General features: G+C 41.1%; 3 protein-coding genes across 4 annotated transcripts; 2 read left to right on the forward strand and 1 right to left on the reverse strand.

Annotated features, from left to right (window-relative positions):
- Positions 1-4,181: 4,181 nt before the first annotated feature.
- On the forward strand, positions 4,182-30,548 carry LOC140195658 (transmembrane protease serine 9-like). Its single transcript, XM_072254376.1, has 10 exons — positions 4,182-4,258; positions 4,339-4,483; positions 9,408-9,555; positions 9,978-10,241; positions 11,469-11,666; positions 20,672-20,771; positions 20,842-20,986; positions 24,555-24,690; positions 27,210-27,485; positions 29,381-30,548. Exons 1-10 carry the CDS (start codon positions 4,186-4,188, stop codon positions 29,597-29,599), a joined length of 1,704 nt encoding a protein of 567 aa, XP_072110477.1. The 5' UTR covers positions 4,182-4,185; the 3' UTR covers positions 29,600-30,548.
- Positions 30,549-39,197: 8,649 nt separating this feature from the next.
- Positions 39,198-70,628, forward strand: LOC140194572 (granzyme K-like). Of its 2 annotated transcripts, none has more exons than XM_072251792.1 (5): positions 39,198-39,327; positions 50,886-51,030; positions 61,289-61,439; positions 67,669-67,941; positions 70,235-70,628. In XM_072251792.1, the coding sequence occupies exons 2-5, from the start codon at positions 50,942-50,944 to the stop codon at positions 70,427-70,429; spliced, it is 708 nt and encodes a 235-aa protein (XP_072107893.1). In that variant the 5' UTR covers positions 39,198-39,327; positions 50,886-50,941; the 3' UTR covers positions 70,430-70,628. The 2 variants fall into 2 exon arrangements, with proteins under 2 accessions (XP_072107893.1, XP_072107892.1); XM_072251791.1 differs by lacking the exon at positions 39,198-39,327 and adding an exon at positions 50,730-50,804.
- A 28,058-nt stretch (positions 70,629-98,686) lies between these two features.
- On the reverse strand, positions 98,687-107,193 carry LOC140194573 (granzyme K-like). Its single transcript, XM_072251793.1, has 5 exons — positions 107,125-107,193; positions 104,429-104,588; positions 103,239-103,392; positions 101,915-102,184; positions 98,687-98,942 (listed from the first exon to the last, which is right to left on the reverse strand). The coding sequence occupies exons 1-5, from the start codon at positions 107,180-107,182 to the stop codon at positions 98,766-98,768; spliced, it is 819 nt and encodes a 272-aa protein (XP_072107894.1). The 5' UTR covers positions 107,183-107,193; the 3' UTR covers positions 98,687-98,765.
- Between the last annotated feature and the right edge of the window lie 36,986 nt (positions 107,194-144,179).

Here is a 144,179-nt window from a genome sequence, read left to right on the forward strand (position 1 = left end):
TACCAGGTGGCGGGGGCGGGCGGCGGCGGTCGCGACGAGCGGCAGGCCAGCTCCAGGCCTCAGGCCCCGCCCCCTCCACCCGCCGCCACCTCGCACTGGCTGCAGGCCGCCGACGGTGCGGTGGTGGCGGGCGGCCCGGGGCTGGGCCCCGGCCCTACCTTCACCAAGAGGCGGCACCGCGTCTCCCCGCACCGGCCGGAAGACGGACTGGCCCAGCCCGCTGCACCAACTGAACCATCACCGGACAGTTACGCTGTTGAAGATTAGTTAGCATCAAAGTGAGGTCACAGCTCTCTACTTCTGCCTTTGTTCAATCTCACTCCATGCCTTTGTTGCACCTCTTGAACTGCAATGCCAGTAACACCCAGAAACAAAAAAAAAATTCAGTGCGGTGTACACAAAATGCTGGAGGAACTCAGCAGATCAGGCTGCATTTATAGAGGGAAATAAACAGATGACGTTTGGACCTGAGACCCTTCATCAATCAGCTGTGCATATTTAAATCCTATGGTAAACAAAGATAATAGCATTTTATTGTACTAAAGAATGTTTGAATAGTCATCAGTGAATGCTTACCTACAGCTATTTAGTATCACATAGCCTAATCAGTTTTCTTAAAGAAGCTGCTGTCAGTCACTTTAGCACTCTTTAAAAGAATATTTTAAAAAAAGTTTGAAGTATGTTTATGTGGAACCAGGAAGTAAAAAATCTAAACTTCCACTTTAAACTTGTTTCCACTGGCTGGGTTCTTATATGGAATTTCCAGATTTTCTTGACCCTTCCAACCAGCAAGCAAAAAAATGAATACCCTGTAACAGAATATTACTGGTGAAGTTCAGAAAACTTTCCATATAGTTCTGTCATTCTGGATCATGCGTTCCATTTCCCTCCACTCATCAGGTGAGGACACCAGTAGTTATATATTCACGTCAACTGGGGACATTCAAGCATCATGTCATAGAGTCATGAAGATGTACAACATGAAAACAAGCCATCGGCCCACTGGAATCTGCAAGCAGCAAATGAGGAGGTAGCCAGAACATTGACAGACAGCTTTGTTGTCTTCACTAGCAACAAGCGAGATCCCAATAGACTGGGGAATAGCCAATGTTGTACCTTTGCTCAAGAAGGGAAAGAGGGATAATTCAGGTAATTATAGCCAGTGAGACTCAATTCAGTGCTAGGGAAGCTATTGGAGAGGTTACTGAGGGATTGGATTTATTGACATTTGGTAGGATATAGCCTGCTGAGAGACAATTAGTGTGGCTTTGTGCAGAGCAGGTCAAATCTTGCCAACTTGATTTGGTTTCTGAGGTGTTCAAGGTGCTTGAAGAGGAAAAGGTAGTAGATGTTATCTACATGGACCCTAAGGCATTTTACTGCATCTCTTGTGGTAGGTTGATTCAGAAGCTAAAAATACATGAGATTCTGGGTGAATTGCAGGCTTGGATTTTGAACTGGCTCAGCCACAGAAGACAGGGTAGAGGTGGAAGGCTGTTTTTCTGACTGAAGGTCTGTAGCCAGCGATGGTTTGTAAGGATCAGTGCTGGAACCTCTGCTGTTTGTGCTATATACATTTTATGAATGATTTGGATGAAAATATAGATTGGTGGATTGGTAGGTTTGTTAATGACACCAAGATGAGTGGAGATGTGGAGAGTGTGATGGACTTTCAAAGAATACAGCAGGACATAAATCAATTTCAGACATAAACAGAGAAGTGGTAGATGGAGTATAATACAGGCAAATGTAAGGTGTTAACTTTGGGAGGTCAGGTGGAAGGAGAAAGTATACAGTTGATGGTTGAGGCCTTAATAACATTGAGTACAGGGGGATCTTGGGATCTAAGTCTATAGTTGACTAAAATAGGCTACTCAAGTGGAATAGGCAATAAAGGAGGCTGATAGAATGCTTGCCTTCATTGGTAGGTTTGTTGAGTATAAGAGTAAGGAAGTCATATTGCAGTTCTATAAAACTTTCATCAGACTGCACAGAGTATTGTGTACAGTTCTGGTCGCTGCATTAGAGGAAAGATGTGGAGATCGTGGAAAGGGAACACAAGAAGTTTCCCAGGGTGATGCCTGGATTAGAGGGCAAGAGTTACAAGGGCAGAGGATGAGGAGAAACCTAGCAGAGGTTTTTTTAATTATGAGAAGCACTGATAGAGCAGATAGTCAGAACCTGTTCCAGAGGGTAGAAATGTCAAACACCAACGGACATGTTTTTATGGTGGGAGTGGTGGTGGTGGGGGTGGGGTCAGGGAATGTAAAGGTGACGTGAGAGGAAAATTATTTTTTCTCCACAGAGTGTGGTAGGTATCTAAAATGGCTTACAGGGGTAGTAGTGGAATAGTGAGGCAGTTTGGAGGACTTTAAGAGGCTTTTAGATAGACTCATGAATTTGAGGGGAAAGGAGGGAGATAGATGATAAACAGAAGGAGAACATTTAGCATTGATCAGCATCAAGGTCAAGACAACATTTTGGGCTGAAATGAAGTTCTCAATACCTGGGAGCAAACTCATATACCGTGCCTTGTCTGAAATTAAACTTTTCTAAACCTTTGGAAACCTCACAAAGAGTTCTCATATCTGCATTGCTCCATTTAAATTTCAGCCAGCAACATATAGTATCAAAACAAGCATATGAGGACACTATATGTCTTTGCTTATAAACCTGAGATTTTAATCACCTTATTAAATTTCCTTGCCATGTGGAAGTATTCATGTATTGTATATGGTTCTATAAGTTGCAGTTTAATTACGTTGGTTCATTTTAGATATTTCAAAAATATCTTCATTTCCTTTTGAGAATATTTACTTTTGAAATTTTGGGGTCTCCATTCTTGAGTATTCTTTACTGATTTATGTTAACCTGAAGATCTCTGGCTGTAAATCATTTGCACTTGCTGTCACTCGCTTCCCAAATCAAACCCACTTCTGTTTCCTTCCTTGAAATGATCAAGAAAATTCCCCTGCCTGTTATTTTTTTCTGGTCTACTTTGTGGTAATTTAATCCAATTTTTATTCTACTCTTACTTTTGTGACGCAAGTGAAATTTACCAGAAGGGTGGTATTGTTTAGGTGTTTATAAAGCCCACAAATAAAATAACTTCCAGTGTTCCTAAACTCATCAAGTAAATTCAAACCATGAACTTTTCAGTGAAGCCAGAGAGCCATAATAATGCTCAAAGGCCCTACATGAAGTTTATGGGCAGCAGTGCACGTGCCTGAGGTATGGATTACCTACAGTAGATTAAGCACTTGAAAACAGTGGAGAGACACCACTGCTGCTGCCTTCACTAAACCAGTCAGCAAGGGAGTTCCTACAGTAACTATTTCTGCCTGAACAAATAAAAAATGCTGGTAATACCCAAAATATGAGTCTCAGTGAAGAGAATAGATAGACCTATGCCTGAAAGATTAACCTCTTAGCAAAACTGATTCTGATGAAAGCTAATAATTTTAATACATCTGTCTTTTTTTTACAACTCCTGGCTGGCATTTTAACAGTTCCATGTGCTTTTTAATTTTGTTATTTTTAATACGTAATTGTACTACCAAAATCAGCAAGTTATACTGATTGGGATATATTAAGGAATGAAGGGAATAATGGATACTGGAATATTTTCCAGTAAAATAAAGCATATATTTCCTGGTCAGCAACAATGTTACTTCATATTCATTAACACAAGAGAAGAAATTCTCAGATGCTGAAAATCCAGAGAGACAGACACAAAATGCTGGAGGAACTGAGCAGGTCAGGCAGTATCTATGGAAAGGAAAATAGAGTCAACATTTTGAGCCAAAACCCTTCATCAGAACCTCATGTTTATTGTTATCTTACCCAACTTTTAACCAATATTTAAACTAAGGATGAAGCAGAAGAAATAAATCTGAACACTGCTTGTGGGATGACCTAGTTTGTCATTTATGGTGCAAACTTCATTGTAGAGATCTTGGGCAGCAAGAGCTTCATGTTACAAATTTTAAATTATCATCTGTTTTTAATATGATTGTGGGTGTAATGAGTCATATTTTTCTGATGTTAAATGATGTTGATAAAACTGTTAAAATGTAACGAGTGTTTCAAAACAAGAGCACAAAATGTCACATGACTCTAAAACGGCACAATACCACATCCTCCACAAAATGCTACAAGAGTGGCTCATTATTGTCACACCGCTATATGGACAAAATGATCAGCAAGCTTCAGACAGCCCTTGTTCTTCTAGTGACCACAGTCCTAGCAAACCAAAGCTGTAAGTATTTGATGAGGTGGGTTTCTAACTTAGCTATCATTAAGAGCACTTACTTCAGCCATGTATTTTGTCCATTATAGATGACTGCTCAGAAATCACTGGGGGTCATAAGGTTAAACCTTATTCAAGACCTTATCTGGTGTCCATTGAAAGCAATAACAAGCATGTATGTGGAGGAAGCTTGATTCAAGCAAAATGGGTTTTAACAGCAGCAACCTGTCTACAGTAAGATATTTTATTTATTCCAGCCTACCTTTGATTATCGTACATCAATGAAGGACATTTCCAGTTTGCTTCTCTAAATCTTGTCTTTATGTTACAAAATGTGCTATTGTGCTCGTTTCCTTTGTACTTTAAGATGAGCTCAAAACTAAGGTATAGGCAATAATACGTGATAACAGGAGTGTTTGGAAGGTAAAAGTCAACAAGTATGTGGTGTGAGGTTATCTGTAACTAATTGTTTCCTACAATAGTCAATTATATTAATTAGGATTTCAAAGGGAGGTAAAGCTGTCAGAAGTAGAAGCTTAAGGCTAAGAACAAATGATAAGAACAAGATCCAGACTATAAAATGTACAAAAGATGATGCAAATGTTCTTATTCAGAAAAAAATAAATTATCACAACTTAAGAATGCCACAGGGGTAATGATAAACCAGAGGTATGATCAGTTAAATGTGAGATACAAGACATCAGAACATAATTAGTCCACTTGTACCGCAGTGGGGAAAAATATGTGAGATGTTTATTTCCTGACAAGGATAGCCTCGCTGAAATCCTTAACTGCAATCTTGAAGTAGGACGAGATAAGAATTTGCACAATGGTTATAAAAGTGACTGTGACAATTCAGCCACATTTATTTGTCAAGCTTCCCAATTTGCCTTCAGCTCTAAGTCTGGTTACTGCATCACTCAGAGACACTAGATAGATTTCAATCCCCTTTAACATTTGACTCATTGGCTTCATGTTGGTTCCTATATCCCACATCCTCTTCTCCCCACATCCCACTAAATTATTCACTCACAGATACCATCAATCAATTTTGATTATTTTTGCCAGATGCCTACACTATGGGTCATTTACAGTGGCCAGTTAACCCACCCGTATGGCTATTGGATGTGGAAGAACACTTGAGCTCCTGAAGGAAATCAACATCACAGTTAGGAAGCAGCAACTTGGCCAAGAGAGCAACCTAGCTGAGAATCAAATCTAGGTCCCTGAACCGTGCTTCACCACACTGTGCTGCTGAAGATGAGATTAGTAAGTTTAAGGTCACCACCGCATTGAAGTTGTCCTCCAGGTTACTCAGCACCCATTGTCATTCCGTCATCATCAAATCAGACAGGAAGGAATGGCAGATCGTAATTGAATGGCCAAATGGCCTAATTCTGCTCCTGTGTTTTATGGCAATAATATTGTGCAAGCACCCTAACCATAGGCTAAAGCAGTTAAAGACAGTACTTTATTGCCACTGTCAATTAAGGCTAACAGTATTCCCTTACAAAATGCTTCCTCTCACATCCCCTCCTTTAGGGCATTAAATCTTGGTCAGCAATGCCCTGTGAATGAGTATCAATGTTAGTGCATGAACAGTCAGCTTTGATAGACAAGGGTTGAAGTACAGCAGCATGCAAGTTCAGGCCCCACAAACTCCATCCTGCCCCTGTAATGATGCAAAACAAAAGATCCAACTGGACTATTACATTTAGTGCTGCATTCCACAACTCAGGAAGATTGTTATCATGGTGCACTCAGAGGACTGGACCCAAGTGCAGAGAAACAGCAGGATCCTCAGGAAGAGATGGAAACAAGAGGTTAAACATCATAATCATAACCTCAGAGGAGATACAGAGAATCACCACACAAATTCATCCTCTCCACCACAATGACCTCACTAAGGTGGGGCATGAGTTTGTTTTAAATAATCATAGAATGCAGGAAACATGTGCAGCCACAATTAACTTGACAAAATTAAACCGAAAACACAAGGGCTTAACAACTCTAGTTAAGATATTGATTATTAAATACAGGTGCTCACGAACCCTAGATGCTCAAGACACTATGGCAAGCCACAGGGCCCATGACAGTTATCCTCACCTTGGAAAAAGTGCACTAACAATTCATCAGAATTAAGCTAAGCTCTAGATATTAAATTGAGGCAGGTTGTATAGACCAGCCTTGTATTCTTTGGAGATGGAACTATCAAAGAGTGAGCTTAACTTGAGCTACTCCATGCAAATGTGATTTCCATCACACAAAGGATAGAACTGAGGATATCCTAGCAGAAAAGACAGTGGAACAGCAACGGCAGGTATTCTTGGGAATAATGCACAGGGTGCAAAATCAGTTCATCCCCCAGAGAAGGGAGGATTCAAAGGGGGGAAAGTGGCGACAGTGGTTGACAGAGGAAGTCAGAGATAGCATAGCATTAAAAAAGAAGTATAACAGAGCTAAGGTGAATGGGAAGACGGATGATTGGGAAATTTTTAAGGAGCAACAGAACTTAACTAAAAAGGCAATACGGGGAGAAAAAAATGAGGTATGAACACAAGCTAACTAGGAATATAAAGGAGGATAGCAAAAGTTTTTTTTAGGTATGTGAAGAGAAGGAAGATAGTTAAGAACAATGTTGGGCCCTTGAAGAATGAATTGGGAGAGATTGTTATGGGAAACAGAGAAATGGCAGAAGAATTTAATGTACTTTGGATCTGTCTTCACTAGGGAAGACACAAGCAATCTTCCAGATGTATGGATGGGCCAAGGACATAGGGTAACAGAGGAACTGAAACAGATTGACATTAGGAAGGAAATGGTGATGAGTAGACTGATGGGACTGAAGGCTAACAAATCCCCAGGTCCAGATGGTCTGCATCTTAGGATACTAAAGGAGGTGGCTCTGGAAATTGCGGATGCATTGGTGATCATTTTTCAATGTTCCTTAGATTCAAGATCAGTTCCTGAGGATTGGCGAATGGCTAATGTTATCCCACTTTTTAAGAAAGGAGGGAGGGAGAAAACAGAGAACTATCGCCCTGTTAGCCTAACATCAGTAGTGGGGAAGATGCTAGAGTCCATTATTAAAGATGAAATAGCGGCATATCTTGATAGCAGTGATAGGATTGGGCCGAGCCAGCATGGATTTACCAAGGGCAAATCATGCTTGACTAATCTATTGGAGTTTTTCGAGGATGTAACCAGGAAGATAGACGCGGGAGATGCAGTGGATGTGGTGTACCTTGACTTTCAGAAGGCATTCGATAAGGTACCACATAGGAGATTGGTGGGTAAAATCAGAGCTCATGGCATTATGGGGAGGATATTGACATGGATAGAAAACTGGTTGGCAGATAGAAAGCAAAGGGTAGCAGTGAATGGGTGTTTCTTGGAATGGCAGGTGGTGACTAGTGGGGTGCCACAGGGCTCGGTATTGGGACCACAGCTGTTTACAATTTACATCAATGATTTAGAGGAAGGCATTGTGAATAACATCAGCAAGTTTGCTGATGATACTAAGCTGGGTGGCAGTGTGACATGTGATGAGGATGTTAGGAGAATTCAAGGTGACTTGGATAGGCTGGGTGAGTGGGCAGAAACTTGACAGATGGCATTTAATGTGAATAAGTGTGAGGTTATTCACTTTGGGAGCAAGAACAGGAAGGCAGATTATTATCTGAATGGTGTGGAGTTAGGTAAGGGAGAAATACAAAGAGATCTAGGAGTACTTGTTCATCAGTCTCTGAAGGTGAATGAGCAAGTGCAGCAGGCAGTGAAGAAGGCTAATGGAATGTTGGCCTTTATTACAAAGGGAATGGAGTACAAGAGCAAGGAAATCCCTTTGCATTTGTACAGGGCCCTGGTGAGACCACACCTGGTGTATTGTGTGCAGTTTTGGTCTCCAGGGTTAAGGAAGGACATCCTGGCTGTGGAGGAGGTGCAGCGTAGGTTCACTAGGTTAATTCCTGGGATGTCCGGACTGTCTTACGCAGAGAGGTTAGAGAGACTGGGCTTGTACACGCTGGAATTAAGGAGGTTGAGGGGGGATCTGATTGAGACATATAAGATTATTAAGGGATTGGACAAGATAGAGGCAGGAAATATGTTCCAATTGCTGGGAGAGTCCAGTACCAGAGGGCATGGTTTAAGAATAAGGGGTAGGTCATTTAGGACAGAGTTGAGGAAGAACTTCTTCTCCCAGAGAGTTGTGGAGGTGTGGAACACGCTGCCTCAGAAGGCAGTGGAGGCCAATTCTCTGGATGCTTTCAAGAAGGAGCTAGATAGGTATCTTATAGTTAGGGGAATCAAGGGTTATGGGGACAAAGCAGGAACCGGGTATTGATAGTAGGTGATCAGCCATGATCTCAAAATGGTGGTGCAGGCTCGAAGGGCTGAATGGTCTACTTCTGCACCTATTGTCAATTGATAGGGGAAATAGAAACATACATAGAAAACCTACAGCACAAAACAGGCCCTTCAGCCCACAAAGCTGTGCCAAACATGTCCTTACTTTAGAAATTACCTAGGGTTATCCATAGCCCTCTATTTCTCTAAGCTCCATGTACGTATCCAGGAGTCTCTTAAATGACCTTATTGTATTCACCTCCACTGTCACCAGCAGCCCATTTCACACACTCACCACTCTCTGCATAAAAAACTTACCCCTGACATCTCCTCTGTACCTATCATTTACATTACACTATCATTTACAAATCAATTTACAATATCCTAAAAGCTGTTAAAGGTTGGTCAATCAAAACTTTCCAAACAGAATTTCATTAAGCATTTATATTAAGGGCATTGGAACCAAAGTAGTTGAATGGACTTAAAATACAGGTCCACAAAAATATAATTCCATGTAGAACAAATTGATTGAATATTGTGAAACAATTTTATTAATATTTTTCAGAAATATTATTTTTTTCTAAGTTGCTCTTCTAAGGGTTTTTTAGTTTGCTTTTGTTACAGGCTATACAGTTCCTAGCCATTATCCCTGAAATTAAGCCTCTTTTCAACTGTGTGACTGTTAATGTGGTTATATTGATTTCATCTGGCAGATAGTTTTCAAATCTTTGAAAGAGGCATTAAATCCCAGGTTGTTTTTACTTACTGAAGATGCTATTTCAAGTAACTTTTCGCTTTACGAAAATTACAGACTGATCAAGAAAAAGAAATCCAGCGTGATTCTTAGAATGCACTCTCGTAAGAAGAAGGATAGGACAGAACAGAAAATTCTGATTAAAAATCTTTTCCCACATCCTGAATTCAAGAATACACTGGACAATGACATCATGCTTCTGGAGGTGATCAATCTGTAAAAGTATCTACACATACCTTCAAGTTGTACAAACTTCAAGTTGTAATTCCGTGGTGTTCTTACTGGCAAGCTGATGAGAAAACCTGATTATGCTATCAATCATAAGAGCATTAATGTACCAATATATTTACTGTAGATCCAACTATTATCATTATAGAGCTGAAAGCAATTGATATTTTACTTAATGTCTGGACTCACCTGGGCTCTGACTTTTAAGGCATCAGATATTTAGTGCCACTTTAACCTCAGTGGCCTTTTCTGCCTTTTTAAGCGTTGCAATTTAATTTAGCAATTGACCCAATGAATACATTTGATCATTTTTACATTTTCTGTTGCAGCCAAATATCCATACGTGGATTATATCCTTGCTGACATTTTCTGAGGTTAAAATTTTCTTATTTGTTACAGCTACAACAAGCTGCAAATATTAAGGAATTCCTCCATCTGCCAACATCAGCAAAAGACCTCAAATCTGGAGCAAAGTGCAATGTCATTGGATGGCAACAAACCAGTTCCAAAGATAAATCACATCCTGACAGTTTGAAAGAGGCCGAAGCAACTGTGATAGATCGGAAAGTCTGCAATAGTAAAAAATACTACAACAGCAATCCAGTTATAACAGACAATATGATATGTGCACGTGATAAAAACAGCAAAAAAGATTCCTGCCTGGTAGGTTATACATGGTTCATTAAAGGAATGATATAACTAGAAAATATATTGTGTATTAAGACAGAGCTGTGATATCTAACCAGTTTGATTCATTATTGCCTCCTCCATTTAGGGGGTAACAAGTGATAGACAATAATTATTGGCATTGTCAGAAAGTTCTCATGCCATGAGTGATTGAGTGAATGAGTATATTAATAAATAGGTTGGCAAATAGACACAGGCCCTCTCCATGGATTACGAATGCCATACATACAAATTCATACATACAAATGAGTACCCACAAATATTATTACATTCAAAAGACAGACCAAATTGATTGTTACAGTTTTGCCAGTCCTACAAAAATCTTCTTCCTGGTGGGAACAAGGTGTTTCCACGTGCCTTTTTTCACCGTTCTCCCACTCCCACTGAGCTGGGAGCACTGAACAGACTCTCGTGTTCACTCACTGAGTCAGTGATACCGCTTGCTTTCCTACACACTGTTTTTGTTCATTTCTGACTTATGAAAATTTGGGATACAAACTGTTTTTCAGGAATGGGACCCTTTCATAACTTGGGGACTGAGTGTAAATTGAAAGATAGAAAGCACCCTATATGAGAAGAAAACTAAACTCTTTAAATGGCATAGGAAGTTTCACAATATTGGAATTTTCAAAGTGCATTGAAGTAAATTTCAAGTAGGAATCAATTAGCGCACAGTAAAATCCCAAATAATTTATGTACCATTGACCAACTGTTTTAGGAAGGTACTGATATTGTCTTAGTCACTTCTTTGGTCCTCTTTAATTAGTGTTCCGAGACATTTTATCTTGGCCGAAAGATCAAATGCAATTGGCTTATTCATAAGGCATGAAGCACATGGATAGGCTTAAGTGAGAATTGACAACAGCATCAACAGTAAGTCATGGTACAGGCTGCACGTTGCTGTTATGAAGATTAACTTCCCTGCAATGTGACCAAGAGAATTATTTAAATATTTTCAGTTTTTTCTAAATCCACCCAAGGTTCTATGGCAACAGGTTGGATAAATGTGATTGCAATACAGTACTTGTTTGTAAAGAGTGGTATTACTGACATAAATATATGATGAATAAATTGTACTATCAAAGCAAGCCACTTAATTAAAAAGTGTGTAATCCTTAATTTGTCATTAGCCTTACATTCTGTGAGTTATTAATTTTTTATAAAATCATTTCAAATGTAACTTCTAAACATCTTTTGTTGTAGACTGATGCAGGAGATCCACTAATGTGCAAAAAAAAGGCAATGAGCAAGAAGAAGGAGATTGTTGGAATTTCCACAGCTAGAAAGGATTGCGGAAGTGCCAATAGACCTGGCATATATATCCGGTTAACAGAGAAGTATCTCTCCTGGATCAAGAAAAAAATTGGAGTTGTGAATTTCAGTGACACAGAGGAACAAATCTAAGAGGAAGATGTGTCACTTATTAAAATGTAGCTTGTTTATCAATGAAATGAATCTGAAGAAACATTTGTATTTAAATGTTTCTGAAATAGCAAGGCCACTTGAATGTTTAAGAAACTCAAAATTCTTGGTTTTTGTTCTATATATAATATCTGTCATTATTCATGATACAATGTTAGTTTGTACTTTTGAAAGTTTTGGTCACCCACAGCTTCTGCGTTCAGTTTTTTGCGGGTCTTTCCTCTAACAACCATGTTTCTGTTTTATATCAACATTAGTTTTATTTGGTCCAGTTCGTAGGCAAATCAATGGACCATATTGATTTCATTTCCTCTGGTGATGTTTCCCTAGACATGATTTCAACTATATGACTACATCAACAAGTGCTGACAAAGAGACTAGGAAATTTGCCAAACAGGGCTCAACATGAACTGCCATGATAGTTTGTCTATCTGATTGTGCATTTGGGTAAAGACCTGGATGGGCAGACAAAGGAGAATAACGTCAGGACCATGCTAACAAAGCAAGAAATTGATAAATAATGTGATTGGAAGGGATTAATGCTTTTGATATTTTTTACTGCAAATTCAGTCATTAATTTATTCTGCTTGGCTATAAATTTTTTTGGGGAATTACAATCATTCATCCACAGTATATTTACACAAATTTAAATAACACACAGTGTGAGTACTGGCAATGATACTGGAAGCCTGAATATAAGTTCCTTTATCTATTTGCATTCTTAAAATATCAGGGAAAATAGCATAATCTGTTGCTTTTCTGTCCTTAATCTTTCCTTTTCACAGAAAAATGTTGACGATGAATATTTGATTGTAATTTCCAGGAAATCTGTATTCTCATGGCATTACTTGTAACTAATGTATAACAACATCTTCTGAATACCACATTCTACTGGGTTCTACTTATTAAACCAACTTTCCTGTTAAATTCTGGGAGAAATAACTTTGAAAGAACAAATTAGGAACAAGTTTGAGTTATTTTTCCAGTTGGAAACAGGGATGAACACTGTCATCATGGGTCTATTTCCCCATGCCTCCAGTTTGCCCCAAGGCATCTGGGCACTGCTCTGATAGGACCCTCATTAAATTATGTGACTGACTTTGCAACTTCATCCATGGAATTATTTTAAAAACACAAACAAACATAAAATGGTGTTAGTTGTACTTATATCAAAGTTCAGTGTTGGAGCAGAGGCCACTCCAAGGAAAATCAACCAACCACTTAGAACATAGCATTCATTTGCATGATGAAATACGAACCCAACTGTAATCCTGTGGTATAAATGAGACAGTACACATCCTGCACATAGACCACCTATTTCTACTGTGTGCTGGAGCTATTTAAAATTTAGAAAAATCATCCAGGACCCACATAATAAACTTACACCTTCACATTTCATATCAATTTATTCCACAGATCAGCCAGCACTGTAGTGGATCTGGTCAATCTTCCAAAATGGATTCAGCAGGCAAGAGAAAAGCTTTCACCTGGCACTTTGGAATCAGCAGTGAATAATGAGCTGGGCCTTCTAAACAGTTCATGCATCCTTAGACCAAGAATGAGCAGGAACAGAGCATGCTCTTTCCACTAATTGGGAGTCCACTTTAAATAATCACAGTATGCGGAAAACCCATGCCAATCAAAATAAACTTGTCGAGATTAAACAGAAAGCACAAGGACTTAACAACTCTAGATAAGACAATAATTAACACATACAGGTGTACAGGCCTGCAGTGCTCCTGATAGTACCTCCTTCCCTAAAGCCAGCTCCTGAAGACCTTGGGAGCCTGGGAACTTGAAACAAGACTGGTAAACTCGAGAGAGACCTGATGCTCTCGAGACAGGGCTGGTACTGTAAACCCGGGAATATTGCATATAACTTGGAAACATTGCTTGTAACTTGAGGACATTACATATAGCTCAGAATCATTGCACAATAACTCAGAACATTATATATAACTCTGGGACATAGTGTGTAACTTGGGAACATAGGATCAAACTCAGGAGCATGGAATAATCATCAGAAACCTGGAAGGCCATGGGAGACCCAGGAAACTTTGACAACATTGAATGTAGGCTAGAGAAGCTTGGAAGGTGGACTTGGAGAACTCAGGAGGAAGCCTCGGGAAACTCAGAACGTGTCTTCAGAAAACTTGGAACATAGTCTTGGGACAAGCACTGAGAATAGAAGGCACCCTCACCTCCAGACAACCAATGTCCAAGCTGCTGTTGAACCTCCACTGGGTCCATTTATGGTGCAGGTTCTCCTGTCATAGTGAACACTGACAAACAACTGAACCCAAGTGTGGAGGAACAACAGACTCCCATGTAGAGACAGAAACAAGAACTTGTTCACAGGAATTCCAACAGAACATATGTAGCTTGACTGGACAACACCACAAAACCAATTATTCTCGAAACACAAGAACTCCGCAATAAGCACTAATTGGGAGTCCACCTTAAATAATCACAGTGTGTGGAAAACCTGTGTCAGTCAAAATAAACTTGACAAGATTAAACAGAAAGCACAAGGACTTAACAACTTTAGATAAGACAACAATTAGCAAGCACAAGTTCACAGGCCCAAATGGCTCATTGTGGTAGAGGGTTGGACAAAGCAAGGGCGAATCTCAGACTGGCTGAGGCCATGTTGTCATGCAGATAAGCTATTGATGAAGTTATCTGTTTAATAGATTATTGAGAACAATTAGTGAAACAGAACTTAAGCAAAAAGAGTCTATAAGCAGAAAGCCTCGAGACAGTGTGAAAGGGAGGCGAGGCAAGTGACAGAGAAGGGACGCACTCAGACCGATGGTTTGAGATCTGTCTATTTTAATGCGAGGAGTATTATGAATAAAGTGGATGAGCTTAGAGCGTGGATTAGCACTTGGAGCTATGTTGTTGTGGCCTTTACAGAGACTTGGATGGTGCAGGGGCAGGAATGGCTACTTCAAGTGCCAGGCTTTCTTTATATGTTTCAGAAGGGACAGGGAGGGAGGCAAAAGAGGTGGGGGGGGGTGTGGCACTGTTGATCAGAGATAGAGTCACGGCTGCAGAAAAGGAGGAAGTCATGGAGGGGTTGTTTACAGAGTCTCTGTGGTTGGAAGTTAGGAATAGGAAGGGGTCAATTATTCTACTGGGTGTTTTTTATAGACCATCCAATAGTAACAGGGGCATTGAGGAGCAGACAGGGAGACAGATTCTGGAAAAGAGTAATAATAACAGGGTTGTCGTGGTGGGAGATTTTAATTTCCCAAATATTGTTTGGTATCTCCCTAGAGTGAAGGGTTTAGATGGGGTGGGGTTTGTTAGGTGTGTTCAGGAAAGTTTCTTGACACAATATGTAGATAAGCATACAAGAGGAGAGGCTATACTTGATCTGGTATTGGGAAATTAACCTGGTCAGGTGTCAGGTCTCTCAGTGGGAGAGCACTTTGGAGATAGTGATCACAATTCTATCTCCTTTACCATAGCATTGGAGAGGAATAGGAACAGACAACTTAGGGAAACGTCTAACTGGAGTAAGGTGAAATATGAGGCTATCAGGCAGGGAATTGGAAGCATAAATTGGAAACAGATGTTCTCAGGGAAACATACGGAAGAAATGTGGCAAATGTTCAGGGGATATTTGCATAGGGTTCTGCATAGATAAGTTTCAATAAGACAGGGAGAGGATTGTAGCATACAGGAACCGTGGTGTACAAAGGCTGTTGTAAATCTAGTCAAGAAGAAAAGAAGAGATTACAAAAGGCTCAAAAAACTAGGTAATGATAGAGATCCAGAAGATTATAAGACTAGCAGGAAGGAGCTTAAGAATGAAATTAGAAGAGCCAGAAGGGGCCATTGAAGGCCTTGGTGGACAGGATTAAGGAAAACCCCAAGGCATTCTACAAGTATGTGAAGAGCAAGAGGATAAGACATGAGAGAATAGGACCAATCAAGTGTGATGGTCGAAAAGCGTCAATGGCACCAGAGGAGATGGCAGAGGTACTTAATGAATACTTCAATATTCACTACGGACAAGGATCTTGGCGATTGTAGGGATGACTTGCAGTGAACTGAAAAACTTGAGCATGTAGATATTAAGGAAGAGGATGTGCTGGAGCTTTTGGAAGCATCAAGTTGGATAAGTCACTGGGACCGGATGGGATGTACCCAGGCTACTGTGGTTAAGCAAGGGAGGAGATTGCTGAGCCTCTGGCGATGATCTTTGCATCATCAATGAGGATGGGAGAGGTTCTGGAGGATTGGAGGGTTGCAGATGTGGTTCCCTTGTTCAAGAAAGGGAGTAGAGATAGCCCAGGAAATTATAGACCAGTGAGTCTTACTTCAGTGGTTGGTAAGTTGATGAAGATCCTGAGAGGCAGGATTTATGAGCATTTGGAGAGGCATAATATGATTAGGAATAGTCAGCATGACTTTGTCAAAGGTAGGCCGTGCCTTACGAGCCTGATTGAATTTTTTGAGGATGTGACTAAATACATTGATGAAAGTAGAGCCGTAGATGTAGTGTATATGGATTTAAGCAAGGCAATTGATAAGGTACCCCATGCAAGGCTTATTGAGAAAGTAAGGAACATAGAACATAGAATAATACAGAACAGTACAGGCCCTACGGCCCACAATATCGTGCCGACCCTTAAGCCCTACCTCCCATATAACCCTGTCCCTCGACTTATGAAAGCTAACACCCCATAAGCTTTCTTAACTACCCTATCTACCTGTGAGGCAACTTTCAGGGATCTATGGACATGTACCCCCAGATTCTTCTGCTCCTCCACACTACCAAGTATCCTCCCATTTACTTTGTACTCTGCCTTGGAGTTTGTCCTTCCAAAGTGTACCACCTCACACTTCTCTGGGTTGAGCTCCATCTGCCACTTCTCAGCCCACTTCTGCATCCTATCATTGTCTCTCTGCAATCTTCAACAATCCTCTACACTAGCCACAACACCACCAACCTTTGTGTTATCTGCAAACTTGCCAACCCACCCTTCTACCCCGATATCCAGGTTGTTAATGAAAATCATGAAAAGCAGAGGTCCCAGAACAGATCCTTGTGGGACACCACTAGTCACAACCCTCCAATCTGAATGTACTCTCTCCACCACGACCCTCTGCTTTCTGCAGACAAGCCAATTCTGAATCCACCTGGTCAAACTTCCCTGGATAGCATGCCTTCTGACTTTCTGAATAAGCCTACCATGTGGAACCTTGTCAAATGCCTTACTAAAATCTACGTAGATCATATCCACTGCACTACCCATCTGGCAGGGGATCCAAAGGGACATTGCTTGTGGATCCAGAACCGGCTTGCCCATAGAAGGCAGAGAGTGGTTGTAGATGGGTCATATTTTGCATGGAGGCCAGTGACCGGTGGTGTGTCTCAGAGATCCGTTTTGGGACCTCTACTCTTCATGATTTTTATAAATGACCTGGATGGGGAAGTGGAAGGATGGGTTAGTAAATTTGCTCATGACACAAAGTTTGGGGGTGTTGTGGATAGTGTGGAGGGCTGTCAGAGGTTACAGTGGGATATTGATAGGATTCAAAAATGGGCTGAGAAGTGGCAGATGGAGTTCAACCCAAATGAGTGTGAGGTTGTTCATTTTGGTAGGTCAAATATGATGGCAGAATGTAGCATTAATTGCAAGACTCTTGGTAGTGCGGAGGATCAGAGGAATCTTGGGGTCCAAGTCCATAGGACACTCAAAGCTGCTATGCAGGTTGACTCTGTGGTTAAGAAGGCATACAGTGTATTGGCCTTCATCAATCGTGGGATTGAGTTTAAGAGCCGAGAGGTAATGTTACAGCTATATAGGACCCTGGTCAGACCTCACTTGGAGTACTGTGCTCAGTTCTGGTCACCTCACAACAGGAAGGACGTGGAAACCATAGAAAGGGTGCAGAGGAGATTTACAAAGGTGTTGCCTGAATTGGGGAGCATGCCTTATGAGAATAAGTTGAGTGAACTTGGCCTTTTCTCCTTGGAGCGACGGAGGATGAGAGGTGACCTGATAGAGGTGTACAAGGTAATGAGAGACATTGATTGTGTGGATCGTCAGAGGCTTTTTCTCAGTGCTGAAATGGCTAGCATGAGAGGGCGTAGTTTTAAGGTGCTTGGACGAAGGTACGGAGATGTCAGGGGTAAATTTTTTTACGCAGAGAGTGGTGAGTGCATGAAATGAGCTGCCAGAGGCGGCGGTGGAGGCAGAAACAATAGGGTCTTTTAAGAGACTACTGGATGGGTACATGGAGCTTAGAAAAATTGAGGGCTATAGGTAAGCCTAGGTAGTTCTAAGGTGAGGACATGTTCGGCACAGCTTTGTGGGCCGGAGGGCCTGTATTGTGCTGTAGATTTTCTATGTTCTACGAGGGGTGATTGATAAGTTCGTGGCCTAAGAAAGAAGGAGTCAAGTTATAAAACCTAGCACATTTATTTTTCAACATAGTCCCCTCCTACATATACACAATGAGTCCAGCGGTCATAGAGCATACAGATCCCTTCTTTGTGGAATTGGTCCACAGCAGGGGTGATTGATAAGTTCATGGCCTAAGGTAGAAGGAGATGAGTTATTAACTTCAAACTTTCTGCATAATCACTCAAAGTGTTGAACTGCACGTGCATGTAACGAGAGCATCTTGGGCCTTCAGGTGGTCCACAGCAGAGGTGATTGATAAGTTCGTGGCCTAAGGTAGAAGGGGATGAGTTATAAAGCACGTGCAGTTCTACTCTTTGAGTGAAAATGCAGAAAGTTTGAAGTTAATAACTCATCTCCTTCTACCTTAGACCACGAAATTATCAATCACCCCATGCTGTGGACCACTTCTGGAGGTCCAAGATGTCGACTTCTACAAAGAAGGGATCCGTATGCTCCACGACCGCTGGACTAAGTGTGCAAATGTAGGACGGGACTATGTTGAAAAATAAATGTGCTAGGTTTTCTAAAACTGACTCCTTCTACCTTAGGCCACGAACTTATCAATCACCCCTTGTATGTTCTATGTTCTAAATAAGCACAGTTAGAGAGAGAATGCAAGGGAATGTAAAAGCTTGGAAATTAAAGGTAATAAATGTTCAACAATTGGGGGAGAATAACTCAGTCCATTGGATGGTCATTTCTGACACAGAGGAAGTAAATTACCTGAAAATGTTTATCTTCTACCACAGCCCAACCTTCCCCATCCATCCCTACATTGCTTCATCTCCCCAGTATACTGAAATTCTTCTCTAATTATTACAGCTATACAAGGCTTTGGTCAGACCCCACTTGGAGTACAGTGTTCAGTTCTGGTCACCTCACTAATTTGGATACTATACAGAGTGCACAGGAGATTTATAAGGACGGAGGGCATACCTTATGAGAATAGGTTTAGTGTACTTGGCCTTTTCTCCTTGAAGTGACGGAGGATGAGAGGTGACCTGATAGAGGTGTATAAGATGATGAGGGGCATTAAGCGTGTGGATAGCCAGAGGCTTTTTCAGGGCTGAAATGGCTAACACAAGGGGGCACAGGTTTAAGATGCTTGGAAATCGGTACAGTGGGGATGTCAGTTTTTCCACACCGAGAGTGGTGGGTGCGTGGAATGCACTGCCAGCGGTGGTGGTGGAGGCGGTACAACAGGGTCATTTAAGAGCCTCTTAGTTAGGTACATGGAGCTTAGCAAAATAGAGGGTTATGCACTAGGGCAATTCTAGGCAGTCTCTAGAGTAGGCACTTCATTATGGGCCGAGGGTCCTGTAATGTGCCGTAAATTTCTATATGTTCTATGTAATTTGAATTACCTCTATGTCAAAGCCTCCATAGTCCTCCAGGGTGGAAAAACCATTCAATGTCCTCTGAGTGAAGACACCTTTCCTCATCAGCTCTGAAGAGTCACCCCGAATTTTGAGACTGTGACACCCAATACAGATTACTTTACTTGTGTTAAATTTGGTTAGTTGTTTAAAGTTGTACAAATTTTAATGGGTTTCTCACATATTCTTGTAAATTTGAGGGAATACAGGCCTAATCTCCACAATCCTTCCTGATAAGGAAACCTGCCATCCCTAGAAGCAGACTATTGTATCTTTGCTGTACTCCCTCTATGGCAAGTTCATCCCCTCTGTAGTAAGGAGACCAAAACTGTCCACAAAGCCCCAGTTGTGGTCTCAGCAATTACAGTAAAATTCTCCTTACTTCTGTACTCAAAACTTCTCATAATAAAAGTTAACAGAACATTTGCCTTCCTAACCACAGCAGTTACCATTACGTAATTTTAGATTTTCACAGCCAAATCTCACAAACAGCAAATGAAATGAATGATTAAATCAGCCGTGTTAGTTGGGGGACCAAATGCTAACCAAAATAAGCCCCATTTTTCCTTTAATTGCGTTTCTGAAACAATAACAGCCACTTCAAGAGGCAGATGGGACTTTAGACTAATACTTCATCAAGTATTATTTATTATTCCTGACCTTTTATCATATCCTCTGATTTGTTAAACTTGATTCAGTTAATATTAGTAATAAACACTAACTTATCCAATTTCAGCAAAAATAACTGGGTCACCATGGGAGTCCATCAAGATGCTGGAAGAGTTTGAAATTTTTTGTGGCAAGGCTAGGCTATACTTTTCTTTTTGTGCTTTTCTGAAGAGTTAAAATGCTAATTTATGGTTGATATTTCAATGTTTGATTTACATGACTAACAAAATAAATAGTGTATGATTAAAATTATTCTAATTTGAGGTGTTTGTAGCTCCTTTGTATTCAAAGTATATTTCTATCTTATTTTTAATGCTTCTTCAGTGCAAGGCATTTTCTTTCCCATATCTAGGTATAGTATATTCTTCTCACACTGTGGGTGTAATTTTGAAATTCATTGGTTGTGGCAAAATGTGTTATGACAAAGCTGTTAAAACATTAGCTGCTCAAAAAAACAAAAGCCTTGCTCCTGTACATCATTCTACCAGTTGTTAATCACACATCCTCTTCTAAGTAGCACAAATTAAGACTGTTTTTACATAGTGGTGTTAAAATGATCAATAAGCTTCAAGCAGTATTCATCACTTCAATAATCGGTGCTTTGGCAGTTCACAATGGTGAGTATATAAATGGTGATTTTAGCTTCACAGAAGTTTGAAACAATATTAATATCAATATTTATTGCAGGTATCTGTATGAAAATCATCGGAGGTCAGGATGCTAAAACTGGGACAGCAACTTACATGGTATCTATCCAAGATGCAACTGAACACATTTGCGGAGGAATTTTAATAGATAAGCAATGGGTCTTGACTTCAGCAGACTGTGTAGAGTAAGTACTAAATTATTTATTTTTGATCCATTGCTGGTCATTCTGAAATTAATGAGTCATAAACCTACTGCATGGAAAATCTATTTCCCTTTTCCATCTAGTATTTTCAAATTGAATTTAAGAGAGTTTTCAGAATCATACTTGAATAGCTTGTTCTTTTCAATCTTCAAAAGTAGTACAAAGACCATTGCAGTGTAAAGTAGTCAAAGAGGCCATAGAGTTAGTATATTGAAGTATTGATTAGGGCTGTGCAAGTTGGTTCAAAACCCAAACGGTTGAAATGAGCAGCTGTTCTTGAACCTGGTGGTGTGGGACTTCAGACTTCTGTAACTGCTGCCCAGTTGTAGCTACAAGAAGACGGCATGGGCCGGATGGAGGGGACCTATGCCAATAGACGCTGCCTTCTTGAGGCAGAGCTCTATGTAGCTACTTTTGATGGTGGAGTCAGATATGCCCACAATGTATTGGGTTGAGTTTACTACTTTCTGCAGCTTCTTGCATTCCTGCACATTCAAATTGCTGTACCAGACCATGATGCAACTAGTCAGGATATATTTAACAGTTCATTGGTAGAAGTTTGTTAAAGTGTTTGGTAAAATGCGGAATCTCCTTAACCTTCTATAAAATACCTGTGATTGCTTCTGTGTTGAGCCCACAACAAGCCATCCAAAGTGTTAACGCTCAGAAGTTTAAACCTCCTATCCTACTCTACCTCCAATCCACCAATATAGATTGTCACATGTTTGCCCTCTTTCCCCTGAGAAAGCTGATGGTGGCTCTGTTTAACTTGTCTGAAAGGCAACACCTCAGTTAGTTTAGAATTTTGAGCACAGGACACTCAGCAGCATTTGAATCCAAAATCCTTTGACCTAGAAGCAAGATTGCTTCCCTTCAGCTACAGCTGATGCTTGAAAGCTATTGATGTGAAGCATGGCTTCTAAAATGTGTATTTCAGACAGCTGTTAAATAAGTAAATATTAGTTACTCCTTGCCAAAATTTGCACTGAGTTCTGTGATATTTCAGATATATGTTAACATCCCTAGGAACAGTAATTATCTTTGTGATCCCAGGAAAATTAATGACGCAAAAGAGAAACGAATGTAAAAACAAAAAATGATTTTTACCTTCAAACCATAACTTAGCTAATATAGTTAAAACATTTGAGGATATAAAATAAGAGTAGTCTCTCTCAGCTTTAAGTTTTATTCATTTTGTTCTCAATACTGTAGTGAGTGCGAATCTGGATGAGAAAAACCCAGATTGTGTATGTGTGGTGTGCCATCTTCCACATTGCCAAACCTTTGAATTGAATTGAATTAACTTTTTTACTTACATCCTTCAGTACACAGTAAGCAGAAGTAGAATTGGGGTAGTAGTGGATTTAGACTTAGGGAGCTAGTGAGAGAGAGAATTTTCCTGGTATGAATTATAATTTAGATTTAGCATAGTTAAGGAAAAGATGAAGAAACAGGAATTTTAAAAATTGCAGTTCAGCTAAATTAGTAGGCTGAGATTGGATTTATCACTAATGGAGTGGAAAAGCTTCTCAAAGTAAATTGCTGCCAGAGCAACGAGAGAAATTAAAACAAGAGATACTAAGGCTCAGGCCAAACACTTCTTAATAAAAGAAAATGGAGATGTCCTCAATCAAAACTTCCATTAATACTGATGAATTAAAGTAAAAGAAATTTATAACATTAGCAAAAGCTTACACTGTAGTTAGTTTTGAAGTGCCCAGGTGAAAGTAACTAGGAAATTGAGAGGACAAAGAGCATGCATTCAAAATACTAGCAGGTAAAATCAACATTTTGTTTTATAAATGAACGGAATGAAAGGAGGTAACAAAGGAAAGAATAAATTCTATTGGAGATTCAAATGGCAGCTAGTATGTGGAAGATGAAGGTATGCGTTTAGTTCTATATGAATACTTTGTTTCTATATTCATGAAAAATGGAGAGTAAACCAGACGTTGAAATTTTTGAAGATTTTATGTGATCTAAAAATAATAACCATTGAAATAAAAATTATTGTGTCTGGCGTCCAAGAAAGTGGGCAAATCTCTAACCACAGATAATATGTATCCTCAGCTATCAAAATAAGTAAGGGAAAAAATAGCACAAGCTGTGGATATCATATTCCAATTGTCCAGGTCGCATACTTTGTGTAAAAGAATAGGAGACAGCTAATGTAATATCATTGATTTGAAGAGGAGAAACAGGTACACTGCCATTTATAAGAAGCTGATCATTATCAGAAAACAGATTTGAACTTTTTCCAGAGGTATGTTGAATACAATCAGCATAGATTGTTAATGGAATTGAAAACTTGATGGAAAAATTTGAAGAGGGTTACAAGGTAAGTCAATAAAGGTAGAACATTTGAAACACTCTGTATGGATTTTCACAAGTCCGTTGATTAATCCAATGTTGTGACTTGATCAGGAAAGTAAAAGTCCATTGGATCAAAGAGAAACTAGCAAGCTGGATGAGAATTTGGATTTACCAACAAATAGAATTTTGTTTGTAATTGTAATTGTAGGGTTCTGTAAAATTCAGCTCAGAGTTGCTTATACATTATAAATGAAGTGAAAAGTCCTTGATTAAAGGTTTGTCACAAATACCAGAAATAGCAATCTAATTGAAGGGAGTTCTAAGCTGCTGGGAAATGTTCGTGGTTTGGTTAGAAGAGCACAACTGTAACAGAGCAACAAACAGCCTGCTGGAGGAATTCAGAAGGCTCAGTGAAATGCATCTGCTAAGAGCTTTGGGGCAGAGGAAGGGATGGTGGGAGCGAGGTGATAATTGTCCAAGTTGAAATCAGTTTGGATAAGTGTAAAATACTAGATTTCAGGTGGTTAAGGAAAATGGGATACCAAGAAATACAGAGATTTAGGGAGTGCATTGCCAACAGATTTCTGAAGATAATGGGATAGCTTGGTAAATTGCTAATAGGTTGTCTGAACCACTTGCTTTTATTGGCCATCGTGTGAAAATAAGGACAGGTGGTTATTCTGGAACACAAGTCAGGCTACATCTAATATGCTCTTAACAATTCTGTTCACCCTATTATGGGACAAGTGTGATAGCAATAGAGAGGATACAGAGAATATTTACAAGATGCTGTCAGGACTGGTAGAGTGTTGTTATGAGAAGCCACTGGTTAGCTGTACGAAAGTATGAGAAGGCTGAACAGTATGAGCAGGTAGGATCTATTGACCTTTATAGGGATGTTGATAATCAGCAGCTTAAGTTAACAGGCTGAAAAATTAAAGGGGAATCCTATTTTCCCCATGGGGCCTAGAACTCATTCCCCTGATCAGTTGGTCAAGAGCAAAAACTTCAGTGCGTTTAAAAAGTTCCGAAACGAGCCCATCAAAAGCCAAAACCTACAAAGTTACGGACTGAGAAGTAAAGAGTGAAATCAACCAAAGCAGTTCCTTTTCTTTTGCCAGCATAGACATAAAGGGCCAAAAGGCCTCCTACTGTGTCACAAATAACTGTAACACTTTGAGTGAGGAATGTATCCTCAGTACAGTTCCTTCATTACAGTTTGTCTTCTTTATCCAAGGGAAGCACATAGAGTGGTCATTGGAAAACATTCCTTAAAGTATGCAGAGAGAAATAATATATTTAGACCCATTGAGAAAAAAATACATCCCAAATACAACAAGAAAAAAGAATGGAACAATTTGGCTCTCCTCAAGGTATGTAGAGATCAATATGAATGAATGTGTATACTTATAACAATACAGTATTTACAGTCTAAATAAAAATGGAAGTGATGTTTTCTCCTCTCCCACTTCTGATCCTCCTCCAGTTGTCCCATATTTGAACCCTTCCTTCCCCATCCACCCCAACCCCCTCATCCCACCTTTACCCATTTTTGTCCCTGCCCACCGAGGCTCCCTCCCCACCCCACCACTGCACCCCCCCCCACCCCCGGAACTGTGTTCCATCCACTGTCCGCACACACAGTTCACCTATAGGTTCACTCACCCATGTGGTTCTGGCTACAAATACCATTCACCTCTCCCCTAATATCTCCCATTATCAGCTCCCTTACTTATCAGATTTATGCATTGGTAGCCCTCTATGTTTCTGCTTATCACCCCTCCAACAAGTCTCTACAAACTTCATACTTCCCTCCCTCCATCTGCCTCTCATTTTTTCTCTTTATTGTTCTCCATTTATCTGCCACCTGCCACTATCTCAACTCTGTATCCCCCTCCCAACCCACCACCTAGCTCACTCATCATCTTTCACCCCTCCTAGTCATCTCAAGCTTCCGTCTCACCAATTGCCCTGCATAGTACTGTCCAGATCCCCTCTCCACTCTCAGTCTTGATGCAGGCAGAGCTTTGTTGTGAATTGATCACAGTTTCATACAATGTCCAAAAGGCAACTTGGCCCAGAAGTCTGGTCAACTCCATTGCTCCTGCCTCGTGCCCTTTTCACAATTGAATTTAGTCCTTCAATGTGATATATGTAGTGTTGCTTGAAAAAAGATAATTGTTGCATTAGATCAACATGATTAACAGTTCATCATTAAATGTTCTTTGGATTGCAACCTTATTTGTACAAACCACCAGAGGAGTCGCTATACAGTAATAAGTAATCGTATTCATTGAACTGAATTTGAATTAGGTTGTCCAATGCGTCAACGTTCAAAGTAATTTATTATCATAGTACATGTATGTCATCATATACAACCCTGAGATTAATTTTCTTGTGGGCAATCAATGTAAATACAAGAAACACAATAAAATCAATGACAGACCACGCCCATCAGGATGGACAAAAATCATTGTGCAAAAGGCAACAAAGAGAGAAATAATAATGATAAATAAATACGTAATAAATATCAGGAACATGAGATGAAGAGTCATTGAGAGTGAGCCCATACGTTGTGGGAACAGTTCAATGATGGACTAAGAGAAGTTATCCCCTCTGGTTCAAGAGCCTGTTGGTTGAGAGGTAGTATCTGTTCCACAACCTGGTAGTGTGAGCTCTTGTACCTTCTTCCTGATGGCAGCAGTGAGAAGAGAGCATGGCCTAGTTAGTGGGGTTCCTTGATGATGGATGCTGCTTTCCTGCCACAGTACTCCTTGTAGATGTGTGCAATGGTGGGGAGGGCTTTACCTGTGATGGAATGGGCCATTTCTGTAACACATCTGTAGATGTCTGTCAAGGTTTTAGATGACATGCCGAATCTTTCCAAACTTCTAAGAAAGTAAAGGTGCAACTATGCTTTCTTCATAAAGGCACTTACACGCTGGACCCAGGACAGATACTCTGAGTTGATAGTGCCTTCAAACAGAGAACTCAGATACTAAATCCACCATTTCAGATTGTGTTCCACATAAAATGGGATGTTTGCTAATGTTTAATCCATTTGCAATTTTTAATTAAATGAAGCAGTCTATGCCTACATTCTAAAGGCGTATACAACATTTCATCATGGGCTGACATCAACGTACAAAAGTGTTAGACAATAATCATCTCCAACAAGAGAGAATCTAACTATTCTCATTGAGGTGATTTTCAATGAAGGACATTACCATCGTTGAATTCCCCTCTATCAAATTTAGAAACTTAACTTGGCTGATCACATTAGCATTGTGAGTACAAGAACAGGCTAGAGCCTGGAAATCCTATGGCAAGTGGATATCCAGCCTCTAGGGGTACTGTACCTCAGGGCCTCTCTACCATCCACAATGCACAAGTCAAGAGTATTACATATTACTCTCCATTTGTAGCTCCAACATGTCTCAAGAACAGTTTCCTTGGCACTCCATTAACCATACTGAACATTCATTTCTTCTGCCATCAGTTTACTATCTACAAAATGCCTTACAGTGTCTTACCTGGGTTATTGCAACAAGACCTCTCAAACGCATGAAATTTACCCACAAGAAGGTCAAGGGCTTCTTGTTGAATTCCAGCATTTAGAAAGGGTGATAATGAAGAGCTGCTCTTTCATTTTCACCCTTCATATATGCTGGAATTCGCCTTTGATACTTTGACCAGAATGATTGCAAAGGCTCAAAAAGGATGCTCAACCATCAGCTTCTCAGAGACAGCTAGGGATGAGCAGTAAGTGTCATTCCTTGATGTGACACTCAGAACCCAGAGGATGAATAAATAAATAACTATTTATATTTTACATAGACTCCTTGTCATAATGATTTTTCACTTAATGTCATATGTCTTCCCTTTGCTCCAGCTGGATAAAGTTATAAAATCGAAAAAGTTTGCAAAGACCTTGTCATTGCCAAAATCACCCAGAGATATCAAACCTGGAACAAAATGCAAGGTCTTTGGATGGGGTCAGACCACTCGAGATGATAAAGATCCCTCAGATACTTTGCAAGAAACAACTGTAACCATCATAGACCGGAAAACCTGCAACAGTCGAAAGTATTACAATCAGGCTCCTGTCATAAACGATGATATGATGTGTGCTGGTGATAAACCTGAGAATTATGCTAAAATGTGCAGAGTAAGTTACAAATTTTTGTGATAAATGCAAGTTATTCCTGTAATTGATAAAACAAGAGTAATATAGTTGTTCAGTCCTGTCATTTCCTTTATCATCAGCTGCTCCCGATATTCCTCATGGACTGGAGAATGGCTTCCAGGACCTCGTACCAGATTTAAAGATTTGTTTTATAACACTGAACTATGCTTGGGCTTTGATGAAAGTTAAAAAGTGAACTAAAAGCTTGTTTCACGATAGGATGAATTTTTTTCCCCACTGCAGATTTTTGCCAAAGAGCAATTAAACTATTAACCTATCGGGAAGCAAGGTATTATTTACTATCATTTTCATAGATCGACCTTACACAAAACCTTAGAATTAAAAATTTAGGCAGCTTCCTGGTCCTATTCCTTGTACAGAACATGCTCTATTCTAGGCCTTTTCTTCTTAATAGTTTTGTTTGAAGATAAAAGATTCTAAAAAAATTAATTTTACCTCCTAAAATAGTTAAATGATTGAAAGTATATCCTTTTAAGTTTCTACCATTTGATACCTACAGATAATATTTTCAAGGTACTATCTGAAACCGTTAGGAAAATGTTAATTATTCCAATGTAGGTTCAACTTCTCAGCCTATACTGAGGAGCATATATTGAGTCACATTTGAGGGAATGAGGTTCAAAGAAACAAAACCAAATCTGAAAATATGACTTCCTCTAATAGAATAACTGATATGAAAAAGAGAGAATGAGATACTTGCAAGCTAATTAATCTTGGCTATTTGTTGAAATGTGGTTTGAAGAGAAAAGGAATCACATTTAGCAGTAATATAAATTTTCACAAGATATATAAGAGTTGGTTCCAGTTTTCATTTATTCATACTTACCCTCTAATTCTGTACACAGAACCTAATTAAATATCTTGGCTCACCTTGGCTCTTTCTAATTCTTTCAACAGTTTCAAAATTAAAATGATTTCTCAACCACATGAAGCTCATTTTGCTAGTTCTATTTTGAGATTGCTAATCTGGATTTTCAAACAGCTAACACAATAACATTTGGATTTATCACTTCAATGCATTTTAACCTATTCAAAAGTAATAATACTATTAATAAAGTATTAATAAAGTATCACAGATTTTGTTAGAACTCATCATCAGCAATGAGCTCACTATCAACAATTCATATTTAAATGTTTGGTCTGCAGATTCATGAGACTAAACCATATTTATTTTGATGTATCAACCCATAAGAATGGGAAAGGAAAATCACACATGAAATTTTAAATGTCTCCTGAAACATTGTACACTGTTCCTCTCAATCTTCCTGCTGGTAGATACTGGGGGTTTGAAAGCTGCTGTTAGAGTAGCATAGTGACTAGTTCCAGTGCATTTTATAAATAATGGAGACCATAACTATGGTGTACTGCTGATGGAGTGACTGAATGTTTAGGATGGCAGATAAGTAACAAATCACCTGGTTGCTTTCTCCTGGATGATGCTGACTTCTTAAGTCAACTCCAGTCAACCAGACAATGAGATAGATTTCCACCACACTTCTGATTTGTGCCTTGCAGATGATGAAAAAGCTGGGGGAGGTGGGGGGAGGGAGGAGTGGGCGAGGAATAGCCAGTCAGCAGATTAGCCAATTTCTGACCTTGCAACTGGTTCATGTAAGTTTCTGTTCAATAGTGACACAATCAGAATGTTGATGGTGAGAGACTTTGTATTCTATTGTTCTTTAGTGTGTCCCTATAGTGTCATAGGCAAATTGCATATAACATCCTCTCAGACCATTGGTTTGAATAAGCCCACAATGGATAAGCAAGAAGTTCCTATATTTAAGGGGTTTGCCTTTTTGTCATGGTGTTGCTATCTGCCATGTGAGGTTCTAACATATTATCTGTGTTTTTCACAGGGAGATGTAGGTGGACCATTAATATGTAAAAGCTCATTTCTGAAAGTGGAGTCATTAACCGGGATTGCTATCTTTGGAAAGGGTTGTGACATCAAGGACAAGCCCGGCATTTATACACGTTTAACGAAGAATTACATTGAGTGGATAAAGAAAACAATCAAATCCAAAACCAACAACACTTCAATTGAGCAAAAATTATCAGAAACTACAGACTACTAGTTTGGAAAAGTAACAGTATGTACATTCAAGAAATTATGATTAACCTAAATGATTAGCAAGTGACTACATGTTAAAATCTTAGATTTGTACAAGGTATTGATATATAAGTTCAGGCACCCAGTACCAGTGTTCAGGCTCAATTCACCAATCATCTTCCAGTCTGATGCATGGGAAAGAGTATACCAAAGTTATGACGAATATAAATAAGACAGGTGGTTAGGGCCTTTTTCCAAGGACAGTGAGGTCTCAAACTAAACGGCAAATGAGAAGGAGAAATTTAAAAGAGACCTCAAAGGTGAGTTTTCTTTTCACACAGAGGGTGGTGAACATTTAGAACAAGTTGCCAGAGGAGGTGGTAATAGCAGATGCAATTGCAAATGAATTAGGACTTTGGACAGGCACTTGAAAGGAAAGAGATGGAGAGATACAGGTCTAATTGGATGAACTTGGCTGAAAGGACCCATTTCTTTGTCATACAATTCCGTGATTACTAGATAAATGTACAGAATATTAAGGAATTAGGGGAATAATGCGGTTGGCAGTGCAAGAAAGAGCTGTTGAGGTAGATCAGTCAAAATTTTACTGAAAAACAGATTAGGCAGGAGGGCCAAATTGCCTATTCCTGTTTCTATTTTATTTTATTTTCACACAGAATCTCTCCATTAATGAGGAAAATGTCGGAGGTTCGGAGCCTGAAAACTGATTGCCAAATGACTAAATTAATAAGCCCATGCTTTGTGCAAATTAAGATGTTGACCATGTGGTTACATAATATGATATTGTTTTGAATATAATTCTGAATTTGATACATGTCAAGACTATTCATAATCTCTGCAATGCAGCTTGTACAGAAAGACATATCTTGCTAAAGGATCTATTGTTATTGCCTTCACAATTTTAAACTGTGACTGAATTTACCAGAAATAAAGAGAAATCAAATTCATTGATTAAAATATTGCGTGTTGTGTGCACTTTTCAATACATTTGAGATTCCCTCATCTTACTTATCCCTTCCTCACTCACTCTACAACTTAAAATTAGCTTGCTTTCTCTCTTTCTGTTTCCGTGTACTGCAAAGATCTTCAACTGGAAACATTAACTCTTGTTTGCCTTTCATAGTAAATGCCTGAACAATGAGTGTATGCAGCACGTTTTGTTTCGATCTCAGATTTCCAGCACGTGGGAGTTTTTGATTTAATAAGTGTTTTTTTAACTCAGATTCAAAATGAATAAACACAGTTGAACTCACTGTGTTTCAGATTGAGGCTTTGGCTCAAGATAAACTGCCACTGCTTACAACCAACTCTGCATACAACCAAAATCATTTTGCATTGTTGTAAAAGGGGTAAAGAGAAAACATGAATGTACTAAATTTTCCATCTACTTAACCTAATATGTTGACTTGGATTATTGTAGAAATAAATCAATTCTAATACATTAACAGGTGGAAATTGGTCATTTTGAAAGATTTGCCATATTTTTTTCATGATTAACTCTACTTAACATGAACTAGAAGCCATCATCACATTACAAGTTCTACAAAGTGACCTGCTGAGAAGTTCATAGTTGTAGACCATTTTCTTTGTCATTTTGAAGCACACTCTCCCTCTTTGTATTAGGAGAAGACTTTACCTGTGCATGGGGGTCTTAGAAGAATACTCTGTAAGATTATTAAGTGTAAAAATGAGTAATTCAGGCAATGAAAGTGACAAACAATTCAGCTTTCAAGAAGACAGCTCAGAATCCTTTGGTAATTTCCATTTCATTCAACCAGTCTTTGCAAGATCTTGTGCAGCAAAATGGGAAATTGCCACTGCTCTGCCTCAGTGAAGAGCCTGTTGTGACTCAGGTTTTTCCTCCTCACTTTGTGACTAAAAGGCAGATTTGACAGAGTGAATGCTTTCACTCTTTGTGATGAAAATCTTCATATTCTGCGGTTAGCTTCCAAGACAGGTCACAGTGCTTTGTTAAGTTCCATTTTAATCAACCAGTCTGTGCAGCAAAATGGAAAGTTGTCACTGACCTGCCTCTGTGAAGAGGTGGAACTGTAATGTTGCTATTAAATTCTAATAGTTGTATAGTATTATCTTCCAATTACTTGTACTACCATTGGTGAATATATTGGATCTTCATCATAATTTCTTAGCTTCTACAATAAGTAGATACATATTGAGGTGAATAGCATCAAGGGAGAGGAATGAGCAGTCAACATCTCAGGCCAAGACCCTTTAATAGGATTGAAGAGGAAGGGGAAAGAAATGAGAATAAGAAGGTGGGGGGGGGGCGGAGGAGGAGTACAAGTTGGCAGGTGATATGTGAAACAACAGAGTGGGAAGGTGCGTGGGAGGGGGAAAAGAAGGATGAAGTAAGAAGCCATCTTCAATGGACTCCTACCACTAACTACACCTTTCCCTTCCCCCTCCCCACTACACTCTGCTTTTCACAGTGATTGTTCTCTCTGCGTGATTTCCTTGTCCTTGGTCACTGATCTCCCTCCTGGCACTTCTCCCTGCAAGAGGGACAAGTACTACACCTCCCCCCCTCTGCCATTTAGAGCCACAAACTGTCCTTCCAGATGAGGCAACAGTTCACCTGCAAGTCTCTCAGGGCCATCCACTCTACGGGGTGCTCCTGGAGCTGCCTCCTATAAATTGATAACACCCAATGTAATTGGGGGATCGCTTCAACAAGCTCCTATGCTTTGTCCACCACAAAAAGCAGGATTTCCCAGTGGTCACCAGTTCAGAATCAGAATCAGGTTTATTATCACTGGCATGTGATGTGAAATTTGTTAACTTAGCAGCAGCAGTTCAATGCAATACATAATCTAGCAGAGAGAGAAAAATAATAATAAAGAAAATAAAACAATAATAAATAAACAAGTAAATTAATTATGTATATTGAATAAATTATTTTTAAAATGTGCAAAAACAGAAATACTGTGTATTAAAAAAAGTGAGGTAGTGTCCAAAGCTTCAAAGTCCATTCAGGAATCGTATGGCAGAGGGGAAGAAGCTGTTCTTGAATCGCTGAGTTTGTGTCTTCAGGCTTCTGTATCTCCTACCTGATGGTAACAGTGAGAAAAGGGCATGCCCTGGGTGCTGGAGGTCTTTAATAATGGGCACTGCCTTTCTGAGACACCACTCCCTAAAGATGTCCTGGGTACTTTGTAGGCTAGTGCCCAAGATGGACTGACTAGATTTGCAACCTTCTGCAGCTTCTTTCAGTCCTGTACAGTAGCCCCTCCATTCCAGACAGTGATGCAGCCTGTCAGAATGCCCTCCACGGTACAAATATAGAAGTTTTTGAGTTATTTGTTGACATGCTAAATCTCTTCAAACTCCTCTTTCAATATTTTTATTAATATTATATAAATTGCATGAATACAATTACAACATTCATAAGTATACAATACGAATTACATTACATTTAAATCACAGTAATATGATCATAGTATTCCATATTCCAAATCAATCATGTAGAAAAAAAGATTGAATTATGAAATGAAATACAATAAAATAATTTTATTTTATTAAAAAAATCTACCCCCCACTACCAAAATGAGCTGGTTAGTAAAAAAAAAATACCTTACCATATAATATTATAATAATAATGGCTCAGATCCATACTTTAATAACAGTTCAAAGATTATGAAAATAACTCAGAAAGGGTCCCCATAACATTAGAAAATTATGTTTAGAATCAGAAATCAAACAACGAATCTTCTCTAGATCAAGGCATAACATAACATCAGATAGCCATTGGACATGAGTGGGTGGGGCGGCCTCCTTCTACTTGAGCAAGATCGCCCTCCTGGCCATAAGATTCATAAAGGTCAATACCCGCAAATTAGATGGCTTCAGTTTTGTAGCACTATCCTCAACAACACCAAACTTGGCAGTCAAAGGATTGGGCTTAAAACTAACATTAAATAGTACAGAAAAAGTTTAAAATACATCTTTACAAAATTTTTCAAGGCTCGGACATGTCCAAAACATATGAATTAGTGCGGCCACTCCATTAGTACATCTATCACAGTAAAGGGAAATATCTGTGTAGAAACAAGGGAGCTTGTCTTTAGACATATGAACTCTATGTACCACTTTGAATTGTAATAAAGAATAATAAGCACATAATGATGAAGAATTAATCAAACTCCTAATAAAGTATAGCTGCGTTCTTGCCTTGTTTATGACTACATCAATGTGTTGGGACCAAGTTAGATTCTCAGAGATCTTGACACCCAGGAACTTGAAGCTGTTCACTCTCTCCACTTCTGATCCCTCTATGAGGATTGGCATGTGTTCCTTCATCCTACCCTTCCTGAAGTCCACATCAGCTCTTTTGTCTTAGTCATAGTCATAGTCATACTTTATTGATCCCGGGGGAAATTGGTTTTCATTACAGTTGCACTATAAATAATAAATAGTAATAAAACCATAAATAGTTAAATAGTAATATGTAAATTATGCCAGGAAATAAGTCCAGGACCAGCCTATTGGCTCAGGGTGTCTGTCCAAGGGAGGAGTTGTAAAGTTTGATGGCCACAGGCAGGAATGACTTCCTATGACGCTCTGTGTTGCATCTCGGTGGAATGAGTCTCTGGCTGAATGTACTCCTGTGCCCACCCAGTACATTATGTAGTGGATGGGAGACATTGACCAAGATGGCATGCAACTTAGACAGCATCATCTTTTCAGACACCACTGTCAGAGAGTCCAGTTCCATCCCCACAACATCACTGGCCTTACGAATGAGTTTGTTGATTCTGTTGGTGTCTGCTACCCCCAGCCTGCTGCCTCAGCACTCAACAGCAAACATGATAGCACTGGCCACCACAGACTCGTAGAACATCCTCAGCATCATCCGGCAGATGTTAAAGGACCTCAGTCTCCTCAGGAAACAGAGACGCTCTGACCCTTCTTGTAGACAGCGTCAGTGTTCTTTGACCAGTCCAGTTTATTGGCAATTCATATCCCCAGGTATTTATAATCCTCCACCATGTCCACACTGACCCCCTGGATGGAAACAGGGGTCACCGGTGCCTTAGCTCTCCTCAGGTCTACCACCAGCTCCTTAGTCTTTTTCACATTAAGCTGCAGATAATTCTGCTCACACCATGTGACAAAGTTTCCTACCATAGCCCTGTACTCAGCCTCATCTCCCTTGCTGATGCATCCAACTATGGCAGAGTCATCCGAAAACTTCTGAAGATGTCAAGACTCTGTGCAGTAGTTGAAGTCCGAGGTGTAAATGGTGAAGAGAAAGGGAGACAAGACAGTCCCCTGTGGAGCCCCAGTGCTGCTGATCACTCTGTCGGACACACAGTGTTGCAAGCACATGTACTGTGGTCTGCCAGTCAGATAATCAAGAATCCATGATACCAGGGAAGCATCCACCTGCATCGCTGTCAGCTTCTCCCCCCAGCAGAGCAGGGCGGATGGTGTTGAACGCACTGGGGAAGTCAAAAAACATGACCCTCACAGTGCTCGCTGGCTTGTCCAGGTGGGCATAGACATGGTTCAGCAGGAAGATGAACTGACGTTGAGTGCCAGGTTGTTGCTGTGGCACCATTCCACTAGTTGGCATATCTCACTCCTGTACACCCTCTTGTCACCACCTGAGATTCTACCAACAATGGTTGTATCATCAGCAAATTTGTAGATGGTATTTGAGCTATGTCTTTCACTTCTATGTCCCATTCCTATTACAACATGTGGGTCTATGACCTCTCACTCTCACTGCTACGGGCGGAAGTTCCCACTTGCTTCAAAAAGGCAACAATTATACTAGTGCCTAAGAAGAATAATGTGAGCTGCCTTAATGACTATTGCCCAGTAGCACTCACATCTACAGTGAAGGAATGCTTTGAGAGGATGGTCATGACTAGACTGAACTCCTGCCTCAGCAAGGACCTGAACCCACTGCAATTTGCCTATCGTCACAATAGTTCAACGGCAGGTGCAATCTCAATGGCTCTTCACATGGCCTTAGGCCACCTGGACAATACAAACATCTATGTCAGGATGTCGTTCATCGACTTTAGCTCCGTATTTAACACCATCATTCCCACAATCCTGATTGAGAAGTTACAGAACCTGGGCCTCTGTACCTCCTTCCACAATTGGATCTTTGACCTCCTAACCAGAAAACCACAGTCTGTGTGGATTGATGATAATATCTCCTCCTCACTGATGATCAACACTGGTGCACCTCAGGGGTGTGTGCTTAGCCCACTGCTCTACTCTCTATATACACATGACTGTGTGGCTAGGCATAGCTCAAATATCATCTATAAAATTGAGGGGGGTACAAAGGCCCAGGTTCTGCAACTTCTCAATCAGGATTGCTGAAATGATGGTATTAAATGCTGAGCTATAGTCGATGAACTGCATCCTGACATAGGTGTTTGTGTTATCCAGATGGTCTAAAGCCATGTGGAGAGCCATTGAGATTGCGTCTGCCATTGATCTATTGTGGCGATTGGCAAATTGCAATGGGTCCAGGGCCTTGTTGAAGCAGGAGTTCAGTCTAGTCATGACCAACCTCTCAAAGCATTTCATCACTATTGATGTGAGTGCTACTGGGTGATAATCATTAAGATACAGAAGCCTGAAGACACACACTCAGCAATTCAGGAACAGCTTCTTCCCCTCTGCCATCCGTTTCCTAAATGGACATTAGACCCGTGAACACTTCCTCACTTTTTTAATATATGTTATTTCAGTCTTTGCATAATTTTAAATTTACTCAATGTACGTATACTGTAACTGATTTACTTTTTTTCTTTCTTCTTCTTCATCTTCTTCTTCTTCTTCTATATTATGTATTGTATTGAACTGCTGCTGCTAAGTTAACAAATTTCATGACACACGCCAGTGATACTAAACCTGTTTCTGATTCTGACCTGCTCCATGGTCACGACGAGGCCACACTCAGATTGGAGGAGCAGCATCTCATGTTCCACCTGTGTAGCCTCCAACCTGATGGCATAAACAGCAATTGCTCTATCTTGTGGTAATTTCTCCCCTTTCTTCCATCTTTCTTTTTCTTTTTCCCATTATGGCTGCCTTTTTTTTTTACCATTTCTCTTCTCATCTGCCCATTACCTCCCTCTGGAGACCTTCCAGCTTCCCTTTCCCCCATGGTCTACTGTCCACTTCTATCAGATTCCTTCTTCTTCAGCATTTTACTTCTTCCTCCTATCACCTGCTAATTTCTCAGTTCACCCCCTTCCCCACACACTAACCGTCCCCATCTCCCAGCTTCACCTATTGTTTGCCAGCGTGTGCTCCTTCCCTCATCACCTTCTTTTCCTGGCTTCTTCTTCCTTCCTTTCCGGTCCTGATGAAGGGTCATGGCTCAAAATGTTGGCAGCTCATTCCTCTCCAGAGATGCTGCCTGACCTGCAAGGTTCTTCCAATGCGTTTTGCAAAGGGAAGTGGGGCTTTTCTTTCTGATGATGATGACGTCAAGGAAGTATTCATCAAGCTTTTGTTAAGGGCCAGATTTTGTTTCCATCAACAGATTATTCCTTTTGAACACAATTCACAAAAAGTTTGAGTGAGTATTTTGAGGAGGTAACAAAGGGGATTGATAAAGGTGCAACAGGAAAATTTGTCTAAATGGACATTAATAAGGTGCTCCATAAGATAGGTTGGCCCTGAAGGTTAAGGCACTTCGGATCCAATACAAGCTGACTAATTAGATCCAGATTTGGCTTGGTGATAGGAGGCAGGGGTTAGTGATGGAAGAATGTTTCTCTGAATGGAAGTCCGTGACTTATGTACCACAGGGACTGGTACTGGAACCTTTGCTGTTTGTGATAAATATTAACAAATTGGATGTGAATACAGGATGCATGATCAGTAAGTCTGTGGATGAGATTAAAATTAATAGTGTATTTGGATAGCAAGGAATTTGTCTAAGGCTATAAGAATACAAATTTCAAATCAAATGGGAAGTTGGGTGGGCATTGGCAGATGGTATCTAATCTCGACAAGTACAAGGTGATGCATTCTGGGAAGCTGTAGTGTCACACTCGGAGTATGTAGTGTGGAAACAGACCCTTTGGGCCAATGAATCCATGCCAACCACAGAGCCTACTCAGCTAATCCAAAATTCCTGTGCTCAGCCCATCTCCCGCTGAGCCCTCTCCCCAAACCCCCACCCCGTCCCTCCATGTACTCACCTGAGTATTGTTTGTAGTTCTGGTCACCACACTGTGTGATTTGCTGCAAAGAGTGTAGAGGAGGTTTACCAGGATGTTGCCTGTAATGGAGGGCTTTAGCTTTGTTAAGAGATTAGTATAGGCTGGGACTGAATTCGTTAGAGCAAAAGAGGATGCTGGTATTAAGATTCAGAGAAGTAGAAAGCCAAAATCTTTTTCTAGTTCAGAAATAAGAGAGCAAGGTTAAGGTGAGAGGAAGAAGTTTTAAAGGGGATCTGAGGATTAAGTATTACATAGGAAAAAGAATTTGCTCACAGAGGAGGTGGTCAAAACTGATACAATTACTACATTTAAGGGGCATCCCCACAGACACTTAAATAGGCAAGGCATGAAGGGAAATGGAACTAATGCAGGCAAATGTAATTATGTAGATAGACAAAGAAGTCATCATGGACTTGGTGGGCCTGCTTTTGAGCTATACAGCTCTCTCACTCTATGACTGTATAACAGTCCTTTTTAATTTGAGCAAAATGCTGCAGTTAGTGAGTGGATAGAACAGAGGCAGTGTCCATGACAGGGGGTAAACCAACATTGCCAGGATATAGTCTCCACTGATCAAGGTGATCACTTTAAAACGGCTGTTTCCTTAAGTACAGGTGATGAAGTGTGCCCTCAGTTCCATCGCATTGCTAAGGTTTCATTGCACCACTAAATGCGCTATCTTTATAATGTTCATTATAATTGATTGTATGTTATTAATCAATAAATTGTTGTAAATCAAAAAAAAAGATTTATTTAGTGACTTCAAGAAAACGTCATTCTGACTGATATCTGACATTATTGCAGAACAAGGTACTCTGTTGTGGCCATGTTCTGAGTTTATTAGCACTTGAAGGCCAGTGAATGTCTTTTTTATTCCATTGTTAACCCTGATGTTAACATCTTCTTCAAAGGCTGTTCAGAGCATAACTAGATATGATGAAACCAATAGTGTTTTCATGATTGGCATGATTATTTGCAGATTGTGTGATGAAATTGACCACAGGAGTTTGATGCATGGGACTGATAGTTAAATTTGATCATATTATTATCATTGTGTGGTTGACTTTACCCACTTCTTAAGTTAATGAATTTATAAGGCCGATAGATTGTATCTGCATCTCTACAGGAATAATTTATCATGATAATTTTATTAAGAGCAGACTTAGGAGTTCAATTAGTTATTTATGGCAGAGCAGAAAAAAGTTACATTATTATTTGTGAAATTCACAAAATTGCTCACAAAATACATCAATCAGACCCTGAACACATTGTTGTCGGTGGCTGAGTACATGTGCTTATCTTATTGATAATGCAGGGTAACGTCATCTGGAGAAATGTACATAATTCACAAACACTGGAATTGAAACGCAAACAACAGGAATTCTGCAGATGCTGGAAATTCAAGCAACACACATAAAAGTTGCTGGTGAACGCAGCAGGCCAGGCAGCATCTCTAGGAAGAGGTGCAGTCGACGTTTCGGGCCGAGACCCTTCGTCAGGACTAACTGAAGGAAGAGTGAGTAAGGGATTTGAAAGTTGAAGGGGGAGGGGGAGATCCAAAGTGATAGGAGAAGACAGGAGGGGGAGGGATGGAGCCAAGAGCTGGACAGGTGATTGGCAAAAGGGATACAAGAGGATCATGGGACAGGAGGTCCGGGAAGAAAGACGGGGGGGGGGACCCAGAGGATGGGCAAGGGGTATATTCAGAGGGACAGAGGGAGAAAAAGGAGAGTGAGAGAAAGAATGTGTGTATAACACTGGAATTGAGTTGGGGTTTCACTTTAAGAGGTTGGTCTGACATGATGTTGTTACGTAAAGATTTTTAGCATACTTTTGGAGTTCAATAAAATGTGTTATGGGTTTCATTAAACATAAAATGCCTCGGTCTTATTTATGCAAATCTACAATAATATCCATAATTAAAAAGATAATAATGGAAAGAAATTCAGTTTATCCACTTAATTGTAAGAATATTGGTTGAGTTCTCAGTAACAGTAAAATTGAAACAAACACTATAGTAAATTAGAACATATTAGAAAATACAACTTTGTTTCAGCTGTCATATCAATGTGTTTGTGGCATTTTAAAATGACACAATTAGAACAGGCACTTGCAGGTATTAGAAGGATGTCAATGTTTTCTGCAAAATACACTTGCAAGATAAGACAACTAACATCAACACCCACTCCTCTGGTAGAGGTCTTGACCACTCAACTGATACCAGTCATTCTATTCCAAGCACTGTCATAGCAAAAGAATGCCAAGTGGGCAGATGAAAAGATACAAAGATGTTACAACATCCTTGGAAAAAATACAACATCCCCAAAAACTTATGGGAATCCCATGCCCATGACTATTTAAAATGGAGATAAAGCATTCAGAATGGTTTTGAGAAGCTTTGTTCCACAGAACAGAATTAGGCATTTTGGTCCATTAGATCTACTCCGCTCTACCATACATCATGATTTATTATCCCTCTCAACCCCATTCTTCTACCTTCTCCCTCTAACCTTTGACATTCTTCATCAAGAACACACAGAAGACCAGATTAGACAGTGTGAGTAACACACTATCTCCTAAGCTACCTACTTACCTACTCACTGTATCTCCTAGCCTTCCTTGACAATGTCTGCAAGTCCCAGATTGGCCAGTCAGTTTCTTCAAAATCTATAGAACTGAAATGGAAGCACTTCATCCTCAAGGCTGAGGCACTGCTGATAAAGTAGAAGACATTTTAAACTACCAATGTAATCTTTATAGTTGCATCATTAAATATGTTTAGATCCAGATCTGGCTGGATCAAATAGAACAACGCCACAAATCAGAAAGTTGGAAATTCTTAAATCAGGTTTAATAAATGTTTTGCAGAAACTGGTTTTGCTATTAAATGCCTAACTAACCCTGAGCACTTAACCACAGGATGTGTTGTTTCTTATCAGATCGGAACATTTCACTTCACCTCTTTCTTCACGCTGTTCATTTTCTCAGCTTGTATTGTTTTCTCACCTTTCTACTTGCAGCTTCTATAGATTCGATGCACCTCAAACTTTTGGTTTTACTATGTTGGGGAGTTTACAAACTGGGCAAAACTTTTGCAGCACTTTAATTCAAACATTATATCCACTTTCTCTTTGAAAGTTTTGAAAATATCTGTTAAGGTTCACTGGAGGAACTCACCAGTCTTGTTCTCAAAGGCAACCAGTGACGGACAGTCATAAAAGAAAAGTATAATATTGCACATTTTTTATACATGATTCAGTAATTTGGTAAAGAATCTTGCATTAACCCTGAAAACAGTCATTGTAATTGAAGGTGATATATAAGATCTATGCAGAGGTGTGATTAGTTGGAAGTGTGTATAGAAACATAGAAACATAGAAAATAGGTGCAGGAGTAGGCCATTCGACCCTTCGAGCCTGCACCACCATTTATTATGATCATGGCTGATCATCCAACTCAGAACCCCGCCCCAGCCTTCCCTCCATACCCCCTGACCCCCGTAGCCACAAGGGCCATATCTAACTCCCTCTTAAATATAGCCAATGAACTGGCCTCAACTGCTTCCTGTGGCAGAGAATTCCACAGATTCACCACTCTCTGTGTGAAGAAGTTTTTCCTAATCTCGGTCCTAAAAGGCTTCCCCTCTATCCTCAAACTGTGGCCCCTCGTTCTGGACTTCCCCAACATCGGGAACAATCTTCCTGCATCTAGCCTGTCCAATCCCTTTAGGATCTTATATGCTTCAATCAGATCCCCCCTCAATCTTCTAAATTCCAACGAGTACAAGCCCAGTTCATCCAGTCTTTCTTCATATGAAAGTCCTGCCATCCCAGGAATCAATCTGGTGAACCTTCTTTGTACTCCCTCTATGGCAAGGATGTCTTTCCTCAGATTAGGGGACCAAAACTGCACACAATACTCCAGGTGTGGTCTCAGCAAGGCCTTGTACAACTGCAGTAGTACCTCCCTGCTCCTGTACTCGAATGCTCTCGCTATAAATGCCAGCATACCATTCGCCTTTTTCACCGCCTGCTGTACCTGCATGCCCACTTTCAATGACTGGTGTATAATGACACCCAGGTCTCGTTGCACCTCCCCTTTTCCTAATCGGCCACCATTCAGATAATAATCTGTTTTCCTATTTTTGCCACCAAAGTGGATAACTTCACATTTATCCACATTAAATTGCATCTGCCATGAATTTGCCCACTCACCCAACCTATCCAAGTCACCCTGCATCCTCTTAGCATCCCCCTCACAGCTAACACTGCCCCCCAGCTTCGTGTCATCCGCAAACTTGGAGATGCTGCATTTAATTCCCTCATCCAAGTCATTAATATATATTGTAAACTGGGGTCCCAGCACTGAGCCTTGCGGTACCCCACTAGTCACCGCCTGCCATTCTGAAAAGGTCCCGTTTATTCCCACTCTTTGCTTCCTGTCTGCTAACCAACTCTCCACCCACACCAATACCTTACCCCCAATACCGTGTGCTTTAAGTTTGCACACTAATCTCCTGTGTGGGACCTTGTCAAAAGCCTTCTGAAAATCCAAATATACCACATCCACAGGTTCTCCCCTATCCACTCTACTAGTTACATCCTCAAAAAATTCTATGAGATTCGTCAGACATGATTTTCCTTTCACAAATCCATGCTGACTTTGTCCGATCATTTCACCGCTTTCCAAATGTGCTGTTATCACATCCTTGATAACTGACTCCAGCAGTTTCCCCACCACCGACGTTAGGCTAACCGGTCTATAATTCCCCGGTCTCTCTCTCCCTCCTTTTTTAAAAAGTGGAGTTACATTAGCCACCCTCCAATCCTCAGGAACTAGTCCAGAATCTAACGAGTTTTGAAAAATTATCACTAATGCATCCACTATTTCTTGGGCTACTTCCTTAAGCACTCTGGGATGCAGACCATCTGGCCCTGGGGATTTATCTGCCTTCAATCCCTTCAATTTACCTAACACCACTTCCCTACTAACATGTATTTCGCTCAGTTCCTCCATCTCACTGGACCCTCTGTCCCCTACTATTTCTGGAAGATTATTCATGTCCTCCTTAGTGAAGACAGAACCAAAGTAATTATTCAATTGGTCTGCCATGTCCTTGCTCCCCATAATCAATTCACCTGTTTCCGTCTGCAGGGGACCTACATTTGTCTTAACCAATCTTTTTCTTTTCACATATCTATAAGAGCTTTTACAGTCAGTTTTTATGTTCCCTGCCAGTTTTCTCTCAATCTTTTTTCCCTTTCCTAATTAAGCCCTTTGTCCTCCTCTGCTGGATTCTGAATTTCTCCCAGTCCTCAGGTGAGCCACCCTCTCTGGCTAATTTGTATGCTTCTTCTTTGGAATTGATACTATCCCTAATTTCTCTTGTCAGCCACGGGTGCACTACCTTCCTTGAATTATTGATTTATTCTTTTGCCAAAATGAAAATGAAAATGTTGGATTAATATTTCCCTCAGTAGTGGGAAGGATGGTAGTGACCAAAACTGAGAACCATAAGCAAAAGATTATCTTTCAAGATATGCAGTACAAGAAATGTTCACTCAGAAAATGGTTAACTCCTTTTACCTTTCTTTCTGAGATATTGGGCCGCCTGCCTCTGAGAAGGTGGTGTCAGCCATTTACCTGAACTGTTGGAGTCCTTCTAGTAAAGGTATGAATGCAGTGCTTTTTGGAAGGGTTGCAGACCTGCCAATGACAAAGGACTGAGAGCATATATTCAAGTCAGGATGCTGTACAACTTAGAAGGAGCCCTACAGATGGTGGTTTTCCTGTGCATCCTGTTCCTGTTTTGTTCTTCATAGTGGTAGAACTCACAGATTTGGGACGTGCAATAGAGTAGTGTGGATGAGTAACCTCACAGCATTTTGTAGAGGGTCCTCACTGCAACCTCTGTGCACTGGAGGTGGAGGGAGTGAACATTTTTATGGATAGTTCCATATTTCTTAAAAGAAGGAGCTGTAGCCAGAAGGCAGAGTGTTCCATCACACTTGGTAGCTTTGGTAGTTTCAATCTGTGGTAGCCCAGGTTCTGTGTGTCTGGTTTATTTGGGTTTCTGGTTGGTATGGACTTTAGGATGTACATGGTTGTATATTCAGCACCAACTGAAGATTGCTTTAATGGCCAATTATGAAGCAGCTGTGGATGACTGCTCTGAAGAAAGGTCATGGATGTGAAATATTATCTCAGTTTCTCCCTCAGCTAATGATTCTTTATTTTCTGAGTATTTCCAGTATTTCATGATACTTTTTCAGATGAATATGATTGGGACCATGATGATACTAAGATAGGTGGAGTTGTGGATAATGAAGTAGGTTTTCAAAGCTTGCAGAGAGTTTTAGACCAGTTAGAGAGTGGGCTGAAAGATGGTAGCTAGAATTTAATGCTGATAAATGTGAGGTGCTACATTTTGGTAGGACTAATCAAAATAGGACATACATGGTAAATGGTAGGGCATTGAAGAATGCAGTATAACAGAGGGATCTAGGAATAATGGTGCATAGTTCCCTGAAGGTGGAATCTCATGTGGATAGGGTGGTGAAGAAAGCTTTTTGTATGCTGGCCTTTATAAATCAGAGCAATAAGTATAGGAGTTGGGATGTAATGTTGAAATTATACAAAGCATTGGTGAGGCCATATTTGGAGTATTGTGTACACTTTTGGTCACCGAATTATAGGAAAGATGTCAACAAAATAGAGAGAGTACAGAGAAGATTTACTAAAATGTTACCTGGGTTTCATCACCTAAGTTACAGAGAAAGGTTGAACAAGTTGGGTCTTTATTCTTTGGAGCGTAGAAGGTTGAGGGGGGACTTGATAGAGGTATTTAAAATTATGAGGGGGATAGATAGAGTTGACGTGGATAGGCTTTTTCCATTGAGGGTGGGGGAGATTCAAACAAGAGGACATGAGATGAGAGTTAAAGAGCAGAAGTTTAGGGGTAACATGAGGGGGGACTTCTTTACTCAGAGAGTGGTAGCTGTGTGGAACGAGCTTCCAGCATAAGTGGTTGAAGCAGGTTCGATGTTGTCATTTAAAGTTAAATTGGACAGCTATATGGACAGGAAAGGAATGGTGGGTTATGGGCTGAGTGCAGGTCGGTGGGACTAGGTGAGAGTAAGACTTCGGCACGGACTGGAAGGGCCGAGATGGCCTGTTTTTGTGCTGTAATTGTTATATGGTTATATGAAATCTGGAGCTGAAAGATCCTGGCAAAACTTGCATTAGATGTTGGTGGGTTGGTTATTAAAAGTGTACTGTAAATGCTACTTGAGAACACTGGTGATGACACCTTCTGTCATTTTGCAGATGATTGAGAAGGGGGTGAGTAATTAGACTGAATTTACCTTACTTTTCGTAAACATTTTTGTAAGGTACTGACATGTCTCTGGCTCTTTCTGGTACCATTATAATATTGATTGCAAGAAATGAGTCTCAAGCAATCAGAATCAGATTTAATATCACCAGCGTATGTCATGAAATTTGTTGTTTTGTGGCAGCAGTACATTGCAACACAGTACACAGTAATAAAACAATAAATTACAATAAGAAGTGTAAAACAGTTCAGTAAGTAGTGCAAAAAGAGAGGGGGAAAATATTGAGTTACTTTCATGGGTTCATTGTCCTTTCAGAAATCTGATGGCGGAGGGGAAGAAGCTGTTCGAAATGTAGAGTGTGTATCACCAGGTTTCAGCAACTACTCCTTGATGGCAGCAGTGAAAAGAGGATATGCCCTGAGTGATGGGGGTCCGTAATGTCAGATGCTGCCATTTTGAAGCATTGCCTTTTGAAGGTGTCCTGGATGGTAGGGAAGCTGTTGCCCATGAGGGAGAAGGCTGACTTTACAACTTGCTGTGGCTTTTTCTGATCCTGTGCTGTGGCTCCTCCATGCCAGGCAGAGATGCAACCAGCTAGAATGCTCTCCATGGTACATTTGTAGGAATTTATAAGTGTCTTGTAAGAGAGGGAGAGCAGACGGATGTCTTGGTACATATTGGTACCAATGACATAGGAAGAAAAAGCAAAGAGGTCCTGAAGAGAGAATTTAGAGAGCTAGGCAGAAAGATGAGAAGCAGGACCACCTGGGTAGTAATTTCTAGATTGCTGCCTGTGCGAGGTGCCAGTGAGGGGAGAAACCAGATGATCTGGCAAATTAATGCGTGTCTGAGAAGCTGGTACAGAGGGCAGGGCTTCAAGTTCTTGGACCATTGGGATCTCTTCCAGGGGAGGTATGATTTGTTCAAAAGTGACAGGGTGCACCTGAACCCGAGGGATAACAATATTCTTACGACTTCTGTCTGTTCATCCACCCACTGTGGACTCAGTCTGAGATGTCCCAGACCCACCGCACCCAGGAGGCAACATACTACCCGGGAATCTCGTTCTCACCCACAGAACCTCCTGTACATTCCTCTAACTAACAAATCCCCTGTCACCACAGCGTGCCTCTTCTCCCCCCGCCCCTTCCCTTCTGAGTCACAGAGGCAGACTCAGTGTTAGAGACCTGCCCAATGTGACTTTCCTCTGTTAGGTCATCCCCACCCCAACAGTATCTAAAGTGATATACCTGTTATTGAGTGGGTTGGCCACGGGGATTCTCTGCGCTGGGTCCATTATCCCTTTCCCCTTCCTGACTGTCACACAGCTTCCAGTGTCCTGTATCTTGGGTGTAACTACCTCTCTGTCTATTCTACCTATCACCCTCATTGCCTTCCAAATGATCCGTACTTCATCCAGTTCCAGGTCAAACTCCTTATCGTGGATTGTTAGAAACTGCAACTAGCTGCACTTCTTGCAGTTTTGGTCATCAGGGAGACTGGAAGTCTCTCTGCATTCCCACATCCTGCAAGAGAAGCATTTAACTATCCTGCCTGGTATCTCCACTGTCCTAGCTGAGTAGATATAATTAAGGGAAGGGAAAAAAGACTTAACCTTGAGCTTTTCTTTTCTTTGCTTTGCTTTCTTTGACTGAAGCCTCTGTTCGCAGAAGCCTTTAAGAGCTAAAGCCTCAAAGTCACCACTCTGACTCTGTCCACTCAGACGATGGCCTCTGCACTTGCCCCACCCTCCTTTAATTTGCTGTTGCTAATTAATCCCAAATGCTGATTGGTTGCTGGTCAAAGCTTTTTTTTGACCACCATAAACCTTAATCCTCTACACCACTAGCACGTAAAGCCTTCAATACATATAATTTATATTAAAAAATAACTTACCCAGGCTACACTGATAACACCCCATACCCACCAAATCTTTTGTATTATCCACAGCAAAAGCCTATTAATAGCATAAGGTGGGATTTACGTAAAGTTGATTTTGTGGTTTCCCCTACAATCCCACCACACCCTATTCCACACACACTGGTGGAGGACTTTGTCAAATGGTGCAAGCTGAATCATCTGCAGCTCAACATCAGTAAGACAAAGGAGATGGTGATGGACCTTAGGAAGACTAAGCCTGCACTGCTCCCTGTTACAATTGATGATGAGGACCTGGATGTGGTGAGGACCTACAAGTACCTGGGGAGGTACCTGAGTGACAGACTTGAGTGGAGCACCAACACTGAGGCTGTGTACAAGAAGGGCCAGAGCCACCTCTACTCTCTGAGGAGAATGAGGTCCTTTGGAGTATGCAGGCCTCTCCTTCACATGTTCTACCAGTCTGTTGTCACCAGTACAATCTTCTATGTTCTGGTGTGCTAGAGCAATGGCATCAACACGAGTGATGACAACAGGCCCAATAAACTGATTAGGAAGGCTGGCTCAGTTATAGGAGTCAAACTAGACACACTGGAGACTGTGGTAGAACAAGGACCCTACAGAAAATCCTGGCAATTCTGGACAATGTTTCTCACCCACTGCATGCCACGTTGACTGAACAGAGAAGCACTTTCAATAATAGACTAAGGTAACTGCGCTGCTCCAAAGAGCGCTTTATGAGATCCTTCTTACCCTCAGCCATTAGGCTCTATAATGAATCAACCTATAGCTGGGGAAGTGATGACCCCACTCCTGTTAGACTGTTTAAGGGAACATTTTCTTTAATTCTTTCTTACTTCTCTTTTATTATTTGTATATCTGTATACTTGTAGTGCTACTGTGACCCTGTAATTTACTTTGGGATCAATAAAGTATCTATCTATCTATGTTTTTGACAATCAACAAGACTCCAAAGTTCACAAAACTATGACAGCTTCCAAAAGTCTTGTTTCACCTGCAGAGTCATCATAAATATTAATGTTCAGATTGTTGTTGGGATACAATCCAATATTTAGTGCAGACAAACTAGAAACAATTCCAAGCAAAACACTTCTGCAGAATAAGGATCAATTTGCCATATAGAATATTTATTTGTTATGGACTGGCTAACTCGGAGATTTACAACAAACAAGCTGATTAACAATTACAATAAACAAACAAACAAAAGCTTTAAATATGATGCAAATTTGATTGAAATTTTACAAAGTCAAATGTAAAGTTGGCACGACATATCAGACAGATAAAGCTGAGGTTGCTAAGAACTTCTGTATACTCAAGGCTAAAGGGAGCCATAGTGCAGACAGTGAAACAATCAGGTTTATTATCACTAACATGTCATGAAATTTGTTGTTTATAGCAGCAATATTATAAATTGCAAAATAAATAAATAGTGCAAAAGACAAATAATGAGGTAGTGTAAATGGGTTCATGGAATGTTCAGAATTCTGACGGTGGAGAGAAATAAGCAGGTCTTAAAATGTTGTCTGGATGTTTATGCTGCTGTACCTCCTGTCTGATGGCAGTAAGGTGAAGAGGATGTCCCAGATGATGAGGGTCTTTAATGATGGATGCCTCCTTCCTGAGGCACCGTCTCTTAAAGATGTACTCTATGTATGAAGGATGTGCCTGTGATGGAAATGACTGAGTTTACAAACCTCTGTAGCCCCATCTGTTGGAACCTCCATACCATACCAGGCTGTGATACAAGTCAGATTACTCTCCACCATACATCTGTAGAAATGTACAATACAGTATTTGGTGACATTGCAAATCTCCTCAAATACTTAATGAAGTAGAGCCGCTGACACACCTTCTTCATGAAGGCTTCAATATATTGGGCCTAGGATAGATCCCGTGAGATGTTGACACCCAGGAACCTTAAGCTGCTCAGCTCTTTCATCACAAATTTCTCAATGAGGACTAGTGTATGTTCTCCTGAATTTCCCTTCCTAAAATCCACAATCATTTCCTTGGACTTGCTGGCATTGAGTGTGAGGTTGTTGTTGCAACATCACTCAGCCAGCTTACTTATCCCAATCCTGTGCATCTCCTCGTTACAGCTGAGATCCTGCCAACAAATGTGGTGTCATCAGTGAATTTACAGATGGCATTGAGCTGTGCCTAGCCACAAGGTCATGAGTGTAGAGACAGCAGAGCAGTGGGCTAAGCACGCATCTTTGAGGTGCACCTTATTTATTGTCAGTGAGAAGGAGATAATCAACACATGTGCACCTTAAGAAGATGCTGTCAGCAGAAAACATGTTTGGATTTAAGGTACACCTTCTCCACAACATGGTCATGGTAGTCAGAAATGGCTGAACTAGACCATCAATAAAAGTTGTGCTTTATTAAGCTCCAGTGGAGTAACTCTGAGATAATTATGAACACACTGGATTTAGTTCATGACACAGCAAAGGAGTTAGAGAAGGAAGTATAGTATCAGTTTTTACATTAAGGTTATTATAATCTCTCCAATGTAATGCAGATCATTATAAAATAAGGAATTCTGTCTGCTATCACTTATTAAACCTCCATGTGTAATTCCTGCACCATCTATGATAACTCATAGGTACTGTACTAAGTGCAGACAAAATACCCATCCCTGCACCCTGCTACCTCTACCACCAAAAAGTACGAGAGTAGCAAACATGTGGGAACGCCAGGTTCTTCTCCGAGTCCCACATCATTCTGACTTGAAATTATACTGTCATTCTTTCATTATTTCTGGTGCTGAGTCCCTACTCAGTAGCACCATACGAGTACCTTTAGCAGGAGACTGTGGTGGTTCAAAATGTAAACTCCCTGCCACTTTCGCAAGAGCAATAAGGACTAAACGAACAGTCCTGACCTTGCCTGCAGTATGTTTATAACAAAAAAAAATGAAAATAATTCCCTGATAGTATTAGCCAACATTGAAATTTATTCCTGATATGATCCTTATTTCTAAATTTGGCTTGATGAGATGATAATAGAGTCTGTTTGCTATTAATGTCATCTTGCATCTCCCTAATTACATTAATAAAGGTATACTCTCTTTGATCAAATGATACAGTCTCAATTTGGAAATAGATAGTCTTAGACTCACAGACTCACTGAGCAATGAAACAGGGCCTTCAGCCCAACTCACCTAAACTGACCAACTTTGTCAGCTTTTGGACCTTATCCTGCCATTCTTCTCCTCTCCGTGCACCAAGACACAGCTTCTTCCCCCCCACTATCAGATTTCTGAATGGTGCATGAAACCATGAGCATTACTTTATTATTCCTTTTGCTGGCACTATTTATTTATTTGTAACTTATAGTAATCTCTATGCATTGCACTGTACTACTGCTACAAAACAACAGTTTTCACAACACATGTCGATGATAATAAACCTGACTCTGACTCTCATAACTGTTTAAAAGGTTTTTTTTTATATGATTCAGTATCTTAGTTGACACCCAACTTGTAGGAAAATAGATAACTTTGAAGAGATGAGTAATTAGGTTTTGTGAAAGGTGAAAACACCTAGCTAACCTACAGTGTTACCAACTTTCACAGGAAATGCATCTTTATGGTTATGAGGTGTAAGATAATAATTAATTTGAGCAGGAAGCCATTAGTATCTTAATAAAGGACTTCTCTCGGCGTTCCTTAATACAAAGAACATGAAGAAAGAGCCGAAGATAGGCTGTGTGGGCTGGTTAACTGCTATAGTTGTTTTCCTGACTCTTCAAGTGTGTAAGTGCATTGAATATAATCTGATGTTTACTGGATCTACTCTTCTGGTAACCAACTGTTCAATATTGTCATTTACTGAAGGTATCTGCACAGAAATAATTGGGGGCCGTAAAGTTAAACCACATTCAAGACCTTACATGGCATCAATCCAGACTCATAAACAACATGTTTGTGGAGGTGCTTTAATCGCGCAGAGTTGGGTTCTGACTGCAGCGCACTGCAAAGAGTAAGTGGCAAAGATTATTGAAAAAAGACCTTAATTTTCTCATGAAAAGAGTAGAATGCACAAATATTCACTTTAGAGGACAAGGTTTGTGTGAAAATCGAATGATCCTTTTACTATCCTCTTTGATATTGTTTGCTAGCTAGCTTTCAGATTTCACCTTTTCCCTCCAAATGACTATTTTAGTTGCTCTCTGGAGGATTTGAAAAGTGTCCCAATCCTCTGTCTTCCCGTTATTTCTTGTGTTATTGTATGCCCTCTCTTTTGCTTTTACATTAGCTTTGACATCCCTTGTCAGCCATGGTTGTACTGTTTCGCCATTTGAGTATTTCTTTGTTTTTGGAATGCATCTATCCTGCACCTTCCTCATTTTTCCCAAAATCCAACACTATTGCTGCTCTGCTATCATCCCTGCCACTAGCACCTTCCAATTTACTTTGGCCAACTCCTCTTTTATAGTACTGTAATTTCCTTTACTCCACTGAAATACAGCTACATCAGACTTTACCTTCTCCTTATTAAATTTCAAGTTGAACTCAATGGTATTGTAATCACTGCCTCCTAAGAGTTCTTTTGTCTGCAGTTCCCTAATCACCTCCATTTCATTAAATAACACCAGATCCAGTATAGCTGATCCCCTAGTAGGCTCATCGACAAACTGCTCTAAAAAACCATCTCGTAGGCACTCAAAAAGCTCACATCCTTGAGATCCATTTCCAACCTGATTTTCCCAATCGACCTGCATGTTGAAATCTCCATTGACTATCATAACATTGTCCATTTGACTCGCCTTTGTTTTTCTAGTTGTAATCTGTGGTCCACCTCCCAGCTACGTTGGGAGGCCTGTATATAACTACCATAAGGGTCCTTTTACCCTTGCAGTTTCTGAATTCAGCCCACAAGGATTCAACATCTTCCAATCCTATGTCACATCTTCCTACTGATTTGATGCCATTCTTTACCAGCAGAGCCACGCCACCCCCTCTGCCTACCTTCTTACCCTTCGAATACAATGTGTAACCTTGGACATTTAGCTCCCAACTACAACCATCCTTCAGCCATGATTCAGTGATGGCTACAACATCATACCTGGTAATCTATAACAGTGCAACAAGATCATCCACCTTATTTCTTGTACTCTGTGCATTAAGATATAACACTTTGAGTACTGTGTTTGTTATCCTTATTGATTTTGCATCTGTAATGCACTGATACTCACCCTGCTGCCTGCAGTTATGTTCTATCATCTGCCTGCCCTTCCTGACAATCTGACTACATGCTATCTTTGCTTTTTTACCATCTGTCCTATCTTTAGTCCTTTCACTCTAGTTCCCACCCCCCTGTCAAATTAGTTTAAACCCTCCCCAACAGCTCCAATGAACCAGCCCGCAAGAATATTTGTTCCCCTTGGGATCAGGTGCAACCCGTCACTTTTGATTAGGTCATACCTCCCCTAGAAGAGATCCTAATGATTCAAGAACCTGAAGCCCTGTCCCCTGCACCAGCCTCTCAGTCACGCAATAATTTGCCAAATTGTCCAACTCCTACCCTCACTGGCACATGGGACAGGCAGTAATCCAGAAATTACTACCAAGGAGGTCCCCCTTCTCAGTTTTCTACCTAGCCCTCTAAACACTTTTTTCAGGAACTCTTTGCTTTTTCTTCCTATGTCATTGTTACCAATATGCACCAAGACATCTGACTGCTCTCCCTCCCCCTCCAAAATGTTGTGGACACGATCTGAGATGTCCCTGTCCCACAGATGCTGCCTGACCTGCTGAGTTCCTCCAGCATTTTGTTTGTGTTACTTTGGAGTTCCAGCATTTGCAGAATTTCTTGTGTTCAAGGTGAGTAGGACAGTGGATTTTAGCTAGTTAGAGAGCTAGTTATGTGGATTCAGTATTGGTTTGGAGGGAGGAAGCGGAGGGAGAAAGCAAAGGGTGGTGATTGAAGATTGTTTCTCAAAATGGAGGACAGTGACTATTGGTGTGCCAGAGGTGTCATTGTTGGGACTCTTGTTGTTTGTTATTTATATGAATGATTTGAATGTGAGTGCACAAGGCTTCATCAGTAAGCTTACAGATAACATGAATTTAGGAGGCGTTGTTGACTGTGAAGAAGGTTATCTTGGATTAAAGTAGGATCTTTTATTTTGGATTAAAGTAGAGACGTGAGCCAAGGAGTGGCAAATGGATTTCAATACAGATAAGCGTGAGGTGATGCATTTTGGAAAGTAAAACTAGTGTGAGACTTATAATGTGAATGATAGGGCCCTGCAAAGTATAATGGAACAGAGGGACTTGGAAGTACAAATACATAGTCTGTTGAAATTGTTGTCACAGGTAGACAGGGTGGTGAAAAGGGCATTTAGCATGCTGTCCTTCATCAGTCAGGGATTGAGTATAGGAGATGGGACATTATGTTGCAATTGGATAAGCTATAGGGGAGGTCCATAAGACCATAAAACATAGGAGAAGAATTAGGCCATTCAACCCAATGAGTCTCCTCCGCCATTCCATCATGGCTGATCCTGGATCCCACTCAACCCCATTCACTTGCCTTCTCACCATATCCTTTGATGTCCTGACCAATCAAGAAACTATCAACTTCCGCCTTAAATATATGCACGGACTTGGCCTTCACTGCAGTCTGTGGCAGAGCATTCCACAGATTCGCTGCTCTCTGGCTAAAAAAAAAAAATTCCTCCTTACCTTTGTTCTAAAGGGTCACCCCTCAATTTTGAAGCTGTGCCCTCCAGTTCTTCTCCATATCCACCCTATCTAGTTCTTTCAACATTCGGTAGGTTTCAATGAGATTCCCCCTAAGTTCTTCTTCTGAGTTCCAGTGAGTAGCCCAAAGCTACCAAATGCTCCTCATATGTTAACCCCTTCATTCCTTGTGAACCTCCTCTGGAATCTGTCCAATGACAACATGTTCTTTCTGAGATATAGGGCTGAAAACTGTTGACAATATTTTAAATGAGGCCTGACTTGTGTCTTATAAAGGGTCAGCATTATTTCCTTGCTTTTATATTCTATTCCCCTTGAAATAAATGCCAATGTTGCATTTGCCTTCTTTACCACGGACTCAATATGTAAATTAACCTTCTGGAAGTCTTGCATGGAGGACTGCTAAGTCCCTGTGCACCTCCGATGTTTGAATTTTCTCCCCATTTAGATGATAGACAGCACTATTGTTCTTTTTACCAAAATGCATTATCATCCATTTCCCAACACTGTATTCCATCTGCCATTTTTTTGCCCATTCTTCTAATTTGTCTAAGTCCTGCTGCAATCACATTGCTTCCTCAGCACTAACTACCCTTCCACCTATCTGTGTACCATCCACAAACTTTGCCACAAAGCCATCAATTCCATTATCTAAATCATTGACAAACAATGTGAAAAGCAGTGGTCCCAATACTAACCCCTGAGGAACACCAGTAGTCACCGTCAGCCAACCAGAAAAGGCCCACTTTATTCCCACTTGCTGCCTCCTTCCTGTCAGCTATTCCACTATCCCTGCCAGTATCTTTCCTGTAATACCATAGGATTTTATCTTGTTTAGCAGCCTCATCTATGGCACCTTGTCAAACGCCTTCTGAAAATCTGAGTAAATGACATCCATAGCCTTTCCTTTGTCCACCCTGCTTGTTACTTCCTCGAAGAACTCTAACAGATTTGTCAAGCAAGATTTCCTTTACAGAAACCATGCCAACTTTGACTTATTTCGTCATTAGTCTCCAAGTACCTCAAAACCTCATCCTTTAGAATAGACTCCAAAACTTTCCCAACTACTGAGGTTAGGCTAACTAGCCTAAAATTTTGTTTCTTTTGCCTTCCTCCCTTATTAAAGAGTGGAGTGACATTTGCAATTTTCCAGTCCTCTGGGACCATGCCAAAATCAAGTGATTCTTGAAAAATCATGACCAATGTATCAATTATCTCTTCAGCAACCTTTCTCAGGACTCTGGGATGTAGTCCATCTGGCCCAGGTGGCATCTACCTTAAGACCTTTGAGTTTGCCTAACACTTTTTCCTTTGTAATAGCAATGGTGCTCACTCCTGCTCCCTGACACTCACAGACCTCTGTCACACTGCTAGTGTCTTCCACAGTGAAGACAGATGCAAAGTACCCATTAAGTTCATCTGCCATTTCTTGGTCCCCATTACTACCTCACCAGTGTCATTTTGCAGTGGTCCAATACCAACTCTCACCTCCCTTTTACTCTTTACATAACTGAAAAAACTTTTGCTATCCTGCTTTATATTATTGGCAGTCTGCCCTCTTATTTCATCTTTTCCCTTCTTACAGCTTTTTAGTTGCCTTTTGCTGGATTTTAAAAGCTTCCCAATCATCCAACTTCCCATTCACTTTTGCTACCTTATATGCCCTTTCCTTGGCTTTTATGCAGTACTTAATTTCCTTTGTTAGCCGCAGTTGCCTTGCCATTTAAGAACTTTTTCCTCTGTGGGACATATTTATGCCTTGTGAACTATTCCCAGAAACGTCAGCCACCTCTGTTCTGCCATCATCCTCGCCAGTATCTCTCTCTAATCCACCTGGGTAAGCTCCTCTCTCATGTCTCTGTAATTCCCTTTATTCCATTGTGATACAGATACATGTGAGTTGTGCTTCTTCCTCTCAAACTGCAGTGTGAATTCATTCATATTATGATCATTTTCTCCTAAGGGTTCCTTTATGTTAGGCTCCCTAATAAGATCTTGGTTATTACACAATACCCAATCTAGGCTAGCCTTTCCCTGAGTAGGCTCAAGCACAAACTACTCTAAAAAGCCATCTCGTAGGCTTTCAACAAATTCTCTCTCTTGCAATCTGACACCAACCTGATTTTCCCAATCCCCTTGCATATTGAAGTTCTCCATTACAATTGTGTTATTACCCTTATTACATGTCTTTTCCAGTTCCCGTTGTAATTTCAAACGTACATCTTCGCTACTATTTGGAGGCTTATGTATGATTCCCATAATGATTTTTTTTACCCTTGCAATTTCTTAACTCCACCGACAAAAATTCAACATTTTATGACCCTATGTCACCTCCTTATAAGGTTGTAATTCCATCTCTTACCAACAAAGCCACACCAGAGCCTATGCCTTCCTGCCTGTCCTTTTGCTACAAAGTATATCTAGGTCGCATATGGAATACTGCGTACGGTTTTGGTCACCCTGTTGCAGAAAAGACGTGTTTAAATTGGAAAGAGTGAAGAAAAGTTTGATGAGAATATTGTCAGGACTAGAGGAACAGAGTTAAATGGAGGGGTTAACCAGCCTAGGTCTTTATTTCTCGGAAACAGGAGAATGAAGGGTGACTTAATTTAAAATTATGAGAAACATAAATAAGGTGGATGGGTTAGGGAGACTAAAATAAGGAGGCATAGATTTAGGTTGAAAGGGGAAAGATTTAAAAGGGACCTCAGGGGCAACCTTTTCACAGAGAGGATGGTGACGGTATGGAACAAGTTGCCAGAAGAAGTGAATGAGACAAAGTGCAATAATATCATTTAAGAAACTCTTGGGTAGGGACTTTGAGAGATGGGGTTTAGAAGGATATGGATGAAACACAGGAAGATGGGACTAGCTGGGAGGGCAGCATGTTCAGCATGGGTTCACTGGGCCAAATGGCCTGTATCTGTGCTTTATTTCTCTATGATTCTATGACTACATTTAGAGAAGTACAGTAGTGCAAATAGAAGTAAATAATTATGATCTACTTGTTATAGAAGTATGCTGTTGTTCCTTCTTACATCTTGAGGCACATCGGGCAGCAAAGTTGCCATTTCTTTAATATTTTTGTCTGTTTTTAACATTTTTGCCGGCCAGTGGCATGGTGCCATCTGCATAGCAAACAATTTTGAATCAATTTCTCAGAGGCTGACTGTCAAGTTAGCAACCCAGCATCGTAAACAGAAACATGGTTTCAGAAATTATTCAGAAAGTTGATAGCTAAATGATCAAGGAAGTTCAGACAAACAGGTTGTATAGCATTACTATTATGGGATGAGATCATGTCAGTCTTAAGAACAATTTTGGCTTGGCACATTGTGATTTAGAATGAGAATTAGTATGATCAAAGTTAATGAAAAGCAAAGGGGAGAGAACATCAGTAGGAATGATTTACGGGTCACCAAATATTATTTGTATTACTGGGCATGGCCAAGATCAGAAAAGTAGAGGTGTGTAGGTCAAAGGTAATACAGTAATCCTGAGAGATTTCAACTTCACATAGATCAAATTTCTGTAATGGGTTGGGAGATAATTCATGGAACTCTAATTAAATATGTTTAGAAAACAACCTGGGAAAAATGAGGTATTTTAGACCCCGTACAATGAGAAAGGGTTAACTAATATCTTCTTGTCAGGGAAAGGATAACCATGGTATGATAGAACTGAATGTGATGCAGTTTAACTGGAAGTTAAATTTAAGCAAAGGCTTTAAAAAATGGCTTTGATGTGAGGCTCTACGTTCATTACACTCAGGGAAGGCTCCAGGATTTTCTGGAGAATTTTATAAGGCTTTTTCTTCATTAATTATACCTCAGTTACACTTAGTCTTTTTGGATTCTTTCAAATTGGGTAGTATGCCTCAATCTTTTTATGAAGCTTCTGATACGCTTATCCTAAAAAAAGAACAAGGATCCAACCGAATGCTCTTCATATAGGCCAATTTCACTAGTTAATGTAGATAGTAAAATTCTTTCTAAAGTTCTGACTCGTAGGATTGAAAATATTTTACCTATTATTTCAGACTGGATTTATTAAAAATCGATATTCCCATTTTAATATATGCCGTGTATTAAATGTTATTTACTCTCCTTCTCAGGAGAGATTGGAATATGTGATATCCTTAGACGCTGAGAAGGCCTTCGTTCGGGTTGAATGGAATTATTTATTTAAAACCTTAGAAAAAATGTAATTTTGGACCAGATTTAATTCAATGGATTAAATTGCTTTATTTATCTACTTCTGCTCGAGTTCTTACTAATTTTCAAAATTCTAAACCATTAAAACTTCACTGTGGAACTCGACAAGGCTGTCCGTTGAGTCCTTTGCTTTTTGATTTAGCTTTAGAATGCTGTGCTATTGCTTTTCGAGAATCTAATGATATCTGTGGTATTTTAAGGAGAGGTATCATCCACAAAATCTCACTTTACGCTGATGATATATTGTTTTTTATCTCTAATGCTGAGATTTCGTTACCCTGTGTACTTTCTTTACTCTCCTGTTTTAGCCAGTTTTCAGGATATAAAGTGAACCTACATAAGAGTGAATTATTTCCTTTAAATAATTTGGTACCAATTAATACTAATCTTCCTTTTAAAATTGTAAGGAATCAATTTACTTATTTGAGTGTAACAATCACTAAGAATTACAAATACTTGTTTAAAGAAAACTTTCTTACTTTATTGAACCATGTAAAAAAGATATTATTAAATTGGTCTTCTCTTTCAATATCATGGATTGGATGAATTAATTCTATTAAAATGAATATTCTACCTAAATTTATATAGTTTTTACAGGCTTTACCCATTTTTATTTCTAAATCCTTTTTTGACTCTCTTGAATCTATTTTATCCTCCTATATATGGAAAAATAAATGTCTGCATTTAAATAAAGTTCATCTTCAAAAACTTAAAAAGTCTGGAGGTTTAGCCTTACATAATTTTAGGTTTTATTACTGGGCAGTTAATATACGATATCTTACGTTTTGGATATATATTAATCGTGCAGACTGTCCGGTATGGGTTTCTTTAGAAGCTAATTCTGTTAATAAATTTTCTATTATTTCTCTTCTTGGATCCTCACTTCCTTTATTTGTAAGTAAACTAACTAATAATTTAATAGTTAAACATACTCTGAGGATCTGGATACAATTTAGAAAACATTTTGGTGTATTGAGATTTTCCCTTTCTAGTCCCATTTATTCTAATTTTTTTAAAGCTCTCCATGATTGATTTAGTTTTTAAAGAATGGTACAGGTTTGGTATTAAATGTTTTTGGGATCTGTTTGTTGGAGGGAATCTTTTTTCATTTGAGCAATTGTCAGCTAAATATAGCCTATCCAAAACTTACTTTTTCAGATATCTGCAAATTAGAGACTTTCTAAGGTCTCAATTATGCACATTTCCTGTACGCTCAGATAAGAACTTACTAGATGTAATTTTTAATTTGACACATTTTTATAATGGTTCAATATCTAATATTTATGGCATGTTACTGGAGAGGAGGAATGTTCCTTTAGACAAAATTAAGAATCTCTGGGAACAAGATTTACAGACATCAATACCTGAGGAAACTTGGAATGAATTTTTAAACTAGTTAATACGTCATCGCTATGTGTTCGCCATTCCCTCATACAATTTAAAGTGGTACATAGAGTCCATATGACTAAAGATAAGTTATCTTGTTTTTATTTGGATATATCTCCCTACTGTGACAGACGCAATAATGAAGAAGCTTCATTAATTCATATGTTTTGAACTTGTCCATGTCTTGAAAAATCTTGGAAGGAAGTTTTTCAAACTTTTCCTTCACCTTCCAAAGTCAATTTTAAGCCTAGTTCTCTGATGGCCCTATTTGGTATTGTTGCAGGACAAGATATTAAGTTGAAGACATCTGATTTATATATTTTGGTCTTTCGCTCTCTTATAGCTATTTGTTTAAATGGAAAGATGTTTCTCCTCCTACTCATGCTCAATGGTTATGCGATGGTATGTCATGCTTAGATTTAGAGAAGATTTGTTCTTCAATTTCTGAATCTCGTCAAGACTTTCTAACATTGTGGGCACCCTTTCTGAATGACTTTCAAAACCCTCAATTCGTTGTTTAAATTTAGATGTTGGCTACTATTAATTTTTATTATACGAGAAAGTATTTTACCTTTTTTTCTCCTTAATAAACAGCTTCAGTCTTGGTAGGGGTTAGACTTTTTTTATAAAAAATTAGTATATTTCAATATAACTTTGACTAACCTACATGAATATGGGGTAATGAGATTGTTATTATGAATAGATATAATGTAATTGGTAGTTTTTTTTTGACCTTTATATATACTTTCTTGTACTCTGTATTCTTCTATGTAGAAACTAATAAAAATATTAAAAGAAATGGCAGGATTCATCTACCACCTTGTACTTCTTCCTCCCTCCCCCACCTTCTTGCTTTGACCCCATCATCTTTTCCAGTCCTGATGGAAGATCTCAGCCAGAAACATCGACTGCTTACTGAGATTGCTGAGTTACTCCAGTATTCTGTGTAACTTGCCTGGGTTTCCAGCATGTGCAGATTTTCTCTTGTTTGTAATGTAGTTTTTGCAGGAAATAAGGACTCAGTGGCCACTTTCATAGGTACACCTGTACACCTGCCTTTAATGCAAATATCTAATCAGCAACTCAATGTGTAACAGCATATAGACATGGTCAAGCGGTTTAGTTGTTCAGACAAAACATCAGATTTGGGAAGAAGTGTGATCTAAGTGACGTTGACTGTAGAACGATTATTGGTGCCAGAAAGGGTGGTTTGCGTACCTCAGAAAGTGCTGTGATTTTCACACACAACAGTCTCTACAATTTACAAAGAAGTGTGTGAAAAACAATTAAACATTCAGTGAGTGACAGTCTGTGGGTGAAAAAACGTCAGAGGAGATTGGCCAGACTGATTCAAGCTGACCGAAAGGTGTCTACAATTCAAATAACCACACATTACAACAGAGGTGTGCAGAAGGGCAACTCTGAATGCACAACACATTGAACCTTTAAGTGAATGGGCTACAGCAGCAGAAGACCATGAACGTACTCAGCAAAGGTTTGATATCGACAAAGGCATGACAGAAAATGAGGGTAAACTGACGAAATATAAAATGAATGTAGGAACTTAGTTACATTAAATTAAAATGCAAAAGGCATTATGAGTCCTTTATAGACAGGTGACAGGAGAATTTATAATGGAAAATAAGTAATTGGCAGAGAAACTGAACAATTACTGTGAATCTGTCTTCAGGAAAGATGATACTAAAATCTTCCAGAAATACCAGAGAATGAAGGTCAAATGAGAACAAAGAACTGAAGGAAATAAGTGCAATTAAAAGAAAGTAAGAGGGAAGTTTGTCTGCTTTATGATTTTGTAAATCGGTATTTCGTGCTCGTGGATAACATGATAAATAAAGGTACAATGTCCTGAAACTATTGTTTTTCAAATGTTTTCTGGAATCTTTAATAACTGAATCATCTTTCCAATCACAGGTTTTGTCAAATAAAATATTGTAGAGTGGTCCTTGGAGTAGATTTGCTTTCTAAGAAACAAAAAGGGAGGATGACAATAGCAATAAGGAAGATGATTCCTCACCCAGAGTTTAACTCAAAAACTCCAGAAAATGACATCATGCTGGTTCAGGTACTAAATATATGTTCTCAAGATCACTTAAAGGCCAATTCCACAGTCCTGTGCTGCAATCATGCATTTGCTCAGAGCTGTTGTATGTTAATTTCAAAGGCATATCTGTAATCCTTTGTTTTAATTTGTTGATTCATCTGTTGAAAGTGTAGCTACTAATGCTGGCATTCTTGTCCATTTCTAATTGTCCTTAAACTGAGGGGGTGGAGTCAGCCTCATTGGTGGGTTTGGAGTCATGTTAAGGGCCAGTCCAGGTAAGGCTGGCAGATTTCCTTTCCTGACGGACATTGGTTGAAACATGTATATTTCTAAACAATCAGAAGCTATCTGTAATTCCACATGCACCTAATTATTTTAATTTATTTCCATTACCTTCTGTGGTGGGATTCAAACTCTTGTCCCTGGATTTTTGTCCTTCTGGAACCTAGACCTCTGGCTTCTGAACCTGGCAATTTTGTGCCAAATGTGACTGGTTTCCAACAGGTTTTCTGCTGTCTTGATAAATTCTAATGATTGCAGTTGTATTTTTTTCTACTCTACTTTCTTATTGTAGTGATGTTTGGAGGATGAACTAGCAGGAGCCTCGTCTTTGCCTCAAATCCTGCCAGGTCACGGAAGATGTCTGTTCACTTCATTGTTCCTTTGACAATTCATGGAATCATTACATCATACAACACAGATGCAGGCCCCTCTGCCCCCTGAGTTCATGGCAGCCATCAGCACCCACATATAGAAATCCTTCACTAATCCTGTTTAATTTGCTGCATATTAGCTGCACCGCAGTGACTTCATTTTGTTAGGGAAATACCATTAGTCCCAGTCTGCACTCTCTCCATACACTAATCAACATTTCCCTCAGCTATATAGAGAATGATCATTCAAAGGTGACTGTGCAATCAGTGACCGTCACACTTTCAATCCTTCAAGCCTTCTACAGTCCACTATAAATTAGTATTCTTTAGTTACTGACCCTTCCGTCACCATTTCTTGCTTTTTAATACCCACATCGAATTTCCTCTAAATAAGACCATAAGACAAAGGAGCAGAAGTCAGCCTTTCAGCCCATCGAGTCTGCTCTGCCATTTTATTATGAGCTGATCCATTCTCCCATTGTCCCACTCCCTCGCCTTCTCACCATAACTTTTGATGCCCTAGCTACTCAGATACCTATCAATCTCTGCCTTAAATACACCCAATGACTTGGCCTCCACTGCCACCCATGGCAACAAATTCCATAGATTCACCACCCTCTGACTAAAAAAATTTCTTCGCATTTCTGTTCTGAAAGGGCGCCCTTCAATCCTGAAGTCATGTCCTCTCGTACTAGACTCCCCCATCATGGGGGACAACTTTGCCACATCCACTCTGTCCATGCCTTTCAACATTCAAAATGTTTCTATGAAGTCTCCTCTCATTCCTCTAAACTCCAAGGAATACAGTCCAAGAGCGGACAAACGTTCGTCATATGTTAACTCTCTCATTCCGGGAATCATTCTAGTGAATCTTCTCTGTACCCTCTCCAATGTCAGCACATCCTTTCTTAAATAAGAAGACCAAAACTGCCCACAGTACTCCAAGTGAGGTCTCACCAGCACCTTATAGAGCCTCAACATCACATCCCCGCTCCTGTACTCTATTCCTCTAGAAATGAATGCCAACATTGCATTTGCCTTCTTCACTACTGACTCAACCTGGAGGTTAACCTTAAGGGGACCCTGTACGAGGACTCCCAAGTCCCGTTGCATCTCAGAACTTTGAATTCTCTCCCTATTTAAATAATAGTCTGCCCATTTATTTCTTCTGCCAAAGTGCATAACCATACACTTTCCAACATTGTATTTCATTTGCCACTTCTTTGCCCATTCTTCCAATCTATCCAAGTCTCTCTGCAGACTCTCTGTTTCCTCAGCACTACTGGCCCCTCCGCCTATCTTCGTATCATCAGCAAACTTTTACAAAGCCATCTATTCCATAATCCAAATCGTTGATGTACAATGTAAAAAGAAGCGGCCCCAACACAGACCCCTGTGGAACACCACTGGTAACTGGCAGCCAACCAGAATAGGATCCCTTTATTCCCACTCTCCTTTTCCTGCCAATCAGCCAATGCTCTATCCACGTATGTAACTTTCCCGTAATTCCATGGGCTCGTATCTTGTTAAGTAGCCTCATGTGTGGCACCTTGTCAAAGGCCTTCTGAAAATCCAAATATACAACATCCACTGCATCTCCCTTGTCTAGCCTATTTGTAATATCCTCAAGAAATTGTAATAGGTGTGTCAGGCAGGATTTTTCTTTAAGGAATCCATGCTGAGCTCTGCCTATCTTGTCATATGCCTCCAGGTACTCTGTAACCTCATCCTTGACAATTGACTCCAACAGCTTCCCAACCACCGATGTCAAGCTAACAGGTCTATAATTTCCTTTTTGCTTCCTTGCCGCCTTCTTAAATAGCGGAGTGACATTTGCAATCTTCCAGTCCTCAGGAACCATGTCAGAATCTATCAACTTTTGAAAGATCATCGTAATTGTCTCCGCAATCTCCACAGCTACTTCCTTCAGAACACGAAGGTGCATTCCATCTGGTCCAGGAGATTTATCTACCCTTAGACTATTCAGCTTCTGGAGTACTTTCTCTGTCGTAATTGTGACTGCGCACACTTCTCTTCCCTGCCACCTTTGAGTGTCCAGTATACTGCTGATGTCTTCTTCAGTGAAGACTGATGCAAAATACTCGTTCAGTTCCTCCGCTATCTCCTTATCTCCCATTACCATTTCACTAGCATCAGTTTCTATCGGTCCTATATCTACTCTCACCTGTCTTTTACTCTTTACATACTTGAAAAAGCGTTTAGTATCCTCTTTGATATTATTTGCTAGCTTCCTTTCATAGTTCATCTTTTCCCTCTTAATGACCTTCTTAGTTTCCTTTTGTAAGCTTTTAAAAACTTCCCAATCTTCTGTCTTCCCACTAACTTTTGCTTCCATGTATGCACTCTCCTTTGCTTTAACTTTGGCTTTGACTTCTCGTCAGCCACGGTTGCATCCTTTTTCATTCAAAAATTTCTTCTTTTTTGGGAAGTACTTGTCTTGCACCTTCCTTACTTCTCGCATAAACTCCAGCCACTGGTGCTCTGCTGTCCTTCCTGCCAGTGTCCCTTTCCAGTCAACTTTGGCCAGTTTCTCTCTCATGCCACTATAATTCCCTTTACTCCACTGAAATACCGACACATCAGATTTCAGCTTCTCTTTTTCAAATTTCACAGTGAACTCAATCATGTTATGATCACTGCCTCCTAAGGGTTCCTTCACCTCAATCTCTTTAATCACCTCCGGTTGATTACACAATACCCAATCCAGTACAGCCGATCCCCTAGTGGGCTCAAGAACAAGCTGTTCTAAAAAGGCATCTTGCAGGTATTCTACAAATTCTCTTCCTTGAGATCCAGTGTCGACCTGATTTTCCCAATCCACTCGCATGTTAAAATCCCCCACAATTATCATAACACTGCCCTTCTGACAAGCCTTTTCTATTTCCTGTTGTAATTTGTAGTCCACATCACTGCAGCTGTTTGGAGGCCTGTACATAACTGCCATCAGGGTCCTTTTACCCCTGCGATTGCTTAGCTCAACCCATAAAGGTTCTGCACCTTCCGATCCTATGTCACCCCTTTCTAATGACTTAGTATCATTTCTTACCAATAAAGCCATGTCTCCCCCTCTGCCTACCTTCCTATCCTTCCGATACACTGTGTATCCTCGGACATTCAGCTCCCTTCTTGATCACCTCCTTGATCAGTTTCTTTAGTCTCTCTCTGGTATCACTTCACTTAGCATCTTGTGCAGTATTCAAAGTTTAAATTCCAAAGTAAATTTATTATCAAAGTACATAGATGTCACCATATACAACCCTGATATTGATTTTCTTGTAGGCGTACTCAATAAATCCATAATAGAATAATAACCATAATAAAGTTGATAGAAGTCCGCACCAACTTATGTCTTTAACTAGTACCCAAAAGGCAACAAGCTGTGTAGATACAAAAAGAACAAATAAATAAATAAATAAACAAACAAACAAACAAACAAACAAATAAATAAATAAATGGAAGAAAGAATAAGCAAGCAATAAATTTTGAGAACAGGAGACGGGGAGTCATTGAAAGTGAGTCCATAGGTTGTTGTAACAGTTCAGCGACGGGGCAAGTGAAGTTGAGTGTAATTATCCCCTCTGGTTCTAGAGCCTGAAGGTTGATGGTGAATAATAACTGTTCCTGAACCTGGTGCTGTGAGTCCTGAGGCCCCTGTATCTTCTTCCTGATGGCAACAGCAAGCAAACAGCATGACCTAGGTGGTGGCGGTCGCTGATGGTAGATGCTGCTTTCCTGTGGCAACGCTCCATGTGTACGTGTTCAATGATGGGGAGGGCTTTACCCGTGATGGACTGGGCTGTGTCTACTGCATTTTATAGGATTTTCCCTTCAGGGGCATTGGTGTTTTCATACCAGACTGTGCAGCCGCCAGCTATATACTCTCCACCACACATCTATAGGAAGTTTGTCGAGATTTTAGATGCCATGCCAAATCAGTATTGCCGAAACTTTGATGTCCTTCCTAAATTGTGATCCTATAAAGAACATAATCATAAATATCATTCCATCCATAGATTTTATAAAATTTAGCATGACTTCCTTGCTTCTGCATTCTATTACACTAATATTAAATTCAAGCATACTGCACGTTTTGTTATGAGAAGTCTTCCCAACTTGCCCTGCCACCTATAAATTATAGTCCTATACCTGACACTTTATTATACTTGCAACAGGGGCCGCCAGTGCTTGGAAACATCACAGCATTTTTCAGCTTGATGTTTATCTTTAAGTCAAAGCATGCAGTTGTAAAAACTATATCATCTTTCCTTCATCATCACTGGGTTATAATTCTGAAAGTTCTAATTTATTGACTGTAGGGAATAATTTTGCCACAAAGATCAGGTGAGCTTCAAGAAGGATATTGCCTCCAATTCCGTCTTCTGAGGAAAAATTTAACTGGCCAAATTATTCTCTAAAATATCACAAGAATCCAGCAAAAATCGGTTAAATAATCTGAAGAGCTGCTACTGCATTAGACAGCCACCTACTGGTAGATGTTCTACATGACAAGCAACATTACCGTCAAACAAAAATTGGGAAATTCACTGCATTGCAATTCATTGCCCGACCTGCTGAGTTTCTCCAGCGTGTTGTGAGTGTTGGAAGGGTTCCGGCCCGAAACGTCGACCGATCTTTTCCATGGATGCTGCCCGACCTGCTGAGTTCCTCCAGCGTGTTGCGAGTGTTGGGAAATTCACTGCACTGTGACTGGCAATTATAGAAAGGAAATGGTGTCATATATTCGATATGCACAAGCTTGTTAGTAAGAACGGTGAGATTATTTGTTCTGCTACCTATTCCATAAATATACATTGGTGTTCACTTTTGCAAGGGATTATGATGACTGGTTTTAAATATGCAAATAATACAAACCTGAATGAACTAAGTCATCCACATAAATGAATAAATTTTTTATTTAACAGAGAAAAAAGACTTGAAAAAGAATTCCAACAGAATATTTATGACAGAAATTCAGTGGAAGTTGTGAGAGAAATGGTTGGTCATTACCACTTACAAAATTTCATCAGGAGTTAAAAAAGTTTGAAAGTCATTGGATCAAGCACAGACAAGGGGATCCAACTGCAGAAATCCTTGCTGCAGAGATCACAGAATCTTTGTTTGGAACCAGAAACTCCTTTATTTTAACTCTGGCTGTTAACTCTGAGCTATTATTCTTTAATGTGACCGCTCTTCTAATATATAAACTGTTAGCTGATCTGTCATGTACCCTTCTATTTTCACTTGAATCCTTTGGAACGAGCTTCTCCTTCCATTCATTATAAAGGTAGTCTTGGTGTAATTTTAGAAGTGGAATTAAAGTTCATATCATTTTTATTTTTGATAAACTAGCTTTATAGCATCATAATGACAAAGACATCATTGGGAGATAGATGCACGGTGACTGATCAGAAATCAAATTTCTTGTACATTGAGTAAATAGAAACTTAACAGAGCTAACTGTGAATCTACATTGTGTACAAAACATGATCATAACATATGAATCCACAGTGCAAACATACAGAATTTAGCCAGTGGTAATACTTATCATAGTCTGTTTTATCTGTTCATTTGAACAGTTGGCCCGTGAAGCTGTTCTGAACAAGTACGTGTCAACATTGGAACTTCCTAAATCAGGCGCCGATGTCAAAGCTGGAACTGAGTGCAGTGTCGCAGGATGGGGAACAACTAATCCTAAAGTCCTGAAAGCATCTGATGACCTGAGGGAAGTAAATTTAACCGTCATTGATAGGGCTGTCTGCAACAGTAAAGCATACTATGATCTCAGCCCTTACATAACGAAGGACATGTTATGCGTTGGTGATGAGAAAGCTAGAAAAGATTCATGCATGGTAAGTTGGCATTTCACAACTTAAGTGAAAATTCCTGGAGTTGCAAAGTGCATTTACAGCAATGTACAGTGCTAGTTGTTTAATTAAAAGGCTTGATGGTGACTTTGAGCCTAGAAGTAATTTATATGCAGATTGCATAGCATCATCCAGCAAGTGCACCAGCTCAAGGTGGAACATTGGAACTTACTGCCTAAGTTGTCTTAAGCCTCACTGTAAATACATCTTATGGACAAATATACTAACTGGTATGAAATTGCTGCAGTTAACATAGTTTCGAATTATATTTTGACTTCATTTCTTTGTTTTCTACATCTATACTGCTGCCTTTCTATGTCTTATATCTTTGTCTTAACTCACTCCTTTCTTCTCTCTGTACTATTAAACAAATATGAAATAAGTTGCAATAGAACAAGCTGAAATAGATAAACACATCAAAAGTCATTTATGTTTTCTTTTGCTGCCCATTAATCCCCACCTCTTTCCTGGAATTGCAATACTGCAGCTGACCTGAAGCATGGCAATTTTCCTATCCTGCCCCATGAACATATTCAGGCACAGGGCAGTTCTCCACCATGGTCTAAAGCAGGGGTTCCCAACCTTTATTATGTCATAGACCCCACTTTTAACTGAGGGGTCCATGGATCCCAGATCGGGAACCCTGAGTCAAAAGGCTGGCAGTGGTGAGGAAATGAAGGGAACTACAGGCCTATGATTCTGAAACAGGCATTAGGCCTCTGACTGACAAGTTACATCAGAACGTACAGATGTGTGTTATTTATTTTTCAACAGTGGCTGTGAGCGTCTTTATTCAGTAAATAATGTTGACATATTAACAGCACATGAGCTGTGGTGAGGTATCAGTCGTGAGAGGGAGAAGGCCGAGTCTCATTGGCTTGCCGAGCGCATTCAGTGACTACAGCAACTATTCAGATGATCTGCACTGAGTCATCACCCACTCTTTGGGCCTGAATAAATAGTGGGAGCCAAGGTTAACAATAGATCTGACCCATTAAGCAAGGCGAGCTTTTATTGCAAGCTCCAGAATTGTGGCTTACTAGGCTATTGCAGTGTGCAGTTAAAAATTATCCTCATTAATGTTGGATTGGAATCACATGAAGGACAGCAGATTTCCTTCCCTAGTTTAATGATCAACCAGCATTACCAATATTTTATTCCAATTTTAAATCCTCAGGCTCTCATAGTAGAATCTGCATTGATGCCTCTGGAGAAATACGTATTATTAGCCTGGACTTCAGACCACAAGACTTCGGAGCAGAATTAGGCCATTTGGCCTATCCAAGTCTGCTCCACCATTCAACCATGGCTGATTTATTTTCCCACTCAACCCCATTCTCCTGCCTTCTCCCAGTTACCTTTGATGGCCTTACTAATCAAGAATTCTTTATCAGACATCCCACCCTGCAAAAACTCATTTCAGGGAGGTAGCACCATCAATTTGCGGGAGTCTCCCGGAACTTCTGGGAAAGGTGGGATGTCTACAATAGAGTAGCTCCTCAGCAGCTAGCCAGCTAGTTTAAATAACATTAGCTATGCTAATGAATGAATGACACCTGTTAAACTCACCTCAACATGTCTTTTACAGTCTTAACCCACCATGGGCAATAGAAAAGTCACTGTTGCAAACAGTGCAGCGAGCAACACTGTCATTATTTTGACCCCTATTAGGCAGGGGTACACTTTAGTGTAGTCTGGGGTGACGTCCGTTTTATTTTTTTCTTTTATTGGAACACTCTGCCATGGCGCTCTCTCTCTCTCATGCTCTCTCTTTCTCGTGGGTCGCTCTCGTACGCTGTCTCGCTCTCGTGGTCTCTCTCACGTTCTCTCTTGCTCTCACTCTCTCTCTCTCGCTCACTCACTCTCAAAAGATATGATTTCCGGGACATTGTACATAATTTGCCGGCATCAGGGAGCCACTATTAATATGCGGGAGACTCCCGGATCTTCCGGGAGAGGTGGGATGTCTGCTTTATCCTCCACTTTAAGTATACCCTCTGGCTGAAAAAATTCCTCCTCATGGGACATCCTCCTTTTCTGAGGCTGTCACCTCTGGTTTAGACTCTCCTAATCATGGAAACATTCTCTCCATGTAAACTCCATCAAGGCCTTTCAATATTTGGTTACTTCAATGTGATCCCCCCCTCATTCTTTTAAACTCCAACAAATTCAGGCCTCAGGATTGCTAGTCCAGTACCGAAAACAGCACTCTCACATATTGCACGTGTACTATTGAAATTCCTCTTCTCAATTACATTTTACGTATATATCCTTTCAGGGAGACTCTGGTGGGCCATTAATATGTATGAGGAGGAGCAACAAGAATGAGTATACTGGGATTGTTTCAACTGGAGGAGAGTGTGGAGCCCCGAAACAGCCTGGCATCTACACACGTTTATCAAAGAAATACCTCAGGTGGATAAGAATGATTACAAAAACGAACAACCAAAATATCACAAAGGATGTGATCTAGATGTTCAACTATACATGATTTGCAGTGTCCTTCCCCTTAATTACTTATTTGCTTTAAATAACTTTCTAAATACTTTGCATTTTTCCAAGATCTCTAATACCTGAATAAAAGATTTTCAAAGAATTATATAATGCTGAATTGTAAGGACACTAAGTACCTCTATGGGTTGGACTGATTTTGAATAAATGAAATATAGTCCTCTGGCATTATTTTTAGGACAAGAAATTTATCTCAGGGAATCTTTTTTGTTCCTTCTATGTTAATTTACAACACATTATTGAGAAATATAAATATTTTCAAACTAAATCATGAACCAAATTGCTCAAGAGAGATAGGAAAAATTGCTTCAAAGGGCTAACCTACGCGTTAGGATAGGATACCCATCTTCTGTACTGGAATTGGAATTGGTTTATTATTGTCACAATCCATTCTTGCCCTGACCGTTTGGGATCTTGAGAACCAAATTCACCAGGCCCTACAGCATGAGCCTGCTCTGGCCGACACACCTGACAACTTAACTCTGAGGCACTCCAGTGGACTCACTCCTCACCCCTCTCTGGCCAAATAGGCGCACAACTGAAAGCCCAACTGGTGGCCCATCATGATCGCAGATGCACACCAGTTCACTGCTGCCTACCCTCACTGTGCCCAGTTCAATTCCTCCAAATAGCGGCCCTCTGGGCTTCTGCAGCCCTTACCAGTCTGTCGACACCAGTGGTCCCACATCGCCATGGATTTCATCACCAGTTTGCCACCTTCTGATGGGGCAACAGTGATCAGGACAGAGGCGGACTGGTTCTCCAAGGCGGCCCACTTCATTGCCCTCCACAAACTTGATTCAGCTGCTGAGATGGCAGAGCTGGTTCTCCAACATGTAGTTCGCCGACACAGTTTCCCTCAGGACATTGTGTCAGAACGGGGCCCACAATTCATCTCCCACTTTTGAGAGCCTTCTGCTCCTTCCTCAACACCTCAGTGAGTTTATCCTCTGGCTATCATCTGCAGACCAACAGTCAGTCAGAAAGAGACAATCAGCAAGTGGAGAAGTTTCTGCAATGTGTCACCACTGCTCACCTTTACACATGGACGGTGTATCTGGCCTGGGCCAAACTGTCTCACAATATTCGCACCTCTCATGCCACAGGTATGTTGTTCCCTGCAGAGGAGCCGACGGTGGAGGTCCAGTCCACCGGGGCCCAGGCTTGCCAGTGCTAGGATGCTTGGAAGAGGGCATGGAGGCCCATCCGAGCTGCCAACCCTGCCTACTGCCACTAGGCCAACTGCCAGACTACTCTGGTCTGGGGACACTGTTTTGCTGTCCCCCCAAGATCAGCCCCTATGCACAGAATCCTGCAAGATCTCACCCGGGTTCATCGGTCCCTTCAAGATCATCCATTGCATCAATCCAGTCACTTATTGTCTCCAGCTGCCTCCATCCCTCAGGATCACACCTACCTTTGATGTGACCTGACTGAAGACAGATGTCTGTGGACTACTCAGCTTGCCTGAGCCTGCACCCCTGGAATCTAGTCCTGTGCACAGGGTTTGCCAGTTGGTAGACTCATGTCTTCGTGGATGGGGTGTGCAGTAGTACCTGGTTGACTGGGAAGAGTATAGCCTAAAGGGGGGGGGGGGGCGGTCATCCAGTTTCATCTTGGATCCATCACGTATCAAGAGGTTCCACCAGGGGCATACCTGGATAGCCCAGGGCCATTGGGTGATGGCTGCAGGTGAATGGGGGAGTGCGTCCTGTAAGACCTGCACAGGATCTCCACCCTGCTAACGGGAGTCACCTGCCACTTGTTTCCAACTCATCACCTGCAACCTATTTAAACCCATCTCTCATGCACCATCTTTGTTCATCAATCGAACCAGCCGGCCTCAAGTAGTTGCACCTAATGTACAGTTACCTTGTTTATTTATTTATTTAGAGATTAAGCGCAGAGTTGGCCCTTCCGGCCTTTCGAGCCACGTCGCCCCAGCAACCCCCGAGAAACCCAATTCATGTTAACGAGACAATTTACAATGACCAATTAACCTACACTGTACGCTTTTGGACTGTGGGGGGAAATTGGAGCAGCTGGGGAAGCCCACGCATTCCATGTGGAGGACATATAAAAATTCATTTCAGGTCGGTGCCGGAATTGTCAGGTCAAGTGTCAAGTGGAGTTTATTGTCATTTAACTACATACGTGTGTATAACCACATAATGTATATAGAAATGAGACAACATTTCTCTGAACCAGGATGTAAATCACATAACATACATAACACATGATAACTTATGAAGATAAGGATAAAATCTACAGATGAATCACACATGATAACAAACTGAAGTGCATTAATATTAAATGTTGCAAGTGTAACCCTCGCTTCGGCTAGCAGCTTAATATAGCGGGTGGTAGCCCCCCGCCCGGCCAAACTTCAGAAATCCCCTTTGGGTGGATGCTGCGAGATGTGTCCCCTGTTACAAATCAGTACCCTGAAATAACAAACAGTACACAATATGCGACTAAACAATTAAACTTTATAATTTTTACTTTGACAATATGGTTAGTAAAGAAATGGAAAAAAGATAAAAAGGACCCAATCTTACTAAACAGTCTGTTGCGTAAAGTTGGAGCTCACTGATAAGTCGATTCTCCACCACTGACCTCCTCCGATCGTCGCTGCCCTTCGGACCCTCGCTCCAAGTCCACCCCGTCCAGCGGTCTACCGACTCTCTCTATTCGCGTCTTCTCTCCTCATCTCTCCCCGGCAAAAGCCCGCGAAAATCTCTCTTCCAGCTCACAAGAAAGGACACAGCCAAACCTCGTTATCTCTAGTCATAATCCGAACATTGCTGCTACAGAGAAACCATTACATTACCAGTGAAACCTTACAGCATGTTACACAGCAGTGAAACCCTACAGCATGTTACACTCTCCCCCCACCAAATTTAATCATGTCCTCATGACATTGAGATAATTCGCCAACCCTTCCTGCAAACTATTTCACTACTTCTTTTATTCTTATTTTTTCACTATTTATATAAGTTAACTATTTCATATATATTCACTGTAATTCACATTTTTTCTTGATTCTTCTGTATTCATTTGTACAGCTGCCGCAAAGAGAAAGAATTTCCCAACATATGCTGGTGATATTAAACCTGATTCTGATTCCGAGAGAGTGGCCACTTGAGGGAGCACTTTGAAAGCTTTCTTGAGTCCATCTCACAACAATATTATCTGCTGCAATTCTTGCTGTGCTCCAGTTCCCCAGAGGATGAAAGGGTTTTTCAGTCATCAATAAAAGAAGGCATTGACAGCTGATAAAATTCCAATAAAGAATTAAAACATGACGGTGAAGAATATCTGGTAAAATTTCATAACATCTTTCGTTTCTGGGAAGGGAAGAACATGCTAAAGGGTCTTGCTTTTGTAGACAACATAACCATGACCTTCTTCAAGATCGGAGATGTCTATGTGTGGCAACTACAGAGGGGTTTCCCTCTTCTTTCCTGAAACACTGTACAATAAACACAGTCATCACTGTGTACCAGATTTATAATACAGGTAGAGTGCAGCACCAACAGGGAAGGCCTGTGAATGTTCATCCTGATAGGAGGATTCAGAAGGGAGTGAGCTCATGGAAGTTGTCCTAAACTGATGGATTAAACTGGGCAAAATCAGACAGCCAGTTGCTGAATTTGAACACACATCAGTGGCTGGCCTTATCAGGAACGATGACAAGACAGAGTATGGGGAGGAAGTGGAGCGGCTGATGGATTGGTGTGAGAAGAACAATCTAAGCCTGAATGTGGAGAATAAAAAGTAAATCATTGTGGGCTTCATTGCCCTCTGCGAATACATTGCTCCTCTGTAAAGAGAGTTGAATGCACCAAGTTCACCTGGTCCCTTAACATCAGCTCCCTGAACAAGAAGGCAGAGCAGCGCCTGCAATTCCTATGAAGATTGAGGCAAGCCAGGCTCCCAATCCACATCTGAACTGCATTTTACAGGAGCACCATTGAGAGCTTCCTGACAAGATACATCTCCGTCTGGAATGGGAGCTGTTGAGCATCGGACCAGAAGTCCCTACAATGGACTGTGAGAACTGCTGAGAGGGTCATAGGGGTCTCCCTACCATCAATTGGGTCATTTATCTGGAGTGCCACATTTGTGGGTCCCTTAGTATTGTTAAGGCTTCCACCCATCCATCCAGCATCCTCTTTCACTTCCCACTATCAGGTAGGAAACTACGATGCATAAAAACTAGAACGGTCAAGATGAGAAACAGTTTCATCCACCAGCCATTAGACATCTGAACACCCGACCGCATCGTACTCAAAGTGTCACTGGTTAATTGGTTCCGTACCTTACAATATTTAATATTAATGCATTTCAGTTTGTTATTTATGTGTAATTCATGTGTAGACTTTATCCTTACGTTCATTAGTTATCATGTATCACGTGTGCTATTTGCTTTACACCCTGGTTCGAAGAAAAGTTGTCTCGTTTCTACATAAATTATATGTATGTAGTTAAATGCCAATAAATCTCACTTGCCAATGCCCAGCTATGTGGAATAATAAATAAGAGATCTAATTGAATATGTACAGAATGGTGCAGAAGATCAACAAATTATAATTTATGGATAGTTTATTGAACCATTGTTCCTGGCCAAAAAGTGGCTTCAAATAGCTTGTTTTTGTTATATAGCAAAAATTATTTAATGGAGAAGGTAAAGGAAATAATCATTTCCTGGTGGAATACTTTTCCATTAAACCAGTTACTTCCATGTGCTGTTCATATTGATGAACCTGCTTTTCCCTATCTTGAGGCACGTACCAAATCACAAGAAGAGCAACAATAGATTTCACTATTTACACAAACCCAATGGCAATGCATGTCAGAGCTTTCAGGTGAAAGTATGATCATTCTTGAACAGTCACAGTGCAACTACAAGTCTGTCACCCTACTTGGTTGATTTAAACACTACTACTGATGGAACACACTGCCAACATCCTGACACTTAACTAGGCAGTTACAAAATGGACTCTAGGCAACAACATTCTGAAGTGTGTTGGATTATTTTTACTTTCTTAATCGGTTGTTTTTAAGATCATGGTGTTTCTGGCAAGGACAGCATTTATTGCCCATACCTAACTGGCCTTGAGAGAGTTTTGCAAGGGTAATAGTAATCGCACACTTGTTAGACCACAACAGAGGACATTTATGAGTCAGCTGAACAGTGTGGAATGGATCTCCGACTGAATTCACAAGTAGAGCAGGTAAGTATGGCAGACATTTTTTCTCCATAAGACATTAGAGATCAGAACTATCATTGTGAAGACAAGTTTCTGTTCAATCCCATTCCTAAATATTATGTGAAATTAAATTCCACAGCTACTGTGCTGGGAATTGAACTCAGGTCCAGCACTCTGGATTGCTGCTTTGGTAACATCACTCCACACTGCATCCATGTATGGTGAGCATGTAAAAGGAGAATTATCGAAAGTTCCTTCAGCTCTGAGAAACTCGTTGTAAATTAGGTTTCACCACTCATATCAATAATATGGAGGTACCTTCTTTACTTATGACTACAGTTACTGACAATTTCCTTATATTTTCTATGAGGGTCAATATGCCTCACTCAGTGAGCAAAACCTATTTAATGATCTCAAGATATTTTAAAGGATTCAACAATAACTTTATGCAAGAGATTTCAATTAGAAACAGAAAACACAGTAAACATACTGCTGATCGGTTTGCAAATGATTGTCTGCTCCGTCTAGCGGAATTGGTCCTTACTCTTAATAATTTCTCCTTTGGCTCCTCCCACTTCCTCTAAACTAAAGGTGTAGCTATGGGCACCCGTATGGGTCCTAGCTATGCCTGCCTTTTTGTTGGCTTTGTGGAACAATCTATGTTCCGTGCCTATTCTGGTATCTGTCCCCCACTTTTCCTTCGCTACATTGATGACTGCATTGGCGCTGCTTCCTGCACGCATGCAGAACTCGTTGACTTTATTAACTTTGCCTCCAACTTTCACCCTGCCCTCAAGTTTACCTGGTCCATTTCTGACACCTCCCTCCCCTTTCTAGATCTTTCTGTCTCTGTCTCTGGAGACAGCTTATCCACTGATGTCTACTATAAGCCTACTGACTCTCACAGCTATCTGGACTATTCCTCTTCTCACCCTGTCTCTTGCAAAAACACCATCCCCTTCTCGCAATTCCTCCGTCTCCGCCGCATCTGCTCTCAGGATGAGGCTTTTCATTCTAGGACGAGGGAGATGTCTTCCTTTTTTAAAGAAAGGGGCTTCCCTTCCTCCACTATCAACTCTGCTCTTAAACGCATCTCCCCCATTTCACGTACATCTGCTCTCACTCCATCCTCTCGCCACCCCACTAGGAATAGGGTTCCCCTGGTTCTCACCTACCACCCCACCAGCCTCCGGGTCCAACATATTATTCTCCGTAACTTCCGCCACCTCCAACGGGATCCCACCACTAAGCACATCCTTCCCTCCCCCCTTCTCTCTGCATTCCGCAGGGATCGCTCCCTACACAACTCCCTTGTCCATTCGTCCCCCCCATCCCTCCCCACTGATCTACCTCCTGGCACTTATCCGTGTAAGCGGAACAAGTGCTACACATTCCCTTACACTTCCTCCCTTACCACCATTCAGGGCCCCAAACAGTCCTTCCAGGTGAGGCAACACTTCACCTGTGAGTCGACTGGGGTGATATACTGCGTCCGGTGCTCCCGATGTGGTCTTTTATATATTGGCGAGACCCGACGCAGACTGGGAGACTGCTTTGCTGAACACCTACGCTCTGTCCGCCAGAAAAAGCAGGATCTCCCAGTGGCCACACATTTTAATTCCACATCCCATTCCCATTCTGACATGTCCATCCACGGCCTCCTCTACTGTAAAGATGAAGCCACACTCAGGTTGGAGGAACAACACCTTATATTCCGTCTGGGTAGCTTCCAACCTGATGGCATGAACATCGACTTCTCTAACTTCCGCTAAGGCCCCACCTCCCCCTCGTACCCCATCTGTTACTTATTTTTATGCACACATTCTTTCTCTCACTCTCCTTTTTCTCCCTCTGTCCCTCTGAATATACCTCTTGCCCATCCTCTGGGTCCCCCCCACCTTGTCTTTCTTCCCGGACCTCCTGTCCCATGATCCTCTCATATCCTCTTTTGCCTATCACCTGTCCAGCTCTTGGCTCTATCCCTCCCCCTCCTGTCTTCTCCTATCATTTTGGATCTCCCCCTCCCTCTCCAACTTTCAAATCCCTTACTCACTCTTCCTTCAGTTAGTCCTGACGAAGGGTCTCAGCCTGAAACGTCGACTGTACCTCTTCCTAGAGATGCTGCCTGGCCTGCTGTGTTCACCAGCAACTTTGATGTGTGTTGCTTGAACTTCCAGCATCTGCAGAATTCCTGTTGTTTGCGTTTAAAGGAACATAATCATGTGACAGATCTCTTGATGTGTGAGCATTTTGAGACAGCAACCACAACTTCATGACTTTCATTACTCCCTGACCTTTTTCTTTTTCTTTTTTTTGTTTTTGCAGAGTTTCTGGCTTTTGCACATTGTTAGTTTGTCCGTCTTGTAGTAGGTGGCTTTTCATTGATTCTATTGTGTTTCTTTGTATTTACTGTGAATGCCCATAAGAAAATGAATTACAAGGTGACATATATGTACATTGATGATAAATTTACTTTGAACTTTGATAGCCTGGACAGCAATAGGAGCAGACGCTATGGGAAAGTATTTAATTGGGCAAAGGTCAATTGCAATGCTATTAGGTAGGAACTTAGAAACACATTTATATCTGCATTGGCACAGTCTGTTGTCCATTGATCCCCTTTACAGTTACTGTTCTATAGATCAGATACTGAGCATGCTTGGAGTCAAGAAGTCAAGGACCACGCCATATCATCCTCAGGATGATCCTCAGCCTAAAAGTTTCAACAGGAAATTATTGTAATAGGTTTGTCAGGCAGGAATTTTCTTTAAGGAAACCATGCTGAGTTCTGCATATCTTGTGATATGCCTCCAGGTACTCCGTAACCTCATCCTTGACAATCGACTCCAACAACTTCCCAACCACCGATGTCAAGCTAACAGGTCTATAATTTCCTTTTTGCTTCCTTGCGGCCTTCTTAAATAGCGGAGTGACATTTGCAATCTTCCAGTCCTCCGGAACGATGTCAGAATCTATCAACTTTTGAAAGATCATCGCTAATGCCTCTGCAATATCCATAGCTACTTCCTTCAGAACACGAGGGTGCATTCCATCTGGTCCAGGAGATTTATCTACCCTTAGACTATTCAGCTTCCTGAGTAGTTTCTCTGTCATAATTGTGACTGCGCACACTTCTCTTCCTGCCACCCTTGAGTGTCCTGTATACTGCTGATGTCTTTCTCAGTGAAGACTGATGCAAAATACTTGTTCAGTTCCTCCACCATGTCCTTATCTCCCACGACAATTTCTCCAGCATCATTTTCTATCGGTCCTATATCTACTCTCACCTGTCTTTTACTCTTTATATACTTCAAAAAGCTTTTAGTATCCTCCTTGATATTATTTGCTCGCTTCCTTTCATAGTTCATCTTTTCCCTCTTAATGACCTTCTTAGTTTCCTTTTGTAAGCTTTTAAAAACTTCCTAATCCTCTGTCTTCCCACTAATTTTTGCTTCCTTGTATGCCCTCTCCTTTGCTTTAACTTTGGCTTTGACTTCTCTTGTCAGCCACGGTTGTATCCTTTTTCCATTCGAAAATTTCTTCTTTTTGGGAATATATCCGTCTTGCACCTTCCTCACTTCTCGCATAAACTCCAGCCACTGCTGCTCTGCCATCCTTCCCACTAGTGTCCCTTTCCAGTCAACTTTGGCCAGTTCCTCTCTCATGCCACTGTAATTTCCTTTACCCCACTGAAATACCGACACATCGGATTTTGGCTTCTCTTTTTCAAATTTCATAGTGAACTCAATTGTGTTATGATCACTGCCTCCTAAGGGTTCCTTCACCTCAATCTCTCTAATCACCTCTGGTTCATTACACAATACCCAATCCAGTGCAGCCGATCCTCTAGTGGGCTCAACAACAAGCTGTTCTAAAAAGCCATCTCGCAGACATTCTACAAATTCTCTCTCTTGAGATCCAGTGCTGACCTGATTTTCCCAATCCACTCGCATGTTAAAATCCCCCACAATTATCATAAGACTGCCCTTCTGACAAGCCTTTTCTATCTCCTGTTGTAATTTGTGGTCCACATCACTGCAGCTGTTTGGAGGCCTGTATATAACTACCATCAGGGTCCGTTTACCCTTGCAATTTCTTAGCTCAACCCATAAAGATTCTGCACCTTCTGATCCTATGTCACCTCTTTCTAATGATTTGATACCATTTCTTACCAATAAAGCCACGCCTCCCCCTCTGCCTACCTGCCTATCCTTCTGATACACCGTGTATCCTCGGACATTCAGCTCCCAAAGACATGCATCCTTTAGCCACATCTCAGTGATGGCCACAATATCATACCTGCCAATCTGTAGCTGTACGACAAGATCATCCACCTTATTCCTTATGCTACGTGCATTTAAGTATAACACCTTAAGACCAGTATTTGGTATTTTTGCTTTGATTTCACTGCAACTTTATTGCACTGCAACTCATCCCAATGGCTGCAAATTTGCCCCATCACCTGCCTGGCTTTCCTGACATCTTTACTGCTCACTATGATAGATTTATTTCTGTTTTCCCCTTCCTCCGCTCTATCATTCCAGTTCCCATCCCCCTGCCAAATTAGTTCAAACCCTACTTAACAGCTCTATTAAACTTTCCCGCCAGGATATTGGTCCCCTTCGGTTTCAGATGTAACCTGTTCATTTTAAACAGGTCATACTTCCCCCAGAAGAGATCCCAATGATCCAAGAATCTGAAGCCCTGCCCCCTGCACCAGTCTCTCATCCACGCATTCATCTGCCTGATCCTACTATTCTTGCCCTCGCTAGCACGTGGCACAGGTAGCAATCCCAAGATTACTACCCTGGAGGTCCTGATTCTCAGCTTCCTTCCTAACTCCTGGAAATCTCTCTTCAAGACCTCCTCCCTTCTCCTATCTATGTCATTGCTACCAACATGTACCAAAACAACTGGCTGCTCGCCCCCTCCCTTCAGAATATTCCCGTACCCTGGCACCTGGGAGGCAACACACCATGCAGGTATCTCTGTCAGGCTCACAGAATCTCCTGTCTGTTCCCCTGAATATAGAATCCCCTATGACTACCGCATTCCTCTTCTCCCTCCTTCTCTCCTGCACAACAGCGCCAGGCTCAGTGCCAGAGACCCGGTCACTGTGGGCGTCCCCTGTCAGGTCATCCCCCTCAACAGCATCCAGAACAAGATACTTGTTGCTGAGGTGGACAGCCACAGGGGTGCTCTCCACTATCCGGGCATTTCCCTTTCCTCTCTTGACAGTGACCCAGTTTTCTGACCCCTGTAGCCTAGGGATGACTACCTCCCTGTAGCTCCTGTCTATCACCTCTTCACATTCCCTAATAAGCAGTAGGTCATCAAGCTGCAGCTTCAGATATTCATTGACTTGTGAGAATAAAATCAGGCCTATGAGGTGTTATGTAGTTAAACCATTTTTTCCAGTATGAATAAAATTGTTCCATCTTATGATTAACAGATGCTGTTATCTGCTCCATTTTGTAAATGTCCATTGTAATTTCCATCCATACATTTAAAGTTGGGCTCTCCTGTGATAGCCATTTCCTGGTAAGGATTTTTTAACAGCCACCAGCAGTACATTCATTAAATATTTATCTCTTTTCAACCATTCTTGATAACCATTCTTATATACCCAAAATATACGGTCTTACTCTCTAAAGGTATTTCACATTTAAAGATGTCTTGTAGGACATTATGTATCCCACTCCAATAGTCTTTGATAATGGGGTATTCCCAGAATATATGATAATGGTTTGCATTTCGATTTCCACAAGTTCTCCAGCAAACAGGGGGGTTACTATCATGATGGGATTTCTGAGAGGGTGTAATAAAATATCTTATCAAGTTTTTCCACCCGAACTCCCTCCATTTCTGTGAACTGGTACATTTCCATTGATACCTCCATAATATTGTCCAGTCTTCCTCAGATATTATTATCCCTCCTTCCTTCTCCCATTTTGTTTTAATGTATGAAGTCAAATGTGTTCTAAGATTTGACAAACACTTATACACGCTTGAAATGATTTTACTACCGTTGTCTGAATTATATGCTTTTCTAAATAGCTCTATCAGACATGTACTTGCCTTGGTTACATTTTTAACCATCCTATTAACATACTGTCACATCTGTAAATACCAGTAAAAGTCTTGTTTTTCTAATGTGTTTCTTTTTGAGCATGTCAAAACTGAACAGTGTTCCTTCTTTCATTATATTGCAAATAGCTGTTATTCCTTCAGCTGTCCATTCCTTAAATCTAGCATCCAGTTTATTCGGCATAAAATCCGAGTCATATGCACACTATTGAAGAACTGCAATGTCTCTCTCTAGTTTATATTCTTTTATAATAGTTTTTCATACTTTAAGAGTCCATTTCACCCACGGGTTGACAATATTATTTACCTAACCCTGCGGGTTGTTATCAGCCAAAATTGCCTGTATGGGGATGGAAAGTATCCTCTCCTCAATGTTTTTCCATTGAGTGTCATAGGTGGGTTGCACCAGCAGATCATGGCTCTCAACTGTGCTGCAAAATAATAATCTCTAAGAGAAGGTAGGCCCCATCCCCCCCTTTTCCTTGGCTAATTGCAAAGTTTTGAGACAAACCCTAGGCCTTTTACCTTGCCATATACATCTTGATAGCATCTTGTTCCATTCATTGAATTGATTTTGGTTAATCTCTATTGGTAGGGACTGAAAGAGATATAGTAGTCTGGGCAGTATATTCATTTTAATAGATTCAATCCTTGAACTGAGACCAAGAAAAGGTCCTCTTATGTTTTATTCCTTATTTTTTTCTTATATGAAGATATCGCTATAATTTTCCCTCTTAAGACAGCCTTCAGAATATCCCATAGAATGGGATGTGAAACCTCTCCATTATCATTGAATTCTAAGTAAAGACCAATTTCTTTTTTAATTTCTTCCTTAAAATAGGATTCACTGAGTAGACTTGAATTTAGTTTCCAAATAGTATTCTTTCGTTGTAGGTCAAAATCAACAGATAAATATATAGGTGCATGGTCACTTACATCTATTGTCCCAATTCCAAAGGTGACTGTTCTGTCTCTATCTTTTCCAAATGTTATGAAATAGTCTATTCTTGTATATACGGAATGGGGGCACAGAATAATGAGTGTAATCCCTTCTGTCGGGGAAAAGGTCCCTCCATATATCAATTAGACCAACATCCTCAAAAACAGTGTTAACCTTCTTATGTAAGGACTTTGTTTCATAAGTTTTTCTATTTGAAGAGTCTAACTTTGGTTGTAATTGTAAATTTAAGTCTCCCCCACATATCAAGAGACCTTCTGTTTCCATTACCATAATATTAGTAATTTTCTGGTAGAAACTAATATCACTTTCTGGGGTGTATATATATACAATAAAGTAACTGGATTTCCACCTATATTCCCCCTTACCAGAATATATCTGCCCTCCTTATCTCCCATTTCGAATACTTTTTCAAAATTTAGCTTGCTTGATTTATATGAGAAAAACAAATTAGTGAAGCCCATTTTCTTTAATTTTCCATGCTCATTATCACTTGTGAGCTTCCTGTAAATATACTGCATGGGCTTGTTCTGTTTCATTCTTGATAGAATTTTACTGCACTTGACTCGATTCAACAGCCCATTGATATTAAAAGAAATGAATTTTACTTTGTCCTTAGCCATGTCTATTTATTGGTTAGTATATCATTGAAATTGGCAGAATATAATTTAATCGATCTACTCCCTGAACAAATAACAACCAAGAAACATGAATAATAAAAAAAAGGTAACGAAGGTGTGATTCCGAGGCTGGTGTCACTAGATCACCCTGGGTTGAGCTAGAAGAAACGTCTCGCCGTGGGGGATAGCCCCCCCCCACCTGGAGTTGAGGGCCCCCGCTGCAGTACCTATAAAAGTAAGTAAAAAAATCTATGTCCATTACACAGAAATGATTTCCCTGTGTATTCTTCCCATGTATATATTCTCATTTTGGTGAGGAAAAAGGAATGAATGTATGAATTAAAAAAAAAATGAGTAATATAAAATCCACATTATAATAAGTATTTCTCGATATAGGTATATCACCGTCTATTTTTGCTTCCGTTTAGTTTCTCAGCACTTTTAAAGTTAGCCAAACCTTATGGCTCTTCTGGAGGAGGTGAGGGCTGTCCTCGGAGAACTCACAGTCTTTTCCCGATATCCTTCTCTCGTCCTGTTCCCGTCTCCTGCTTTCTCGGTTCTCTTACTATTTCCCAAGCAGATCAGGATAACTGCTCAGCCAGACTTTCCCTTGGTTTGACCACGCTAATGGGCAGTCCTCTATTATTCATGTCTGTAGTCGCCTCTTCCATCGTCTGATATAGATGTATCCTTTCTTGGTAAAATATCCTCAGTTTAGCAGGGTACGGGGTTTGGAATTTAATCTTTTCTAGCTGTAATATTTGTTTTGCTGTGGAATATTCCTTCCGTTTCTGTAGGACTGCCGGGGGGGGGGGTAATTATAATCAAAGTATAGTAACTTACTGTTCCAAAACACCCTCCTCTTACCCCAGGCCCTTTGTAGAATCTCCGTCTTGCTCTTCAATCGAAGGAATTTAAGTACCATTGAGCGCAGTTTACTTTGACTGTCTCCGGGAGGTCGTGGGACAAGTGAACGATGCACCCTCTCAATTTCAATCTCCATAGTTGAGGGGATCTCCAGCGCTTCCCGCAGCAACTTTTCTACAAAGTCTATCATCGACAATCCCTCCGCTCCTTCAGGATCATTATAAATCCTGATATTTTCCCGTCGCGATCTTCCCTCCTGGTCAAGCAATTTAATTTCCTGTTGATTTAATATTTTTATCATCTTACTTAGTATCTGTTCCACGTTTTGCACGCGATCTTCCACCTTCTCAATTCGAGTCTCTGCCACTGCTATTTTCTGATTGACGTTGGCGAGCTCTGACTTTATATCATTGAGTTGCTGCCTTATATCTTTTTGGACTTCCCTTATCTCTTCCAGAATCTTTATCATATTTGCCGCTTCGCCTGTACGAGGCCCCGCGTCAGCCTCGCCACCACACGCACATGTCGGAGAGCCACGCGCTGCACCTCTCTCTTCCATAGGCTCCGCAGTGGTGTTTTTTTATCTCCATTCTTTTTCCCCATTCTTACCCCCCTTATCAATTCATATACTTTCAAAAGATCTTATATTTGGTGGACTAACGGGGCAAAATATGCGTTTTTCCGGAGGAGCTGTTGATTTAAGCTGCCATCCTGGACGATGACGTCACTGAATCCCGTACAGGGTAGTTTCGATCGGATGGTGATAGACTCCGGCTGACAAAAGCCAGAAGTCTCTCCCCTTTACCTTGGTCCTGATATAGAACACTGCCAAAACTCTCACAGCTGGCGTCTGTATGCAGTACATATGGCAACGGGGGTTTGCAAAGACCAGCACAGCTGTGTAAGTCAGCAACTCTTTCAGCAGCTGAAAGACCTCTTCACATTTTGCATCCTATCTTTCTCCGAATGGCTAAGATCAACCTTGCATTCTTCTCTTTTCATTCTCCTCCCCTTCTTCCCTGAGGGCGGGTAACCACACAGAAACTGATTCAAAGAGTGGCTTTCTCTGGAGTAGTCCTTCACAAATCTCCAGTGGTACCCACAAAATCCAAGGAATGAACCTAGTGCACTGACATTCTTGGGCCATGTGGTCACCTCCTCTATTTTGGATGGTCTGTAGCCTCTCCATCCTGTGAGACATTGAGTCCGACATAGTTGACTGACATTTTACAGAATTGGCACTTGTCCAATGACACTTTAAAATCTTCCCTACGGCTTTCAGGCCTTCTGTAGCCTCGTCCCTTGCTCGTCCAGTGTGGACCCTAACACTATGAGATCATCAAGGTACATCAGTACCTCAAGTAAGTCTCCCTATTTCCAGGGTAGATATTACCTGGGTCCTGCCAAACCCCTGAGGTTGGGATGTCTCACCCACCCGAACACCGGTTTGTGTGAATAATGTGTAATTTACTGCCCCATGCAATCGCCTGTCGGCAAGAAATAACAATTCATACACTGTATAAGATTATAAAGAAAGTATATTTATGAACATTAACCTGATCAAAGAGTTATTAAAGAAAAGGAAGATAAAAAAACAAAAGGCCTACTATAATTAAACAGTCAAATCTGCACAAGTGGCACTCAAATTTTCCAAAAGCCAACACGGCACCGTCACATACTCTCCGACACCCGGTCAAGTTCCCCCTCCTGGGATCCGTCGAATCTTCATTCCCAGCCTCCTTCGGCTTCCACAGATGCTGCCGAATGTCCTCCTTCTCTGCGGGTGCCAATCGCCAAGACCTTTCCCTGAAATGAGTGTCCTCTGTCACTCGGATGGTGTGGTGAGTACTCTTGGAACGACCCACATCAAACTCATCCATAGAAAAGACGTCTTTGAACTTCAACATCTTCTCTGTCAGTCTCCTTTTCCAACTTCCAGGCACCAGGAGTCACCAAAGTTGAATGACTTGGCTGTCAACTTCCCTGCTCCAGAATGTATTGGAAAACATTGTAATACTCTGTTTTCTAAGAGTTTATTTAAGTGTGCTTTTATTGTGCATTAAGTGTTTATTCAGATGTTGACCATGCCTTTACTATGCATTAAGTGTCTGTTATTGAGCTTGTAGGGGATTATTATGGTGCTTCAGCTATGTAACCATTGAATGAAACCTATGTACTTTTGTCCCCTGGAGGAAAACAAATGTAGCCAAGTAAGAGAGATAAGAGTAATTGATTTATGAGCTATAGTAAAACTTACAGCGGTATGTTAATGTTGTTAACCCAGAAGGAGGCCTATAAAAAATTGCTGTGTGAAACAGACAGGGGGGCATTCAGTGGCAGACTCACAGTGCCTAGCCCACTGTCTGTCTCAGCTTTGATTTGCAAATTAAAGTTTAAAATTTCTTGAAGAATCTTCGGCGCTTCCTTGTCATTTGTAAAAACTGGCGTAGTCGGGCAGGATCGGGAAGAGACCCGTGGAAGAAGGAAACGGCAGATTGAGGGCGCTTCCCGCTCCCTGGGGGACCTCCACAGAGCTAACAGAATTCAGGGTGCACCCGAACGAAGGTAAGCGCTTTTTAGCGACAATTTAGACTAAGAATTCTGTTGTCCAAATTGTTGCTAAAAAGCTCTTACCTTTGTTTGGGTGCACCCTGAATTTTGTTGGGGAGATCTCGGGGACTCAGAAGTGTGAAACAACTGCCGAAGGGTCTCTCCGACTCAAAGAATCTGGCAGAACTGAGGGTTAAAAGGAGGCTGGGAGGATCAATCAAGAACACTGCAGTGAGGGGGGTGAGTATGAATAAGGTAATGAGAAGTTAAGTAAGAAAAATTCCACGTGGTGTTGGTAAGTCCATGTGGATACTGCTTCATATGAGACGAAGGTCTGAACGGGCAGGGAGAGAAAGAAAGAAAAGGGAAAATCCTCGTGAATACCGCCTTCAGAAAGGTAAGGGTCTGAATAGGCGAGGTGCAAAAAGAAAGTTCTGCGGATACCGCCCGAGAAAGGGGTCTGCACGGGCAGAACAGAATAGAAGATAAGGATAGCTTAAGTAGATAATTTAGATGCGGGTGAGAAGAAACCATAAGGCTAGATAGAGAAACAACAGGAATTCTGCAGATGCTGGAAATTCAAGCAACTTTGATGTGTGAGGCTAGGTAGAGAAATAGGTTACAGAAAATAATATTACCGAGGTGTGAGACGTTAAGAATACCTTAAAAAGGGGAAGAACAATATGACAGGGAAAGGAACAGCAGTAGAAATACTGAGTAAAATATTGCCGGTGTGTCAAGGTAAGATCGCGGAAATTTCAGAAAAATGGGAAAAAAGTACCAAAAATCTGGTCACGAAGTGGCCAAAAGAAGGAACATTTGATGTAAATTTATGCGAGGAAATGGAGGCGCTGATTAAAAATCACAAACCAAGAGTTAAATCCAAGAAAAGAGAGAAAAAAAGAAAATAGGAGATAGAAGTGTTAAAACTCTTTAGGATGGAGGGAGAGAGGTTGAGAAAGACGGGTAGAATTTCAGTAGCAAGTAAAGAAGACAATGAGAAACAAGAAAAGCAGTCTGGCAAACCACAGGAGAAACAGAATAAAGAGCCGACTCCACACCCAGACCTGAGAAATGTAAAAACCCCTCCCCCTTATTACGAGAAGGAGACTCTTAAACAGTGTCCTGTATTATCAGGAGAAATAGAACTGGAGGGAAAGTTTAAAGTCTGGGATTCCGAGGAGGAAAGAAGAAAATATGAGGAGGAGAGAGAGGCACTGTGGAAGGTGATGCAGGAAGACAAGAAAAAAGTAGAACGAGAAAGTAAAATAATAAGAGAACGTATCAAAGAGAAGCGGAGAAAGAGTATAGGAGATTACAGCGGGAATTGGGTTTCCCACTGGGTTTCCAACAACAGTTTGAGGAATTCGCGAGGACCCGAGCAAATACTAGCCCGAATCAGAAAGAGAGGACTCCAAGGGGATGTCAAGAGAAAATAGGAAAACAAGGGAGAGAGCAAACCCCGGGGAGATTTGTGTGGCAGCCAGTAAGAACGAGATCAGAAGGGGATGAGGGGTCGGGTGAGGAGGAAAATCAGAATACGGGGAGAGAAGGGAAAGAAATGATGCCGTTGTTAGTAAAAGGGTCCGTACAAGTACAGTATGTTTCTTGGGGCTCCCAGGACCTGGAAGGGCTGAAAAACACCCTGTCTAGCTTACATGAAGGAGCGGGGAAGTGGATTAGAGCTTTTGAAGAAGAACCTACGGGACGGTTATTGGCTATGGGAGATTTGAAGGCACTGCTGATAGGGTTGATGGGAACCTCCAAATTAAAAGAGCTGATGGAAACGGCTGGACTACTAAATGCGTTCAGCCCAATGACTGACGAGACCTGCTTTGACCAAGTGAGGCAGAGGGTATGGCAGGCCCTCAGGAAGCTTTACCCACCCAAAGTGGACCCCAAAGCTTTGAAAGGGGATCCACTGGAGGGCACTGAGAATCCAGCAGCCTATACAGCGAATCAGTTGAAAAGGTGGAGAATGGAGACTAAGCAAGAAGTGGAAGGCAACTCGTTTATGACCACACTGTCGCGAACCACCGTTTCGGACGCAGTGCCTCTGCAAGTTAAATCTAAACTGGAGGAAGTGGTCGGACTGATGTCAACGAACTCACAAGAATTTAGAGACCACGTAGTCCATGTGGTTGAGAAATATCGGAAAGACAGACGGAAGCTGATTGAGCAGCAGGAAGAGGTGCAAAGAAAGCTAATGCAAATGCAGCTTGAAGAACTCAAAAAGAAGGAAAAAGAGAAGGAAAAAAGATGCTGCCAGTAGCACCCGATTTGAGTGCAACTGTTGAAATGAATGAAGCACCATTGTACGGAGGAACCGGTTGCGCTGTCAGACGGGGGCCGGAAAACCCCATGCCAATAATAAACGTCTTTGGAGGAGCATTCCCACGAATGCCCTATCAGGAACAGAGTAAATTTAAACAGCAGCCCAGACAGGACTGGAAATCCCAAGACGGAGAGACAGAGAGGTTATGGACAGCGAGGGTCGGTGAGGAGACAAGGGGAGAGAGAGAGACTGTGCTGGGGGTGTAACCAGCCAGGACACATGAGAAGAGACTGTTCACTCAGGTCATGGCCCGTCACATACCAGCAGGGACCGATGAGAGGGGAACTGCAGGTTAGCCAAGGATCAGCCCCCACAGGCACAGGCGGACCCGTGAACCCTTATGCAAGATGCTAGGTGTGCCCAGAGAACCCAGGTGGGAAGGGACATTACCCAGTGATAACAAAGGGAGGCGGAAATAGCTTTTAATGCTATTAAACAGAAATTGCAGTCAGCCCGAGTGTTAGCTTTGCCTGACTATGAGAAGGACTTTCATTTGTATGTATCCAACAGGCAGGAAGGCTAAGTTGCAGCTGTTCTAACACAAGAGACGGGCACAGGAGAAGCAAAACAACCAATAGCATACTATAGTGCGAAATTGGATGAAGTGGCTCAGGGGTACCCACCCTGTTATCAGGGACTAGCAGCATTGTACTATGCCTATGAAAAGGTATCATCCGTGACCATGGGCTACCCTGTGATCCTGTACACGCACCACAAGGTAACAGAATTACTGGAAAGAGGTAAACTCGTGTTCACACCAGCCAGAATAACAGCATATCAGATGTTATTGACATTTCCAGATATAACTATGCAGAGATGTACTACCAGTAATATAGCTGATTATGTCCCCTTGGGTCATGAAGGAGAACCCCATGACTGTGTAAGAGAAACAATGGCATTTGCCAAATTAAGAGCAGATTTATGATCTGAACCACTAGAAGATGAAGATAATAAGGTTTTGTTTGTGGATGGCTCCTGTTATAGGGATTATGATGGAAATCATGCAGGTTTCTCAGTAGTGCAGCAGGATCAGACAAGCTTTAGAACTATTAGAATGGAAGCTTGCCCCCAGCCGTGTTCTGCCCAGTTAGCGGAAATCAAAGCCCTGACAGCAGCATGCGAAATGATGGAAGGTGAGAAAGTAGACATTTATACTGATTCGGCATATGCGCATGGGATGGATCATTGTGCAAGGGGGGAAGTGATAAGGAAAATAAAAAAGGACAGTTTTTGGTCACCTTATTTACAGGCTTCAGCAGATTATGTGCTGTTGCAGTGCGAGGTATGTGCACAGAATAATGTTTGGAAAGGAATTACAACCCCAATAGGTCATATACCTGTGCCCGAAGGGCCATTTAAACATTTAGTGATTGACTACGTAGACATGATAAGGACAGTAAGTGGGAAAGGATACATGTTAGTAGTAATTGATAGATTCAGTAGATGGGTAGAAGCGGTACCCTCGAAAGATCAAGGGGCAGGAACAGTGGTAAAATTCCTGACAAACGAGGTGTTCCCAAGATTTGGAATACCTACAGAAGTCAGCTCAGACAATGGTTCAGTGTTCATCCAAAAGGTGGTCAAATTAGTAGTGCAAGCACTAAGAATAAAGCAGAGGTTTGGATATGTGTATCACGCTCAGTCGCAGGGCATGGTGGAAAGAATTAACGGGACTCTAAAAACCAAACTGAATAAAATTTGTGCGGGTATGAAACTCAACTGGATTGACGTGCTGCAGTTAGCGTTAATGAGTTACCGTATGCAAACTAACCGAGTGACGTGTCTAACACCGCATGAAATGCTAACCGGAAGGCCCATGCCAGTGCCCCAGTGGAGAGGACCATACAAAGGGCCTAGCTTGGAACAATTGGAAGTAGAATTAAAACAATACATGCAGCAACTAACCATGATACATAAGTCTATCTATGCACAGGAAAAACGGAAAGAGCCAGAGATCATGCAAAGTGAAGGACCAATCAAGCCAGGAGATCAGGTCTATGTGCGAGCTTTTCGAAGAAAGTGGAACGAACCAAGAAGGGAAGGGCCTTTTACGGTAACCAAGGCGTCACCCATCGCAGTTCAGGTAGAGGGACGTTCCACCTGGTACCATCTCAATCACCGCACCAGAGCAGTCCCGCAGGTACAGTCAGGTGTGGAGCCTGAGGTAAGTGGTGAAGAGGAACGGATAGCAGGGGACAGACAAGAAGAACAAGAAGTTGTCACTGCACCACGGGAGTTTGATCAGACGATAAGGGAAGTTTTTGGTTTTGAGAGCAGGTCTGATGACCCTCAGGATGGGGTTGTGGATAGTAGTACTCCTTCAGTCAGTGAGGATGACTTGGGAGCGACCAGTCTTTCCCCTCGGGATGATACACCCACAAAACCCTGTACGGACTTGGAAACCATTAATTTGACCGATATGGCATAGAAATGTTAGGACTCCACAAACCTTAAAAGAAAGGAGTAAGTGGAGTGCAACAGTTACCTCTTTGCAGTGGCAACAGACACGTACTAGGCAGTGGTACCAATGGGCACAATACACAGCAGGAATGATGGAGAGACAGAACTGTTATCTGTGCTCCAGGGCGAAGCCCGTGCAACACGTAGCCCCCATGCCTTATAACTCCTCCACCTGCACTCAATGGCAAAAGGAGCGGAGGGGGCAGTGTGCGCGGCAGTGTCCAAGTGTAGTCAAGACTGGCAGCATGGGAATTTGTAGTGGGACGGATCCTTGTTATCAGAAATGTATTGACAACACCCCATATTGCCCTTATTGGTGTGTGCTATTCCAAGCCTCCTCGCAATTCGATCGAAATGTGCTCGCCCATAAATGTAATTATAGCAGACCTTGGGCCATTAGTAAAATAAGTCAGACCCCCGCAGTGGGAAAATCGATAATGCAGGATCATTTGAATTATGAATGCTTTGCATGGACAGGTGCTTTTTCGGTTGACCATTTTAGGGGTAACTGCGTGCAGACTTGGGATGTAACCCAAGGCCGAAGATACATAGTAGGTACCCCTCCACCCGAAGGTGCGTTGGATGTCCAGAACATTCCATTAGCAGACACTTGGTGGTTGTGCGGAATGGAGGAAGGCCTGAGATCCACGCTTCTCCTTAGTTGGGCAGATACATGTACACAGGTTATGCTGATTCAAGAAGTTGTAGTATCCCCTGAAGTACAATTTGACGCTCTGAAGCAGCAGACACTGCGGCGGAAGGGGCGAAAGTATGAACCTGACCCAACCATCCGAATCGATAGTATAGGACAGCCGAGAGTATACCTAACGAGTTTAAGGCAAGAAACGAGATTGCTGCTGGCTGGGAAGCAACTATACCTATAATAGGGATTAGCAAAAATGTTGAGTGGATAAATTACATATATTATAATCAACAGAGATTCATTAACTACACCGATGATGCGCTGGAGGCACTAGGACAACAGCTGAATGCAACTCGTAGAGTGGCGTAGCAGAATAGACAGGTGTTAGACTGGCTGTTGGCAGAAAAAGGAGGAGTTTGTGTAATGTTTGGAGAACAGTGTTGTACACTAGCCCAGAGGGATCATTTACCAGAGCAATGAACAAATTGAAAAGTCTGAGAAGAGAAGTTAGACAGAATGCAGGGTTCGGACATAAGTTATTTGACTGGTTAGATAGTAAACTAGGGGGATGGGGAGCATGGCTAACCAAGATAGCAATAACTGTAGGTATTGTATTGGTAAGATGTGCGATTGTTTTGTGTTGTTTTCTTCTGTGTCTCAAGTCACTTATAGTGCCGGCTGCAACAAAACGCTTTCCGATGCTCCTGGAAATTGCTGAATCAAGCCCAGTGGAAAGAGAAATACCGATGATGTATTGTTACAGCTTACACAACATGCAAGATGTACAGGAGGGAAATGATAATGTGGCAGTAGACTGTAAAGGCTCCTGAGTCTTTTTTCCTGTCTCAGACACGAAGGGACAGGTTTTTGGCTCAGTGGCCAAGGAAGGGAGGGAGAGAACACTTCGGGTTCTAAGCACAAGAAATTATAGTTTGACCCAGATTTGGGAGTAAATTCTGGAGTTTATTTGAGCTTTTGTGTATGGACTCGTAGCTTCCTCTCTCTGTGAGACCTATAGGTCTCAAAGGAGATATTATATTGGAAAACATTGTCATACTCTGTTTTCTAAGTGTTTATTTAAGTGTGCTTTTATTGTGCATTAAGTGTTTATTCAGATGTTGACCATGCCTTTACTATGCATTAAGTGTCTGTTATTGAGTGTGTAGGGGATTATTATGGTACTTCAGCTATGTAACCATTGAATGAAACCTGTGTACTTTTGACCCCTTGAGAAAACCCGAATGTAGCCAAGTAAGAGAGATAAGAGTAATTGATTTATTAGATAGAGTAAAACTTACAGCAATATGTTAATGCTGTGAACCCAGAAGGAGGCCTATAAAAAAATTGCTGTGTGAAACACTGTCCACTGCCTGTCTCAGCTTTGATTTGCAAATTAACGTTTAAAATTTCTTGAAGAAACTTTGGGGCTTCCTTGTCATTTGTAAAACCACGACATGAGTACTCTTGGAACAACCCACATCAAACTCATCCACGGAAAAGACATCTTTGAACTTCAACATCTTCTCTGTCAGTCTCCTTTCCCAACTTCCAGGCACCAGGAGTCACCAAAGTTGAATGATTTGGCTGTCAACTTCCCTGCTCCAGGAGATGGTCTCTCACCTGCTGTTCTCACAGGAAAATTAGACATTACAGTCACTGGAAGAAGATGTGTCATTGTCATCCCCTCCTGAGGGTGACCTCCCTCTCTGAGGTGTTCCTGACAATCACTGTCATCCTGTTTACCTGTACAACTGATGGCTTCTACAGTTTGGACCTCCCCAATACCCCAGCAGGTAAGCGTGACTCCTTTTTGTGATCTTCCAGAACATCCACCAGGAGGGCCTTAGCATCAGGCATTCTGGGAAATCTGGGTGTTTCCTGTCACTCTAGCTACATTCCCAGGCCATCACATGATGGGTTTCGACTGAGTGTACCACACAGTTCCTCATTTGTGCTTATCATCTGACCTAAGATGGGCTTGTACATCCTCAAAAATAGCACTGAACACCAGGTGAATGGGCAGGGTTTTCAGAAAGCTCTCTCCAATTCTTTCCTCGCAGGTTCTCACTAGCCTCCTCACAATATTATTTGTTCCCACAAGAATTGATGCTTCACCCTTCTCAACCGGGTCCAGACAGACCAACACTAACATACCAGGATCTCAGCTACTCCCTCATCTGCCTCCGAAAACTCCAGCTTCAACAACAAGTAACCATCATATGGGTAGTCATCAGTACTAAGGCCTCAGAGCTCTAGGGCACTGACTGGCGTCAATGGTAAATACCGTTTGAAGAAGGATCTGTACAGCAGAGTAACCTGAGAACCTGTGTCAATATGGATCTTGCATCATTCCCCTCGATCCTTTACAGAACTGCACAGATCTGTATATCAGCGAGACAAAACAACCACCTCAAGTGGATGGCCCAACATAGGGCTCACAGCTCAGGTCAAGACTCTGCTGTATATCGACACCTAAAAGGACAAGGGACATCCCTTTGATGACAGCAATGTGCACATTGTGGACAGGGAGGACAGGTGGTTTGAAAGTGGGGTGAAAGAAGGCCCCTTTGTCAAAGTGGAAAACCCATGCTTGAACGGAGGGGTTGGGGCACGACACCACCTATCAGCTACATACAGTGCAGTCCCTACATCTCTACCCCAGCATCTCCACAATAGTTCACACCTTCTTTCCCACAAAGATAAGACTAATGGTCCTCTTATTACCGCTACAACTCGCAACAACTTGCAGGTGATTGCTATGTTGGTATACAGCTCACAGAGTTTATAAGCCGGAAAACGACGCTCCATGGATCAGACTGAAGAAACCTCTTGGATGAGAGGGGAAATGTCCTCTGGACAACACAGCAAGTCCAGTTGCCTTGATTTGCTACTGCTTGACCTGGATGACTGAGAACCTTCATGCAGAATGAGAGAAAATGACAGTGGAGTTTAAGATGATGAGAAGCATAGATAGTAGACAGCCAGTGCCATATTTTTCTATTGTGGCAATGTTTAATATGAGAGGATATAATTTAACAAGATTGAAGGAAAGTATAGGGGGAAATGTTAGAGATAAGTTTTCTACACAGTTGAGTGGATATTGCATAGAATGCACCGCTGGGTGTAATGGTCGAGGCAGTTTCATTAGGGATATTTAAGATAATCAGAAGGCACATGAAAAAAAGGAGAATGGAGGACTATACAGGAGGGAAGAATTAAATGGAACTTGGAGTAGGTTAGCTGGCACAACATCATTGGTCAAAGGGCCTGTACTGTGCTGTACTATTCTGTGTTCTTTGGAGACATTGCAAATCTGCTCAATTCTTAACGAAATGGAGCCACTGCTGTGCTTTCTTCATGATTGCATCAGTGTTTTAGGGGCAAGAGAGATCCTCAGAGATATCAATGTGTAGGAACTGGAAGCTGCTCATCCTTTCCACTGCTGACTCCTCAATGAGAACTGGTGTGTGTTATCCCAACTTCCCCTTCTTGAAATCCACAATCAATTCTCTGGTCTTGCTGATGTTGAGTACGAAGTGGCTGTTGTGACAGCAGTCAGGTGGCCAATCTATCTCATTTGTATAAGCCTAATCATTGCCATCAGAAATTCTGCCAACAACAGCTCACTGACCGAGCAATCACTTGTACATTCCTACTCTCTTTATTATGTCATTCAGAGCCAAACACTAAGTTCAAACTTTTGCTTCCATTTTGATTGTTCATTTGATAGCAGTTGCCATATGACTAATATGTTACCAGTTTTAGTCATAAATATGGAATTAATTTTTAAAGACAAGTGTTTATTTCTAATGTTCACAGCAATAGAAACCTGCCCTGAATCAAACTGATTTTCAAAGGTGGAATATAATTCAGAAATGGAACCATATTTTCCAGAAGAAAAGCTAAATGGATTATTTTATTCGACACTGTTTTCCTGGCAATATTTACATGCCTTGAGTGCGATGAATGGAAAATCAATATCTCACTCTGATGAGGAAGAAAGAAACATTTGTCCTCCAGAGCCAGCTCTGCCATTCTATGAAGTTATAGTTGGCTCAACTTTCCTGCCCTCTCACAAAATCTCTTAATTTCCTTACTGATTAAAACTCTTTCTGTCCCAGCACAGCTTTCTTGGTCAAGGAATTCTAAATTTCCTCCAACATACTGCACTATTTGAAAATAGACAAATTTTAACCGCACTTTGATTCAATCTGATGTTCTTACATTCTTTAAGAAGGCAGCCATCACCCCAGTACCTAAGAAAAAACAAAAAAAACCTTAATGACTATTGCCTGATGACTCCGACATCCAGAGTCATGAAGTGCTTTGAGAGGCTAGATATGGTACGCAGTAACTCCAGCCTCCCAGACAAACTTGATGCTGCAATTCACTACTTCTGAAAAGGGTCTTCAGCAAATGCCATCTCCTGGAGCATCTGGACAGTATGTTTGACTATTATTTATTGTCTACAGCTCCATCTTCAATGCAATAAATCCAAGCAAACTCATCGCCAAACTCCTTGATCTGGGACTCAGCACATTCCTTTGCATCTGGATCCTTGACTTCCTGACCAACAAACTGGAACCGATAGGGTAGGCTCAACACCTTCATCGTGATGATTCTCATTTCACAAGGCTGTGTCCTCAGCCCCCTACTTGCACAGGGTCTTCAGATCCTCGTACACTCAAGACTCTGTGGCCAGCTTCTGCTCTACCTCCACCATGGTGGCCCCGTCTCAAATGATGATGAACTCGGATACTGGAAAGAGACTAAGAGCTTAGTAACATGCTGTCATGACAACAATCTTTTCTTCAATTCAGCAGAACAAAAGAGCTGGTCATTGACATCAGGAAGGAGGGTTTTGATCAACTGCTATCTTCATCAACATTGCTGAGGTTGAGAAGGTTGAGATCTGCAAGTTCCCAGGAGTGAACATCACCTGTTCTGGACCAACAGCTATACACCATGACCAAAATGCTCATGAATACCTCTAATTCCTCAGGAGGCGACAGAAATTTGCTATGTACCCTTTGAACCTTGCCTATTTTTATTGATGCAGCACAGGAAGCATTCTGTCTTGATGCGTTGTGGCAGCTGTACTGCTCATGACCACAAGGAGCTACAGAAAGTTATGGAGACAGCTCAGCTCATCCAGACAGGATAGTTGAATGTTCCTCTTGTGGGAAGTCAGAAGGCAGGGAGACTACCAGTGTCCACCTGCAGATTCTAACAATCCACGTTAAAGAGTTGGAGATGGAACACCGGATCATTTGGGAGGCTGAAGGGGTTTTAGATAGGATATATGGAGAGATAGTTATACCCAAAGTGCAGGACACTGGAGAACAGGTGACAGTCAGGAAGGGGAAAGGAGTTAAACAGCCAGTTAAACAGCCCTGTGGGCATCCCCCTCAACAACAGGTATACCACTATTTGTTTACTGTTCGTGGGGATGACCCAACAGAGAAAAGTCACAGCTGTCAGATCTCCGGCACTGAGTCTGCCTCTGTGACTCAGAAGGGAAGGTGGGGAGAAGAGACACACTGTGGTGATTGGGGATTCATTACTTAGGGGAACGGACAGGAGAGTCTGGGGATGAGAATTAGATTCCCAGATGGAACGTGGCCTCCCAGGAGCGAGGGACAGAAATATCTCGGATCAAGTCCTCTGCATTCTTAAATGGGAGGGTGAATAACCAGAGATCATGGTCCATGTAGGTACCAATGACATGGGTAGGACAAATGATGAAGGTCTGCAGAGGGAGTTAGGTGCCTATTTAAAAGGTAGGATCTCCAGGGCTGTGATCTCAGGATCACTACCTGATCCACGTGCTAGTGAGGCCAGAGCAAGGAAGATTATACAGTTTAACACGTGGCTAAGGAGTTGATGTAGGAGGGAGAGCATAACATTTTTGGATTGTTGGGCTCCTTCCAGGGAAGGTGGGAACTGTACAGAAGGGATGGTTTACACCTGAACTGGAGGGTGACTAATATCCTAGTGGGAAGGTTTGTTAATGCTGCACAGCGGGGTTTAAACTAGAGTTGCAGGGGACGGGAACCAGAGTGCCAGAATAGTTAGTGGAGAGGTTGTGGATGCAGATACAGGTAAGACCTCAGTGCAAGAGGTGCATTCCGTTCAAAAGTTAAATATTTACTTGATAGAACAAGGAACGTCACAGCACAGGGCAGGCCCTTCTGCCCATGAAGTTGTGACAACCTCCATAAAGCTTCTCCACAATCAACCTATGATATTTTAATGCCAGTTCTAATTATCTCAGAATCTAATTTTCTCCACTATCTACATCTCTAAAGTTATCAATGGTGCAAAGCAAGTCACTGCTGCTAGTGTAAAATGTCACCTATATGTGGTTCAGTTCACTTTCATAACTTACATTAGAGGCCAGGAATTTCACAGGGCAAGGAATTTGAGAATTATAGTTTTATTATTGCACTTTGCAGTAAAATGTTATGCAATGCAGAGAAGGTAAGGATAGAAGCAAGCCGGCCCTCTAGGCCAATTAATTGAGCATCAGTGTAAGTAAAGCAGAGTGAAGCAGGATTGTGATTACTCAGTACAGCTCTTCAGCATTCTTCAGCGGTAAATCAATTATAGACTGAATCCAATCAATGTATTTCTTTGTTAGTAAAGTGTACACCCCAGGTTTTTTGGCATTTGCGCATCCTCTGCCAAAGGACACAATCCCAGTATACTTTTTGCGGCATATCAAAGGTCCGCCTGAATCACCCTGGAAGAGAGAGACAAAGCATTAGCTAAAGTGACAGACTGCAAACTGTCAGTTTAACATCACATCACAATTCATTATCCATGTCCAGCTGTACCGAGGAGGTGTGAGTTTACTTTCGTAGCAAATGTAGGTAACCGGACTCACAAAGAGTCTTTTCATGGAATGTTTCTGATGGCCTGGATTGAGTTTATTCCTGAATCTTATTTGTTAACTAGGGGCTGTGCACAATTCCGATTGGATGGAGACAGACGTGAGAAGCAGAGGAACATCTGGAGAAATTTCTGAAATGCCTGGTTCGCTGCCGCCGCTACTGTGCGATCGAGGATCTCTGGAGAGAAGGCCCCAAAATCCCCGGCTTTGCCTGCTGCTGGCGACCGAGGCTGCGGTCGAAGTGTTCGGCAGAGATGGCGCTCGGTACTCGGTGTCGGAGGGCTGATCAGAGCTCGAAGTTTTCGGACGACTCAGAGTCGGACTGTGATCGGGCATTGCAGGGAGAGTTTTCTCGCTTCTCCCATTTGCCTGAGATGTGGGACTTTCGAGAGACTTTGAACTTTTTTACTATGCCATGGCATAGTTATAGTTATGGTTATGGTCTTCAAGTTATGGTATTGTTGCACTGTTGTAACTATATGTTATAATTATGTGGTTTTTGTTAGTTTTTCTGTGTGTCTGTGATATCACACCAGAGGAATATTGTATCGTTTCTTAATGCATGCATTACTAAATGACAATAAAAGAGGACTGCGTGTCCTCATAATCTAATCTAATCTAATTAGCCATTGTGTAGAAAACCGTCAGCCATCTACAATCTGTACCTCAGTTTGACTTCAAATTCTGGTGGAATGTTGAAGTTCCAGTGGCGTATCTAAGGTATGGCAGGTATGGCACGTGCCCTCGGTGCCACCTGAAGGGGGCGCCACTGAGCAGTTTCTATTAAAGTCAGACAAGCCATCCTCGGATGGTGAAAAAAGAATTTTCTTCAGATGTATGATCTGTCTTTGATTACCTTGGGTCAGAACCACTAGGATGGCCTTATTTCAGGGCATTGTGTAAGAAGATCATAAAACGTTTCTTCCCGAAGGAGGAGGAAAGTGGAGCTGAAAGACATCAGACACGAAAGAAACAAATGGCTGATGAGAAACCAAGAGAGGCTGGGTTAACAGCTAAGGAGGAAGTGAAAAGAGTCATGAAGGGAACACTTGACCGTCTTCACAGAGAAGTGGACGAAAGGTTCGCTTGTTTGCATGACACTGACACCAAGTTTGGCTTCCTTCTCAATGTCGAGGGAGGGACTGTGTTACGGCGCCGACAGTAATGACCTAAACAGGTAGTGTGAAAATTTGGGCGAATTGTACAGCTCTGATGTTGATGGACAGCAGCTATATGAAGAAATTTTGGATGGCAGAATGTTGCTATCAAGGCGGGTCAACATGAAAATATTAAGATCTGAAGAGCTTCTTGAATTTATTGTTCAGTGTAGAGATGAAAACGTCTTCCCCAATCTTCACATTGCTATTCGGATAATGCTAACCATCGCAGTTTCCATTGCCAGCTGTGAGAGATCATTCAGCAAGTTAAAACTAATACTTTCGTATTTGAGAGCCTCCATGGGTCAAGGCAGACTCTGTGATCTTGCTCTGCTGAGTGTAGAAAGAGAAGAAACTGGAAAAAACTGACTTTGATCACATCATTGATCAATTTGCATCAGTGAAAGCAAGGAAGGTGCAGTTATAATTTTCATGTAGTGCCATAATTTGTTAATTAAAAGATTAACGAGCTTGACTTGTATTTTTGAGATGATATTATGGTAAAGTTATCTAAAAGATGGGTGTCAGATGTTTGGACAGGGGCACAATTTCAGTGCTTGCCATAGACACTATTTTCCGTAGACACGCCCCTGGGAAGTTCAGAATGAAACAGATGTCAAGTGCCGGTGTAGCTGTCCCTCCACTCTGCCACTCAACTCTCCACTGAACCCAGCTCGTGCATCTGGCCAGATTCACTTTGTATCCGACCCCCCTGCTTTTAAGCAAAACTAGTTGACACAAGAACAGTAATCTCCTTCACTGAATGGAGTCACTGGTCTGTGAAATAACTAAATAACAGGAAATGGTCTATTAAATTTACTTTATCTTAACTGTTTTAATCATTTTGTATGATGATCAGTTGTCTTTAAACAATTTTCTTTAAATATGCTTGTGTAGTTTTTAATCATCTCTGATATTGTTCACTGTGAGCTGTTGAAGGCTGTCAGGATATTCATGGAGGCAAATCCTTAGGATCCAATTCCTGATTCTGCTCGGCGTCCCGATCATAGCCTGCCTCACAGGGCACCTCATGGGTACAGAGCGTCAGCCAGACTGACCCACTCTGTCCCCAACTGGATGTTAGGATCAGACAGAGCACTAGATCTAGCATGATCCTTATTTTCACATTGACATGATTTAGAATAAATTCTCTTTACAGTTTAGACATATCAATACGTTCCATTTCTCTGGATTGATTCTCTTTTCTTGCATCTGCCCATTTCATCATCACACTGATGGTAGACAAAGTTTAATGGTAGAGAAATCATAGTGAGTTATGTTGTCATCAAAATGCAGGGCCTAGAATGAGATTGTAGAAAATGCAAGAAAATAGTTCCTCCATAATCAACACATACACATTTACTTATCTGATTATTATTTTTTTAATCCACTTTGGGATGTGGACATAGCCTGTAAGTGTTGCATTTATGGCCTAATCTAGTTTCCTTTAGATTCCCTAAGGTAATGCTGGACCTCATTCTGAAGAGTTTTTTAATTCAGCTGAGTAGTCCTTCAGAAAGCAGGTAAGAGCCAGTCACAATAACACTGAGGAAGGGTGGAAAGTTTCAATCTATAGAAGGCACCAATGAATCACTGGGGTTTTTATACTTAATCCAGTAGCTTTATAGAAATATTACTGATAACGCGGCTAGACAGCATACTCACCTGACAAGAATCTGCTCTGCCTTTTCTGTCACCAACGCAGATCATGTCCTGGGTTATTTCAGGTCTATGATTGTAATAATTCTTGCTGTTGCATTTTCTGCGACCAATTACCTCGACCTCCACCTCTTGAAGTGTGTCAGAATAACGGCTTGTTTTTGTTTTTCTCCATCCTGCCACAGTGCACGTTGTTCCAGATTTCATGTCAGTGATTCCTCCTTTGGGTAGGTTGAGTACCTTCACATATTGGTTGATTTTTGCATTAGTCTCGAGCTGTTGACACAAAAACATTTAATTCACGTATTTGTGCTCCTATAAGTGAAGAATATCTTGAATGATGTCTTTGCCCCTGAAGAGATTTGTTAGTTCGTCTGTTTAAGTATTTTGTTTTCCAGAATTCTGTACTTTGCAGATAATCTGCTTTCTTTTTTTCAGATGATCAAAGGGAGAGAGACTCAGCTAAAAATGACCAATAAAATTCAATTTCAATTACATTTCACAAGATAGAATCGATAATTTGTCATGAAAATTGTGATGTGGGTGAGGGTCATAAAGCACTAATCCTACTGTGAAGGTTCTTCACTATCTCTCTTTCTTTGTTAATAACTAAACTCCAATAAGTTAGACTTAGCATCTGTCACACTTGTAATTAAAGTTTATATTTCATTTAATTTAAAGATACAACACAGTAACAGGCTCTTCCGGCCCAATGAACCCAGCCACCCAATTGTACCCATGTGACCAATTAACTTACTAACCCTTTCTATGTCAAGGACAAGGTTAACTGTGACATTGCCCAGGCTTAGACAGCTCAAGTTCAAGTTCAATTTATTGTCATTCAATCGTACACATGTACTCAGCCAAGTGAAACAACCTTCCTCCTGACCAAAGTCACAACACAGTACATACACCATAACACATGACACATAACACATAACACATGAAGTAATATTACCACAATTAAATTAACAAATAATAAGTTTCATAGTTAAAAAGTAAACAGTACGTGTTACTGACGCTTCATAACTGATGAGACCTGGGTGGTGGCAGGGAGTTCAGTCATGTTACAGCCCAGGGGAAGAAGCTGTTTCACATCCTAACAGTTCTTGTCCTATTTCTACAGAACCTCCTGCCTGATGGAAGGGAATCAAGGAGACTGTTGGACGGATGGGAGGGATCATTGCCAATACTAATGTTCTCCACAATCAATAATTCTCATCCAAGTCACAAAAGCCATTCAACAGTTATTGTTCAGTAAAGTAAACATTGCTAATAAGCAAATTAAAGATCTTAAACACTGCGTAAGAATGAGAAAAGAAATTCATACTTGCAGCAGCATGATATCATTTTTCATAGTCCTATTGTTGAATTTTGTAATGGGAATCTGTTTGATGATGCGCAGTCTTTGCTTACTTTTCTGATTCTGTGAAAGAGAATGTCCTCCAAGAACTGCTCGAAGAAACTGGCCTGATGCAATTGGCCTGTTACCAATCGAAAATAAAGATAATTAATCACACTTTGCTTAAAAAATAGTTTACAGAAATTCATCAGGAAGGCAACAATCAAATAGTAAACTTTATGGAAATATACAATTCAGCAACATTATATTTGGTAGTTAATGTGCAAATTCCAAAAGCCAATTAGTGTCCAAGCAAGGGCCAAGACTATACTGATTGAAATTGTTTCAAGGTGTTCATCTGACAAGCTCATTGTAAATTTCTCCTACGCTTACTTGGAGTGCTAAAATCTAGTTGTGGAACTGGTATCATACATTCAGTCACCTCTTCATTAGGTACACCTGTACACCTGCCTTCAATGCAAATATCCAATCAGCCAATCATGTGGCAACAACTCAGTCCATAAAAGCATGCAGACATGGTCAAGAGGTTCAGTTGTTGTTCAGACTAAATATCAGAATGAGAAAGAAATATGATCTAAGTGAATTTGACCGTGGAATGGTTGTTGGTGCCAGATGGGATGGTTTGAGTATCTGCTGGCCTCCTGGGATTTTCAGGCATAACGTTCTCTAGCTTTTACAGTGATAGTTGTGAAAAACAGGAAAAAGCATCCAGTGAGTAGCAGTTCTTTAGGCAAAAACGCTTTGTTGATGAGAGAGGGAAGATGAAAATAGCCAGAGTGGTTGAAGCAGACAGGAAATCGACAGTAACTCAAAGAACCACGCGTTACAACAGTGGTGTTCAGAAGAACATCTCTGAACTGACAGTATGTCAAACGTTGAAGTGGATGGGCTATGCAGAAGAAGATCATGAACATACACTCAGTGGCCACTTTTTTTTAGCTCCAAGAGGTACCTAATAATGTGGCCACTGAGTGTTTATCTGACCATTCAAACTGAAACGTGCTGATAAAAATAAATGCCAGTTATACAGTGATACACATATTAGTGACGATGTGACAACAGTGTAAAAGTAATTATTTTATGAAAGCTAGGATTGGGAGCTAAGCACTTGTATGTTAATCACAACATTTTTTTTATTCATACATGACATAGCGTACTTTTCACAGTGTGCTGCAGTTAGTACCCAGTTCGGTCTGATCAAAGCACCTCCGCAATAGGGAGCATACATACGGCTCCCGTTACGTCGTTGGAGAGATACCATATAAGGTCTTGAATGCGGTTTTACTTCATGACCTCCAATAATTTTAGCTCCGGGATCTGCAATATATAGAAGATACCGACATTTCATTTCACACGCGTGTTTATTCACACACAGGTTGTGAATGTCATTGACAACGCCAGCATTATTAGCCATCCCTAATTAACCTTGACAGGGATAACCCTGGAGTAGTTGTATCCTGCCTTGCACAGCAATTCGAATGTACAAGAGTGTAAGAAGGTGCGGAGAGTAATGGATTCAGCCCAATATGGCACTGGATGAATCGCTGTAGAAAGTGGGGGGTGGGGACGGAGAGGTAAAGGTCTGATTAGTGGTTGATTTCCTTTACAGATGGTGTACATTGCAGAGGATAATGTGTTGGATGCGGAGGCTGATGGGCTAGTAGGCAAGGACAAGAGGGACTCAATCACTATTACGGCAGAGGGAAGATGGGGTGAGCGTAGACGTACAGGAAATGGAGCAGATTCGGGTGAGGGGAGCATCAATAGTAGAGGGAGAGAAACCCAAAACCACATCTCGGGAATAGATGTGTCAAAGGTGTTCGAGGGAATTTGGGGATTAGCAATTTACATTTAACAAATGACTTTGGTCACAAGTGTTCGTATCTGAATATGAGTTGTGAATTTATTTTGGAGTGCATCTCTGAACAATGAGTTCATAAAAGTCATGAATCTCAGACCAGACAATGTTGACAAAAATTCATTAAAATCAGATGTCTGCGGTGTGCATGCAAGTTGGAAGGTGTGAAGTTTGGGCATAGTTTCAAACAAAGGATTGTCCCTATATTGTAAGTATAAAGTTGTCCTTTGATGTCGAGCACATAAAATATTGAGCCCCATGTTGGGCCTGGAGACCTTTCGACCAAAAGTGTCCCTGTATGATGCCTGCTGTACCTTGTTTTGTCGAATAAGGAAGCTGCTTTGTATCTACCAGTAATTTTCTCCAGTGATTTCATTCACGCAACAACATTTGGTGTCAGGAGTGGGATACCTTCCCAACCCATCATGTGGCCAGCGATTTTAGCAGTCTTAAGACAGTGAATATTTTTAAAAATAGCACTTACACTTGGATCTGTTCAGGTCGGTGCTACACGGGAACATGAGAAATTACGATCACAGAAACTCATTCGTTCGGGGAGCTGCATTTCAGCCCACACGTTTTGCGAGTGTGATGGAAGGGAATACAGCAAACGTCATGAGTTCAGGTGCTCAAAAGTGGCAGATTGCGGAGTACATACTCTGCGGTTTTAAGTAAGTGCTGTTTAGCTGGTACCCGTCATTTATATTTCGCAGAGTGTGGGAATTATTGTGGAGATATTTCAGGGAGAGATTCACCAGATGCACCCTAAAGATATACACAAGTTGGTAGAAGCGAAGAGCCCAAGGAATACGTGGAACCGTACGGCACAGGGGGTGCGGGATTGTCCATGGGCAACTACCGGAAACGCCAAACAATGAAGAAAGATATTGCTCTTTTAAAGGAGAAGTGAGGCAGCGACTGGGGGGAGGTGGGAATAACTGGGGAACGATAATGGCAGTGAGCTGATGAGACAGCCACAGAAACATAGAAAACCTACAACACAATACAGGCCCTTTGGCCCACAAAGCTGTGCCGAACATGTCCCTACCTTAGAACTATCTAGGCTTTACCCATAGCCCCCTATTTTTCTAAGCTCCATGTAGCCATCCAAGAGTCTGTTAAAAGACCGTATTGTTTCCATCTCCACACCGCCGCCAGCAGTCCATTCCACGCACTCACCACCCTCTGCGTAAAAACCTTACCCCTGACATGTCCTCTGTACATATTTCCAAGCACCTTAAAACTATGCCCTCTCATGCTAGCCATTTCAGCCCTGAGGAAAAGCCTCTGACTATCTACATGATCAATGCCTCTCATTATCTTGTACACCTCTATCAGGTCACCTCTCATCCTCTGTTGCTTCAAGGAGAAAAGGCCGAGTTCACTCAACCTATTCTCATAGGGCATGCTCCCCAATCCAGGCAACATCCTTGTAAATCTCCTCTGCACCCTCTCGATGGTTTTCACGTTTCTTCCTGTAGTGAGGCGATTAGAATTGAGCACAGTACTCCAAGTGGGGTCTGACCAGTGTCCTATATAGCTGCAAAATTATATTCAATAGCTTCTCATTAATCATCAAGATAATAGTACTTAGTTAAAAATTAAATATTATGAAGTAGATTTACAGGAAAAATTGGTAGTAATGCAAGGAGACACAAGAAACAGCAGATGCCACAGACTGGAGAAACAATAAACCGACACTTCTACAATTTCCTTCCCTCCATAGATGCTGCTTGACATGTTGCTCAATGAAATTTTGTAACCACATTTTATATAGTTGCGTCCTCTCCAAATAAGAAATAAAATTACAATTAAAAACAATGAAGTAGGCATCTATTGGCATATATAGAAGATAAATATTAATGTAGCTAAAACAGAAAATGTACAGTACTTACCATAAACCATGCTTATAATGTGCATCATAAATTAAATATAATTAAAATAAATGCTTTCATGAATGGAAAGTATTTAAGTATTCAGTATTTTGCTACTTACACGCTGGAGCTAGGAAGATGACAGATAAAACAAGTGGATTGTATACTGAAGGAATCATTATTGTTTCTTCTGTGATAACACCAAAGTTATTGAATTTATAATGAACTTAGAGGGAAGTGGTTTATTTATTTCAGTGTCCCACCAATACCCTAAACCACTAATGAACTTGAACGTTTGCAAATCTACTGTTCTGAATCAACATCAGTTATGAAAGTCACATGACAGGGTCAAAGTGAACCAGAAATTTTCAGCAAACATTATGGGTTTCAGAAAGGGATTGCTTTTAATTCTGATGTCAAAAACCAATCTTCCGTCTGTGAACTCACTTTACACCGCTCGCTGTCGGAGCAGTGCTGCCAGGATAATTAAGGACATGACCCACCCAGCCAGCAGACTTTTTGTCCCTCTTCCCTCCGGGAGAAGGCTCAGGAGTTTGAAGACTCGTACGGCCAGATTTGGGAACAGCTTCTTTCCAACTGTGGTAAGACTGCTGAACGGATCCTGACCCGGATCTGGGCTGTACCCTCCAAATATCCGGACCTGCCTCTCAGTTTTTTTGCACTACCTTACTTCCCATTTTTCTATTTTCTATTTATGATTTATAATTTAAATTTTTAATATTTACTAATTTTAACTATTTTTAATAGTTTTAATATTTAATATTTGTAATCCAGGGAGTGTGAAGCACAGATTGAAATATCGCTGTGATGATTGTACGTTCTAGTATCAATTGTTTGGTGACAATAAAGTATAAAGTATGTCGATCTCTTTACATTTCATTGAAATGCTGTATCCTGATAACGTGTAGAAAATATTTATTCAGATCCTATGTGAATGCATATTAAATGATGTCTTAAAAGACCAATTAAATATGAGAAACGTCATTTGAATATGCCACTTCATTGCATTTACTTGCAAATATTGACAATCCAAAGCCAAATGATATGATGACACTGAATTAATATAGATGGCATCCTTTTGTTCACAGATTTGTGAAGATTGTAAGAAGCCGATGGCAATATCCATCACCCAGATGGTAGTTGGGGATATGTTTGTTGGAATGAAATGGCCAACAACACCAGACATCAAAGATTTTGCTTCCTGAATACTACCTTATGGATTTTGGATTGCAGATTATGAAAATCACCATGAAATATGCCTAACACGCAGCATTTCTTGGAATCACCTATATTTGTTATTTTTGTTCAAAGGTTTCAAGGGTACAGCTAATGTCAGAGAAATGTGTACAATATACATCCTGAAATGCTTTTTCTTCACAGCCATCCACGAAAAGAGGAATGCCCAAAAGAATGAACGACAGTCAAATGTTAGAACCCTGAAGTCCCCCCCGTTCCCTCCCTCCCACACATAAGCGGCAACAAGCAACAATACCACTCCCCCACCGGCAAAAAAAGCATCGGCATCTGCCGCCGAGCACTCAAACGTGAGCAAAACAACAGCAAAGACACAGACTTGCAGTTACCCCAAAGACTTTGCGTTTCACCTGGTATTCGACATACTACAGGGTCTTTCTCTCCCTAATAACAGAGAAAGTGATGTCTCTGTTTTCACAGCGAGTGGGGAGACATAACAAATAACTCACTGCTGTATGATATTAAAAGTCCGTTACGTTGCTTTCTTTTCAAGCACTGTGCCCAAAGATCTGGGCACACAGCCATAGATATCCCGACTCCCCAGACAACACACAGGTCTCCTGCCGTGACACCAACCTTCGATCCGCCTGTCTCCAGAGCCCCGAGATCATAGGCCTCCAGCTGGACTCTTCAGGCCGAGCCCTTGGCATGCCGAACAACAACGCCCGGTTATAAAACCCTGAGAGCGGGTCCCATTCCCACAAAAAACCGTAGTCAGTGTTAACTCCAGGTCAGGGTCTTCAAAAGAACTCTGAAAGGGAAAAATGAAGATATTAAAGAGCTGTTTCTGAAGATGCAAGCGAAGGAGTTGCCGCTTAGCACCATCATCACTCCATTCTTCTCTGTCTTCATTATTCAAGACAGAATGACTGATGTCAAGATTAAGAACGCTGTATTTGTTGGTCAACAATTTTAACAGGTACTCAATGGCAGGCATTTTGAAGAACTTCAACACCTCAGTGACACTTTGCCTTCTGTGGGCAAGCCATTTCTGGATCCACAAACCAATGTCTCCTTGGATCCCATGCCTCCTTACTTTCTCAATAAGCCTTACATGGGGTACCTTATCAAATGCCTCGCTAAAATCCATATACACTACATCTACTGCTCTACGTTCATCAATGTGCTTACTCACATCCTCAAAAAATTCAATCAGGCTTGTAAGGCATGACTTGCCTTTCATAAAGCCATGCTGACTATTCCTAATCATATTATGCCTCTCCAAAAGTTGATAAATCCTGTCTCTCAGGATCTTCTCCATCAATTTACTGACCACCGAAGTAAGACTCATTGGTCTATAATTTCCTGGGCTATCTCTACTCCTTTTCTTGAATAAAGGAACAACATCCACAACCCTCAAATCCTCTGGAACCTCTCTAGTCCCCATTGATGATGCAAAGATCATCAACAGAGGCTCAGCAATCTCTTCCATCACTTCCCACAGTAGCCTGGGGTACATCTCATCCGGTCCTGGTGACTTATCCAACTTGATGCTTTCCAAAAGCTCCAGCACATCCTCTACCTTAATATCTACATGCTTAAGCTTTTCAGTCTGCTGCAAGTCATCCCTACAATCACCAAGATCCTTTTCCGTAGTGAATACTGAAATAAAGTATTCATTAAGTATCTCTGCTATATCCTCGTTCCATACACACTTTTCCACTGTCACACTTGATTAGTCCTCTTCTCTTGTGTCTTATCCTTTTGCTCTTCACATTCTTGTGGAATGCCTTGGGGCTTTCCTTAATCCTGTTCACCAAGGCCTTCTCATGTCCCCTACTGGCTCTCCTAATTTCATCCTTAAGCTCTTTCCTGCTAGCCTTATAATCATCTAGATTCCTATCATTACCTAGTTTTTTTAACCTTCCATAAACTCTTCTTTTCTTCTTGACTAGATTTACAACAGCCTTTGCACACCATGGTTCCTGTACCCTACCATCCTTTCCCTGTCTCATTGGACGTACCGACTCAGAACCTCACGTAAATATCCCCTGAACATTTGCCACATTTCTTCTGTACGTTTCCCTGAGAACATCAGTTTCCAATTTATGCTTCCAAGTTGTATTGTATCATTTCTTAATGCATGCTTTACTAAATGACAATAAAAAAGGACTGTGTGTCTTCATAATCTAAAGTTCCTGCCTGATAGCCTCATATTTCCCCTTACTCCAATTAAATGTTTCCCTAACTTGTCTGTTCTTATCCCTCTCCAATGCTATGGTAAAGGAGATAGAATTGTGATCACTATCTCCAAAATGCTCTTCCACTGAGAGACCTGACACCTGACCAGGTTCATTTCCTAATACCAGATCAAGTACAGCCTCTCCTCTTGTAGGCTTATCTACATATTGTGTCAATAAACCTTCCTGAACACACCTAACAACTCCACCCCATCTAAACCTCTCACCCTAGGGAGATGCCAATCAATATTTGGGAAATTAAAATCTCCCACCATAACAACACTGTTATTATTGCTCCTTTCCAGAATCTATCTCCTTTTCTGCTCCTCAATGTCTCTGTTACTATTGGGTGGCCTATAAAAACACCCAGTAGAGTTATTGACCCCTTCCTATTCCAAACTTCTACCCACAGAGACTCTGTAGACAACCCCTCATAACTTCCTCCTTTTCTGCAGCCATGATACTATCTCTGATCAACAGTGCCACACCCCCACCTCTTTTGCCTCCTTCCCTGTCCTTTCTGAAACATCTAAAACTTGGCACTTGAAGTAGCCATTCCTGCCCCTGAGCCATCCAAGTCTCTGTAATAGCCACAACATCATAGCTCCAAGTGCCAATCCACGCTCTAAGCTCATCCGCTTTAACACATTATTTAGCACTCCTCACATTAAAATAGGCACATCTCAAACTATCGGTCTGAGTGCGTCCCTTCTCTATCACCTGCCTGCCCTCCCTTTCGCACTGTCTCCAAGCTTTCTCTATTTGTGAGCCAACCTCTCTTTCCTCCGTCACTTCAGTTCGGTTCCCTCCCCCTAGCCATTCTAGTTTAAACTTTCCCCAATAGTCTTTCAAACCTCCCCGCCAGGGTATTAGTCCCCCTTGGATTCAAGGCAACCCAACCTTTTTGTACAGGTCACACTTGCTCCAGAATAGGTCCCAATGATCCAGAAAACTGAATCCCTGCCCCCTGCCCCATCCCTCAGTCATGCATTTATCCTTCACCTCACTCTATTCTTATATTCACTGTCAAGTGGCACAGGCAGTAATCCCGAGATTACTATCTTTGAGGTCCTGCATCTCAACTTCTTTCCTAACTCTCTATAGTCTGCTTTCAAGACGTCCTCCATTTTCCTGCCCATGTCGTTGATACCAATATGTACCACAACCTCTGGCTGTTCTTCTTCCCACTTCAAACTATCGTGGTCACGATCAGAAACATCACGGACCCTGGCACCTGGGAGGCAAACTACCATCCGCGTTTCTTTCCTGCATCCACAGAATCGCCTGTCTGACCCCCTAACTATAGAGTCCCCTATCACTGCTGCCATCCTCTTCCTTTCCCTACCCTTCTGAGCCACAGGGCCAGACTCTGTGCCAGAGGTGCGACCACTGTTGCTTCCCCCAGGTAGGCCGTCTCCCCCAACTCTGCTCAAACAGGAGTACTTATTTTTAAGGGGGGCAGCCACCGGGGTACTCTCTAGCATCAGCCTCCTGCCCTTCCCTCTCCTGACTGTTACCCACTTCTCAGTCTCCTGAGGTCCTGGGGTGACTACCTGCCTATAGCTCCTCTCTATCACCTCCTCACTCTCCCTGACCAGACGAAGGTCATCGAGCTGCAGCTCCAGTTCCCTAACACGGTCTCTAAGGAGCTGCAGCTCGACACACCTGGTGCAGATGTGGTCGTCTGGGAGGCTGGGAGTCTCCAGGACCTCCCACATCTGACACTGAGCACAGAAAACTGGCCTCACACACATACTTTGTCTGTATTCTGAACAGATAACCTACCTCGCCTCAACTCCTTATCACCGAAGCCCCGTTGAGCCAAAGCCTTCCTACTCTGTCTCCCTCTACTCTTTCACCCGCTCTGTAAATCTGTCTTCTTTTTAAACTCTTCCCATTGTTCTCACTGGCTGACCTCCACGTGCTTGCACAGTCATGCCCTGTTCAAACCGCTGAAGAAATAATTGTCACCTTTTAAATTCTGCTTGCTTCTAAACTCTTCCCGCTGTTCTCACTGGCTGACCTTCACATGCTTGCGCAGTCGTGCCCTGTTCAAACCATTGAAGCAATGGATTAAGCAGGATGTAAATATTGAGTGTATGAGGAATATTCCGGGTTGGATAATCCAGGGAGGGATGACCCAGTCTTCCTAAAAATGCTGAATGAAGACCTGAGCTCAGCCCACCAGGAAGTTTTAGATCTAGGGATAACATTGAGGTCGACCTACTTTGTGATAGTTTTGTGGGCCTGTGAGATAGACCGAAGAAAGTGTAAGAGAAATTGTAAAGCGGCTGTAGTAGATGCAGCTACTGTGATTTGTTCTGTTTGCCAACGGCCAGCTCATGAAGTATGGAACTGCTTGAGCCGATGTGTGAGGGTAAAGGAGTTAATATGCTATAGTTGTGACCTATAGGGACATACATGGTTGAAGGCAGTGTCCAAAAAAGAGGAAAGAAAAACAGGTGAACGTCACAGCAGACACGCAATCTCTCACCCCATCAGCACCCAGTCTGACCAAACTGACTGTCGATCAGATCCTGGAACTGTGAAGACGCCGCCTAGGTCAGAAAAAGATGTGGCGACGGCCCCCACTGCCTGCGCTGGTGACCAGTGGATGTTCGGGTGTAGTGAAGGAACTAAAGCACCTGGAGGTACTCAGAGAGACTGCGGCAACTACTAACTCGGCTATATGGCTGGTAAAGAAACCTAATGGATCATATCCATTAACAAAAGACGAACCCACCCCTTAAAAAACCAAGCCGAGATTGCATCCCATTGTGGCAAGACCTGCAACAGTCCTGAATGGCCTGTCTCCAGAACATACAGATTTTTCAGTCCTGGAATCGCTAATGGATTTTGTGGGCTCCCCTTTGCACCTGAGTCCCAAGAACAATTCGCCTTCACCCTGGGTGGGCGGCGGTGTACATGGACCAGACTCCCCCAGGGATTCCACAATAGCCCAGCCATTTTTCATAAGGCAATCTAATGCCATACGGGTCGACCAACAGATCATCTACTAATTTCTTTGGAAGATGAAGCAGGTCATTTAGGGGCAATAGCCAGTGTTTTAGAGATACTGCAAGACAAGGGGGTTTTAAAATCAGTTTACACAAGGCTCAGATAGGAAACCGTACAGTACCTAGGCTACACCATTTCCCAGAGTCAGATGACAGAGGTTCGGCAAACAGACTCATGCCCTGCCCAGTAAATGTTAAGGGAGTGAGGAAAGTAATGGGTCTAGTTAATTACTGTCGTAATTTCATTCCAGGGATCTCAGCACTAGTGCACTGATATAGGAATTGATTAAAGGAGGGAAGCCCCCTCTGGAGGAAGTAAGTTGGGAGCTAGATGAGGAAAGGGTTTTTACAGTATCAAGAAAATCCTGGTTTCTGCCCCTGAGCTCGGATTACCAGATGCGACTCGCCCCTTTCACCTATACTGCAGCAATGTGGGAGGGCGCTTCAACACAGTTGTGGTGCAGGTCCATGGGGGTACAAGAAGGACAGAGGCCTATCATTCAAACAGACACCCGTTGCAGAAAGACTTCCCTGCTGCCTAGGAACTTTAGACTGTTCAGTGTAAGTAAATGAACCAGTTGTAGTGGGGGACGATACATACTACACACACCCCATACCCCAAGAGCTCCTGAAGACGGGGGGAGGCAGAGGGCAGTCACAGATAGCAGAAGGCCAGGTATTCGGCATGGGCACCTAATACAACAACTGCTGGAAGCAGTGAGTCTGCCAGCAGAGGTGGCAGTAATCAAAGTGAAAGCCCACCAGAAAGGGAAGAGTCAGGAGCAGAAAGGAAATGAGTGGGCAGACATCACTGCGAAGAAGGCAGCAAAGGAACGACAGCCAATTGAAACTGCAAGCGTGCAGGAAGATATGACAGAAGCCGGTTTAGTCAAATTATATAAAGAGGCGGAGGCAGAAGAGAAAGAGACATGGAGGAGTAAGGGAGCAAAAGGAGGGTGCAGATGGGAGCTGGGCACACGGGGAGGAAGGATTCGTGGTACTACCATGTGTTAGGGAGATACTACTGGAATTATATCATGAGCTGATGCATCAGGGAAAGCAGAGGATGATTACGACACTGCGGCAGGCCTGGTGGTGGCCAGGGATGGGCGGGCTGTTGAGAAATTCTGCCGCCATTGTTTCACATGTGCCCAGCATAACTCTGGTAAGGGCATAAATCTACAGTTGGTAAATCATTCACAGCCGAAGGGACCCTGGGGAAACATCCAGATTGACTTCTTGGGATCCCTATCCAAAAGCAGGGGGAACAGCTACAGTCTAGTAATTACAGATCACTTCACCCGGTGGATAGTGGCTTTCCCAACAAGAATGGATTCTACCGCATGGATTCTAGTTCAGGAAATCCTCTTAAGGTGGGGAACCCCAGTCCAGCTGGACTCTGATCAGGGAGCACATTTCACAGAGAAAGCGATGAAGGAAATGTGCCAACTCTTAGGGGTGGATAAGACCACAGATTTACATTTAACATGTTACACTTGCGTCTGTGTGCAGACTCGGCGAGGCAGCCACTGGAAACACAGGACTGTGGTTAAACCATATGACTCACAATAGACAATAGACAATAGGTGCAGGAGTAGGCCATTCAGCCCTTCGAGCCAGCACCACCATTCAATGTAATCATGGCTGATCATCCACAATCAGTATCCAGTTCCTGCCTTATCCTCATAACCTTTGATACCGCCATCTTTAAGAGCTCTGTCCATCTCTTTCTTGAAAACATCCAGAGACTTGGCCCCCACTGCCTTCTGGGGCAGAGCATTCCACATATCCACCACTCTCTGAGTGAAAAAGTTTTTCCTCAACTCCATTCTAAATGGCCTACTCCTTATTCTTAAACTGTGGCCTCTGGTTCTGGACTCACCCATCAGCGGGAACATGCTTCCTGCCTCCAGCGTGTCCAATTCCGTAATAATCTTATATGTTTCAATCAGATCCCTTCTCATCCTAAATTCCAGTGTATACAACCCCAGTCGCCCCAATCTTTCAACATATGACAGTCCCGCCATCCCGGGAATTAACCTTGTGAACCTACGCTGCACTCCCTCAATAGCAAGAATGTTCTTCCTCAAATTTGGAGACCAAAACTGCACACAATACTCCAGGTGTGGTCTCATCAGGGCCCTGTACAGCTGCAGAAGGACCTCTTTGCTCCTATACTGAATTCCCCTTGTTATGAAGGCCAGCATGCCATTAGCTTTCTTCACTGCCTGCTGTACCTGCATGCTTTGCTTTCAGTGACTGATCTTGTTGTACTTTCCCTTTTCCTAACTTGACTCCATTTAGATAATAATCTGCCTTTCCGTTCTTACCACCAAAGTGGATAACCTCACATTTATCCACATTAAACGGAATCTGCTATGCATCTGCCCACTCACCCAGCCTGTCCAAGTCACCCTGAATTCTCATAACATCCTCCTCACATTTCACACTGCCAACCAGCTTTGTGTCATCTGCAAATTTGCTAATGTTACTTTTAATCCCTTCATCTAAATCATTAATGTATATTATAAACAGCTGAGGTCCCAGCACTGAACCCTACGGTACCCCACTGGTCACCGCCTGCCATTCCGAAAGGGATCCGTTAATCGCTACTCTTTGTTTCCTGTCAGCCAGCCAATTTTCAATCCATGTCAGTATTCTGCCCCCAATACCATGTGCCCTAATTTTGACCATTGATCTCCTATGTGGGACTTTATCAAAGGCTTTCTGAAAGTCCAGGTACACTACATCCACTGGCTCTCCCTTTTCCATTTTCATAGTTACATCCTCAAAAAATTCCAGAAGATTAGTCAAGCATGATTCCCCCTTCATAAATCCATGCTGACTGGGACCTATCCTGTTATTGCCATCCAAATGTGTCGTAATTTCATCTTTTATAATTGACTCCAGCATCTTTCCCACCACTGACGTCAGGCTAACCGGTCTATAATTCCCTGTTTTCCCTCTCCCTCCTTTCTTGAAAAGTGGGACAACATTAGCCACCCTCCAATCCACAGGAACTGATCCTGAATATATAGAACATTGGAAAATGATTACCAATGCGTCCACGATTTCTAAAGCCACCTCCTTAAGTACCCTGGGATTCAGACCATCAGGTCCCAGGGACTTATCAGCCTTCAGACCCAACAGTCTATCCAACACCATTTCCTGCCTAATATAAATTGCCTACAGTTCATCCATTACCCTAGGTCCTTTGGCCACTATTATACCTGGGAGATTGTTTGTGTCTTCCCTAGTGAAGTACCTGTTCAACTCATCTGCCATTTCCTTGTTCCCCATAATAAATTCACCCTTTTCTGTCTTCAAAGACCCAATTTTGGTCTTAACTATTTTTTTCCTTTTCACATACCTAAAGAAGCTTTTACTATCCTCCTTTATATTCTTGGCTAGTTTACCTTCGTACCTCATTTTTTCCTCTACATATTACCTTTTTAGTTATCTTCTGTTGCTCCTTAAAAGTTTTCCAGTCCTCCGGCTTCCCACTCATCTTTGCTATGGTATACTTCTTCTCTTTTATCTTTATACTGTCCTTTACTTCCCTTGTCAGCCACGGCCTCTCTTTACTCCCCTTAGGATCTTTCTTCCTCTCTGGAATGAACTGATCCTGCACCTTCTGCATTATTCCCAGAAATACCTGCCATTGTTGTTCCACTGTCATCCCTGCTAGGGTATTGTTCCATTGATCTTTGGCCAGTTCCTCCCTCATAGCTCCATAGTTCCCTTTGTTCAACTGTAAAACTGACACTTCCGATTATCCCTTCTCCCTCTCAATTTGTAGATTAAAACTTAAGATATTATGGTCACTACCTCCAAATGGCTCCTTTACCTCGAGGTCCCTGATCAAATCCGGTTCATTGCACAACACTAAATCTAGAATTGCCTTCTCTCTGGTAGGCTCCAGTACAGGCTGTTCTAAGAATTCATCTCGGAGGCACTCCACAAACTCCCTTTCTTGGGGTCCAGTACCAACCAGATTCATCTAGTCTACCTGCATGTTGAAATCCCCCATAACAACTGTAGCACTACCTTTGCTACATGCCAATTTTAACTCTTGATTCAACTTATACTCTACATCCAGACTACTTTTTGGGGGCCTGTAGATAACTCCCATTAGGGTCTTTCTACCCTTAGAATTTCTCAGTTCAATCCATACTGACTCTACGTCTCCTGATTCTATGTTCCCCCTCGCAAGGGACTGAATATCATTCCTCACCAACAAATCCACCCCACCCCTTCTGCCCATCAGTCTGTCCTTTCGATAGGACGTATACCCTTGAATATTCATTTCCCAGGCCCTGACCACTTGAAGCCATGTCTCTGTTATTCCCACATCATACTTGCCAATTTCCAACTGTGCCTCAAGCCCATCTACTTTATTCCTTATACTGTGTGCATTCATATATAATTCTCTTAATTCTTTACTCCCCTCACCTTTCATATCAATTCCTATTTCACTTGGCCATACTGTACGATCCCTTCTTGAGCTTTCTGCTCTGTTGATTCTGTTGTCTTTCTTAACTTTTCTTATCTTCTTGTTGCTCAAACGTACAGAGAACTTAAGAGATGAATATCAGCCGGCCACACCAGGCCTGACCACAGATGATAAAAACACACTCACAGGAAACGCAAAGGCAGAAGACAAAGAGAGTGCGACAGAAACCTGTGAATAGCATGCTGAAGTGAAATTGTGATGGTTCTACATAGAACATAGAACATAGAAATTTAGAGCACATTACAGGTCTTTCGGCCCACAATGTTGTGCCAACCATGTAACCTACTCTGGAGACTGCCTAGAATTTCCCTAGTGCATAGCCCTCTATTTCTGTAAGCTCCGTGTACCGACCGAAGAGGCTCTTAAAAAACACTATTGTATCTGCTTCCACCACCGCCACCACATCCGCTTTATTCATAATACTCCTCGCATTAAAATAGACACATCTCAAACCATCAGTCTGAGTGAGTCCCTTATCTATCACCTGCCTATCCTCCCCCTCACACTGTCTCCAAGCTTTCTCTATTTGTGAGCCAACCTCAACATTATTCAATTAAATGCATTATATTCAATAAAAGTTAATTTCTTGTTTCTCCAAACTCCTACATTATACAAGTAGTCTAAAATTATATTGTGTTTATCTTCAAGCGACCTATCAGTAACAGAAGTAAATTCTGAGGAGACAACACTTTTGAGAAAAATTGTGGTCCAGTGCAATTGGCCTGATGTCAATGAATAACTGTAAAATGGTATCTCTTCAGATTTCCTGTTTCTGACTACCGTCCAGCATCAGATCCTGGATATTGTATCTAAACTGATAAAATCAGGATCTAAACTGATAAAATCCAGTTCACATAATCGTTCTCACTCGCTTGTGTATCAACCTGGGGTCAGTAAACCAGGCCAACAGTCCAGAGCAACAGAAATGAAGGGTTCTCTTGTTGGTGGTGTCAACTTTTGGAAGAGATGTTGAACAAAGACTCTTATAAGCTCCTCAAGTTGACAGAAAAATGACAATGGTCTTATTCAGAGAAGACTATCAGAGTTCAGTTGGTGTCTGAAAAATACTATGAAGCACTTTGGAACATCTTCAATCCTTGAAACATGAAAGACACATACAAGTTCTTTCCTGCCATCATTCCAAAAATGCCTGTAGCCCAGTGAGTTTAGGAGGATTAAAGATAATAATAAAGCTGGATAAACTGATAAATTGATTAAGTGAGATGGACAGAGTGTGACAATCATTGGAAAAACTGGGATTAATTGTCAACTCCTAATTGCCCTCTTACCCAGCCCACCTCAAGAGGCAATTACAAATCAACCCTGTCAGTGGTCTGGACTCACAAGCAGGCCCAAACAGGTAATGATGCCAGATCATTTTTGCTTGAAGGACATTAGTGAACCAGAATGGTGTCTGTTGGAGATTTGACAACTTTATGGTCACCAGAGCTGAAGGCTACTGTCATTTTACAATAACTTTAGCAGCATAAACTCTCTAGTTGCCAGGATGGGATTCAGACTCATGCCTCCAATCAGTAGCACACTCTATGAATCGTAGTCCACCAACTGAAATGCTAGCTACTATATCCTTACTACTCTGGTAGATCAGGTCAGAGTATTGAAGTATTAAAACTTTACATTATTAAGGGATGAAAATTATCTTTAAAGTGCTTAAATACAGTGAAGCCATTTAACTCATCCAGACTATCATTTTGTTGATAGCTGCCTCCACCTTACCACAGTCAAACATAGCATGTTTATCGTTTCTATTTCAGAAAGCATCACAAGTTATTTTTAATAAGCAAATCACAATTATTATTACACATTATATTTTGTATACTCAGGGATGAGGTGGAAGGTGTTGGCTAGGCCCCAATTCACAATTCTTAAACTCTTCACTCTCATATTTATGATTAGACAATTATCTATACTTTCTCAAATCGAAATATTAAACTAAAGTGTTAACACGCTATGTTCGAATTTGAAGATTTAACGTGACGTGGGATGAAAATCTACGAGTCATAATTCTAAAATTTTGTTAGTGAGAATATGAACCATGTGTCCTGGGGTTGAACCTCCGTTCTGTTGGAAATATTGGTGACTCTGCCACAGTACCACTAGAACACTACAACACACCACAGCACACTACAGGCCCTTCAGCCTTTGATGTTGTGCCGACCCATATATGCCTTTATAAAAAAGTACTGAACCCACTCTACCCCGTAACCTTCTATTTTTCTTTCATCCATGTGCCTGTTCAAGAGGCTCTTAAATACCCCGAATGTTTTAGCCTCCACTACCATTCCTGGAAGTCATTCCAGGCACCCACAACCCTCTGTGTAAAAACTTACCCCTGATGTCTCCCCTAAACTTCCCTCCCTTAACTTTGTACATATGCCCTCTGGTGTTTGCTATTCATGCCCTGGGAAATAGGTACTGACTATCCACCTTATCTATGCCTCTCATAACCTTGTAGACCTCTATCTAGTCCCCTCTCATCCTTCTGCGCTCCAAAGAGAAAAGTCCCAGCTCTGCTAACCTTGTCTCATAAGACTTGTTTCCCAATCCAGACAACATCCTGGTAAATCTCCTCTGCACCCTCTCCATAGCTTCCACATCCTTCCTATAATGAGGTGACCAGAACTCAACACAATACCCTAATTGTGGTCTCACACTCTAAGTGTGGTCAGAGACTGGCAGAGTTGCAACATGACCTCTCTACTCTTGAACTCAACCCCCTATTAATGAAGCCTAGCATCCCATAGGCCTTCTTAACTATCCTATCAACCTGTGCAGCGACCTTGAGGGATGTATGGATTTGAACCCCAAGGTCCCTCTGTTCGTCCACACTCTTTGTTTTTTAAATACTTTATTTTCAAAATTTTCAAAAAAAAACCCAATAAAATCAACAAAAACATACCAGCTCAGACATGTATAAAAAAGAAATAAGCAAAAACAAGACATAACATTAGAGGCATGCCTATTGTACAAAGTGCTCTAAAATACTAAACATTAAATCTCAAATGAGGGCCATGAGAAATCAGCTGGGGTGAAATTGCTCATCCGCCCCCGGTCTCGTCCAGGTAGTCAAGAAATGGATCCCAGATAGCTGAAAAATTTTTAATTGAATTGGTTCTCAAGAATCTAAGTTTCTCCATCTGTATGACTGAGATCATATCAGCCATCCATCTCTGAAAGGAAGGGGGAGAAGGCATTTCCATTCCCTCAAGATAAGTCTTTTGGCAACAATCATCCCCAGCATCAGAGACTGTTGTATGGCTGCAGGGAAACAATTAGCAGATTGCGAGCAGCCAAATATAGCCAGACCAGCTTCCAAGGGGAAAGAGCTTTTATAGGCCTTTGAGTACCAGTTCGTCCACACTCTTAAGTAACCGACCATTAACCCTGTACTCAGCCTTCTGGTTTGTCCTTCCAAAATGCATCACCTCACACTTATCTGGATTGAACTCCATCTGCCACTTTTCTGCCCAACTCTGCATCCTGTTGTAACCTTCAACAACCTACAGCTCACTTACTCACCCATCCTTCCGCCTCTCCATCCAGGTCATTTATAAAAATCACAAAGAGCACGGGTCCCAGGACAGATCCTTGCGGCACTCCACTAGTCACTGACTTCCAGGCAGAATACCTTCCTTCCACTACTACCGTCTGCTTTCTTCCTGCAAGCCAATTTTTTATCCAAACAGCCAAGGTTCCACTAATCTCATGCCTCATGACTTTCTGGATGAGTCTCTCGTGGGGGACCTTGTCAAATGCCTTGCTAAAATCCATGTAGACCACATCTACCGTGCTACCCTCATCAATTTCTTTTGTTACCTCTTCAAAAGACTCAGTTAGGTTCATGAGGCAGAACCTTCCCTTCACAAAGCCATGTTGAATATCCTTGAGTAGACTGTACTTCTCCAACTACTTGTAGATCCTATCCTGAAGAATCTTTTCCAATAGCTTGCATATCACCTACGTAAGACTCACCAGTCTATAATTCCCAGGATTCTCCCTATTACCTTTTTTAAACAAGGGAACTACATTTGCCATACCCAAATAATCCGGCACTTCCCCTGCAGCCAAAGAGGATTCAAAGATCATAGCTACTGCTCCAGCTATCTCTTCTCTAACTTCCCACAGCAACCTGGGGTGTATCACGTCCAACCCTGGGGACTTATCAATCTTTATGTTTTTAAGAAGATCCAACACTTCTTCTACCTTAATCTCCACATTGTCCAGCACACAGGTCTGTTCTATTTCGACCTCACCCTGATCAAGGTCTTTTTCTCCTGTGAATACCAAAGCAAAGTATTCATTTAGGACCTCCCCAACCTCCTCCACCTCCAGGCACATGTTGCCTTCTTTATCCTTCAGCGGCCCCACCTTCATTCTTCTCATCCTTCTGTTCTTCACATACGCATAGAACACCTTGGGGTTCTCCTTAATCCTACATGCCAAGGCCTTTTCATGTCCCCTTTGAGCTCTCCTAAATCCTTTCTGAAGCTCCTTCCTGGTTATCCTATATTTTTCATGATCCCCTCCTGCTTCCTGCTTCTTATATCTAATATATGCCTCCTTCTTCCTCTTGACAAGTTGCCTCATCTGTTTCGTCAGACATGGTTCCCTTTTCCTATCATTTTTTCCCTGTCTCAGTGGGACAAACCTATCCTGAACCCAGCACAAGTGCTCCTTAAACTTCCTCCACATTGCTTCTGTGCTTTCACCCTTGAACATCTGTTTCCAATTTACTGGGAGACAATTTAACAAATGTCTCCCAGCAGTGTAACAGATGAAACCCTATGTGACAGGAAATGTGGTAAACCAACCCTCCTCATCTTTCCTGATCTATGTGGAGCTGTTAAAATTATTGCTGCAGCTTGGTTGTCCCGTTCCTTTCTTCCATTTTCGAGCTGGATAGGCTCCTACTTGTTTCCATTCATTCACTGAGGTCAGAGCACTGGGGAGGATTTAGATAGGAGGCAGATACATTTTTGGAAAGTTCAAGGAACTGAGAGCTATGAGCATTTGAGCAAAGAGAGGAGGTGAAACCTGTGGAAGATCACTCATAATGACATTAAACGGTAGGGCAGGCAGGACTGATGGGCTGAGTGTCTGGCTTCTGCTTCCATTTGCTTAAATTCTTATCATCTGTTGTATTGTACAACCTCTGAAGTGCCTGAAGAATATATTCCTTCATTTTGATCCACACACCACCCTTTGGTTCCAACAATGAAAACAAACAGGGTCCAGATAAATGTTGATCCATGTATTACCTCACTACGACCCCAGCTGATCCCTCCGGTATCCCTAAATTTGTCAAAGGGTCCATACAATAGACATCTGAACATCTGAACAGTAAACATCCACACATACAATTTATGATGGTGATGGAGAAGAATGGTTGCCTCCTGTTCCTGGACATTTGAAGGTAACGGAAACCAGACGGTAGCCTCGACATGGCGTCCATTGAGAACTTACTAACACCGGCTTATACCTTAATAATAACAGCCACTATTACGCCTCCCAATGTAGAGTGGTTCTTTCTACTTCGATTAACTGTGCGAACATACCTAAATTTCTCAAAGTGCCCACACAATAGTCAGTCCAGGGTAAATCGAAATTTCCTCCAATTAAATATAGATAATTGATGCCATTGTCTTTAGTCCCTGTTGTGATCTCTATCCCTGATCTTGAATTACATCCCTGACACAAGCAATTGTTTGAACTGTTTGCTTCCTTGGCGCTAGGTGCAACAGTGATACATTTTTCTGATAAGATAGTTCTTTACTAATCTGCTGATTTCCATTCTGAAACATCATCATTTCCATTCTGGAGGTGCTCTGCAGCAGAAAATGCTAAAATGCTCAGCAGATCAGTCAGCATTTGATGAAATGAAAATTCTACTTAATTCTCTGAGTGTTTCTTCATACACTGCATGTTTACTCACTCTCTCAATAAGGGCAATGTGTTCCACAGGCAAGCTCTAAAGCTTTTGCTTTTACTCCTTGATTTTTCTAATCCACCCTTATTTCTTGTTTTAATTTCATGTCCGTGTGTGTGTGTGTGTGTGTGTGTGTGTGTGTGTGTGTGTGTGTGTGTGAGTGTGAGAGAGAGAGGATAAGCTAGAGAGATGGAGAGGAGCCAGAGACAGAGAGAGAGAGAAAGATAGGAAGAGAATGTATGTGTGAGAGAGGGAGGCAGAGAAAGAGAGAGAGAGGGAGAAAAGGGAGAAAGAGAGAGAAAGGGTGATGAAGAAAGGAGAGGGAGATGAAGAGAAAAAGAGATGGAGAGAGCGACAGAGAAAGAAAGTTACAGTTTGTTACCACTGTGACCATTTATTACCAGTTACGATTGATTTGTGCTTTCAGAATATAAAGGTCTCCACTGTTCAAGTAAAAGAGAATTTCATTTTGCTTAGTCCCCAAGGATAAAACTATACATTTTCTTAAAGGTTCATACATGCTAAGCCAAAATTTGAAAATCTTCAGGTTACGATAATGACTTGCATTGCCAGTGGAGTATGTTTTATTCCATCATGCTGACCCCTCCTTTGCTTTGGTCAGAAAGATTACGTGTACTACTTACAGATCAGATTATCAGGAAATCCAAGGCCTGAATGATTTGTGAACCCAATCCAATGGGAGGTAATACCAAAGAGAGGGCATTAAAGGTTCTAGAGTTTAAAGGGGGGGAGTTTAAAGGAGATTTATGAGGCAAGTCTTTTTAAACATCACAGTATGTGCATGGAACACTCTTCCAGTGGAGGTGATGGAAGTAGATATTATAGCAATGTTTCGGAGCCATTGGAACAGACACATGAACAGGCAGACAATGAAGAGATGTGAACCATGTTCAAGCAGATGTATAGTGTAAATTGACACCATAATCAGCTCAGACTTAGTGGCCTGAGGACTTTGCTATTCTGCTCTATATTCTGTGTAAGTGTCATGGTCATGAGAAAATTGTAGAAAGACATTGACTTTTAAAGGGGATCTGAGAGAAACATATTAGATTGTATGAAGATCAGAAAACTGAAAAGATAACAGAGTGGTAGATGGTGATGTGGGAACAATCTGATATCATTTAGGACTGGTGTGAAAAGCATTTGTGCACATTTTATGAGATGATGCAAATAGTACTGGAACTGTGCTAAGGAGACGGCAGCTATCAACAAAATGATAGTCTGGATGAGTAAAAAGGCTTCACTATATTTAAGCAATTTATAATCAGATTTAAAAGATACTTTTCATCCTTTAATAATATAAAGTTTCAAAACTTTCATACCCAGACCTTGCCTACCACAGTAGTAAGGATATAGTAGCTAGCATTTCAGCTGGTGGACTACAATTCATAGAGTGTATTATCGATTGGAGGCATGAGTCTGAATCCCATCCTGCCAGCTGGAGAGTTTATGCTGCTAAAGTTATTGTAAAATGACAGTTGCCTTCAGCTCTGGTTACCATAAAGTTGTCAAATCTCCATCAGAAACCATTCAGATTCACTAATGTCCTTCAAGCAAAAGTGATCTGGCATCATTACCTGTTTGGGCCTGCTTGGGAGTCCAGACCACTGACAGGGTTGATTAGTAGTTGCCTCTTGAGATGGGCTGGGTAAGAGGACAATTAGGAGTGGACAATAAATCCCAGTTTTTCCAATGATAGTCAAACCCTGTCCCTCTCACTTAATCCATTGCAGGGAAGGTCGAAATGTGAATGCAGAAATTGAATCCTCAGTGCATGTTGCAATTCATTGTTTTGTATGATTGAAACATGTTCTCAACCAGATAAATAGTTTGGTACTCTGTAGTTGCCCAGAAAATTTTCAGCATTCTTCAATGCCTTCCATGCGATTTTCTCCAGTACTACTAAAAATTCTTCAAATTGTCTATCGTGTTAAAATTGTTGACCAACAAAGACAGCTTCCTTAATCTTGACATCAGTTATTCTGTCTTGAATAATGAATAGAAATAACAAATATAGGTGATTTCAAGAAACGCTGCATGTTAGGGAAGTTGCATGGTGATTTGCATGATCTGCAGCCCAAAATCCATAAGATACACCCAGAAGTATTTAGGAAGCAAACTCTTTGATCCCTGGTGTTATTGACTCTTTGGTTCTAACAAACATATCCCCAACTACCATCTCAGTCATGGATATTGCCATCTGCTCTTTACAATCTTCACAAATCTATGAACAAATGAATGCCATCTATATTAATGCTGTGTAATAATATCATTTGGCCTTGGATTGTCAATATTTGAAAGTAAATGCAATAAAGTGGCATATTCAAATGATGTTTCCCAAATTAAATTGTCTTTTAAGACATCATTTAGTATGCATTCACATAGGATCTGAATAAATATGTCCTGCATGTTATCAGGATACATCATTTCAATGAAATGTAAGGAGATAGACATCAGAATTAAAAGCAATCCCTTTCTGAAACTCATAATGTTGGTAGAAAATTTCTGGTTCACTTTGACTCTGTCATGTGATCTTCCATAACTGATGTCGATTCAGAACAGTAGATTTGCAAATTTTCACATTGATTAGTAGTTTAGGGTGTTGGTGGGACACTGAAATAGGTAAACTACTTCCCTCTAAGCTCATGATTAATTCAATAACTCTGGTGTTATCACAATAACCATCTAAATAAGCCAGTTCTAAAATCTGCAGACAGATCATAGCAAACTCCACATTGTCAACCACGTCAGCACCAGAAACCAGAAAAGGAAGTGTGATTGTGTACGATTGTGAAATAGACTTAACATGCCAATGAGTTAGAGAGTGGCAACCTTTTGTGCGCAGTTTAAATTCTTTTGTGCGCCAGTAGCAAAAGGTGTGTGCACGCTCACACGCACACCCATCAGGCTGGAGAAACAACACCTTATATTCTGTCTGGGTAGCCTCCGACCTGATGGCAGGAACATTGATTTCTCAAATTTCTTTTAATGCCCCTCCCCTTCACCATTCCGCTTTGTCTCCTTGCCTGATCATCGCCTCCTGCTGGTGCTCCTCGCCTCCTTTACTTTCTTCCATGGCCTTCTGTCTTCTCCAGTTAGATTCTCGCTTCTCCAGCCCTGTACCTCCTTCATCAATCAACGTACCTGCACTTCATCCCTTCTCTTATCATCTTGTGTTTCTCTCTCCCCTCCCCCCCCTTTAAAATCTACTCATCTTTTATTCTCCAGTCCTGCCGAAGAGTCTCAGCCTGAAACGTCTCTGTATACTTTCCATAGATGCTGCCTGGCCTGCTGAGTTCCTCCAGCATTTTGTGCGTGTTGCTAAAATTGTATCCATAATTGTTTGGTATACATGCATGTACAGTCAGATATACAATCAGATCAATGTGTATCGATCAATCCGAGGACCTGGTGAAAGAAGCTGTCCCAGAGCCTGCTGGTCCTGGCTTTTAGGCTATGGTACCGTTTGCCTGATGGAAGGAGCTGCAACAGTTTATGGTTGGGGTGACCGGAGTCCCTCATGATCCTCCAGGCCATTTTTATGCACCTGCTGCTGTAAATGTCCTGAGTAAAGGAAAGTTCCCATGCACCTTTGCACTGGCTGTCGGCACCACTCTCTGCTGTGCCCTGCAACTGAGGGTAGTACAGTTCCCGCACCAGGTGGTGACACAGCTAGTCGGGAGGTTCTTGATGGTGCCTCTATAGAAAGTCCATAGGATTTGGGGGACTCATGCAGAAATTCCTCAGCCTTCTGAGATGAAAGTGATGCTGTTGTGCTTTTTTCACCACACAGCCGGAATGTACATTCCTTTGAAATCCTCAGTGATGTGTACACCGAGGAATGTGAAACGACAGTCCCATTGAAACCGACAGGGGCTAGTCCAGGGATGGCCAACCTATGGCGCACGCGCCAGAAGTGGCACATTGGATGATTAGAAGTGGCACATTGCACCCCAGTGATAATAATAACAAGTAAGCCTACTCATGCAAAAGGTATTAACCAAACACCGATTAGTAGAAAAAAAAACTATAACAGGAATTCAAGTAGCTTAGAGCTAGAAATGTGTTTTACTGAGAATAAATCTAAAACTTAGCAGTTATTTTTAGCGATTTTATTGTTTCATGAACATCTTTTGGCGAATGTTATCTTCTTTCACATTAATCTGTTTTCAATTTAAAAAAATTTCAATGAGTCAAACTAAGAAAGAAGGACTTTTGTTCTGCAGTCATTCCATAATTGTTCAACACACATTTGATACTTGTTTGATCGCGAGGCGCCAGGCGTCTGCACCAGCGGTGCGTCGCAGGTTTTTGACAGTAAGCTTACAGTTGACACTCGTGCACTATGAAGTTGTGCTTTGTTCAGCCTTTGTGAGGTCTCAGTTACGGAAAAAATATGTGATTAAGAAAAAGGAAGCAATCAAAAGAAGACAGAATATATTTGTTAAAAGTCTCATTAAGATAAGTAATGTTTTTCTTGTTTTTGTATTAAATCAATATATCATGTAAAAATGCTAAATGTGTCTATATTAACATATTTTTTCAAGAATTGAATATAGGTACAAGAGTTGTATGGCGCATTTGAACTCGTGTGTGAAAAAATTGGTGCATGGAATGTAAAAGTTTGGCCACCCCTAGACTAGTCTGTCTCTGCCCCTCCTGTAATCCACGATCAACTCCTTCATTCTTTTGACATTGAGGGAGAGGTTCTAGGCTGAGATTGTAACAGTAGGAACTGTTATTTTCAAACTCATTTTATTGTTTTAATTTTAATACCCTCTTTCTACATTAAAACATTTCAAACAGATAAAAGAATTAAAGACACAAAAAATTTTTTTGTCCTGAGTGTGTATTTATCCCAGGTTAAAAAATATAAATAACGAGCATGAAATAACAATATAACAGAGTCCTTAAATGAGTGTAGTTATCCCCTTTTGTTCAAGAGCCTGATGACTGAGGGGTAGAAATTGTTCTTGAACTTGGTGGTGTGAGTCCTGAGGCTCTTGTACCTTCTACCTGATGGCAGCAGTCAGAAAGGAGCATGGCCTGGGTGGTGAGGATCTTGATGATGGATGCTGCTTTCTACGGCAACGTTTCATGTAGATGTGTTCAATAGTTGGGAGGGTACTATCCATGATGTACAGGGCTGAATCTACTACCTTCTGTAGGATTTTCCACATAAAGGCATTGGTGTTCCCATACCAGGCCATAATGCATTCAGTCAGTTCACTTTCCACCACACATCTATAGACGTTTGCCAAGGTTTTCAGTGACATGCAGAACTTCCACGGACTCTGAGGAAAAAGAGGCGCTGTTGTACTTTCTTTGTAATATATTTATATAATGGGTCCAGGATAGGTCCTCTGAGATAGTGACACCCAGGGATTTAGAGATAACTGACTCATTTAGTGATTCTCTAATGATTACTGCTCATGGACCTCTGGTTTCCCTCTCTTGAAGTCTACAATTAGTTCCTTTGTCTTATTAACATTGAGTGAGAGGTTGTCGTTATTTCACCAGAAAATAGTTCTGCAGATTTATTTCTACTACCAAAGCACATGACCATGCTTTTTCCAACATGATATTTCATTTGCAAATTTTTTGCCCATTCTCCTAATCTTTCTAAGTCCACCCGCAGTTTATTTGTTTCCTGAACACTACCTAACCCATTTCCAAACTTCATATCATTTGCAAGCTTGGCAACAAAGCCACTGACATCATTGATATATAGTATAAAAAGACAAGGTCCCAACACTGACCCCAGCAGAACGCCACTAGTCACTGTCAGCCAACCCCCAGAAAAGGATCCTTTTCTTCACATTCATTGCATCTTACCAATCAACCAATGCTCAACCATGCCGGTAAGTTTCCTGTAATACCATGGGCTCTTTACTTGATAAGCAGTCTCATGAGTGGCACCTTGTCAAAGGCCTTCTGAAAGTCCAAATATACAACATCCACTGCATGCCCTTCATCTATCCTACTTGTCATTTCCTCAAAGAATTCCAACAGGTTCATCAGGCAAGCTTTTCCCTGAAAGAAACCGCTGACTTTGTCCTATCTTGTCCTGTGTCACCAAGTACTTCACAACCTCATCCTTAACAATTGACTCCAACATCGTCCCAACCACTGAGGTCAGGCTTACTGGTCCATAATTTCCTTTCTGCTGTCTTCCTCCTTTCTTAAAGAGTGGAGTCACATTTGCAATTTCCCAGTCCTCCAGAACCATGCCCGAGTCCAATGATTTTTGAAGGAACATTACGAATGCCTCCCCAATCTCTAACACTATCTCTTTCAGAAGCCTAGGGTGCAGTTTATCTGGTTCGGATGTCTTAGGTACCCTTAGATATTTCAGCTTTTTGAGCACCTTATGCTTTGTAATAGTAAATGCACTCACTATTTTTCCCTCACACCCTTCAACATCTGGCACACTGCTAGTGTCTTCACTCAGTAAATACTGATGCAAGATACTCATATAGTTTATCTGCCACCTCTTCATCCATCAATACTATTTCCCTAGCCTCACTTTCTAGCAGTCCTATATCTACTCTCATCTTTATTTTATGTTTTGCATACATGAAAAATTTTTATTGTCCACTTTGATATTCTTTCCTAATTTGCTTTCATATTTCAGTTTTTCCCTTCGAATGATTCTTTTAGTTGCTCTTTGTAGGTTTTTAAAAGCTCCCCAACCCTGTATTCCTGTTAATTTTTGCTCTGTTGTATGCCTTCTCCTTTGTTTTTACTTTGTTTTTCCACCCCCTCTGCTGACCTTCCTATCTCTCCAACACAACGTATAACCTTGGACATTCAACACCCAACTACAATCATCCTTTTAGCCATGATTCAGTGTTGGCCACAACATCATACCTGACAATCTGTAATAGTGCAACAAGATCATCGACCTTATTTTTTATACTCTGTGCATTGAGATATAACACTTTGAGTACTGTAATTGTATTCCTTTTGATTCTGCATCTGCAGCTGAAATTTTGTCCTATCATCTGCCTGCCCTTCCTGACAGTCTGACTGCACGTTATCTTTGCTTTTTTTTTAACTATCTCTCCTATCCTGAATCCCTTCACTCTGGTTCTCACCTCCAGCCAAATTAGTTTTAAACCCTTCCCAACAGCTCTAGCAAACCTGCTCGTGGGAATATTGGTCATAAACTATGCTTATGATGGAAGAATAAGATAAATATTATTGAACTAGTTTCTTTCTTTCTTTCTTTTCAATCTTTTTATTGATTTTTTAAAAAGTGGGTATACAAACAAGAGGAGAATATCTCCAATATATATGTCAGTAACAGTACATACAGAAGGTAAAATAAACAATATAAGAAGCACACATAGTGTTGATCTACAAAGTATCAATTTGATATGGAATGTATAGTACAGAAAGAGAAAAGAATGTAATTCATTCTCCTCTTATCAATTTATGAAGAAAGGAAGGACTATTAGAAATTTTTATAAATAAAAAAAGAAAAAAAAGCACTATTCTAAACTGGAAAAAAAAGGACTGGGCAGTCCATCCTGAGAGAAAAACCAAGAGAAGAAAGACACTCTGATCAAATCCAAGGTTCTGAAAAAACAACTGGATGAGAATCGGTACAAAAATTAGATCATATGGAAATATTGAATAAAAGGTCGCCAGATTTCTTCAAATTTAAGGATGTATCCAATATCTGACTTCTTATTTTCTCCAGAACTAAACAGGACATGATAGAGGAAAGCCAATAAAAGGTGGTAGGAGGGTTAGGGTCCTTCCATTTAAGTAAAATGGCTTTCGTAACCAATGGGGTTGAAAAGGATATCATCAGCTGAGCGGAAGCTTCCGATGGAATAATCCCAAAAATAGCTGTAAATAAGTTTGGTTGTAAATCCAGATCCAGCACTTTTGATAAGGTTTCAAAAACATCTTTCCAAAAATTCTCCAACTTTATGCAGGACCAAAACATGTGAGTTAAAGTGGCCACCTGAGTATGACATCTATCACAAATAGGATTAATACTAGAAAAAATACGGGCTAATTTATCCTTTGACTTATGTGCCCTATGCGCTACCCTGAACTGTATCAAGGAATGACAGGCACAAATAGATGAAGTGTTTACCAGATGAAAAATTTTACTCCATAGATTATCTGAAAGTAACTCTTGAAATTGTAATTCCCAGGCAGCATTAATTTTATTGTTAGATATCATTTGTAAATTCAATAACCAATCATAAATTGTAGCTATTAATCCTTTTTGGAGTGGTTTAACCCGGAAGAGGTTATCTATTACATTAGATGGATAAACGGAGGGATAACTTGGAAGTAATGTATGTAAAAGCATTCCTAATTTGTAAATATCTAAAACAAGTGTACATTGGATAAATCAAATTTATCTGCTGGCTGAGTAAAAGACATTAAACAATCCCCTGTAAACAAATGCAAGGAAGTTATTATTCCTTTGGTTTTCCAAATTTAAAAAGCCTGATCTAAAATTGATGGTTTAAAAAAATAATTACGATATATTTTACTAGAAAGGACAAAATTATTTAATTCAAGAAACCTGCGAAACTGAAACCAAATTCAATGAATGTTTAATAATAGGATTAAGGTCTTGTATACCAGTCTTAAAGAGTGGAAAAGGAAGAGGAGCTCCCAGTAAAGAAGCCAAGCAATGCCCTTACACCAAGTTTTTCTCCAAAGCCACCCATAAAGGACAGTGAAATATGTCTGAATAATGAATCCTACAGGTAATATACTGAATATTAATTGCCCAGTAGTACCATCTAAGATTTGGAAAAGCCATACCACCATCATTTTTTAATGCAATAAATGTTTACTCACTCTAAGATTTTTGCTGTTCCAAATATAGGATAAAATGTTGGAGTCTATTCTATCAAAAAACCATTTAGGAACAAATGAAGGAACTGCCTGAAATATATATAAAAATTTCAGTAGAACTATCACTTTAATAGCATGAATTTGACCAATTAATGATAGCGGCATAGGAGACCATTTACAAAGCAATTGTTGGGTATAATCAAATAACAGAAGAAAATTATATTTATATAGATCTTTAAAATTATTAGTAGTTTTAATACCAAGATAAGTAAATTGATTTTTAGCAATACTAAAAGGTAATTGCTCATACTGAGCAAAAATGATTATTAATGGGAAATAGCTCACTTTTGTATAAATTTAACTTCCATCCAGAAAAACTACTAAATACGGAGAATATGGATAGCATAGAAGGAATAGATTTCTTAGGATCTGAAATGTAGACTAACAAGTCATCTGCATACAACGAAACCTTATGCATTTTAACCCCTCTCTTAATACCCTGAATAGTATTGGAATTCCAAAGAGCAATAGCAAGAGGTTCTAGAGCCAAGATAAATAACAAAGGACTAAGAGGAGAGCCCTGCCAGGTACCTTTGTATAATCTAAAATAGGGAGATTTTTGATTGTTAGTTATAACTGCAGCCATAGGAGCTTGATAGATCAATTTGATTCAGGAAATAAAACCTGGACCAAAATTAAATCTTTCTAAAATTTCGAATAAATAAAACCGCTCCACCCTATCAAAGGCTTGCTCTGCATCAAGGGAAATGACACATTCAGGTTATTTGGATGGAGAGGAATAAATCATGTTCAATTGTCTCCAAATATTAAGGTATGACTATCTATTCATAATGAATCCAGTTTGATCGTTAGAGATAATTTTAGGTAAAATATTCTCAATCTGATTAGCCAAAATTTTAGAAAGAATTTTAGAATCCACATTTAGTAAAAAAAATTGGTCTATAAGAGGCACATTCAGATAAATCTTTATCTTTTTTAGGAATTAGTGAAATTAATACCTCATAAAAAGTTTTCAGGAGAGTCCCAGAGGATATAGAATCAGTGAAAACTTGACATAAAGTATCTCAGTAAAGGTCTTAAAAAATTCCACTATATATCCATCTGATCCCGGAGCCTTACCTGATTGAAGAGAGGATACAGCCTTTGTTATTTCCTCTTGTTTAATAGGCGCATCTAATGTATTCATATCTTGAGTAGAAGTTTTAGATACATTCAGCTTTTGCAAGAATCTATTCATAGGTAGTATTGTCTGAAAAGTCAGACTTACAAAGGTTACAATAGAAATCCAGAAATACCTCATTAATTTCCTGACCATCTGACATTTCAATTCTATCAGCTCTTCGTATTTTCAAAATCTGTCTTCTAGCCATATCTGCTTTTAATTGACCAGCCAACAATTTGCCTGACTTATTCCCATGTATGTAAAATTGACTTTTAGATTTGAGAAGTTGCTGCTCAATGGGATAGGTTAAAAGCAAATCATGCAGTGTTTGAAGTTCCACCCTTTCCTTATAAAGATCTTCATTAGGTGTTACTGAACAAACTTCATCTATTTCATTAATCCTGTTAGTAATCACTAAAAGTTCCACTTCGTTTTTCCTTCTTAAACCTACTGAATCTGAAATTTTCTGTCCCTTAAGAAAAGATTTCATCATATTCCAAATAACCAAATTTGACATTCCTTCAGTTGGATTTAATTCAAAAAGTAAAGAAATTTGTTCTTTAGTAAAACTAACAAAAGCTAAGTCCTGTAATAATGTAGTATTAAATCTTCACTGAGAAGATTTTAAAATGCTATCAGGAAATCTAAATGTTAATTCCATAGGTTCGTGGTCCAATAACGTGATGTCATATGTGCAATCGGTAACAAAGGGCACCAATTGCATGTCCAGCAAAAAAAAAATCAATTCTTGAGTATTTATGATATACATGTGAAAAGAAAGAAAAATTCCTATCTTTAGGATTTATAAATCTCCAGACATCAACCAAACCCTATTCCAATAAAAAAGAGTTAATACAATTGGCAGCCTTATTAGGAAGCATCGGGTTGGTTGATGACCTATCAATTGAAGGATTTAAACAGCAATTGAAGTCACCGCCCATAATCAACTTGTGTTCATTTAAATTTGGCAGCGCAGAAAATAGTTTCTTAAGAAATTCAAGACTATCTATATTAGGTGCATAAACACACACTAGAGCTAACTTTTGACCACATGACAGACCAATAACAATTAAATATCTTCCAGTTAAATCAGTAACAGTATTAAAATGTATGAAAGGGATTTTAGATTTAATAAAAATAGATACCTCTCTAATTTTAGTTACTGATAAAGAATGAAATGGATAGTCTCTGCAAAATTTAAAAAAACGGTTTTCATCTTCCCTACGAATATGGGTCTCCTGCACAAAAATAATATCAGCCTGAAGTGTTTTTAATTTACTAAAGATCTTTTTCCACTTAACAGGTTGGTTCATAATGTTCAAATTCCAAGATAATATATTAATTCTATTGACATCCATATTTAGACTTTAATATAAGATTTTGTAAAGTAAGTATTGCATAAGCATAAATCAAATCTACGAGGAAAAACAAAGCATGAACTCCATCAAAGAGAAAAAAAAGCAACATGATTGACAGAAAAACCTCTCAGGATTGCCCAGTCGAAAAACACCTAATCTAATAACCCCAACCTCCTCCCCCCAAAGTCCGGAAACCATCCAATAGGCAGACAGCATGTTAAACTACTATCCCTTATACCCTGTCTCCGATTGGCAGGCTCTTCTCAGACAGTTATGTATTAATACCACTAAGTAAAGACAAAACAAAAAAAATGAAGAAGTAAACAATTTCAAATATTTTGATGTTATGTCAAACAGAGGTTGGAACCTAACTAACATCAGCCAACTGAAGTTCATTTAAAATAATTTAATCATATATTCAAAAAAGGATAAATCCAACTAATTAATGTGTTATGACTAGTGCTAGCCACTTACAAGTCAATAAAAATGGAAGTAAGTATGTGTATATTAAAACCAAAATGATATTAAGGATTAAGTTCTTTCCCATTTCAATGACTCCCAGCTAAGGAATAATCGTTCAAGTTGCTTGTGTAAGGGGTTTCTTCTTTTATGTTACTGCGTAGGCTAAATAAAATGGCTTCTTTGTTATCTTATAATTAAAATGGCTTCTTTGTTATGTTAAATGCTGACAAAGTTCTCTCGCTAGTAGCTTGTTTGGGTTATATTATTGATAAGAGAGCAAATGAAGCACTGGGTGTCCATGTTATTTTTTTGTTGTGTGTCTGTAAGCTATTGTGATGCATGGGTCTTTGGGCAGAAGGCGCGAGGGAGACAGAGAGAGGAGACAGGAAGTTGTGAGCGGGCCGACGGGAAGGACCTGAGTTAGAGTCCAAGGTCCAGGGTCTTCAGCGAGGAGAGGAGACGAAGACAGACTCGTGTGGAGCGTCAGGTTGACCACCGTGGATGGTCCCAGGCGGCGGGACGAAGTGGTCAGAGGGGATCGAATGGTGAAGAGAGGATCATTACTAGAGCTCCAACTGTGGGCACGAAGAGATTGAACTTTGATAAGTGTGGCGCCTTTTATTTTTCTTTTATATTTTATCTCTATTAATTATATATTTCCAGTAATATCTATAAACTGTAATTCACTTAATCGTATATGGTGTATTGTCTGTTATTTGGTGGGGTGGGGTACATCACACAGCATCCACACAAACTTAATGACGCAGTTTGGCGGGGCCGAGGGCTGTTTCCCCTAGACGACAGCGAGTTGAGCGACCCTGAGGCTTGCCGGGGGGGGCTACAAATCCGAGACGGATTTGAACTCCTTTATGAATCTCCAACCCTCTTCTGGGGAGTCAATCCATTTGGGGTGATCATTAGGTGGAGAGATTCTCAGACAAGCCGGGAAGTGCAAAGAAGGATGGCAATTATTCTTATAAAGTTCAGCCATCCCTTCCCGATATTTAACTCTTCCAGCATAAACCTCTGGAGAAAAATCTTCAATTATACGAATGGCTGCCGCATTAAAGACGAGCTTCCCTCGCTTCCTTGTATCTCGAAGAATTGCTTCTTTAGTTTTAAAATACTGCAGATATAGTTTCACATGGCGATGTTTCATCTCAGGTGAAGGCTTTGGGCAGAGAGAATGATGGGCTGTATCTATCATCGGAGGGGCTTCAAGTATCTCACTAAAAAGTGGATGTAACATATCTGTAAAATATTTTAATGGCTCACCCGATTCTATATTTTCAGGACGATGGAAATAATTTTTTTCAAACTTTTCATTACCCTTCACCGGGCTATCAATCTTAGTATTCATATCTTCCATTAAAGAGAGCATTCATTCTGAAGTAAGGAATCCGCTGATTGCTCTGTTGGGTCAGTTTCAACAACGGTTTCTCCAGATTTTTTTTCATTGTCATTATAATCTTCAGTAAAAGTAATAAATCTTCAAAATTTAAATGGATCCAGCAGTGTGAGATAGGTAATCAAAGTTAGGAGCAGCACCACATGCGTCGTATTCCATGGACTACAAATGGGAGACAGTCAAACCTAGTTTCTTAAATGAAAACAAATATTCCTGGTTTTGCTACTTAAACACCGGCGCTAGGAAGATGATGGTTTGTACAGTGATGGTTTCATGATTGTTTCTTGTGTGATCACACCTAAGTTATTTTTAATTTATCATAAACTTGGAGGGAGGTGATTTATTTATTTTAGTGTCCCACCCTCCAACCTCCAATGAAAGTGACCAGACACTTACACAGAATATAGAGCAGTAGAGCAAATGCCTTCAGCCCACTAAGTCTGTGCTGATCATGATAGCATGTGAATATCTGCTTGTACATGGTCCACATCTCTTCATTGTCTGCCTCTTCATGTGTCTATTCAAATGGCTCTGAATCATTGCTATAATATCTACTTCCATCATCTCATAAATCTCCTTTAAACTTCCCCCTTTGAACTTTAGAACCTCCAGCGGGCATTACTGCCCAATGGACTGGGTTCACAAATCATCCAGGCCTTGGATTTCCTGATAATCTCAGCTGAAAGTAGTACACATATTCTTTCTGACTAAAGCAAAGGAGAAGGTCAGCATGATGGAATAAAACATACTCCACTGGTAAGGCAAGTCATTATCCTAACCTACAGGTTTTTCTGGTTTAGCTTTGCATGTATAAACCTTTATGAAAATGGACACCTTTTTCTATGGAGGTTAAGGAAAATGAATTTCTCGTTTGCTTGGCCAACAATAGAGACCTTTGTGTAGTTGTGGTTGCAAATCTCTGTCTCACACTCACACACAATCTCTCTCTTCTTTCTTCAACTCCTTCCTTCTGTCTTTCTCCGCCTCCCTCTCCCTTTCTCTCTCTCTCTCTCCATCCCCCTCTCCTTTCTTCATCTCCCCCCCTCTCTCTCTATTTTCCTCCCCTCCCTTCATTTCCCTCTCTCTCTTTCACTACCTCTTTCTCTCTCACACACAAAATTTCATCAGGAATTAAAAAAGTTTGAAAGTCATTGGATCAAGCACAGAAAAGGGGATCCAACTGCAAGTTTACACATTCCAAAGGATTTAAGTGAAAATAGAAAAAGAGTATATGACAAATCAGCTAACAGTTTATATATTAGAAGAGGGGTCACATTAAAGACAAATAACCCAGAGTTAACAGCCAGAGTTAAAGTGAAGGACTCTCCTTTCAGTCTTAAAGAAGGCTCCAAGCAAAGATTCTGTGATCTCTGCAGCAAGGATTTCTGCCTTGAGGCTATTTCCCTGCAGTTCAAAGGGTTCCATGGTGACCAACAGCGACTCATTTTAAAGAGTTCCTGCAGACAGAAAACCTAGAAGCAATTTTTATTTAGCTTTCAAAACATAATTTTGCAGACTTCTATATCAAAATTAGAACAAACTGATTGTAAGGAAATATCATATTTAAGTGAAAGGAGTTCTTACTTTAAAATTCATAAATTCCAAAAAGTACCTAAGTAAGCTACAATGTGAATTTCATGTAGGTTTTTCTGGTGAGATGGTTTGCCAAGAATTACTTATGGGTTGGTTTGCCTTTCTCACACTTCAAGATGGCAACTCATTCAGTCATAGTGGCCACTCCAGCTCGAGCAAATGCTGTAAATGTTCTCCCTTTACATCTTTCTTATGATAACAAGACACTGTTGGGAGGTGTTGGAGAGCGGAGACGAAGCTGACGGCACGATGCAGAGCACACGGCTGCTCCGAAATGATATCGTATTTGTTAAGTAGGTACTGTGCACAATCCTGATTTGATGGAGACAGACGTCAGAAGCACGGAGGAACATCTGGTCAAACTGCTGAAATGCCCGCTTCGCTGCTGCTGCTACTGTGCGATCGAGAATCTCCGGAGGAGAAGGCCCCAAATCCTCGGCTCTGCCTATTGCCTGTTTCCGGGGTTGAAGCGCACGGCAGAGATGGTGCTCAGTGCTTGGTGTCGGAGACTCAAAGTTTTATGACGGACTCAAGAGTCAGCTGTGGTCGGGTGCTTCCAGGGTGCTGCATCGGCAAGTTTGCGGCGCTGGAGGTTCATGGCAGGAAGAGAGTTTCCTTTTTTATAAATTGTATGCAGTGTACAATCTGTTATTTCTTGCTGGAGGCAGTATATCACACAGCTTTCACACAAACCTGAGTTTAGGTGGGCAAGACATCCCAACCTCACGGATTCAGTGGGATCAAAGTTGTAAACATCCGAGACGTATGAAGCCAGGGAAAGGTGGGGTTTTCGCCACGGAATCCAGTGGCTGTTAGCGAGGGGCTAACAGAGCTGTTTCCAGAGACACCCAGTAAAAGTGGGTTTCATACAGAATGTTTTGAGGGTTCAAAGTTCAAAATTTAATATCGAACTACATTTATGTCACCGTTTCCAACACTGAAATTAGTTTTCTTGTGGGGACACTGAATAAATCTAATGACTATGAAAGAATCAATCAAAGACCAACTAACAGGGCAGGCAAGCAGTGTGCAAAAGACAATAAATAAACTCTGCAAATATAAAAAGGAAAATTAAAGCAAGCAATAAATATCAAGAACATAGATGAGGAGTCCATGACAGTGAGTCCACAGGTTGTGGGAACAGGTCACTGACAGGGTAAGTGAAGATCAATGAAGTTATCTCTTTAGCTCAAGAACCTGATGCTTGAGGGGTAATAAATGTTGCTGACCTGGAGGTGTGAGTCCTGAGGCTCCTGTACCTTCCTCCTGATGGCAGCAATGAGAAGAGAGCATGACCTGGCTGCTGGGGGTCCCTGATGATGGATGCTGCTTTCCTGCAACAGTGCTCCGTGCAGATGTGCTCAGTGGTGGGGAGGACTTTACCCATGATGGACTGGGTCATATCCACTACTTTTTGTAGGATTTTCCATTACAAACAAGGTGTTACATATCAGGCTGTGACGCAGCTAGTATCACACAGCTATAGCAGTTTGTCAAAGTTTTAGTTGTCATGCCAAGTGTTTGCAATCTCCTAAGGAAGTAGAGGCACTGCCATGCTTTCTTCATAATTACACTGACTCGCTGGGCCCGGGACAGATCCACTGAAATGACAGCACTGTGGAATTTAAAGTTGCTGACCCTCTCCACCTCTGATCCCCCAATCAGGACGGGCTTATGGACCTCTGGTTTCCTTCTCCTGAGGTCAATAATCTTCTCCTTGGTCTTGGTGACATTGAGTAATTGTTGTTGTTGTGGCACCGCTCAGCCAGATTTTAATACCCCCTTCTATATGCTGATATGTCACCAACTTTGATTTGTCTATGACAGTGGTGTCATCAGCAAACTTAAACATGGCATTGGAGCTGTGCACAGCCACAGTCGTAAGTGTAAAGTGAGTAGAGCAGGGAGCAAAGCTCGCAGCACAACTGTGGCTATATTTCATTAGGAGTTTGATGAGATTTGGTAAGTCACCAAAGACACTCGCAAATTTCTACAGATGTACCATGGAGAGCAGTCTAACTGGCTGCATGGGACTGCACAGGATTGCAATAACCTGCAGAGAGTTGTATAATTATTCAGCTCCATCATGGGTACTAGCCTCCATCTCAAGGAGCGATGCCCCAGTAAGGTGGCATCCATCACCCAGCACATGGCCTGTTCTCATGGCAACCATCAGGAAGGAGGTACAGGAGCCTGAAGGCACACACTCAACAATTCAGGAACAGCTTCATCCCCTCTGCCATCCGATTTCTGAATGGACGTTGAACCATCTCATCACTTTCTATATTTTTATTTTTGCACTACAGGTCTCCCCCGCCATCCGAAGGTGGAGCGTTCCTATGAAACGGTTCGTAAGCTGGAATGTTGTAAAGCGAAGAAGCAATTACCATTTATTTACATGGGAAAATTTTGTGAGCGTTCACAGACCCAAAAATAACCTACCAAATTATGCCAAATAACACATAAAACCTAAAATGACAGTAACATATAGTAAAAGCAGGAATGATATGATAAATACACAGCCTATATAAAGTACAAATATATTTCCTCAATCATTACTGCACCGTTCTCCGTAGCGAAAATCTCACACCAGCGCTGTTGGCAAAAACACGGCGCAAGCGCTCTCCAGTAACCTTTAAGCTATGAAGCTGCCAAATCATACCAAATAACACGTAAAAATACACAGCCTATATAAAGTAGAAATAATGTATGTACAGTGTAGTATCACTTACTGGAATTGGTTCAGCACCGAGCACACTGATGGTGTGTTAGACTCAGTCATCGCAGGCTGGGGTGGTGTAGTGGCCCCCACCCTCCAGGCCGCCGAGTGATACATTGCCGCGAAGCATGCAGGGGCCCAGCGGTAGCCCAGAGGCACACAGCACATCTTTAAGAAAAAAAATGAAATGAACATGCTAATTAAATAGGTGCCGCCCGGCACGTAATTGTCGGCCCAGATCAGTGCCGATTGCCAATTGCGTCATCTCTGATTTGGGCCGACAATTACGTGTCAGCGGCACCTAATTAATTAGCATGTTTATTTCGGCTTTTTTCTTAAAGATGTGCTGTGTGCCTCCTGGTTACCGTTACATTCTCCGTGAATCGATATCTGTCCGTGGCCTGGGGGTTGGGGTGGTGGGACACTGGGGTGGCATCTCGTCATTATCTGTTTCCATTAGGGCAGGCAGGTCATCTTCTATATCTGCCCGCCTCGATGTCGAAGGTCGAGGTTCGTCGTCCGCTGTGGCTGATGTGGAAGGCTTGCTTGACTGCTGAGCCTCGCACATTTTTCTATCACACAGTTCTTTGTGAGGACTCAAACCATCCTGAAAATATCCCCTAAACCAACATACCCTTTCAAAAATAAAGTCGTACTTTATCATTACTCATTCGGTTTCGATTGTTATCCTTTTTTCTTCCACTTGCATCAGCCCTTCATCCGTCAGATCTTGGTCATGGGATGCCAAAACCTCTTCAACATCATGTTCGTCAGCTTCCACAAGCCAAACTCACTTGGTCCTTACTTCGTTCACCACGATCGAAACGCTTAATTATGTCTAGTTTTACGCTAAGTGTAACACCCTTACGAGCTCTTTTAGGCTCCCCGATACCATAGAACTCATCTTGCAAACGGCTGCTTACAGGCATGTGTTTAAGCAATGCCAACGAGAATGCTGTTCCGAATCCGGGGAGAGCGGCTGCTCGGGGCGCGCGCTGCCTTTTATCGCGCGCTGATTTTTTATCGCACGCTGCTTTTTTTTCATCACAGTGAAAACACCTTCTGAAAGTGAAAACAGGGTACTAATGTAGGTCTTTTGTAACAGTGAGGTTTCGTAAAGTGAATGTTTGAAAAGCGGGGGACACCTGTACTTGTATTTACTGTAATTCATGTTTTTCCCTTTATTCTTCTGTATTCATTTGTACAGCTGCCGCAAAGAGAAAGAATTTCCCAACATATGCTGGTGATATTAAACCTAATTCTGATTCCGAGAGGGTGGCCACTTGGGGGAGTACTTTGAAAGCTTTCTTGAGTCCATCTCACAACAATATTATCTGCTGCAACTCTTGCTGTGCTCCAGTTCCCCAGAGGATGAAAGGGTCTTTCAGTCATCGATAAAAGAAGGCATTGACAGCTGATAAAGTTCCAATACAGAACTAAAACATGTTAGTGAAGAACTTCTGGTGCAAATTCATAACATCTTTAATTTCTAGGAAGGGAAGAACATGCTAGAAGGTTTTGCTTTTGTAGACATCATAACCATGACCTTCTTCAAGATCGGAGATGTCTATATGTGGCAACTACAGAGGGGTTTCCCTCTTCTTTCCTGAAACACTGTACAATAAACACAGTAATCACTGTGTACCAGATTTATAATACAGGTAGAGTGCAGCACCAACAGGGAAGGCCTGTGAGTGTTCACCCTGATAGGAGGATTGAGAAGGGAGTGAGCTCATGGAAGTTGTCCTAAACTGATGGATTAAACTGGGCAAAATCAAAGAGCCAATTGCTGAATTTCAACACACATCAGTGGCTGGCCTTATCAGGAACGATGACAAGACAGAGTATGGGGAGGAAGTGGAGCGGCTGATGGATTGGTGTGAGAAGAACAATCTAAGCCTGAATGTACAGAATAAAAAGTAAATCATTGTGGACTTCAGGAAGGTGCAGATGAACCATTGCCCTCTGCGAATACATTGCTCCTCTGTAAAGAGAGTTGAATGCACCAAGTTCACCTGGTCCCTTAACATCACCTCCCTGAACAAGAAGGCAGAGCAGCGCCTGCAATTCCTATGAAGATTGAGGCAAGCCAGGCTCCCAATCCACATCTGAACTGCATTTTACAGGAGCACCATTGAGAGCTTCCTGACAAGATACATCTCCGTCTGGAATGGGAGCTGTTGAGCATCGGACCAGAAGTCCCTACAAAGGACTGTGAGAACTGCTGAGAGGGTCATAGGGGTCTCCCTACCATCAACTGTGTCAGAATTAGAAGTACAACTTTGACCCCCAATTTGATTTTGAGAGAAGGTGGGGCTCTTTTGCTAAATATTATCATTTAATTTGGATCAATTCCAATTTTATATGATATAAATGTGATTTAGTGATTGTTTGTTTCTTTGTATGAATGATTGTGAGATGTATCGCTCCAGGAGTTGGTTCCTCATGGGTTTTTTTCTCTTTTTTTTGTTTTATACTTAGTGGGTTTTTTTATAGTTACCTGGGGTTCTCTTTTTTCCTTCTTTTTCTTTTATAAATTTTTTTTTCATTAGCATACATATGTTTTTTTCAGCCTTATTAATTATATATATACTAATTTGCTGAATTTCTGTATTTTATAGCTGTAGAAGATTATATTAATAAAAAGATTTAAAAATGAAATGAAATGAAT

This window comes from Mobula birostris, chromosome 3 (assembly GCF_030028105.1).
Source record: "Mobula birostris isolate sMobBir1 chromosome 3, sMobBir1.hap1, whole genome shotgun sequence".
NCBI classification, from domain to species: domain Eukaryota; kingdom Metazoa; phylum Chordata; class Chondrichthyes; order Myliobatiformes; family Myliobatidae; genus Mobula; species Mobula birostris.

Excerpts from the sequence above, each read along its gene's own strand:
- LOC140195658 (XM_072254376.1), top strand. The coding sequence starts at position 4,186 with ATGGACAAAATGATCAGCAAGCTTCAGACAGCCCTTGTTCTTCTAGTG. Across the intron at positions 10,242-11,468 it reads GCAAAAAAGATTCCTGCCTG|ACTGATGCAGGAGATCCACT; the intron begins GTAGGTTATACA and ends CTTTTGTTGTAG. Across the intron at positions 20,987-24,554 it reads ACTTCAGCAGACTGTGTAGA|GGAAGCACATAGAGTGGTCA; the intron begins GTAAGTACTAAA and ends TCTTTATCCAAG.
- LOC140194572 (XM_072251791.1), top strand. The coding sequence starts at position 50,732 with ATGAAGAAAGAGCCGAAGATAGGCTGTGTGGGCTGGTTAACTGCTATA. Across the intron at positions 50,805-50,885 it reads TTTCCTGACTCTTCAAGTGT|GTATCTGCACAGAAATAATT; the intron begins GTAAGTGCATTG and ends CATTTACTGAAG. Across the intron at positions 61,440-67,668 it reads ATGACATCATGCTGGTTCAG|TTGGCCCGTGAAGCTGTTCT; the intron begins GTACTAAATATA and ends TCATTTGAACAG.
- LOC140194573 (XM_072251793.1), bottom strand. The coding sequence starts at position 107,182 with ATGATTCCTTCAGTATACAATCCACTTGTTTTATCTGTCATCTTCCTA. Across the intron at positions 103,393-104,428 it reads ACTGCAGCACACTGTGAAAA|GCCAATTGCATCAGGCCAGT; the intron begins GTACGCTATGTC and ends GATTGGTAACAG. Across the intron at positions 98,943-101,914 it reads GCAGAGCAGATTCTTGTCAG|GGTGATTCAGGCGGACCTTT; the intron begins GTGAGTATGCTG and ends TCTCTCTTCCAG.